This window comes from Ursus arctos, unplaced genomic scaffold (genome assembly GCF_023065955.2).
Source record: "Ursus arctos isolate Adak ecotype North America unplaced genomic scaffold, UrsArc2.0 scaffold_34, whole genome shotgun sequence".
NCBI lineage: Eukaryota > Metazoa > Chordata > Mammalia > Carnivora > Ursidae > Ursus > Ursus arctos.
The window spans coordinates 14,856,184-14,998,650 of NW_026623030.1; the positions used below are offsets into that span (position 1 = coordinate 14,856,184).

The 142,467-nt window shown below is 53.0% G+C and overlaps 1 protein-coding gene and 1 long non-coding RNA gene across 4 annotated transcripts in view; both read right to left on the bottom strand.

The window, feature by feature from the left end:
• Nucleotides 1–2,143: 2,143 nt before the first annotated feature.
• WSCD2 (WSC domain containing 2) lies at nucleotides 2,144–119,744 on the bottom strand. Of its 2 annotated transcripts, none has more exons than XM_057306049.1 (9): nucleotides 119,615–119,744; nucleotides 54,411–55,321; nucleotides 43,207–43,321; nucleotides 39,247–39,431; nucleotides 25,924–26,045; nucleotides 23,226–23,400; nucleotides 17,143–17,307; nucleotides 10,410–10,610; nucleotides 2,144–4,229 (listed from the first exon to the last, which is right to left on the bottom strand). In XM_057306049.1, exons 2-9 carry the CDS (start codon nucleotides 54,787–54,789, stop codon nucleotides 3,877–3,879), a joined length of 1,695 nt encoding a protein of 564 aa, XP_057162032.1. In that variant the 5' UTR covers nucleotides 54,790–55,321; nucleotides 119,615–119,744; the 3' UTR covers nucleotides 2,144–3,876. The 2 variants fall into 2 exon arrangements, with proteins under 2 accessions (XP_057162032.1, XP_026370820.1); XM_026515035.4 differs by lacking the exon at nucleotides 119,615–119,744 and adding an exon at nucleotides 116,174–116,550.
• A 17,208-nt stretch (nucleotides 119,745–136,952) lies between these two features.
• The window catches only part of LOC113267064 (uncharacterized), a 6,619-nt gene continuing 1,104 nt past the window's right edge, over nucleotides 136,953–142,467 (bottom strand). Inside the window, exons 2-3 of one of the 2 annotated variants that reach the window (XR_006411216.3) lie at nucleotides 141,915–141,994; nucleotides 136,953–138,698 (exon numbers count right to left, since the gene is read on the bottom strand). This is a non-coding gene — a long non-coding RNA (uncharacterized LOC113267064). Of the gene's footprint in view, nucleotides 141,995–142,467 lie in introns of both variants that reach the window. The other variant, XR_008957047.1, reaches the window with a different exon arrangement.

Consider the following 142,467-nt stretch of genomic DNA (forward strand, 5'->3'; position numbering starts at 1 on the left):
GTACTTACTGTAACAGCTAAAGGGACGGGGCAGTGGAGCACGTGCCTGCAGTTCTGTTGCTAAGGAAACCACTTCCTTGGTTACCATCCTGGGTAGCATTTGTCTCCCTGTGTCTGCCTCCCGCAGAGTCGCCCCCACTCTCCGGGAAGAGGAGGAGGAGGAGAGGACAAGGGGGGGGGGGTGGCGAGCAAGAAACAGGGAGAGAGAGTTCAAGAGATGGAGAGACTCTGGCACAGACAGCAGAAATCAAGAAAGAGATAAGGATGAAAGTGGGGGAGGTGGAGGGTAAGGGGTTGGGGGGGGACCAGACAGAAGAGGTTTAATGAGCAGCTGGAGGAAATAAAAGCAGAAAGAGGGAAATGGAGCCCAGGAGGCATGTGAAGAAAAATGGGGGAGAAACCAATGAGAGAGCAGGAGAAGGGGTCTGGGCCTCTGGGAGGAGCTGGGTCCTTGTGGGACGTGCCCCCCAGCATCCCCTCTGCCTCCTCCTCCTCCTCCTCCTCCCCCCCCCCCCTCCCACATGGTCCACCAGGAACACGTTTGCAGTGGCCTCCCCAGTTACTGGAAAAATCGGGAGGAAATGGCGGCCATCCACAGATGCCAGGTGCTGACTGTTCTCCTCTTGAGGCGACAGCAGCATGAGCCAAGGATCCCGGCTTCCAGGCCAGGCACCCCACCCCCACAGGGCGACCCCTGGAATCCCCAGCTCTCCCTCCTCTGCCGATGCACGGGCGCCGCCGTCCCTCTGTGTGCGAGGACTTGCTGGAGAAGGTCCGGTTCTGCTGTGACCTCTGTGGGGCTCCAGCTATTCTCAGGCTTCCGTGGGCATCGCTCCCGTCCGTTGGGGTTGTTAATAACCTCCCCGGTTGGAAGGGGTTGGGCGGGCTGGGACCCACCTAGGGCCTGTGCCTTCTTTGCCCCACCCTCTGTCCTCAAAAGCTTTCTGCCACTTAACAGATATCTGCTGGGTGCTTGGTAAAATAGGAGCTGCACAGGAATGGGGACTTGTGTCTGTTCTGCTCCTCTTGAAGTCTCTAGAAGCCAGAGCAGGGCCGGGCACACAGTAGATGCCCAGTAAATATTTGCTGAAGGAATGAGCCAGTGCTCCTTGGTTCCTTCTGGGTCTGAAGTACAGATGTGATTTGAGATGGTTGCTGAAGTTGCGGTAAAAACGGGCAGAGACTGGCCAGAGAAGAGGTTGCCGATCTGTGCATCTGCCACCTCCCCCCCGCCCCCCCCCCCCGCCCTGCAGTCCTCTCTGGTGGGGAGGAGGGCACAGCACAGGAGCTGTGCCATCTAAGGGGGAGGAGCGGCCAGGGAAGCATGGGGCTGCATGCTCCCTGGCTCCCTCCCTTCTGGTGGGGGCGGGGGGTGGAGATCGTAGAAAAGGTCAAAGAAATTGGCAGAGGGCTTCAGGGCTCAATTTGGGACCACAGTCCAGGCTCGATCTGAGGTTGGGTGAGGGCCCTGAGGGACCAAGGGAAACACTCCTCCAGGGCCAGGACTGGGGTTCAGTCTTGAACCAGATGTGGCAGATTCAGACTCGGTCCAGACACACCATCAGCACTGGTTTGGGGGCAGGTCAGGGGTTAGCCTATGACCCAGGCTGGAGTGCCGCCGATGACCTGGGGCAGGACTCCGTATGGGTAGTGCCAAGGTTCGATGTGGGGCTGGAATCGGGCATCAGTAGGAGACTAGGATCATGGATCAGTAGGTGTTCAGAATTAGGGCTCAAGGGTCACCCAGGATCAAGACTCTAGGATTGGGGCTCAGTCTGTGATCAGGTGTCCCCTCGCCCTCCCTACTTCAGAGAACCAGGGGCTGGGGTGGGGGGAAGGCCGTCTCCCCCACTCCTCTTGAGCTCTCTCTCCCTCCCCTTCCTCTGCCTGCCCCAGCTCTGCTTACCACTTCCCTCCCCATTCCTATCCACAAGGCAGTAGGTAAACCCTCGTCCTCCCAGAAGCCTCCTCTTCTGCTCCCTTGTGGCCTCACGGGCTTCCCTCTGCACACACAGGCACACCCTACTTCCCAGGCCCAGACGCAACTACCCGCCCCGGACCAGTTCTCTTACACCAAAAAAGAGGGAAAAAGAAAAAGCCCGTTTGTGAACTTGCCTTATACAACACTCCACGTGGCACAATCATCAACAAAACTCGCTTTTAATGATGGTGTTGACCTGAGGAATCTTCAGACAGAGGCTTGTGGCCCGAGGTGACCACCAGCAGAACGGGCCCAGGTCTAGGACCCGGGGTCTCCCAGAGAGCGTGGGCGCCCACATGGGGCAGGGGGCACGCCCTCTACTGCTTCTCAAAAGACTAGAAATTAGCCTGGGGGAAAGAAACATGGTACAAAATACATTCGGGGCCCCCTGGCTGGGCCCTGGGGGAGCCCAAATCCCACAGATGAGGGGTTCAGGGAAGAGAACCCCAGGCCCAATCCCTAAGCCCTTCTCTCTGCATGGCCAGGTGCCAAGGGGCAGAATGCATTAGTTATATTCCTCTTAAAAAAATATATCTCTTTACACTCGCCTTCTCCATAGTCTTTTGGGTATTTGAGAACGAGCATTGACCTGCACCCCAAGCCTTCGGAGGGGCTCACTGGGGGGCTGCTCCAGACAGAGTAGCAAGATCGGTGACCTATGGCTTTTGCATCTGCATGGTAGGGGAGGGTGCAGGCGTGGGCCGGATGTGAAGCCACTGGTATCCGAGGTGGGGTAGGGGGTGGGGGATGGGGTCCTGAATCAGTGCTTTCTAAGACCATGACTAGCGACCCATGTCCTTGAGAATCCTTTGGTTTGATCTCTTACCACCAAGGGAGCAGTGTTTCTATGGAAACGGAAGACCCATCCTCTTCCTTAAAGGAACCGTTTCCAGGGAAGCTGGCCCCACGGGACTGTGACCAAGGGGAGGTCAGTGCTCTGGGAAGGTAGTGGGGGTCTCTGTGGGTCAAGGTCCCACCTGATTCGGGGCACTCGGGGCGCTCTCACCTGGATAGCAAAAGACCCGCTGGTAGGGGTCCGAGGGCAGTGCAGGGTCAGTGTGTTGGGCCCCACCATGGAGACAGGCCCCTGGGGCTGTCACTCTTACTCAAGGTTCGGCGTGTGGCCATCCTGGGGTTGATTGCTGGCGCCTGAGGGGCCCTGGAAGTGGGATCAGAGATGCCAAGGTCCCCTCCTGGCTACAGCAGGGGAAGAAAAGGGCAGCATTCTGGCCCTCGAGATGGTCAGGCAACCCGATTGTGTCTGAGGAGCCGAGCGACCTGGGGGTGGGCTCCTCCTGCCAGCCGCCCCACGTGCTGGTGCTGGCTAACCTGCTGGGAGCACTCCCTGCCTCCACAGTCCACCCAGAAGGTCCGAAACCCCACCTCCAGCAGAAGCGGCCCGGGTCCGTGTTGGTGCCCCTGCTTCCCCGGGGGTGGAGGAGAGCAGGGGAGACATGAACGCTCAGCCCAGAAGGGAAGAGCGGCTGGGGCCACCTTCTCCTCCAACAGCCCCTTTCGCTCTCGAATCCAGATCCTTGACTTCTGCAGTGGGGCACCCATGTCACGGGGACACCATGAGCCCTCCCTCCCCCAGGTGGGACCCCGAGTGGTGGGGGCAGGGGCACGAGAGACAGGAAAGGGGCCATGGGGCAGGAGCACTCCAGACCGGTGGCCCCCTCCCTCTCCAAGGGGGGTTGGGCGTGGGGTGGGGAGTGCCCAGACGGTCTCGTCCCTTGAGCTTCCTTCGTCATGCAGGAAATTCACTGAGGGCCAACGGTAGCCGTGGGGACTGTCCCCAAACCAGAGAGAGGACAGGTGGGTGGGGGTCCCCGGGGGGGGCGGGGTCTTGAGACCCCGGCTGGGTTGGGACTCCTGGCCCCCTCCCCACCCGACGCATCATCTGGGGTAGTAGTCATTGGGGACGCCGGTGAGGTTCCGCCCCTTGAGGGCCGCGTCTACCATCTTGATGTAAGCGGAGATGACCTTCTGCATGTCCGCCGTGTAGGGGTCGTACTCGAGCTTGCGGAGCCCCGAGCGCTTGAAGTTGCCGTCCTTCTGGCTCTCCACGCACAGCAGCCTGTCCTCCCTGACGGCCACGCCCAGCAGGCTGACCATGCGGCCCAGCTGCACGAACAGGTCCTGCTTCAGGTCCTCAAAGTGCACCACCAGCACCTTCTTGCCAAACTTGAGCCAGTCCAGCGTGTGCGTGGCCCACCACGGGGCGTAGTTCCTCACGAACTCCGGCCACTCTGGGGAGAGGAGGCAGGGCCCGGTCAGAGGGCGGAGGGGGCTCAAAGGACCGGGGTCAGGGGCGGTGGCCGTGGATCAAGTTAGCAGCAACACCCCTCGCTCCTTCGGATCCCCACACTGGCCTGCTCCCTCCCACCTCCGTGCTGCTGCGGCTGCCTGGAACGTGCTTAGCCTTTCCTTCTCTTTGGGAATAACAGTAACACCTGTTGGGTGCTCTGCATGCCCGGCCCGGACTTCTCCATAAATGCATGTTGCTATATTTTTATATACATCTATATTAACATCGCTAGTAATTTGCTTATTCCTCACGACAACCCTGTGAGACAGCTATCATTTTCTTCATTTAACAGAGAAGCGAGGCACAGAGAGGTCAAGTAACTTGCTCAAGGTCACACAGCTACTCCTTGGCAGAGCCAGAGTCTGAAACCAAACAAACAGTCTGGTTTCAAAGTCTGGGCTCTTAACGATCAGGTTATCCTGTGTGGTCACAGCTATCCTGTTCAGTAATGGTATCGACTCACTCACAGGACGGTAATAGGACCTTTGTATCGAGAAGTGGATAGAAGCGTATGAGGTTTGGGTGGGGGATGGGGTAACTGGGTGATGGGCATTAAGGAGGGCACTTGATGTAATGAGTACTGGGTGTTAGCAGCAGCTGATGACTCACTAAATTCTACCCGAAATCAATACTACACTATGTGTTAACTTTAAGTAAAACAACCACCAAAGTGACTTGCCCAGAAACAAACAAAAAAAGCCTATGAGGGTTTTTAGCAGGGCCCCCCGTACCCAGTAGGTGCTCGATAAATGTTGCCTTATTACTTTTCCTGTCCTTATTCTGTTCTGAGCTAGGACATCGTCTTCCTGGACTCCCCAGGCTCAGGCGGGTGCTGCCTCTAGGCTCCACTGCCCCGTCTACACCCCACATATGTTGTCTGTCTGCAGTAGACGGGGCTGGGGGTGTAGCTGAGGTCAGGTGATCTATATTGTCGCCTCTGTCTTCCCGTTCCACTTTGTATTACGGTTTTGGTGCAGTTTATTACCTTGCTGGGGGCATCTGGCTGGGGAGACTGTCACCCACCTGGGGAAGGTGGGTTGGGATGGCGTGACTTGAAGGCAGGCTACAACAGAATGGGGTGATTGCGTGCGGAGCCCCAGCGAGGGTCTCAAAGAGCCACCAGCCAGCCCTGGAGCTGCCGAAGTGGACAGAATGAGAAGCCGGGTAACTGCAGAGGGGGGGTCACGGAGGACGGCGGGAAGGAAGAAAGGGATTCTGAGCCCCTGCTGGCCAATCACAGGGCAGGTGCTCCGAACCCCTGAAGCCCAACCCACGGCTTCTCACAGAGGCAATGTCACCCTGTACCCTCCAGAGGGCTTGGCTCATCGAACGAGGGCCTGTGAGTCTCTCAAGCCGGGTTGGGGGAGCCAGTTGGTTCTTAGGAACTCAGTCGTCCTCCTCTGCTGCGTGACAGGTACCTAAGATCTCATTCAATCCTAAAGACTACCCTGAAAGGAAAGGGCTACTGTTGACTTGTATCACCAGTGAGGAAACGGGAGGCTCAGAGAGGGGAAGTCACTGGCCCAGGGTCACACAGCCAGGGAGCACCATCCAGACCAGGCTTGTCTGATGCCAGGTCCTGATCTTTGCCAGGAGCTAGCAGCCTCACCCCACTTCCTCCCACCGCCTTACCCCCAGCGGGGGTTCAATAAATGGCTGGTGAACTAAATTGGAATTCCCCACTGCCAAACGGTGACGTGACGGAGGGCTCCTCTTTCTTTGCAGAACACATCAGACCCTGCGGTGAGGCTCCCCCCGCCCCCCCCCCCGAACACCACTGCTGCTAGGGAAACACGGATGCTGGGGACAAGGATATCTTTTATCTTATCTTTACGACAGATGATTTACAATATATCTGGCTAATTGGGCCCACACTGTTGAAATGGGTTAAGACCAGATGCATCAGTGATTAGAAGAACACAGAACATGTACATAGTTTAATTTTAAGAATCTCCCCCATCCTGAGCTGCCGCCGCATCCCTGCTGGTTCGGGGCACCTGCTGCTCTTCCAGCAGAAGCCCAGGTGGATGAAGGGGGGACTTGGTTGCCCGGGAGCACACGGATCGGACTTCTAGGCTTGGCCACTTCTGCCCGACCAGCTCAAGTATTTGCTGGAGGGGGGCTGCACAGCAGTCCTCAAGGGAGAGGCCGGACCCGTCTGCATGGTGGTGGTCAGGGTCCTGCAGAGGGTGGCCCCAGCCTTGGGTGCAGATGGGCTGGAGCTGACACGGCCCCCTTGCTGGGGGGCAGAGAGCCCTGGGATGGGAGCGTGTGGGGCCTGAGCACCTCCCGTGTGTCCGTCTCTTCACATTTCCTGCTCCCAAGAAGCCTGGAGAGTGGGGATCACTAGCCCCATTTTACACAGGGTGCACCGCCGGGGAAGGAGGCTCGGAGCCATGAAGCCAGTTGCTCCAGGCCACACCGCACTTGCCCAAGACAGGATTCAGACCTTGCCTATCCAGACCGAGCCTGGCTCCCGCCCTCCTAGCAAGCCCTTCCAGAGCTCCTGTTCGGGTCAGCGCCAGCTCCCTGTCGACCACTGCTCACTTCGGAGGTTGTCTAAGACTTGGGGTCTGCACAGACCCCTTTGGAGGCAGACTGGCAGCATTCACAACCCCCTTGCTCTCTACGTTAGCTGTGGCACGGTGGGGACCTCAGTCGGTCTCCTTGTGGGTCAGTTTACCCATCGGCGAAACAGCTGTGCTGAGACCCGCATTCTGGACGTGCAGAAGGAACGGAAGCAGAGGGGCAAGGACCCCAGGCCTGGGACCCAGGAGGTGCTCCCTAAATGCTGGCTGCTGTCACAAGGGTTCTTGATGTGGCCGCCCTGGCATCACCAAGATGCACGGCCTCCTGTCCCATCAGCTGGGTCAGAGCTTCCCGCCACCAGCACTCGAGCCCCCCAGCTGCTTCAACAGCTGTCTGCCGACCCCCCCCCCCCTGCCGATTCCTCCCTGGGAGCTCCTGAACTACTTCATCGGGAAGAATAAAAAGCACAAGATCCCCTGCACAGTGGGTCATAAAGGCACGCTTAGCCCCAGACCATGAGTCCCGGGGGCCCGTTTCGCCGGAACTGTCCCCCACGAGCGCCTGGCGGGGCCCCTCCGTGCTGCCTCCTCTTGTCGGGAGGAACCAGGGCCTGATTAATAGCTTAACTGCACTTAATTCCCCACAGAATCATTAAACACAGTCTGTTTCATTAAACAGATCCAGGACAATTCACCTTGTGTAATCATATCACATAAAACTTTGCTTTGGACCCACTCCAGGGAGATTGTAAAATTAACGTTATGGAACCAAAAATGGGGGGCGGGGGGGGGGTAGCAAGAGCCTTGCCCCAGCTCTACATGGGAAGGGGGCACCAGCAGGGCGGGGTGGACGCGCTCAGCTGCTGGGGGAGCTCTGCTCTTGGCGGGGGGACCCTCCCAGACTAAGGCGGTCATGCTCAAACTTTCAGGAGCACAGGAAGTCTCTTGGGGGGGGGGGGAGTGGATCTTGTTCAAATGCAGCTTCCCCTTCAGGGAGCCTGGGCTGAGTTGGGCTTTTCCACAAGGTCTTCCAGGTGGTGTCAAGGCATTGCTACAGACACCCCACCCTGAGCAGCAACGGTTTAAAGCAGTGGCTCTTAAATTGGAGCCTGCGTCAGAAACATCTGGAGGGATTGGGAAAACAGACTGCCAGGCCCCCAACCAGAGTTTGACTCCGCAGGTCGGGGTGGGGCCGGAGAATCTGCATTTCTAACCAGGTCCCCGGGGATACTGCTGTGGCTGGTGCGGGCCCCCTAAAGCCAGGGTCTCACACCAAGTGCCCACAGGGGCCAGATGGGAAAGCAAAGAACTGGGCTTTGTGGAGAAGGCTCCTGGAGCCCCCGGAGACCTGGGTCAGGCCTGGGAGGGGATGCATGGAGAAGGCTCCCCATCCCAGACTCCTGTGGAGACCCCAGGCTCCCACCAGGAGATGCGTGGGCTGGAACCTCCTCTCTCCCAGGCCCTGCAGCCTCGTGTTTCCGCCTGTCCTGATGCCTCCCTAATCTTCGGTTTAAAAGCTCCCAGCTGCCCTGAAGAAGGAAAGAGCTGCAAGGTCCTGGGAATTAGAACACCTGCCTGAACCTGACACCAGGTGCTAAACCAGGTAAGCTGTGAACTCATCACAGAGTCAGGGACAGACACCCCCAGGTAAGAGACAGCCCAGGAGCTGACGCCTGGGGTTGAATCCCGGTGGTTTGGTCAAGCCCAGGGAACCGCCTTAGCCACGTGATTGCTCCCTTCCTGGGATGGTTTCTCACCCGTGGGATGGAATGCCACCTTGACAGGCAGCCGTTCTTACCTCCTCTGGGAATTAGGTTTCAATGACAGAATGAATGCACAGTGCTCCGAGCTTCCCCAGTCCCCCTCCCTTTTCCCTGGGGGCAGCAGGATGCCTGGGAGGCAGAGAGCTGGCTTCTACTCCCGCCCCACGTGCCCAAATGACCTTGGCAGGTCCCTGCCTCTCTCTGGGCCTCAGTTTCCCCATTAATTGAGGACCAATCAGTGGTTTTAGGTCCTACCTGCACCCAAGATGCAGTGGGGAGCTTTAAAAAATACCGATGCCCACGTTGCACTCCAGCAATGGTCCTGGTGTGGTCGGGGCGCTGGGATTTGCCCACACCCCTCCAGGGACGTGCGGCAGGGGCTGAGGACCCCTGGGCTGGGTCACCCCCAGGTCCTTTCCAGCTGGGCCGGAAAAATCTATGCTCAGGCCAGGCCTCTGCCAAGGGCACCTGCAGACTTCCCAGCCTGGCCCTGAGGCGTGTTCATTTTCAACTGCTCTACAAATAAATCAGAAGCCTCTTCTGGGAACAATGGAACAAATGTCACCACCTGTCTAAGCTTCTACCCTCTGAGAGGGGGAGTGAAGCAAGGGGAGGGACAGAGGACCCCCTTGACCAAACTGGGAATCCAGGGCACAGTTGGTCAGACAGGCCCAAGGGTTTTAAGGAATGACGTCAGTAACAGCTGGGTCGCTGGGTTAGCACCATGCTGCCCAGCGCTGGACCGGGAGGGGGCGGGGCTTAGAGCAGCTTTAGGAGCCGTGAAGTAGAAAGCACCCCTTAAGGCTGAGGCTGGAGCAGCGTCGCTCCTGGAGGCGAAGGTGGAGGGAGCTCACAGTTACGGAGCACCTACTGGCCTGAGTGATCCCATGGTTCCGTCAATATTTTGTCCCATCCGTTAGCACAGCGCAGTGGTTAAGGGCCTGGGCTCAGGAGCACGACTGTTTGGGGTCAAACCCCAAGTCCACTACCTCCTGGAAAAGCCTCTTCACCTCCCTGAACGAAGCTTGTCCCATCTATAAAACAGGGTTAATTATGGGGTTTAAAGAGTTTCCTTACAGCGATGGGATGTGGGCGATAACGGCTATGGGATTTTGAGAACCAGAGCGGTTGAAGATACTCGGGCTGATAGAGGTTGGGTCTGACTTCGAAGCTCTCACCGTTACCGCGGGCCACCGCCCTGGAGTGAGCCCTTCACCCACACAGCTGTTGTCTCCTACGTGCCCGAGGTGAGTCTCAAACCCTGATCATATTAAGATCCACTGCTGGGGGCCAACACTGTCCCTTCCCAGCTGTGCAACCTGCACAAGTCACTTAACCTCTCTGAGCCTCACAACCCAGAGTTGTCAGGGGTGGTTCATGGAAATGATGCTCTGTGAGTTCTTAGGGGCTCCTAAGTGACCTCATGGCCACCAGCCACTGACCAGGGGCTGGATTCTAGTCTCCTGACTCCCGGGAAAGGGCTCTTGAAACCGTTTCCATCCATCCCACTATCAATTACGTGAGGGTCTCCAGCTCCATAAGGAGTCACGTTTACTGAGTGTTTTTAAAGGGTTAAATTCTTAAAGCCCCACCATTATTACCCCCATTTTATAGATGGGACAAGCCTAAGTTCAGGGAGGTAGTGTTGGAGCTGGGGTTTGAACCCGGGGAGTGTTGCTCTTGAGCCCACGCCCTTGACGGCTGCGTTATGACGTCACCCGGCTCCCAGCAGGTGCTGCTGGTGGGGTGGTGGGCCATGGGGAGCCCTCCCGGATGCCTCGCAGCAGACAGCACTGGCTGCACCCCCTACCCCCTGCACCCCAGCAGTACCTTTGCCTTTCCAGTGGGCATGCGCAGCAAAACCGATGTGGCCGCCGTACTTGCGGTTGAACTCCGCCATGAGCGCCTTGTAGGGGTTACGGACAAGCAGGATGGCGGCATCGAAGGCCTCGATCTCCTTCTGGCCGCTCTCGTGCGTCTTGATGCAGATGGTCCTGCCGCTGCGCCAGTGGTCCCGCTCGCCTTTGAACCCTGTCGCAGTCAAGGGGGAGGGGACAGGGCAGTGAGCCCAGGGCGGTGAGTCCCGCCCACTCCGCCAGGCCGCCTCGGGAATCCTCCCGCGTTCACTCGTTTCTCCCCATATTTCCTGAGCACCTACTGTGGGCCGGGCACCGTGCTGACAGGTTAGACTAAAATCTGCAAAAATATTCATGGTCTCGCTGTCTTTGGAAGCCAGATTATGCAAATCATGACATCGGTGAACATAATGAGCCCCGTGCTAGAGAAGAGGCTGAGATTTCGTGCCCGGGTGCCCCAAGACGCACCTGACAGGGACGCAGTGGGGGAGTCCTGTTTGGGTGGAGTCTACAGCCCCAGGCGTGGCCGTATAACTAACTCTTTGGCCAGTGCAATGAGGACAGAAGTGGGTCTCTATCACAGCCCCAAGGGACATCACGTTTATTCCTGGGTGCTTCTGCCATCACTGTGAGAAGGACATGCGATAGAAGGCTGCTGGTCCCAGATGGTGAGAGACTCAGGGAACAGACATAGGTGCAACCTGCCGTTGGGCGCTGAGCAGCCCAGCCAGCCCAGCCCAGATCACCGACCTAGTCAGGCGGCATCCAGAAAGGTTTCCTGGAGGGAGAGGGGCTTAAGCTGACGTGTGAAAGATAAGGAGGAATTTACTAGCCCGAGAGAGGAAGGGAAAGGTGCTGGGAACCGTAGATGCAAAGGTCCTGAGGTGGGTCAGAAGAAATGTGTCTCATGCGTGACTTCTGAGGGCAGAAAGAAGGGAGAGTAAAGCTGGCCTGGAGTACAGCCGTTGTGATGGGGAGTTCAGTACTAACACCACAAAGATGAGGCAGCCCTGAAAAAGGATTTCAGCGAAAGAAAGCGGGACACGATCAGATTTTCTTTTCAAAAGCTGAGGAACTGAGACACGTTGTGGGTAACTGGAGAATGTTTTTCTGGCGCCAACTGTGTGCCGGATGCTGGGCTGAGCCTTTTACTAATTAGGCAACTCTATGCTCTCAATGATCCTGTAAGAGGTTTTATGGATAAGGAAACTGAGGCACAGGGAGACCAAAGAATTTGCCTAAGCTCTAGAGTGAGCGAGACACAGAGCCAAGATTCAAACCCAAGCCCTCCAGGCACCTGAGACGGGGTTCTTGGCCCTCCCACTCTCCCGGAAGCAAAGGCACTTGGGTGGCATCTCGAAAGCCAAGTAGAAATGGCCTTCAGGATACCAGCTGTGTTTCCAACTCTGTGTTCTGTCTCTGGGCCTCTGTTTCCTTGTCTATAAAACAGAACCACGCCGCCTCTCCTTCACAGCGCTGCTGAAGAAAATCAATGAGGCCCAGAGGACGGCTTCAATCAATGGCAGCTCACCGAGAACAAGTCTTGGGGGGAAATCGTGGACCGAGAAGCCACCCTGCCTCCCCCTTTCTCTCCTTGCCCCACGCACAAAGGTTTCTGAGGCTTTTAAGGTGGATTAAAACGAGGCCAGCATGGTACCCAGGCCTGTTCCTGGAGATGGGGTTTCAGAAAAGGTACAAGTCCCCGCCCCCTGGGCTCACAAGGAATGGGATGTCATTTCCTGAGCCAGAGTCCCTCCTGCGGCTTGGCCAAGTGAGGCTGCAGGAAGTGTCCTGGCCTCGCAAATTAGCACTGGCCCCTGCCCACAAGGAACTATTCACCCACAGCCTCAGAGGCCCATGGGCCGCTCTGTGTCACGGGACAATGAGGAGTGGGGTCTGGGAGCCTGAGAGCGGAGCCTGGGACACAGATGTTGACCCACAAGGTGGCCCTGGATTCGATTTCATGGTACGCAGTCATGCAGCCCATCGGTAACGCGCCTCATGACGCAGGCAAGGAACTTCCCATCTAGGTTTGCATCTTACCTTTGCCCAAATGCCTTTCACTGTGAGCACAGCCCTAGAAAGCCACGCGCGGGGATCACACAAGAACACACGCGGGTTCTCAGAGAAGAAAGGTAAATAGAAACCTGGCAGTGGTCACACTAGTTTAAATCAGCTCTCACGCGTTGTGAGATCTAGATCCCATTTCTGTTACACATGGAGTCAACACAGCACCATGTCCATCAAGATACAAAGGCATTGTGCATATCGGAAAAGACCTGCTCTAGATTCCAGATGTGGGTCGCTTAAGAGGTTAGTCGGTAGGGTGCACCGGAAGAGTAGGGAGGTGGAGAAAATTCCTTTGGCACAGTGCCTCCCAGAGAGAGGAGTTCTGTGTCTAGAAGGAGGCCTTAAGAAGCCACGTGGGATCCGCTTGCCTGAGGAACTGGGGATGGTTGCTCCACGGGCCTCCAGGGAGGGCCCTCTAGGCGATTACAGAGCAACCAGGGATGCAAGCCAGGGGCCAGAGCGGAATTGCGTAACTCCACCACCAGGGGGCCCCCTCTCCACACCTCCCTGACACAGGACCCAGCTCCTCCATTGCCCCAGTGTGGAGTGTTTCAGTCCCATTCCTTTGAGGGTTCAACACACTAGCAGCTCATCTGGGGTACCCACGTGACCCTCAGAGACTCTGAGGAGCCGGATGGTGGTCCAAGGCTTTGGAGAAATGAACTTGCGGGTTCAGGGCCACAGAGAAAATAAGCTATGCATCTCCTCCCCCTCCCCCCCCCCCCATGACAGCTGCCTGTGCATTTTGCAGTTAAGGAAGCCGTCACAGGGAAGGGCAGGGGGCAGAGACTCCACGTTTCTCCATGCCCTGGAGTTTACTGGGGCAGGAAAGCCCCCCCCCCCCCCCCGCCCCGGCTCTGCATATGGATACCGTGGAAGCTCCAGGGATCATGGGCTTTATTCTGAAGCAGTCCTCAGGACTCCTTGTCCTGTGTCAGCGGGGCCGAGAGGCGGCCTCATCGATGCCCTGCCGCATCTGTGAGCCCCCAGGAGCGGAGAAGGGCCCTGCCCAACTCTGGGCAGTCATCTTTGCCCCTCCTGCCGCTGGGTTCTTTCAGACCACAGAGCTGGAGGCTGCACTCGGGGCAGCGGGGTCCCAGAGATGGGGACGGGGAAGCAGACATAGAGACAAAATAAGAAGAAAAAGATGAGAGACACAAAGGAGGAAAAAGAGGGAGACCGAGACAGACAGATGGACACAGACACAGAGAAAATCATGTTTTGCAACTGGCCAGCCTCTCTGGGTAAGGGGAAGAGGAGGCAGAAGTCAAGTGGTACGGACACTTGGATTCCGGGAGGGTCGAATCCATCTACCCACCCACCCACACACCCATGCTCTCCCTCCAGCCCTCCTTCACTCAGCAGGCCCGCCGTGGGGCAGGCTGTTGTCAGGATGGGAGAAGAGAGGGTTACTGAGAAAGTGCCAGGCAGCTCGTCAGATCTAGGACAGCCCTGGGGGTCACCCACCCAACACAAGTTGTTAGGAGGAAATCAAGGTTTTGGGATGGGCGGGCGTGCCCCCAGTTATCCAGCTCGTTAGTGGCAGAGATGAGGGGGAAACTCAAATACTCCCATCGGCAAGAGTCCCTGGATTGTCAGCACATCCTACAGAAACCAACCCCTCCGGGCCCATCACCAAGGCCCCTCCCTTCCAATCAATGGGCTCCTAATGTCCTTCCCACTGTCCCCTACAGCTGAACATCCTATCCAAGCTCTGTGGCCGGAGGGGTATTTCACACATGCAAATCTCAGCACACCACTCCTTAGCCTGAAATCCGTCCACACCCCACTCCCTGCCCGGCCTGTGGCCCCAGGATATTGTGCATTCAGGGGCTTTGCCCACCTGTCCTGGCTGCCCCTCCCGTGCCACATGCCCAAGCCCTCACCCCTCCCACCGCCCAACGCCACTGAATTGGGTCACTGACCAACCACACGGTCTCCCCCTCCTGCTGCTGCTGCTCACGTCTCTGGCCACCCCCACGGCCTCTGCCTGGGACTCCCTCCGCTCCTCTTGGGGGAGTCCCGTCCACTTTGGCACACCCCCACCCAAGACTGAATCACAAAATACATAAAGCACCCACCCCAGAGCTGGGCCCATGGCAGACGTTCAATAAACACCCACGATGCTTAGTATTAGTAACAGTGGCATGATGTATTTAGAATAACAAGGACCACGATGAAGGAGGGCCCTGGGTACAAGATAAGGCAGGAGGACACGTGAGTCTGCCAGAGATCCTGCAAAAGGGGTGTGATCTGAAACTTGGGGAGCAGGTTCCCAGGCAGAAGAGCCAGGTTGGGGTGAGGGTGGGGACTGACATTCCAGGGAGGGGAAAGCCGCGCGCACAGGGCTAGCGTGTTTCCGAACTACAAAGACCACCTCCTACCTGGAGTCTGATGTGCGAGAGGGGCAGCAGATCGGTCAGCCAGCGGGGGCAAATCCTCCCCCCACGCTCCACCCACCCGGGTTTGAGGACAAGAGTCTCTCAGCTGCAAAGGTGATGTGGGGACGGACTTGGGCTTAGCAGGACTGACTGATGCTATTTTAACACCATAGCCTCACACATTGTCTTATATTCTTTTCAAAACCACTGTGCATTCAGTACTGACATCCCTATATTATAAATGAAGAAACTGAACCTCAGAGAAATAAACAAATCTTGCCCAAGGTCCCATACCTGGTAATTAACAAGAGTTCAGTCTGAAGATGAATCGCCTGACTCCATCCTAAGCTTCCGTTTCCCTCTGCCTGAAGTTAGGAGGTTGAGTTAAATCAGAGGTGGTAATATCAGGCATGTAGCCCACCATCCCCACTTCTCCTCCCTCAACAGGCATCATTACCAGATTAAGGCACTTTGTTTCTGAAAGACAAGAGAACCTTAGAATCCTTCTTAACACATCAACCTGAAACGGATTCATTGGAATGGACAGGACAGGAAACCACTTTGCATCCCTGGACTGATGATTCTGAAAGAGGACCCTTATATCTGTAACATTCTAGAATTCCATAAATAGGATTCCTGCCCCAGCCCCCAGGAAGGTCAGAATGTGGGCCAGCCATGGGATGTCTCCTGAGTCTGCTTCTCCCTGCCACCCTCCAGGGTGACAAGCCAGAGAGATTCCAGACTCTGCCTGGGTTCCTCCCAGCAACCCCCCCAGAGGCAGCACAACACAGCGGTTAAAAGCATAGATACAGTTGACAGCCAGGCGTGGGTTCAATCCTGGTGTAAGCATGACAAACCCTCCGCTTGGAGCCTCGAACATATTACATGCTCAATAAATGATCGCTTAAGCCGAAACTAAACATTAATCAGTACACCAAACGTCGGGATTCTAAGGCAGACCCTACCCCTTGCTAACTCCAGCCTTCAACCTGTCCTTTTTCATCCTTCTTGACCTTCCTCCCTCCCACTTCTCACCCTGAGACGCCCCTAGCTCTCCCTGAGCTGGGGTTCAGGGATGTCCACACCAGCTGCCCCCGGCCAGTGCCTGGCCCCCAAACCGTAGTAGTCACGGCCTACACTGATCGCACACTTATTCTGTGTTAAGCGTATTACACGTAGCAACTGGTTAACTTTCACAATGACCTCACCAGGTACATAGTGTGATCTCTGCTTCGCGCATGATGACGCAGGATCAGAGAGGTGCAGAAACTGGCTCAAAGTCACACAGCCAGGAAAGGGTCTTCATCCACTTTGCAGACACAAAGACCCACAGCCACTGGCTGCCCCACATGTAGACAAACCTCTCACAAACACAGCAGCTTCCCTGGTATCCCCCCGCCAGACCTGGGAGGGGGCATCACATCCAATGGGCCTTTCACCCACGATTTTCAGTTTCCCGGTCAGAATCCCCAGGGCTTTCTTGCCTGGAAGATGGGAAGTGTAAGAATGCAGGCTTTGAAACTGGGACACCCTAGGGGGTGATCCCTCACCAGCCCATTGAAAACAGTCTGTGTAACTTGGAGTAAGTTACCTCTTCTCTGCAAGCCTCAGTTTTTGCATCTGGGAAATGGTACCACATGCTGCGTCCCAGGGTTACTGTGCGGGGCTAAAAATGCAGCACCTCGCACAGCTCCTGGCACCTAGCAGGCGGCCAAGGAAGTCTGTGGCCACGTGAACCTACCCGAAGCACCTGCACACAGCCGGCACTGCATAAATGCTGCTGGGAGACCAAACTTAGGAAGTGCGTCCGGAGCACAGCAGGGCTCAGTAAACCTCTGTGAGCAGAAGGCAAGTAAAACACCCGCACAACAGATACCACTGGCATCGAGGTCCATAAGATGCCTGATGCGTAGCAGGTGCTCCGTAAATGTCCCTCCAGACGAACCTAGTTCCCCCCCCCCCGCCGCGTACAGCATAGAGGTGCTGGTCAATAAACGTGGGGAGGGACCTGCACAGAGTAGGTGCTCAAGGAACGTGCGCGGTGCCCTAACCAGAGAGGGAAGGTAGCACGCACATAGTAGGTGCTCGATACATGTCCATTACTGAACAGATGCAGCGGAGCCAGGGTGCCAAGCACACAGTGGGGCTTAGCAGCCGTGCCCAGGTGAGCTGAGAGGCACACAGTAGGTCCTCAGGAAGGGTTTCCCCGGCCCTCCCGGTGGGTCCTCTCTGCCCCCCCGCCGCCAGCCGCCTCACCTTTGTTGTAGAGAGAGCCGTCAAAGTAGTAGCTGCCCGTGTAGAAGCCCGTGGCCAGCTCGATGAGATGGCGGGCCCACGTGTTGCCGGCGCCAGGGAAGCTGGCCAGAGCGATGAGCTGCTTGGACTTGGCTGGGAGGAACCTTCTGTCCATGCAGCGGTTGTCTGCAAACGGCAGGACACAGTCAGGGGCGGGGGCGGACGGAGCCGGACCAGAGGGGACCGGGGTGTGAGTCCCGCCCCCACCCCTTCCCAGCCATGTGGCCCAGGGCGTGCGCCGGGACTCCTCCTGGGCCCACTTCCCCATCGTGAAAAGGAGAAAAACAGTTCCTCGCGGCAGGGTTGACGTGAGGGTTGAATGAGATCACGGATGAGAAGGGATGATCACACAGCAGGGATTCTGTGAATGTCGGCTAGGAGGAAGCGTCTCCTCTCCTGCCTCAGTTTCCCCCCTGGCACGGGGAACCACTTTCTCATACCCCTCCCCCCAACCATCCTTTTCTCAAGATGAAAACCCTCCAATGGCATCCACCTACAAGGGGTCTGGCCCAGGGTTCTGACCTTGGCCTTGGCCCCCACACCCGGTGTGGCCCGGCTCGCGCATCCTCCCAGGCTCATCCCTCCCACCCGCCTGCCGGCCTCTGGGGTGCCTTCACTTCCTAGCTGTGCTCTGCTCCTTCCTGACACAGCAGCACCCCCCGGGGTAGTAGGAGCCTTCGCTGCCTCCCACCTGCCTTTGCCAGGCAGACGCCTTCCATCCCTGCCCTCTGCCCAATCAGCACCACCCGCCTTCCCTACTCCCGGGCTATCCTTCCCGAATGCTCTCTGCTGATTCTCTGGCACTTTCCATATCCTCTGGCACAGAGGAGGGATAATATGAGAGTCGTGGATGGATGGACGGACAGATGTGTAGATGGGTGGGTGGAAAAATGGATACAATCGTGGATGGATGGAATGGATGGAACGGATGGATGGATGGATGGATGGGTGAATGGATGGGCCGATGGGGAACGACAGTATTTACTTTGCAGGGATCTTGTAAGGATTGACATAATACATGTAATATGTTAATACGATAAAGTGCTCAAAGTGGAGTTTTTTTTTTTTTTTTTTTTAGCCTTCGTCCTCCTCATGTGTAAATGAGTTGGGGCAGGTAGGTACCATTCGGATTCTCTGGATTCTCTGGCTTTCAGAGTCCTCGGGATGCCCCTGTCGTCAGAGCCCCAACATCTCCCACTGCAGCCCCCCACCCCCCCACCTCCAGAGTGAAGAAGGCACCGTGCTGATTTCTTTTGACCCCTAGAGATGCAAGGGAAGCTGAGGGAATGACTCTGCAGTGGGAGAGGAGAGAATCCTAGATTGGGGGTTCTAGCCCTGCTTCCTCACTCTGGGCCAACAGCAGACAGCCCTGTCTCCCCTGCCACGGTCCCCCTGCCCCTGAGCCCACCAGACTGCCTGCCCTCCACACGGTCCTCCTTCCCTTCTGCTCCCAGGGGGACAAGGGCTGTCTCCTGTTCCCATGCCTGGGTTCCCATCTCCGTCCTCCTCCCCGATCCCCCCCACCCACCCAGTTGGTTCCATCACATCTGCGTTCACACATGAAATCACACCATCATTATAAAAACCTCTTTGGAGGAACCACTCTCTGTCCTCACCCCATTCCCATCCCACCTCTGGCTGAGGTGTCCACACTCTCCATTCCGCGTTCTGCTGCTCCTTGCTCCCAGGGGCGCCACTCTGGGCTCCGCCCCGCTCATGCACAGAGCCAGTCCACGCACAGAGCCGCTCCGCTCCGTGCAGCCTCTGACGCCACCCCCCATCCTGCCCTTCACAGAATTCCTCCCAGGGTGCTCTCTCCTGCCCTGCAGGACCTGCCGTTACTGAGATCTTACTATGAGCCACACTGTGTCGTAACAGCCCATCAAGGGAAACGTCTGAGTTCCTAAATTGAAATTCCAATTCTGCCACCTGTTTGCCGGGTGCCCTGGGAACAATGATGGGTCTGAGCCTCAGTTTCCTCACCTATAAAATGGGACTACTGACAACAGTGGTGCCCTCGGGAGGGTCACAGGAAGGAGGATGTGTTAACATGGGACTCACACACTAGGAGTGCCGATCGACCGCACCTCCTTGTGCTGCGGCTTCCAGCCAGGGGGCCCTAGCTCTCCCCACCCCCAGGTTCAATCTGTTCAGAGCAGACTTTGGAAAAAACAACCCGGTCTTTGTCTTTGTTGATGCCAAGTACGTGTCGGGGAACGGTTCTCCTAGAAACACACTGCAGAAAAAGCCTACGTGTGTAACTTTCTTGGTTAGGTCTTATATTTTGATACGGGTACGGATTATCCAGTTGACCTTAAAATCCAGTTGACCCTTAAAATCTGTGCATTTCATGCTATGTCAATGTTACTTAAAAAAAAAATCATCAGCGGGGTGCCTGGGGGCCTTGGTTAAGCTCAGGTCATGATCCCGCGGTCCTGGGATCGAGCCCCACATCGGGCTCCTTGCTCAGCGGGGAGCCTGCTTCTCCCTCGGCCTCTGCCCGCCACTCACTCCCCCTGCTTGTGCGCGCACTTGCGCTCTGTCAAATAAAATCTTTTAAAAAATAGCAAAAATCAAAAAATTTTTGAAAATCAAAAATAGCAAATATTGAATTATAACTAGTGATTTGTACACGGACGTGTAACAATGGTTGCAACTTACAGTTGGCCCTCAAACAACCTGCCTGTGAACCGTGCGGGTCCACCACACACAGATTTCTTCTTTTAATAAATCCAGTACACCACCATAAATGTGTTTTCCTTAAGATTTTCTCCACATTTTCTTTTCTCTAGCTTGTTTACTGGGATACAGGGTAGGATATAGGTAACATACAAAATATAGGTTAACGGACTATTGGCGTTAGCAGTCTGCCCTTTGATCAACAGCAGGCTATTAGGAGTTAAGTTTTTGGGGGAGTCCAGAGATAAATGTGGGGTCTCCTGGCTCGCTTCGCTAGAAGAACATGCAAGTCTTGATCTCCAGCTTGTGAGTTCAAGCCTCATGCCGAGCACAGAGATTACTTACAGATAAATGGACTTCAAAAAAAAAAAAAAAGTTAAGTGTGGATTTTTCAATGCATCGGGGGGTCATCACCGCCCTTGACCCCCGTGTTGCTCAAGGGTCAACAGTGTTTTGAAATGCATGAAAAAAATAAGAAGGCTCGGGGCGCCTGGGTGGCACAGCGGTTAAGCATCTGCCTTCGGCTCAGGGCGTGATCCCGGCGTTATGGGATCGAGCCCCACATCAGGCTCCTCCGCTATGAGCCTGCTTCTTCCTCTCCCACTCCCCCTGCTTGTGTTCCCTCTCTCGCTGGCTGTCTCTCTCTCTGTCGAATAAATAATAAAAATAAAATCTTTAAAAAAAAAATAAGGCGGCTTGAGGGATGGTGAAACAGAGGGACGGATGATCAAGTTGATGTAACAAAATGCTGGCACACGCAGAGTCTATGCGATGCGTTATATGGGTGTTGACGGTGTTGACTCCATTTTTTTTTTTTTTTTGACATCTTTATCCCCATCATAAAATGTTGGGAGGGAGGGGGGAAAAAAAAAAAAAACCTGGCCTCTCAATTTCTCCAGAAAACGGTATTCTCCATTCAAATACTGCCTGGGAGGCCAAGACCACTCCAAGGTAAAGGCTGTTGTTTTCAGCCCGAAAAAGCAAGTTTATTTGTTGACTTCAGCCCCCAAAAAGAAAGCTTCCTGAATCAAAGCACGTGCTGGAGGCAATACCGTGTGGAGCTCTGGGAGCTCTGGAATCAGACGGAGCGGGGTCTTACTCCAGGGCAGTCCTAGCCGCGCTGTGTGAGCAAGGCTCCGCCCCGTCGGAGCGCGTTTCCTCCTGTAAAATACGGCTTCAGGATTAAACAGAGGGTACACGGGCAGCATTTTCAATGTATGCTGAGAAGCTGTGGTTCAGAACGCAGCCCAGGATCGACACCACCTGGGTCTGAAGCCCAGCTCTGCCCTGACCTTGCTGTGCCACTCGGGCCCAGCTACCCAACCTCTCTGTGCCAAGTTGTAACAGCCGTTTTAGAGCTTCTGTAAATTTTAGGACCTCTGTAAATGTGTAGGATTGTAAAACATCTGTAAAAATAGCAATAACAGCCGCACCTAGGTCATGGTGAGAACTGAAAGAGTTAATTCGGTCTCAAGGGCTTGGACGGTACTTGGCGCGCACGGGAGGTGTTGGGAGAATTCCGTTCCCGGCAGGAACGTCAGCGTTCAGCACACAGCAAAGGCAGGATAAATGGCAGTCGTGATGGACCAGGCTTTTGCCAGTGTGAGGGACTGCAAACCCAACGTGGAAAAACTGGAGAATAGTAATGACCTGGGGACGTGGCCCAGGGAATGAGCAAAGCCATCAATTAGGGGCTCTTTATCTGCTATTGAAAAGGCTCCAATGTCTGTTCCGTCCACATCAAAGCCATTCACGGTCACGGAATAATTAATCTGTGCGTGACTCTTCCTTAGGCTAGGGGGACGCAGTTCTGCGCAGAGTAACCAACACTTCCTAAATGCTAACAAGTGTTCGTCCCTCCTCACTGGACTGTAAACAAAGCCAAGAGCTGCACTTACTAGATTCCCGCTCACTGGGCTCTTAGCAGGACTTCAGGCGCCACGGAAGGAGCCACAGGTGGCTGCCGCTGGTACCTCCATCGGACCAAACAGGGGACAAGCTCTTGATGGGGCTGCCGCTAGCTCTTTCAGCACCTTTGTGCCCATCGGAAAAAGGCACCCTCCCCTTCCTCTGGTTGGAGGCACTGCTATCCAGAGTGCAGAGCATGGGCTGGCTTTCGGGCACCACTTTTTCTACAGGTTGTGACTGTGCAGTGCTCAACTTGCCCAACCGTACACGGAGGCCCGGTCCCTGGGAGATGAAGAGGAGGTCTGGCCCAATCATGTTTTATTGGGTCTCCAGGCTTCAGGGGGTAGGGGGAGTGTTCTTGGCACTGTGGGCAGAGTTTTCTAGCAAGGGCTTTGGGGTCTGAGACCTGAAAACAAATCACTCTCGTACATGTACAATTATGGCCAGTTCCCAACCCCCGAGTCCTGCTTCTCCCACCTGGAAAACAGGGATGATGTTGCCCTGATTGTAGGCTTACTATGGGCTTTATATCATTCAACGAGCTGAGGCGGGACACAGGACCAGTGCATAGTAGGTGGTCAGCATATTTAGACACTGGGGTAACCCTTCAGGGGTTTCTTTCAGACTGAGTGTCTCAGCAAAGCACCGCTCCACCCACCCTTTGTGATGCCTCGATCAGAGGAAATGGCTTTCAGCTAGAAATTTTATAAGCGGTGTGACCTCAGGCAAGGTCCTTAACGGTTCCGTGTCAGTTCCTTGCCTGTAAAGCGGCCGTGGTAACTACTCCCACCTCCTGGGAGAGCCTACAGGATTCAGTGAGAAAGCGTAAAAAACTCAACACAGACTCTGGCACCAATGAACATCCTCGAGAGACCCTCAGCACTGCCACCACCACAGACTGGCAGCCCCAAGAGACGGGAGAGGAGCCAAGCGGGAAGCAGAGGTCCCGCCAGCGAACGGAGGAAGACAGAAGATGGAGAAAGAGAAGATTTTATAAATAAATGCACAGAATCCTAGAATTGAAAGGGCTCCTGGAGGTCAACAATCTACAGCTGCATTTTGCAGATGGGGAAACTGAGGCCCAGAAAGGGGAAGTGACTTGCCCAGGATCCTGCTGCAGCTCTGGGTTGGTCACCCGGGTCCCCCACTTCCAGCCTAGCTGACATCACACTCAATCTCACCGCCTCTGCTCCGGGAGAAGAGCCACCAAGGTGGGGGCTCAGTAGGAGGGACAGAGACGAGGGTCTCCGGAACCCCACACCCCTTGCCTCGGGCCCTTACCTCTGCTGCCCATCGGGATCGCTGAGCCAGGCCAAGTTCCCCAGCCCTGCCCTTGCCCCCTGCCCGCTGGCCTGCGCAGCCGGAGCAGGATGGGATGGGTTGGGCTGGCCGGGGAACCTCTGGGAGGGAAGCCACGGGAGAGCATCGGGGGGTCCACTGGGGGAGCCCCGGCTTACCTTGGACCTGTGTCTGGTACACGATGAAGTAACGGGGAGTCCCGCAGCTCTCAAATTCCTCCGCGCTGCACTTCTGGGCACAGAGCTGCTCGTCCTCCCTCTCGTGGAGGGGGAATCGCGTGGTGGGGAACCCGCAGTGGCAGGCGGTGCCCGCGAGGGCCGCCAGCGGGTACTCCTGGAGGGGGAGACGGGAAGGAACAGAGTCGCTAAATCCCCGGACTGCCTAGACTCCCAATACAGGGCTGGCGTTCCAAACGTCCCCATCTCCTCCGCTCTCCCCAGCCCGAGGGTCCCCAAACTTCACTTTGACGAGTTTGCCCCATTTGTGTACCTCCCCTATCATTTCTTTCCAGCTTAATTAAGGTATAATTGACAAATAAAACCGGCACTTTGGTACATTTCCACGCTGGAGATGCAAATTCTATAGAAGGAAAACAATGTAATTACTTCCTAAGGAGGCATTCCGCCTGCCAAGACTCTGAGACCCCATGGGCCCCGCTTTTCCCGAGGAGGGGAGATCAGCGGAGGGTGGAGAGGCGTTAAAGACACCTGAGCACGGAGACGGAGCTTCCTCCCGGAGGACTGGAAAGGAAACTGAGAAGAAATGGCTTTGCTCACCGTCCTGCGCCCTGCCACTGAAATCCCCGGGTCTCAGAGGGACACGTAGCCCGAGCTTTGGGAAAAGCTGTCTGAGCCGGTTCTTTTAAGCCAAAGAGGATATGGAGCCCCACGTGGGCGGGGCTCTTGGGGGGCGCACAGCTGCTCCTGCTTCAGCGGAAAGGCTAAGGGTCTAAGCCGGAGCGAGGTGGGACTCAGGAGGGCAGGGGGCTGTCCTTCCTCCGATTGGCCTCTCTGCAGACCCGCGGCCCTGAATCCTCCCCGATAGGAATAATCCAGTAATAAACCAAGGTCACACCTCTGTGGCCAATCCAGCGAACTTTGCAAAATCGGTTCAGCTTCTTCCTAACACAGATTAAGTAGGAACTTTACGTCTTAGCTGCAGAGCACAGACGGAGAGCGTGAGATGCCGGTACGCAGGTGGGTCTGCGTGGGCCACGACCGATGGCCTTTCTACCAGCTGAAACATATCGAGCCTAAGTCTCCCCCCCGCTCCAGCCCATGCCACAGGCTGCTCTGTACCCCCGCCCACGTAAGCCCCTCAGTTTTTCTCCTGTGACCTCTAAGGAGATAAGAGGAAACTGGAAGAAGGGAGCTTGGCAAGGGGCCTTCCTCTCCACCCACGCACCCTCACTTCCCTCCAGTCCTGCATATAGTCTGACCCTTTGTGATGCTGCTTTGCCCGTGACCTGTCTCCTGTGTTTGTGTCCCACCTGCAGCTGATCTGCAGGCTCGAGAATCATCAGGGACTGAGGAGCGTCCACGGAGGGGCTGCCATGGGGGAGGGGCACTCCCGCCCGAGAGGGAAAGCTGGATCAAAAGCTGGTCAAACCTCCTCCACGCTAAGAACATCCCCCCTGACCTTCCCGGATGTCCCTCAGGAGCACAGCAAGCGCTCAGGAAATGCTTGCTGACCTGAAGTTGCCTGGCTGCCCTTGAACGGCTCTGGAAGCCTCTCTAGGGTAGCTCAGAAATTCAGAGTGTAGATGAGGACTCGGGCCCAGGTGTCAGCCCTGCTAGCTTGTGCTATGAGCTCGGGCAGGTGACTTCACCTGTCTGGGCGCTGGTTTTGCCATCTGTGAAATGGGGCTGACAATCCTCAACTCCAAGCCTTCACATGAGAGGTAAACTGAGACCCGTGGTGCAGAGGGCTGCAGGGAGGACGTGCTCGGTAAGCAACAGCCTCTTGGCATTCCCATGAGGTGTTGTGGACCGGGAGACTCGGTGAGGGTTGAGCCAAGCAGGGCAACTGAGAGCAGGTGGGGCATTCGGGAGTTGGGGTACAGGCTTGAGCACCCGGCTGGAGTGACGAGGCAGGCCCCCAGCAAATGCCAGCATCTATGAGGACGGACACCACACCTGGTTGACTCTGCATCCCCAGCACTGAGCACAGGGGCCTGGCACAAAGTAGCTTCTCGGTAGATAGTAGCCAAGCAACTGAATGAAACGGGCAACCACAAAGGGGTAGTTCTTTGGCCCCTCATGTAATGAGCTCATCTTGAAAGAAGGATGGAGCTCCTCAGACATCACTGAGCGCCAACGATATGCCTAGCCCTGCTCTGGGTATTGGGGGGGGCACCAGTGTTCAAGGCCACAAGCCCTATTCTTGTGGAGTTGACTGTCTGGTGAGGGAGGAAGGATCTCAGGCTGAGACAGGACCCACAGATCATCTAGTCCAATTCCAATCCAACACCCAAAGTTCTGGATGCCACACCTGCCCTGACTCTACTTGCATGCCTCCAGTGACGGGGAGCTCACTCTGTACCCACAGTGGGGCTGCCCTTGCTTTCCCTGCCAATCTTCTACTCACGCTTGTGGGCCCAAGTTAGAACGTTACCCTCATTCCTGAGCACTGCTGATGATTAGAACCCACCTCCTCAGAGGGAAAGAAATCGACCCCAAGTAACTTCTACCCAAAAGAATCACATAAAACCATCGTGTCCCTTGCCCGTGTCACAGATCACAGAAATGACCCCCTCATCCTGGCTGGGCCGCTGCCTCTCCAGCCAAGCCCTCCCCCTCCTGCAGCCGTTCCACACCGCCCCTCCCCGGAGTTCTGTGAGCAGGACCCCGGGCTCACCTTCTCAGTGCAGAGGTCCACGCACTTGTCCACGGACATGTTCGGCATGGCGGCCGTCACGGGCAAGGCCAGGGAGAGGTTGTCAGGCCTGCGGAAGCAGCCTCGGAAGACCGCGCTTCCATCTGGAGAGCCGGAGGGAAAAGCGGTAGTCAGATCTCGGCAGGAGAACCACTTCTGAAGAAAGCACTTTTATTTTTTTAAAGATTTTATTTATTTGAGAGAGAAAGAGACAGTGCGTGCACCAGCGGGGGGGAGGGGCAGTGGGAGAGGGAGAAGCAGACTCCCTGCGGAGCAAGGAACCCAATGCAGGGCTCGATCCCAGGACCCTGCGATCATGACCTGAGCCGAAGGCAGAGGCTTCACCCACTGAGCCACCCAGGCATCCCCAGAAAGAGCTTTTAAATGAAAGCCCAGAGAAGGCAAGAGTCTTGCCCCAGGTCACACAGTGAACCAAAGTGGACACTAATCAGCTAATTGTTCCAGGTGCTCCCCTCGGCCCTGGCGTCTTTGTCCACAGCCCAGGTCACTGAGATGTTCTTGCAAGGCCACACCATTCCCCTGTCTTTGGCAGCCTTCCTGGGTCTTGCCTCCTCCTGGTCAACAACGGTTACCCCCCATTCAGGGACGCGACAGATGTCACGGAGAATTTTCACGATTGCCATCAGGAGACGGCCGTTTGAGGATCGAGGGAAGCGAGGTCCCCAGGGCTGTCCCGTCCCTCCCTCCTCACAGCACCAGGGTGTCCTCTCCCTCCCACCCTCCTGGGCGTTCGGGGAGAAGTCCTGGGCCTCACACGTCTCTGCCCACCAGTGCCGAGCACCCAGGGGCTACAAGGCACCGACCTGTGGGAGGGACTGCCCTGAAGATAAGCAAACTGGGAAACACCCCAGGCACACGACAGAACATCTGTGGAGGCCACAGCAGTCACCCCAAAACACTACTTAGATATTGCCTTGGGTCAGGTTTACTAGAAGCAGAACCAGAGACGGTGTTGGACTGAGATGCGCTCTCAGGAGGGGATGGGGGGAGCAGGACAGGGCAGGAGCTAAGCGAGCGTGTGACCTCGGGTCTAGGTCCCACCCCGAGCCTAGGGGATGAGCTGTCCCACAGTCAGTCCCACTGCAAGGAACGGGGCCCGGCTCCGGCCCTGCCCCCCCCCCCCCCACCACATCAGTTCTTGGCTGTGGGACATTAGGTCCTGGAGGGTCTGCTCCTCTTGGGCCAGTGGTCATTTTCACTCTAGGGGGCAGGTGTGAACCACTGGCCGCCCACAGTCACCCAGGAAAAGGGGGTTTGGGTGGGCCCCTGTGGTGCCCGCTCTGGGTGTACCCCAAGATTTATGAATAAGGATGTTCAAGATGGCATGTATTTATAGCAACGCGTGAAAGACAGGGAACAGCCTAGGTGTCCAACGACGAAGTGCTGGACAGATAAAGTGCGGAGTCACAGGACAACGGGGCTCTGTGCCCCCATCAAGAGCAAATGGCATTCAGGGGTACCATAGAGAGAGGATGTGTTCAAGAGGTTAAATATAAACTGAGACTATGAAACTCCCCATATGATATCAATTTTACGTAAAAATTCTCAATATTAATCTCTAGAAGGACCTAGACTAACATATCGATAACCACGGTCATCTCTGAAGAGCAAGCGCGAGGGCTGCTTTTGTTGTTGTTTTTTAAAGATTTTATTTATTTATTTGAGAGAGAGAACAAGAAGTGGGGAGGCGCAGAGGGAGAGAGGGGGACGCAGATTTCCCGCTGAGCAGGGAGCCCGACGAGGGGCCCGAGATCATGCCGTGAGCCGAAGGCAGAAGCTTTAATCGACTGAGCCACCCAGGCGGCCCATGATGGTGGCTTTAGGGCAACATGGCGAGGCTACGGCGCCCTGTTGTTTGATCAAACCTACGTCTAGGTGTGGCCGTGGAGATTATTTTGTAGATGTGACTAACAGTTATACGTACTGGACTTTAGGGAGACTTACAGGACATCACCCTTGAGCACGTGGGTGGGCCTCGTCCAATCAGTGGAAGGCCTCCCGAGCAAAACCTGAGGTTTCCCAGAACAGAAGGAATTCTGCCTCAAGGCTGCAGCATTAGCTGCGATCCGAGTTCCCAGCCTGCTGGTCGGCCCTACACATCTCAGGCTTGCCAGCTTCCACAACTGCATGAGCCAACTCCTTAAATACATCTTCTAACATATTTATAACTCCTACAAGTTCTGTTTCTCTGGAGAACGCTGACTAATAGAGCAGCGTTATAGGCAATTTTTATTTCCATCTTTTTAAAACCTTTTCTAGCTTTTTCTATAGTGAATATGTATTTTTAATGTAATTAAGACAAGTTAAAAAAAAAAAAAACAAGGGCACCTGGGTGGCTGAATCGGTGAAGTGTCTGCCTTCAGCTCAGGTCATGATCCCGGGGGCCTGGGAACGAGTCCCCCGTCGGGCTCCTGCTCAGCAGGGAATCTGCTTCTCCCTGTCACTCCCCTTGCTTGTGCTCGGTCTCTTGCTCTCTCTCTCTCCCACCCTCTGTCAAATAAATAAATCTTTAAAAAAAAATTTTTTTTAGGGGCAGCTGGGCAACTCGGTCAGTTGTGCATCAGACTCTTGATTTGAGCTCAGTTCGTGATCTCAGCGTCGTGAGATCAAGCCCTGTGTCAGGCTCTGCAATCAGCACAGAGTCTGCTTGGGATTCTCTCTCTCCCTCTGTACCTCTCCGCCCCCCCCCTGCCATGCTCACTCACTCTCTCTCTCTCTCTCTCTCTGAAATAAATAAATCTTTAAAAAAAAATTTTTTTTAATGCCCCTGTCAAATTTATCAAAAGGCTCATGATACCCATTTGAAATTGAGGTCAGCTGTTCTCAAAGTGGAGTTGCATGAACCTTTCCAGAACACAGCTGTCACGTAAAACCAAGGACGCCGTTCACACAGTGCAGACCAAAACCAGACGCACAGAAATAGGTGTCATTTACTGAGTGCCCACCACGTGTGATCTCCTCTGCTGGGAACTTAACTGACATCATCTCACTGCCCTTTCTGGAAAACTCTGCGAGGTCTGGAGTAAACGCTGATTGTGCAGCTGAGAGAAGCAGGGCTCACACAGGGAGGTTACGGGGCAAACCTAAGGACCCCACTGTTGGCAAGAACATCTCAGAAACGAAATGTCAGCCCTTGGGGAAAAAAGGAAGCGAGTTGCAAAAACCATATCCCTCCATCTCTGTCCGTCTCCGGGTCTGTCTGCAGCATCGAACCACCCAGCTGGGACCCACACGTACGTTGACGTTTGTGTGCAGGGGAAAGGACGCAGAATTGCTCCCCGGGCAGAAGGATGGTGGAGGAGGGGGAGGGAGAGAGTTTGGGAGTGATCGCTTTAAATGTCAGCGGTCACCCTAGGGATTATTTCTACCACCTGGCCCCCAGTAGCCCGAAGTCGTTCCTGGCGGAGGCAAACCTAGCAAACTGAGAAGACATCTGGAATTTGCGTACGGCTAATTTCCAGAGCACGCCGTAGGCTCACACCATCCAGTCCTCTCTGCCCCGCTGTCCTCAGCCACTGCTCCAGGCTGGTGAGGGACCTGGCGGTGGCTGTAGTAGCTGGGGGTGGTCAGGGTGCTGAGGTCCTCCAGACCTCAGTTTCCCCACGTATAAATAGCAGAGAGGTGGACAGACGACGCAGATTCTCTTCTGTACAGGGCAGCACTCCACCCCCCCCCCAAGGGAGGAACCGTCAAACCCCAAATGCCACTAGTGTCCCAGCCCATGGCCCAGGGTGCTCAGAGGGAAGCCCTAGAAAATCATCAGTCACCCTGCGGAAGATTCGATGATGCTCAGAGAAACGTGCCGTCCAAGGTGAGGCCAGGGAGGGAGTCGGGCATTTGAGCTGAAGACTCATGGCTACGAGATGGGACACCCAACACAGGCGTGTGGACCCTCACTTAACCGGAAAACTCCGTTAGCTGGAGGCGCACTCTGGTCCCAGGGCAGAGAGACACTGCCTTGTTTCTAGAAAGCAGGGAGCTTGCCTTCTCTCTTCAACTCTTGCTACCGCTGATTGAGCCCCCGCTGATGCCAGGCTCCATGCCGGGTGCCTGGCCTCCACTTCGTCTTCACAGCAGCCCCCGGGGTACGTGCTGCGGCTCCCCCCATTTTATAGATGGGGAGCCGGGGACTCAAGGACTCTCTCTGCCTTCCAGCATCACCAAGCGGTCCAGGGATAGAGTGAAACGAAGCCAGGTGTCTCTGTCTCCCAAGTTTCTGCTTCTTCCAATAGGAACGATGCTGTTACGATGATCGGGTGCTTACAGGAAGATCGATGTACGGCTGGTATCACCGTGACTCCCGAGTACCGGCCACGCTGCCGTCTGCCGGGAAACCGGCTGAACCGCTCCCACGCGTGGCCTTGTTCAGCACTCGCATGACCTTGGTGGTATGCACATCCCTATTTGTACAGATGCAGAAACAAGGCTCAGAAGGCTGAAACCCCCTGACGCAAGTCAGCCAGTGAGGCACGGCTGATTCTGGAATCGAAGTGAGACACGTCCTCCACGCTGGGTGGTCTTATCGGCTGCTCTCTGGGCACCAGCCCTACAACGAAGGTCTCATTCTCCCCATTATACAGAAGGGGAAACTGAGGCTCAGAGGAGGAGAGTGACTTGCCCAAGGGCGCACAGCTGACAAGGAGCCGCTTCTGGATTCTGAACCCACGCATGTCTGAGCTCCAAGGCCTCACACACTCTGGGCTGTCCCACATTAAGCAGCCCCCACTCCCCCCCGGGCCTCGTATTAGCCTTTGCAGAACACACTGTGACCCTTGTTTTGTCCCTTCTGCCCTTCACACTCACTCCACTTGGACCACTAATCATTCACAAAGTCAAAGCCGTCACTCTGGGATGTCTTGACGCTGGAGTCAGATTTTCTTTAAGTACCAAGAAAAAACGCCCAGCTCTTGACTCTGAGTCTCCAAAACCATATTCGAATTGTTAACCTTCCTTTTTCCCAAAGGGATTCTATTCAAGAGACCATCCTATACCCCGCTGGGTCATGGCTGAGGCCGGGAGGGTTGCTACGGGAAATCATTCCGGGGTTGAGGCTCAGGGAGGCCCCTTTGGGCCTAGGGCAGGCCTGGGGATACTGTAGAGATCTGAAGCCCATCACCTCCTTCCCTTTATGTGGTTGCCTCCTGAACGCCCCTACCACTCCCGAGACCGTGCAGGGGAAGGCAGCGTTGTGTTAGAAGGGGTCAAGGGTGGCGGACTGGGGCTGGGCGTGGGACTCCACCATGGGGTGGAGACGTAACCCGTAACCCGAGGTGATCTCTCAGGGTTGCCTGGCAACCACATAGCTGAGAAGAGGGCTCTGTCTGTCCTAGCAGTGGGCCAGGCTGAGCCTCAGCCAACCTCCCACCAGACAGGCTCAATGCCACCAGGGGCTGGGCATTTCCCAAAAGTCCCCTGAACAGCCAGCACCTAGGTTCCAGTAGATAGGTCTGTTTACCCAGTGCACCATGCAAGAGAGAGGAACAGGAGGGGGCAGGTCTCTCTCCCGGAGCCCAGCCCAGATGGAGTCCCTCCCCAGGATGCTGAGAGCATGGGGACCGTCCCTCCTGGAGCTCACAGCCAGGCACTACTGGTATCTGTCTGGGTCCTGTGTATCATGGGACCTGACAGACAAGTCTGGACAGCACTGTGTGTCTCCCCGTGGGCGTGTGAGAGCTGACGTCCACCCACAGTGGTCTCTGGGGTCACCCCTGCATCCTCTTGCAGATGTGACCTTGAGTAACTGAGGTCACCGGGGCATCACTCAGGGTCCTGCGAGCCCACACACGCATCTGGACCTCCCTGGTCAAATGCTCTGCCGTTCATCACCCCAGCCCGATGCCTATGTCTGGGGCTTCAGCTGCTGACGGGGCCATATCAGCATGCACCTGCAGGGGCCCTTGAGGGGCTCGGCCCTGACCCAGGGGCTCCGGAAGGGGCTGTCCAGTCTGGCCCCACACCTGAAAGCCACAGTACTGTCCTGGAACCGACGAAGGTCTGTGGACCATCTCCTTGCTGCCCGCCCTTAGACTTAAAAGGAAAAGCAGGTGGAGAAGAAGTTGAATCTCTTCCCTGCCATCTCTCCGTGTGACTTCCTCCCACTGGCCTGGACACCTAGACGCCAGGCTGTCTTCAGGCAGCCTGACTCCGAGGGTGGGAAAGGGGAGGAAGATTCTGTCAGCCCAGCCCCACTGAGGTCATCTCCCTTTGACATTTAAGCATTTGCTAATGAGTCCCTGACCCTCCCAGCTTACAGAGGACGCTGAGCTGAACGCTCTGAAGAGCAAATAAGGTGAGGTTTTCAGAGAAGGAAGGAGCCAGATGGGATCAGGAGGCAGTGGTGTGAGTCTCTCTTTGGGCAAAGTGTGCGCTAGGGGCAGGGGAGGGGGGGACCTGGTGTGGGAAGGCAGTTCCAGGAGCAGCTGACCTGTTAGATGTGGGGTCTTCCTACAGTCCTGCCCATTCCACTTTCTGGGGAAACCACCTGGTCACTGGGGGCTTCGTGATGTCTGGCAGAAAGGTGGGGCTCCCAGGGATCTGGAAAGCATGCTTTGGTGATCGGAACATGGAGAATACCCACGATGGCCAAGACCTTCAACTCTCCCACTACTCTCAGTTCCGCCATCTATAAAATGGGCCACCTGGTTCTCCCCATTAAGGAGTAAGAGATCCTCTCACTACGTATGTCTGCAAATGAAGGAGAGCTGGCCAGCCTGGGTCCCTTGACCATCCTAACACGCTTCTGTGACAGAATTTTCCACTTCCACGGCAGTGGGTAGACGCCTTCCTGTTTGCAAAAAGCCCTGGTGCCCAGCAGAAAGGAGATTGGTTTTAAATTCAGACAGACCTGGGCCAGATACTGACTAAGCTGTGTGTCCTTGGGCAGAGGTCTTCACCTCCCGAGACTCAGTTTCCCCATCTGTAAACGGGGATCATATCTGCACCACACGATGAGGGTAAAAGTCCATGCCATGGTATTTACGGTGACTGAGACCCAAGCAGGACTCAGCGTCGCTCCCAGCTCTTCTCCTTCGCTCGTCCGTGACACACGAAGGGTGGCTGGATCCTGCACAGCAGCCACTGTCAGTGCCCCAGCAGAGCCCCTGGCACTCCCTATCCTGATACAGACGGACAATGACCGACAAGAAACAGCCAGGACTCAGTCTCAGGGCCTGTGAGGAAAGGGCCGGACCTGCCAAAGGGTTCCTCTCCCCAGGAGCCCCCCTCAGCCAATGACGGGGGAGTATGGGAGGGGAAACACTGCAGCTTCCTGCCCTCTGGTGGGACACCTCTGAAGCACGTTCACCACCGTCTTCCAGAGCTCTGCAGCGAGATTAAGCTTTTGCTGTCCTCAGTGGTGACCCGCTTTGTAAAGGAGCTTGTAAGGGCTCCCTCCCTTCCTTGTCTCACCTTGTCTTTCCACTACAAGTGCATCCTCGGCTGGCTTCCCGAGCAAACCAAGGGTCACAGACTTGCCTCTGGGGAGCCCAACTTAAAATGTCTTTGGATCTTGAAGCATTTTTAATCCACAAGGGAAATCCCCCATGGAGTTCAGGGCCATTGCTCTTCCCAGCCTGCAGTCTGTGAGAACGGTGCACCAGGAGCTGTGACAGTGTCCAGCCTCCGGACAATGGCAGTGACCCTGGGTAGCGTCTTCCTCATGACCAACACTAAAGACCAACAGAACATCAGCTGTTCGCTCTACGTCACTAGTGTTGCATGTTACACGTACTGTATCCCAGTTAAGGCTCACAGCGATCCACGAGGCTGGCCAGACTATTATCCTGTCTTGCAGGTGGGGACTCTGAGACGTAATGAGAATTCAGTGGCTTTTCCAGGTCACACAGCTAGTGGGGAGCAGAGTTGGGATGTGACCCCCATCCTGCTTACCATCTCATCTTGGTTTCCCACCCCCCTGCCATTCTGCGGGAGGCCTGCCGGATTCTCACAGGGCTGGGGGCTCCAGAGACCTCACACCAGCCCCCTGAATTTCCCAGAAACCCTCTCAGGCCCCGCAGTGGGAGTCCAGGCATCACAAAAGCCCATGCCCCACATTCTGATAATGTCAGCTCTTCATTGCCGGGCCAGCGGGGATGGTGCGTGACCTCGGCAGCTTGAGGCTTTTACTAGCAAGAGGTGAGCAGAGCAACTGTTTGGCAACTCTCTTTGCTGGGGGCAGATGAAGAACAGCTGGAACCAGCTGCAAGTGTCTCTGAAGTCCTACCATCTCTTTGTTCTGGGGCTTCACAAAAATGAGGTAAATGTCACCAGGCATCAGCTTAAAGGCAGGTGTGGAAGAGTTCCCCTTGGTTTGAAAGAGGCCACCACCCCCTGGGTAATTAGGCCAGGCTCTACTGCATTAAAGATGTCAGAGAGGAGGGAAGGCAGTGAGCTGGGAGCTGTTAACCGCTACCTATAATCAGAGAGAGATTGAATTACACAAAGAGCCTAACTGTCCGAGAATTCAAACCAGCTATTTTTAGGCATCACCAAAGGCTCCTATGGGCTGTTGCAAATTCAGATAGCATGAAGGGTGCTGCTTGGAGTGCACTGAAGAGTTTTCATTTCAGGAAGAAAGGGGCATCACAACTGCTCAATAACACTGTGCTAGGTGCTTTCTCGATTTTATCTCACTTGATGGTCACAGCCATCTTTAAACGGAATTGTCCCCATTTTATCGATGGGCCACTTGAGGCTCAGAGAGTCAGCAGCCTAGCCAAAGGCAACATGGCAAGTAAGCGAGATAGCTGGGATAGAAACAAGGTCTGTCTGAGTTCAAGACCTACATTGTCCCTATCATAGCCTTTGAGGACTTTGCCGAAGGGATAAGAGCAAACCAATTCTTCCCCGTTGTGATGCAGAAGAAAATTTTTCTAGCTATCATCTCCTTGAACCTACACAGCAGAACTCCTGAAGACCCATATAAATTATAAAATGCAGAGGTCCCAGGCACATATCAAGGGGAAGGAGAGACCTCCAGAACTGGCGAAGGAGGAGCTACGGATGGTCCCTCCAGCCAGTGTGACTTAAGACGATCATCTGCGGCTCCCCTTGGCAGAAATGGTTGGAATGGAGTTATCAATGAGAATAACACAAGCACAACACAAAACTCCCCTTCTAACTTTCAAATACAACAAATTGCCAAACTCACAGTACACAAAATACACTGTAAATTGTGAACCCTAAGTCAAGGATCTATTTTTTTCCCCCACGATCATGTAATACTTCTACCCTAATAATACTTCATAATACTTCCACCAAGACAGAAAACAAAACAAACAAACAAACAAAAAAAAAAAAAAAAAAAAAAACAAGAGAAAATGTGCTGAGCCCTGGGAGAAGCTGGTCTGTCTGCAGTCCTGGGGTTTTTAGGTAGCACTACAGGACGGTCAGCACCATGGACAGCCACCCAATGGGCCCAATGCGTATATACAGGTTGAATGTAGTTCTAAGAAACCTTGTAACAGAAATCTTGCAAGAATCTTCCAGGCAAATGGAATTTCTTGCAACATCCTATAAAGCCTAATGTTCTCAAATCACCGGCAGGTCTCTGCCCCTGGGAGAAGAGCCACACTTGCTGACACATTGAGCAAACTTCTGTGAAAAATGTAATCCAACCAAGAAGGAAGTCCATTTCTCGCTTCTTTTGTAACAAGAGCAAAGAGTCTATGTGCCTGAGAGTCTGTGTCAAGGAAGAATAGCAGGGTGCCTGCAGACATTTGCTCTGCCAACCTTTTAATGCTCTCGATACTGTAGGAGCACTCCATCACCTCAGGAACACGTAGGCTGCCTCCCTACGCAAGGCAAAGGCCCCACCGGAGTGGAGCTTGGAGATAATAAGTCTCCTTTAGATCTTTCCAATCATTAAGAATTCTGTGCCTCTGCTCAGGGAAACACAATTAGGGCACAGTGTTAATACCAACTAATGACTATACAAATGGAGTCTGGTTTCTACCATACCTGTTTCCTGGTGCATTTGCTCATTTCCCTACCTAGTGTTGTGTGCCAGTAACTTGGAAGGCCTCCCTTTCTGATTTATTTGTATATAAATCAGATCCAGAAATGGGAAGCTGAAGGTGCCACTGGGTCAGAGCAAAGACACTGGCGATTCTGTTTTGCTTGGAGTCACCAAATGGGGCAGAAAGAGAGATCAGGGAAAGTAGAAGGTAAGCTAGATCCAAGGAGTTCTCCCAAAAGAGAGGAGATGAGGTCCAGAATCCAATACAAGAGGTCAAGGTGTCTACAGCACCCAAACATGGGTTCCAGCCCATGCTCAGTTCCTAGGAAGGACTGTGGCCTTTGAAAAATCATGCTTGCTTATCATTTCCTGAAGTCGCCTTTACACTTCTGCACACTGATTCCCTCTACCTAGATTTCTCTCCCACCCCTTTGCAACTTGAGTCTGGATATCCTCCTCTCCTACACCAGGCAAAATCCTATGCATCTTTCAAGACCCTTATCAAACAGCTCTCTTCTGTGAAGCCTCCCCTACGGCTGTTGAACTCAGCCACTTTTGCTCTCTGGGCTTCAGTCTCTAAAGCTGTAAAAGGGGACATCAGCAAGGAAGGTGCTTCCAATGGGCTACTCAACAGAGGACCTTTGCTGACCCTGCACTTTTTGCTCATGGTTGGAATATAGGGCTCTCCCTTTCACCCAGAAATCTCCTTAGAATGAGATTCAGCTCAAATGTTGCTCCCTTGGCTCCTGCAGACAGAGCCCCTGCAATCCCCCAACACATACCCCATGCTTGAACAGACCCCGCTGGTATTGGGTCTGTTTCTCCACTGGACGGTGAGCTCCCCGAGGACAGGAAGTGTGCTTTATTCTCCATTCATCCTCCCCATGCCTAATCCACATGGGTGCTCCTCACTGGTTCAATGAATGGTCCCCATGCTCTCTCCAGATACCATGTTGCCAACTGGGAGCCCACCAGGAATCTCAATCTGACACATCATCAACCATCCAGCTCCTTATCCAAGCCACTTCCACTCTTGTCTCAGCCTTGAGGTTAATAAAGCTTCAATTTCCTCTGGAGCCTCCCGCTGAAGATGCCCAGCTTCAAACCTTGGATGATTCAGGACAAGGTGGTGGAATCACAGAACCCAGGAGGCCACCGTCAGTAGACATGACTATGTTCCCCTCTTGGACATCAATGCAAAAGATTCCTTTCTCAGATGGAACAAAACACCATCCTGGGTAATTTTGCTACTGCAGAGGTGGGTAAGCTGAGGGGTGCGGCAGCGTCGCCGCCAGCCTCCGGGGCTGTCTCCAGCACCACCCAGCCCTCCCACTGCTACGGCAAGACACACCCTATTACATAGAATCTAGCATCTTTGTGTGCGGAGGCTTGTATATTTCAGCTGATTGAAAACTCTTTGATGGCCTGTGACAGTGTTATTCACATCAGGTGATCACAGTAGTTTGTGTGTGTGTGTTTGTGTGTGAGTGAGTGAGAGAGAGAGAGAGAAAGCGAGCGAGCGCGTGTTGGGGGTTGAGGGGCAGAATATGTCCAGATTATCCAGCCAATCTGAACATAACCGAAAGGAGGTCTGGCTGCTATCTGGCTAATGACCTACATGGCCTAATTCTTGTTACCCAGCTCAGCCTCATCCACTTGGATGTTGTAGTGGCAGCAGCTTTCTCGCTAAATACCCACGACTCTAATGCCAGCTCTTCAGATAGTCAAAGTCAACCATCAAAATAACATAAATATTGGCATAAAGGGATCTGCATGTTGATGGTAAATCTACCATCAAATTAAAACCTCATTACACTAACGGCCAAACCAGAGACTCGCTGCGTGGACATTCTCCAGCCTGGATTTCAACACCACCTGTGTCCGCTGCCAGCCAGGACTTCAGCCCCGGGTGAACCGAGGAGACTCTGGGATGGCTGACAGTGCATCCATTTGCAGCAATCAGCACCTTTGCAAATTGACAGCATGCTCAACCCTCCTGCGGAGCAAAGCTTGATGGGGGCTTCAAAAGCACGGGATTTGGAAAACAGAACACGTGATCAGGCAAACCAACAATGAATTTTTATAAACAACGGCACTCCCGTGGACGGCAGGCAAACCCACCCGTGTGGGCAGGCCGTGTCAGCTCCGCTGAGGTCTGAGGCCTTATTATTCAAAGTGTGGTCCCTGGCCCAGCAGCCTAGCATCACCTGGGAGCTCAGCAGAAATGTAAAATCTCACCCTGACCTGCTGAAACAGAATCTTCATGGTAACAACATCTCCATAGGGTTCACGGGCACATTCACATTTGCGAAGTGCTGGCCCAAGGGTCAGAGACGTGGTGGTGGGTTCCTGTCCCTGCCTTGGGACTGCATCAGAAGGGTAACCGGGAGAAATCCAGCCCTCTGCCTTTAAAAAATGTACAGGCCCTTTGCGATTTTCCCAGGTTTGTAAGTCACCTCTAAATAGACGGGGTGACCTTGGGTAGGTTCACTTAAACTCGGTGTGCCTCAGTTTCCCCACTGTAAAATGGGAATTAACACTGGTAGGCTTGAAGAGGCTGCAGGGAAGGGAGACGAACTCGGGCATGCAGCAGGCTTGGCACAGCGTCTGGCCCATGGCGGATTCTTGCTAAACAGACGTTAACTGTTAGGAAGCACCCAGAGAGGGGATAATGGGACAATGTCTGCAGAAGATGGGCCCGCGCCCACACTCTCCTGCTCACCTCCCTCCCTCCCTCCCTCCGTGTGCAAACTAGAGAGTTTTTCCAACAAGACTGAAGCACCGACAAGCAAGAAATTCTCTCTACGGGAGCATTAAAGATGTAGGCCCTGGAATTGGTTTAAATCCTCTGCTGTTTATGTGACATGGACCCTCAGTTTCCTGGTCTGTAAAATGGGAGTAAGAGAAGAACAGTGCCTACTTACAGGGTCACCGCGAGGATGCCCTACTCCACATAAGGCACTTAAAAAATGACCCAGGGTCTGCTCTTGCCATCGCTATGGTCCTCCCGCGGGCGCATCATCGTTACAGACAAGATGCTTTGAGAAAATCAGGAAGGCGGACAAGCTCAGGCTCTAGCTCACTTTGTCACAGAGGAAGACAGGGGAGAAGGAGGGACCCAGCCGGCACAGGTGGCAGCTCGGTGCGGGAGGGAGAGGACACTGACAGGTGGAAACATTCGGCGCAGCCCGAGCAGAGGACTCTGCAGGGCTGTGGTGGTAGCGTGGGAGGGGCAGGACCGTGGAGTGCTGGGGAGCCACGGAAGGCGCAGGGCAGGGAGCAGCAGGCCGCGGAGGAACCCCGGAGAGGGGCAGGGCGGACTCACGTACACCTGCGCGCAGACTCCTGGGCCAGCTGCAGCCGGTAGACGGAGAGGCGGTTGGCGCCACCGCACACGCTGCCGCGCTCGCCCTTGCACCCCATGTCACACTCGGCCTCGCTCACGTTTGTCGCCTGGATCTTGTGGCCGCAGTAGCACTCGGCTCCAAACTCCAGGCCAGCATACAGGTAACCCCTGGGGAAGGCTGTGGTCAGGCCGGGGCAGCTGCCACCATGCAGACCCCGGGGACCGGGAGACTCAGGGGGATGGGAGGGCTCCGGGGCCCAGGACCCCCAGGCCCACCCCCTGCCTTCATCCCCACACACCTACCCACGTGGCCACACATGTTCTACTGACACCCACCTTACACACTTGACATACACACACACACACACACACACCCCTTCCGAGCCTGGGGTCCCTCCGTCCCAACCCACTCTCTTGCTCCTCCCGTCTACAGCCATGCCCTAATTATATCTCTCGAGTCCAGCCCCTTTATTCCAGGAAACGTCCCGAGGAATGATGCCTCCATGTCCCCTGAGAAGAGCTGGAATGAAGGGAGGAGGCAGGGACTCTCATATCCCCTTGGAAGATGGCAAAACCAAGGTCACATATTCAGCCAAGGAAAAAATTCCTTCCCCTAAAACAAAACAAAAAATCCAGGCACTGCAAGGTTGTCAACTTTTTTTTTCCATAGCCATCAGACTGTTTCCTAAAAAGGACTCTCAGTGGGCACCCGTTCTGTAAACAGACGAAAAGGCAGGGCCTGTTCTGGCTGCAGGGGTTGGGGCCGGAGGGAGAGGGTTAGGACAAGCCCCGCTCAGCCCCCTTGCCTGCGAGGCATTCTCCAGAGCCAGGAAGGCTCGGCCTGCAGGCCCCTGGCCATGCAAGGCGAGCCCAAGGGGAGCGGTCAGCTCACGTCTTCACCCTGGACGCCCGTGGGCAGCCGGACAGACAGACCCGTGCAGACTCGTGCCTTGGCACACCTCCGCTACCCGGGTGGCACGTGCCGTCCTCCGCTCCACACACGCACCTGGCAGGTGCAGCACGAGCAGCTTAAACCAAATGGGCATCTTGGTGCCTGAACCCCAGCGGCATCCCGGGGCTGGGCCAGCCTGCCTTCGCCTGTCTCAGACTTCCCATCTCTCTGAAGCCCTGGTTATGGGGTGCCCTGAGCCCCTCTCGTATAACTGGACCCCGCTGATAGAAGGAACATTTCCCAAGGTGGAAAAAATCCCACTTCTAGTGGGTGTTGCAATTCCAGAGCCAGTGGTAACTTCCTCCTGTCTCCCTCCCTGGGACGGCTCACAGTGGGGAGGGCGGGGGACAGCTGCCGGGTGGGAGGACGAGGCCACCAGTTGTGAGTGCCTCACAGCGGGATCCTCCAGCCCCATCCACGCCCTCAGACTGCTGCAGTCCCTGCCCCCTCTTGACCGCAAGCTCATGGAGACACTGAGGCTGAAGCACGTGGTGAATCCCACTCCCGGATCATAGTTTCTGGCACTCAGAAACTCTGCCAGATGATAAATCTTTGTTGATTTAAGACGCTAAATTTGGGGATAATTTGTGGCCCAGCGATGGATAACTAATATAGGAAGGGAAATGGAGTCGGCCTTGCTATCCTTAGGGTCACCGGTGGTCCCTGGGAGGGCCTCAGACTGTTAATCCTGATGTCCCTGGTGTGGCCTTCGCCAGAAGGATCTTTCCAGAATTAAAACAGATCACACCTCTCCACTCCCTCACCGCCCCACCCCCCAGGCTTCCACTGCACGCCAAGAAGCGTCCAGATGGCTTGGCTCAGCCTACAAACCCTCCTATCGGTGGTTCTTTAACACGGATAGCCATTAGGATCACCTGGGGAACATTTTTAAATGCCACACCTGGCTCCCACTTCCAGGGCGTCTAATTTAATTGGCCCTGTGATTCTAACGCGCAGCTTTGTGTGAAAATCAGAGCGGTGGTGTTCCAACCGTGGGCCCGGGACCCACAGAGTCCGTATGGCCTCTGTCTCAGAACTCACGAAAAATGCTAATTCTTGTTGCCGTCCGCCCCCTCACCCCCCACCCCCGCCCAAACCCACTGAACCAGAAAGTGGGAATGGAGTCCAGCAATCTATTTTACCAGGGTCTAGGTGATGTAGATATTTACTCCAGGCTGAGGACCCCTGTCCTAGACAATCTGCTCCCCCTTCCCTCACCTTCCCCCAACCTACCTCTTCATTCTCAACACCCAACATATGGTAAATGTTTAACAAATATTTGTTGAATGAACATACACCAATCCCCTGATTAACACCCTCCAGCAGTTCCCCCTTGCCCGGGGCCAACCCAAATGCTTTAGATGGCATTCAAGGCTCCACGTCAGCGGGCATCAGCCAGCCCTGCAGCTTCCCCTCCCTCCTGACAACTCCCCATTGGCCTTTCCGTGCAGCCCCACCTGCCCACCTGAGGATTCTGGGTGTTGAGATGTCTCAGGACTGCTGTTCTTTCTGTCCTACAGTCGCTCCCTAGAAAACTCCTATTCATTCTTCAAAACTCGGCTCAAGATCCCACCTTTGTAACTCTTCCTGGGCCCCCCATTCCGTCAGCCTTCGCAAGCCCCCTGTAGTCTAGACAGCACACCCCGCCCAGTACCCATCATGCTTGATGTCTCCATACTCTGGTCTCAACTGCTTTGTAGGGGTCTTGCCGGGGGTAAGGGGTAATATTTGCAAAGTGCTGAGAACAGTGCTTAGCACGTGTGAGCGGCTGCTCTTCTGCCCAAGCCTGTGCCTGCCTCCGTCTTCCCAACTGGCTGGGGAGCCCCCAGAGGGCAGGGCTGCGTCTGGCTCATCGCTGCATCTCCAGCACCCGGACGCACACGTGCGCAGCAATAAATATTTGCTGAACTCAAGCGACTTCATCTCACTCATCCTCCGAAGCTCACCTTCGCTGTCACCTCCTCCGAGTCTTTCCTGCCCCCCCAGATAGGCTGGGGGCCTCTTGTGCATTTCCACGGTCTGCAGTTCATTCCATCTGAACCCTCATCCCGCCACACGGCCCCTTTCCACGTACGTGCCAGTCTCCCCGTCAAGGCTGTGTCTCCACAGGGCCACGAACTCGATGGAATTCACCTTCATCTCCCCGCTGTATCGAACATGAACGAACTGACCATCGTCAAGGGCTCGGAGTCTTTCCCAAGCTGGAGAGGGCCCTGGGCTCAGGGGATGATTATAAAGGGGACAGTGTTTCCCAATCAAGGACAGAGGGAGGAGTCCCTCGGCCACCCACGTGCTCATTTCCATGACAGCCATGCCGCTGAGGTCCTTCAGGATTTGTGACCTCAGAGCCGGGCAGCTAGAGCCTGCAGGTGGGCAAGTTAGCAGCCTCTTCCAATGCCACCCCAGGCCAAGGCCTGGACTGAGGGTCCCGTCCCCACCTGCCAGTCCTATGGGGCCAAATCCGCCCTTGGAAAGTCAGCTCCCTCCCCCAGTGGATGTCCTCCTCAAGAACATCATTTCTTCAACGGGAAGGCACTGTGGGTACAGGTGACTGTTTCTCCCTGCGAGATGGCCCATGGACGTCTTCCAAGCGTCCCGCTCACGGATTCACACCTGCGGGCTTTTCCCACACACGAGCACAAGTTTGGACCCTTGCACACAGATTCACAAAGTCTCCTGCACACACAACCACTATGACTTAAAGATCACGACGCATGTGTGTCGCTTCCCAACATAACCTACTGACCCTGCACACCGTACGTACAAACTCACACCTAGCCACGGGGTCACACGACTACACCAGCACAAGCTCCCACAGACCGATGATCCTGCTCATTTGCATACATGCACACACGCCCACACGCACGCACCCCTGCATCACCCTTTCCCTGTGGCCACGTGCCCATCCTCCACTGCCCCCTTTCCATGGAAAAGGACACGGCTGAAGGAAGGAGTCTGAAAGGCATGGAGCGTGGGACGTCAGGGCCCTACCGTTCGGCACAGTTGTCCTGGCAGCGGAAGATGGTCATCTTTTTGTAGTCGAAAAAGGACACGCCTCGCAGGGCCCGGCTCTGGGTGTCATCCAGGTAGCAGCCGATGTATTTGGCTTTGGGGAGAGGAGAGAAGTCAGATCTGGCTGCAGACAAAGCAGAAAAGGGTTTGCAAACCAGTGGCAACCAGGGTCCCTCGGGCTACGTGGCCTTCTTGACCTTTTGGTACCAGTTCCTCCCTCCGAGCAGAAAAGCAGAAACGAGAGACTGAAAGTCACGTGGGCTGGCAGACCCTGACCCGTAAGGGCAGCGGAAGCCGACAGAGGAGGAAGGGACCCTTCTGCGTCCAGGGTGAAGGCCAAGCCCCTGGGCTTTACTAGTGAGAAAGGAGCACCCAGGGAGCCAAGCCAGGGTCATTCTCCAAGCACCACGCAGACGAGACCCATATGGAGACAGCTCTGAAGAGCGTGACAGAGCTGATAGCATGTTACCATTTCTACAAGCTGCCTTAAGATATTTACTTTTCCTCGGACACGTGGACTTGGATACCTCAGAGGATAGCCTCAAAGGCTTCCCACTCTGGTTACTTCCAGGCACTGGCCTAGTGAGTTTGGGCCAGCGTACCTCTCTAGGGTCTAGTTTCCTTCACTGTGGGGATGAAAATACTAACCCAGTGAGGTCAAATGGAATGATCTGCATAAATGTTTCTACCATAGTGTCTTACGCATAATCGGCACACAGGTAAAACGAGTGCAATACGAATCTGGCCATTCACAGTGCTGTGTAAGTACTTCACAGTTTGCCTACATGTGGGCCAAGGTGAGTGCTTTCATCCAAAGAAAAAAAAATTTTTTTTTAAAGATTTTATTTATTTATTTGACAGATAGAGACAGCCAGCGAGAGAGGGAACACAAGCAGGGGGAGTGGGAGAGGAAGAAGCAGGCTCATAGCGGAGGAGCCTGATGTGGGGCTCGATCCCATAACGCCGGGATCACGCCCTGAGCCGAAGGCAGACGCTTAACCGCTGTGCCACCCAGGCGCCCCCCCAAAGAAAAATTTTAAATGACGTATAAAAACCAACTGTAAACCACACACAAAGTTTTCTTAAAGTAGTAAGTATGTTCCTGTACTTGAAGAGTCATTCCCACACGCTTCAGTTTATAAAACGGTCTTTCCCTGTTTGTTCTTAGAATTGGGACACGCGCTTTGCTAAGTGGTTTACAGACTCTGCCTCACTGAAACCTTGCGAAGATCTTCCAAGTCCTAATGTTCCCACTCTATACAGAAGAGGAAATGCAGGCCCAGAGGGGTGAAGTCACTTGCCCAAGGGAACACAGCTGGTACGTGCGGAGCTGGGGCGCACCCGGGCGATGTGGCCGCAGAGCCCGTGTTCTGAACCCCTGCTTGCTTCTGGAATCCAATGATCCTTGCAAGGACCCAGCTGAAGTGGGAAGCACTGGCAAGTTCACGCTCTCCAATGACTCCACGGAGACCCGGAAAGGTGCAGTGGCTGGCCTAAAGCCTGAGCTCAGTGGTGGCAGAACGAAGTCCAGGCCTAGGGGAGCCCCAAACGAGTGCTCTCTCCACTATTCCCTTTGCAAGTAACTGGAGGATGCCGCCAGCCCTTGCAGAGGATGACCGAGGACAATACGACGTGCCGCCGGGTCACTTTCCCTGGCTGGCCTGCAGTCTATCTCAGCTGTGGGCTGGCGCCCCCCTCGCTTGCGGTGGAGAATGGGCTCGTTCCCGAGCCATCGTGCCCTTCAGTGCCAGCCTGCCAAGTGCAGAACTTGTCAGCCCCGCTGGACACGGGCCTCGTCCTGATCGCTCTGAATTTCTTCTATAAGACAGGTGATGTGGTTGACTGAGAAGAGTTCAGCTCGAAAAGGAAGATCGCTTCCCTGGAGCGGGCACAGCAGACAGGGACAGCTGTGGAGAAGCCCACGTCCTGTCCCCGTGCTTGCTCTATGGTGTGTGGCCTTCCTGTCACGGAGGGAGTCCTGGCCCTGGGACTGGGGCATGGGTGCAGTTCGCACCTGAGCTGGGAGAGCGCCTCTGGCGAGGGCGTCCCACCAACTTCGGCTCGATCGTTCAGTAAAGGACAGAGCGTCCCGGGATGGGTTGGAGAAGAAACAGGGCAGGAGAAAGGGGAGAGAAAGGGGGAGCAGGAGGGGGGAGGGGGGAGGGAGGAAGGGGGAAAGGTGATTTTGGCAGCATGAAGTCTGTTGTCAGATCAGAAGACTGGGTGTGGGGCCGTGTCTTAAGCGCCTACTCTATGTATCTACTACAGGCCATTCCTTTTAATTAAAAAAAAATTTTAAGTTTTGGGGCACCTGGGGTGGCTCCGTCAGTTAAGCATCTGCCTTCACTTGGGCCATGATCCCAGGGTCCTGGGATCGAGCCCCGCATCGTGCTCCCTGCTCAGTGGGGAGTCTGCCTCTCCCTCTGCCTGCTGCTCCCCCTGCTTGTGCTCTCTCTCTGACAAATACATAAAGTCTAAAAAAAAATGTTTAAGATTTTTTAAGTTTTCATCCCAGTACAGTTAACGTACAGTGTTCTGTTAGTCTCAGGCCTGTGTACAATACAGCGATTCAACAATTCTGTACGTTACTCAGGGCTCATCGCGACAAGTGCCCTCCTTCATCCCCATCACCTATTTCCCCCATCCCCCCATCCCCCCGCCCCTCTGGTCAGCATCAATTTGTTCTCTATAGTTAAGAGTTGCGTTTCTTGGTTTGTCTTCCTCTCCATCCCCCCCCCCACCCCCGCTCATCTGTTTTGTTTCTGAAATTCCACACAGGAGTGAAATCTTATGGTATGTCTTTCTCTGACTGGCTCATTTTGCTTAGCATTATTTTTTTACATTCATACCTTCACGTGCTTCTTATTAACCCGTTTTATAGATGAGGACGCCGATCCCGATGGCCGTTACAGCCGCCTGTCTTAGAAGCCAGTCTGAGATTCGGCATACGGCGTAGGCTCTGACCCCTCACCACTCACGTTACTGCTGCTTTTCCTCTTAAGTAGAATGAGAAGCTGTGGCATCTGCCCCAAGTTCCTACGCCCTGTAAGCGTCTCGCTTAACACGTAAACCCAGGTCTGTCCTCCAACCGTTTTACTTGTGGGGGATCCTTTTGGTCCAGGATTACTAAGAACCACATGGAGACCTGATGGGGAGAAATGCTAATGCCCCCTGCTGGGCTTCAGGTGGGATGCGCCATGGCTTCGGGTGGTCTCACCTTAGGGTGACGGTAGGGGCATTTGGCTCTATGTGGGATAGTGGATCGTGCTAGGTGAAATCTTGATCGTCATGGTAACAACAGTAAGAGTATCCATGTGTATAGACATGTGTCCACATTGGAGTGAAGGGGGGACTGTCCTGGTATCGTTTGCATCTTCAAAGCCCCACCTCTTCTATTTTTCTCTTAACAGACCTTACCCGCCCCTGACCTTGGCAGGGCCAATTATATTGCCCCTCCCACCAGCCAGTGACCGCTTGATTGCTCCAGGGAAGGGCACATGGCCCACCTCTTTGGATTCTTGCAGATCAAAGCTAAGAGAACGAAATTGGGTTTCCCTTGGGTTAATGACGCTGGCAAGTCTGTAAGCCCAGAGTGACCAAGAAACACAATCCCTGACACCAAAGTCAGCCTGTTTGGGAGAATGAAGCCAACACAGAGGCAAGCAGAGAGGACAGTCACAGAGAGACAGAGGGCACAGATCACTCCTTTGAAAACTCCAGTCCCTTCCGCAGTTGGGTGACAAGACATAGTGCATTTTCCTCGTTAGCTGAGGCTGGTTCAAGATGGGTTTTTGTCCCCCGCCCCCAGAGTAGCACGGTTTCACACATCAAAACTCAGGGTAAGTTGCCTGAGTCCACCCAGCTCTGAAGGTCTAGACCAAATCCATGCCCAGGCCTGTCTGTCTGTTCCAAAGCTGCCCCTTCCCATGTACCACAGCGAGTCTCGGCTTGGGAGGAGGACATCTCTGTCCCCGCCAAAGAAACCGCCCAGGGGAGGGTGGGGGAGAGAGGGTCCCTTGGAAGAGAGCTGGGATTTGACCTTAGGGTCCCATCTGCCCCAAAGCCTGGGCTTTTAAATGCTCTGCAACCCCCTCTCCGTCCCTCCCAGCAGGCCAGACATCAGGCTGTGAGTTCTCACACAACAGGTGCTCAAAGGAAGAGAGAGAGATACCCGGTCCCTCATGAATACCCTGGAGAAACACGGGCGTGTTACACACTCTGACCTGATGAACGGGCTGAGGTCTGCGGGTCAGGAAACAAACACTGAATCATTTTCCTCCCGGTCCTGGGCGAGCGCTGGTGCGTCCTTCCCCGCGGATCGTTCCAAGCAGGCTGTGGCCAGCACAACCGTCATCCCCGCCTCTGGCGCCTGCCACCTGCTCACCTCATCAGTGTGGCTCCCCCCCAGCCTGCCTCAGCGGCTTCCCCAGCGCCATGCCTTCAAATCCTGCTGCAATAGCACAATGTTTCCAAGACGAGGGGAATGTTTTTAGGTATGGAAAACAGGGACAGAATCACAGGCCACGTGAGGGGGGCTGAATGGCCAAGTTTGCACCGTCTATCAACTCATCTCTGCAGCTATTCGAATATTGCTGAAATGGCAGCGTCGCCCCAGCTGGACTATTTATCTTCAGTGCAGGAAGCAGGGAATGGGGAGCCCGGGAAAGTGCTGGCATCTGGAAAAGAGCCCTTGCAACTGTGGGTTTTTCCCCCCCCCTTTCCTTTCCTTTTTTCCTTTGGCTTCAATTAATCTTCCCTCTCAAGAAATTTTGCTCTCTTCAATAAAGCTAATTTGCTAAAAGGATAACTAAACCTGGACATTCGGATCTGTATTCCTCTTCTTTACTGTCTATGAGTAGATTCAAAAACAGGAGGCATCACCAAGTGCGGGAAGAAAATCAGTTCTGGGGTCAACCAGATCTGGGTTCCAGTCCCAGCTCTTGGAGGTATCCTTCTCCTGCCTGGGAAGTGGAATAAAAAAGAGGGGAGATGGGTTGAATTAGGTCAAAAAAAGACAGGCTGAAGCCTTGAGCTCAGAACTCAAGGATGTTACCTTATTTGAAAACAGGGTCATCGCAGATGTGATTCGTTAAGGTATGGGCGCATATCGGAGGGGGGCAGGGCAATCAATAGGACCAGCATCCTTATAAAAAGATGGCCATCTGAGGATACAGAGCCACAAGGAGGCGGCACGTGAAAAGAGGCAGAAGCTGGAGTTTTGCAGACCCAAGCCAAGGAACGTCAACAGTTGCTGGCAATGCTATAAGCTAGGAGAAAGCCATGAAACACGTACTCCCTTGGGGTCTTTAAGAGTGCACACCCCTGCTGACATCTTTTTTTTTTTTTTTTAAAGATTTTATTTATTTATTTGACACAGAGAGAGAGACAGCCAGCGAGAGAGGGAACACAAGCAGGGGGAGTGGGAGAGGAGGAAGCAGGCTCCCAGTGGAGGAGCCTGATGTGGGGCTCGATCCCAGAACGCCAGGACCACGCCCTGAGCCGAAGGCAGACGCTTAACTGCTGTGCCACCCAGGCGCCCCTGACATCTTGATTTTTGAACTTCTGGCCTCCTGAACTGCACGAGAATACATTTCTGTTGCTTTAAGCCACCTAGTTCTTGCTCCTCTGTCATAGTGACGCTGGACCAGGAATACAGGGGTTTTGTTAAAACGGACCGTAAGTAGGATTCACCTATACGCTGAGCCCTGGCACCAGACTAAGCACAGAGCAGAGACTCAACAGTTATTTTCTCTGCCATCCTGGATTCGCCATCCTTCAAGATGACCACTCCAGCACTGTCTGGATTTCCTAGTGCAGAGAATGAAATTTCCTGCTTGTACCCGGGCTCCGTGGGGGTAGAAGGGATGCTTTCTTTCACTTTGGTCAGAGCCTACAGATCCCACAGACTCAGCTCAACAATTTCTTCCTCCAGGAAGGCAGCCATGATACACCCCCATGGCTGAACGCGATCTCTCCCTTGGGATGCCAAGTCCCCTGGCCCACCCCACCCTAACGGTGTTCTAAACAATTCTCCAGATACTATTACTTTTTCAAATTGGAAATAATTTAGGCTCATCGTGAAAAGGTGCTAGCATTAGGTAGCAATGCTACCTAAATACAATATGTGCCTTGTAAATACGCACAGAAAGGAGAGGAACAGGAAGGCAAGACACCAAGTGTGGACCGTGGCTGCAGGTGGGTAAGGCTCTGGGCCATTTTTATTTTCATCTCCCTTTCTATACATTTTAAGTTTTCTACAATGAGCATGTGTGATTTTGATAATCAGGACCAAGCTATTTTTTGCACGTATAAATTTATCATTTTACTTGCCCGTCTGCCCCCCAGGGGCTGTGAATGTTCCTCAGAGGAGAAAACTGTGCTTGAATCATTCCTGTCTCCCCACCAACTAGCACGGGGCAGGGCACATAGTAGGTGTGTGATAAACATGGGTGATGGATGGATGAAGTTGGGGACTATTCAGCTCAGTGGTTAAGAATAAGAGCTTTAGGGGCGCCTGGGTGGCACAGCGGTTGGGCGTCTGCCTTCGGCTCAGGGCGTGATCCCTGCGTTATGGGATCGAGCCCCACATCAGGCTCCTCTGCTGTGAGCCTGCTTCTTCCTCTCCCATTACCCCTGCTTGTGTTCCCTCTCTCGCTGGCTGTCTCTCTCTCTGTCAAATAAATAAATAAAATCTTAAAAAAAAAAAAAAAAGAATAAGAGCTTTAGACTCAGACTCGGGTTGGAGTCTGCTCTGCCTCTTGGCAGCTGTGTGACATTGAGTAAGTCACTTAACCTCTCTGAGCTTCTGTGGCTTCACCCATGGAAGGGGCTTTGATTGCTGCCTGATGGGAAGCTGAGGGTACAGGCGCACAGTCCCTGACATAGCCCGGACCCTCAACAGCCTGCAAAGATTGTCTCTTCAACTAGAGGAGATGGGGAATGGGTGCCCTGCTGCTCCTTCCAAAAATGCAGACGGATTCCCCACCCCCACTCCACCCAGTCCTTCTTCATGCCCGGGCTTCAAAATCAAATTGGATTTGGCTTCTGCAGGGGCTCTGCGTGTGACTAGCTGTGTCACCTTAGGCAAATCACATCACCTCTCTGCTTCTCTGTTTCCTTCTGCAGGATTAAAGTGCAGATAATAATAGTTGGCATGTCTTAAAAGTGCTTACCGTGTGCCAGCCTCTGTGCTGAGCACTTCCTATATACCGAGAAGTGAGGTGCTATGATGGTTAAGGTTCCCATTGCTAGTTTACTCCCTCCTCCAGCTGGACAACCTTGGGCAAGTGCCTTAACCTCTCTGGGCCTCCGTTCCCTCCCTGTAAGATGGAGTTAACAACAGCGTGCACCTCACTGGGTTGCTATGAAGATTATGGGATGTAATAGGTACAAAGTGCTTGGAGGAGGGCCTGGCACTTAGTACACATCGATTTGTCTTAGTCAGTCATCATGACAGCCGGCCGCTGTTAGGTACTTCTTAGCTGCAAAAGGAAACGGCAGGCTCAGAGAGGGGAAGTGACCTGCCCAAAGCTGCACAGTCAGCAAGCTGCGGAGCTAGAAGGTGGACCCTGATGTGGCGGCTCAAAGCGCAGGCCCTCCCAGGGCTGGGGAGGTAAAGGGCCAGCGAGGCGCGTGGCACACGGAAGGCGCAAGCTCCACCCCGGGGGTCAGACGTCCCACCCAGCGCCAGCCCAGCCTGGGAGAGGCTCCTCCCTCCCCTCCCAGCCCGTGATGGGCTCTGAATCCTTTACAGCTCAAGTCCCGCGTCACTGCGTCAGGCAGAGCCCTTGCCAGCTTCAGAGCAAAACCAAATGTGTTCAGCGTCAGGTCAGAGAAGCGTCTTGTTTTTATTAGCGTTAATCTAATATGTTGTCTTTCCTCGCTGAACTCTGAATAAGTTAATCAAGGACAGGCTGGATTTGTGTTTTCTTAATAACGCGCCGCCTGATTCCGAAGGCTGCCTGCTGTGAGCTCGAGGCTCGGGGCTGCTTTCTTAGTTTCTCTTCCTTCTCCCTTTACATTTTATAAGATACATACGATGTCCAGGGGCAGAGGGGTTAGCGTGGTATAGGAAAAGGCTCGCAAGCTTTGGAATGAAATGGACCTTGTTTCAAATCTTAGTTCCTCACTTCCCCCATGTCACCTGGGTTTCTGAGTTTAAAATTTTCCCCGTTTGTGACACAGAAGAACAGTGGACTCTAACTTTCTGAGTTGTTGTGATCATTAAACAAGACAATGAAGCACTTACAACAAGGTCTAGCCCACGAAGCTCACTCAAAAGATGGAAGCTATTATTACTACTCTGAATAGTAACAACAACAATTAAGTGACCTATTATTATGAACCAGGAGATGTGATAAGCATTTTACAGATATCTTTCCATTCAAATAATATGGGGAAAACAGGGCTCCTGGGTGGCTCAGTTGGTTAAGTGTTTGCCTTCGGATCGGTCTGTGACCTCGGGGTCCTGGGATCGAGCCCTGCGTCGGGCTCCCTGCTCTGCGGGGAGTCTGCTTCTCCCTCTCCCTCTGCCCCTCCCCCCACTCATGCATGCATGCTCTCTCTCAAATAAATGAAATTTTAAAAAATCTTTAATATGTGAAAAACAAGCAGGACAGTTGCTGGCATGACGTAGGTGTTCGAGAAATGATAGTAATTTCTAGTAGTAATGGCAGTGAGAGTTCATTCTCACAACAGCTGGGAGGTGTTGTGAGTGTTGCTTGTATCGACTGCACCACGAGGAATTCATATTCTATCTGGAACCTTGACAAGCATACGTGATTACCATTCACCTAAGGACCCTGACAAGGACCAGAGAGGAAGGAGGAGCATTTGATCAAGCCTGGCAGGGATCAGGGACAATTTCCTGGAGGTGAGTGAAGATGAGAGCTGGAGGCAGAGTGGAGTTGACCCCCCGGAGGCACTCCGGACAGAGGAACGGTCATTCATTCCTGGGTCCATTCAATCTTTCATTCATTCCACAAGTAGGTACGGAGCACCGTGTCTGTGCTGGGTGCTGTCCCAGGTGCTGAACGGACAAGGGTTGGGGAGGAGACACACACACCCACCCACCACCCACCACCATCACCACCACCACCCCCAGGCGGGTCGGTGGGCAGGGCACATAGGCCTGGCACCATCTCTGCCCTTGTGGCGCTGACAGTCTAGCAGAGGGGCAGACTACAAAGGAAGCAAACACATCAAGAGGGTGCTTTTGGATGATGGTAAGTGCTGTCACAAAAATAAAACCAGGGACTATGGCTATGACCAGGTACAAAGTGGGGCTGTTTTACTTAGGAAGGCCTCTATGGGAAGGTGAGGTTTGATCGGGGATGCAAAAGAAGGGAGGAAGGGAGCCATGGAAAGATAGAGAGGAAGAGCATGCCACACAAAAGGAACTGGCCATACAAAGACCCTGCGTTAGGAATGGGCTTGGCGCATTCAGCGAAGGGGAAGGAGGACAGTGGGGCAGGGTGTGGTGGTGAGGGGGACGGGGGGGTGTTACAAGAGGAGATTGGAAAGGTGGCCACAGTAGGAGACTCTGGAATTTATCCTAAGTGGGATAACAGCATATCCTACGGTATGGGCTTGTGACAAACTTTGGGGCTTGCAAACTACCAGAAGGAGCTGGGTGGGAGTGGCTGGGGAGAGATACGGCCAGGTGGGTGGTGGAAGAAAGAGAAGCCTCTTCCCGATTTCTCGGTCAGTGCAGCACCTCACACCTCGCCCATGCCTACAAGATGGGGTCCCTTCCACAGGCAGACCCACGAGAATTTCCTGGTAAGAACCTACTATGTGCCAAGTGCTTTTATAACCACTGACTCAGGGAGCTCTCAGGAAAAGCCCACACAGGAGGGGTCACTGTCCCGACTTTACAAACGACAAAACGGAAGCGTGAGAAGGTATAACCATGTGCCTAGCCGCATGGCTGGCTGGGATGTAACTGGAATACGAATCCAAGTCCGCCAATCTGTTCTGCCACCTCCCACCTTCTCCTTCACCTCCCTATGAACGCTGCATCCTGGAAGAGGCTTCTAGGAAATCCCCGAGGGCGGGAAGGTGGGGTCTCCTGGCTGGCTCCCGAGCCAGGTATGGGATGGGACTGAAGCAGGGGAATGTGCTCCCCTGGGTGAGTCTCCCCCCACTAATCCCGCTTCCATCCGTGGTGAGAGAAGGGGTTTTCTAGGAGCTGAATCACAGCGGAAGTGTGACACGTGGCAGGAAACACCAAGGCTGGAGAGGTTTTCCTTCTGTCCCGATTGGTGGTGGATCTCCCCAAACCATCTGGTGCGGACCCCCAGAACGTGCGTTTGTGTTCATCTCCGGAGCTGCAGGGTTGCGGGCTCCTCCCCCGCACGCTGGGCAGACGCCGGGCAGACATCCACAGACTCTGAGAGACCGTCAGGGGGCCGAGCATTCGGGCCAGATGGGTTTGATTTCAACTCAACCGCTCTACGGCCTCGGGCAAGGGTCCCCCTTCACCAAGCCTCCGTTTCCAGAAGTGTAACCTGGGCGGAGGAGTTACGCTCCTTGCTCAAGTCCGTGGGGCAGAGTGGAAATCAGGTGATGTACTGCACTCACAAAGAGCCCTTTTGGACGGAAAGGCTAAGAAAACGCAAGGAAATATGCCCAGGGCAATGACAAGGGCCATCGCCAAGAAATCCAGCGAGGCGGGCCGGCAGGCCACGTGGTAGAGCAGAAGATCTGCCGCTTACTAGCTCTGCAGCCCTGGGCTCGTGGTGCCTCGGTTTCCTCATCCCTAAAAGGGGAAAGCAACACCATCCACGTGGAATCGTGCTAACAATTCAATACACGTAGAGGGCTTAGGAAAGTACCAGGCACACAGTAAGCGCTTACTAGATGCCGCTTTCCATTTTATGGGTATTTATTTAACAAAGCTGAGAAGGCGGCGAGGAAGTGTCAGGCTTTGAACTCTGACAGATGTAGGGTCCAAACCCATGCTTGACTGTTTACAAGCTGTGTGACCTTGGGCAAGTTACTTAACCTCTCTGAGCTTCCAATGTCTCCTCTGAAACGGGGGTGACAGCGGAGCCCCTGGCATGTCGATAGCAGTAACTGTGTGGCAGGTGGCTCCCGTTAAACGCTGAGACCTGGTGGCTGTTACTATATTCTTCTCAGCCCCTCCCTTCTCTTTGGCCCCCATCCCTGTCCACCCCTCTTACCTCGCTCCTCCTCCTTCTCCCGGACGATCCTCCCCTTGAGGGCTCGGCTCCAGGCTCCACCGTAGTCGCCCAGCTTGGCCCTCTCGCTCCCGTCCTTGCCCTTGAACCAGGGTCCGTACCGGCGGGCGATGCTCGAGGCCTCGCCTGCGTCCCGGAAGCCCCTGCCCAGGTGCAGGTCCCCCAAGAAGGGCAGCTCGGCGCCCTCGGCCGGGACCCCCGCGGCGGGGCTGGCCTGGCTCTGGGAGACGGCGGGCTGGCCCACGAAGCCAGAGTGCAGGAAGACGAGGCTCCCGGCCGTCAGGTAGAGCACCAGGAAGGTAAAGAAACGCACGGGCTTCCTGCGGAAGTACCGCTGGAATTTGAACCAGAGCTTGGCCATAGCAGGATCATTCCGGACTGGCTCGCTGGGGCTTGGCTGGAGGGGGGTTCAGGAAGCGGAGGAAGGGAGCGGCGTTTCCCAAGCTTCCCTTAGGGATGGAACCCCTGGGGGTCTGCAGCCTTCTTCCCCCCGTGAAGGTGATGGCTGAAACCAGAACAGGAGGCCAATTCCGGTACTTGGCTGAGACCAAGAGAATGGGGCCCTCCTGAGGTCAAGGCGAGCTTCTCTGGGCTACAAAAGGGGCCCAACGCCCAGGAGTTGGTCCCATTTTCCTACATCTTGTTCTCTGCGTCAGAAAGTTCCCCAAGAACTTTGACCACAGCAATCGCAGGAGAATTCTGCCGGCTACCAGCACTGCGGCTCAGTTCTCGCCTCTTCTCGGCTCCACGGGCCTGTCAGGGCTGGATGATTTCACTCAGGGTGGTTTTCTGGCCCCTTCCCCAGCTGGCGGCCAAGCTCAGGGTGTCTACCTCATGGAACCAGAAGCTGGCGGGCTTCCATCGGCTCAAGGATTAAGGCTCGGGGCTGCCACCTGGAAAACAGCACAGACACAGATTTAAGAAGCCCCCTCACAAAGGCCAGAGCTCAAAGGGTTCCTGAACCTTCTCAGGGGGGATGCAGAGGACCAGAGAAGGGAGGAACCAATGTCCTGAAGCACCCAGCAGTGCTGGGTCTTCTAGAATCCTTGCCTTTTTCTTTACACCAGACTGGGAATTTGGGGGTTTGACTCCGACAGGGCCCACGTTTTGGGACAAGCTTTATCTTGGACAAGCACAAGTTCTTACGCCCCACATTTCCTATTTTTTTGTCAAATACACTCGGATTCATGAATTAAGTCCAAAAAGTACTTCCTGGGGTCCTTGCTGAACTGCCTCCTGGACCTGGCTGATTCTGAACCAGATCAAATTCATTTTTTTTCCCCAGCAAATACTTAGCGAGCACCTACTATGTGTCAGGTGCTGGCCAAAGTTCTGGAGATAAAGCCATGAACCGGAGACACCAAGCCCCTTCCTTCACAGGGCTCGCATTCTAGACTGGGAGAGATCAAAGCCCAAGCCCTCTCCCCTATCCAAGGAAGTAAAGGAAATCGGGATTATTTAGCCACAGAGTCATTCGCTCTGCATTTATTTAGCATCTACAGTATGCCCAGCATCATGCCAAGCCATATGCGTATTACTCAGTCATTTTTCCCAGTGCTCCTATGGGAGGTAGCAATTTCCCCCACCTTACAGATTAGGAAACTGAGGCCACAGAGCCAATGAGTGGTGGAGTTGGGATTTCAACCCAGGACAGTCCAAATGCAAAACCACAGCTCTTAACCACTGCCTTTGTGACTCGGCTTTTATCCCACGTGGACGGGCTATCAGCTGGGGATTCAGAGAGAAGCCCTGAGGCAGCAGCCCATCTCTACTGCCTCCCAGTGACCAGTGGCTCGCTCTCTGACAGGAGGGCCTCAGAGTGTGGTCCAAGAAGCATCCGATTCATAATCGCCCGAGAGCTTGGTCAAGTATGAAGATCCTGGACACCTCTCCAACCGGAATTTCTGGTAGAAGGGGACACCTACAGGTGTAACCAGGTGCTCTCAGGTAATGGTGATGGGCACAGAGGGCCGAGGGCACTGCTTTTATGAGTAAACATTAAGGATCATTAGCCAGGAGGAAATCAGAATGTAAATTAGGAAACAGAAGACTCCTTCTGGCTGCTGTGATTTCACATTATCACCAGCAGGGGGCCTCGTGACAATCTTGGCCAAAGCACAGGATTAACTGGCGGCCAATGGGGGATCTGAGTGGTAACGGCCCGTCCTAAACCAGAGCAACAATGGGAGTGTAACTGGGGTCCCAGGTAGATTCCATCAGTCCTCCATATGCCATCCTATTCATTCCGGGACGAAGTACTAAGCACTAAGTACTCGGCACCCGTTATTGCTCTGGGTACCTGGAATAGATCAATAAACAAAACAGTCCCAAATCCATGCTTTTGTGGAGTCAAACTACCTGTTCATCCATCGATCCCTCTATCTGTCCTCTCCTCTGTTCCATCCATCAGTCCACCTACTCACCATCCGTCAAGTTATAATCCATCCAGCCATCCATTGCTCATTCCTTAGTCCCCCCATCCACTCACCATTCATCTCCGTCCCCGCATCCAGCCATCTACCTGTTCTTCCATTCGTTCAAAAACGCATGTTGCTTGCCTACTGTGTGCGCTCGGGATGCAGGAATCAATCACGCAGAGTCCCACTTCCAGAGAATTCAGTCTACTGAGGGGGACAGCAACGTAATGAACCACCACGCTAACTCACTCTATTGGACAGTGACAAATCCTGGAGGGGACGTACATAGAAAATGTAGAACAGCAATTAATATTAATAGCTCCTGTTTGCTGGGTGCGTGTCACGTGCCAGACTCTGCTCTGAGCACATACGTACTCTGACCTCATCCTGACACCAATTCTGGGAGGGACATCTGTAGTCATTTTGCGGAGCAGAGAAATGAGGCTCAGAGAGATTAAGTCATCTATCCAGGGTCACACAGCTGCGGCAAGCCTTGAAGGCCAAACTCAGGAGTCCAGATGATGTTCCAGCCGCACGCGTGGGGGAGCCCCTGAAGTTTCACGGTCACACTGACACTTTAGAAAGACCGATTTCTCATCAGCTTGAAAGCGTCCAGGCAGTCGGTGGTGGCCCATGGTATTCCATACAGATCACATATGTGCCAGATGTTTCTGCAGCTGGGCCAGGATGAAGAGAAAATGCCAGCAGCCATCGTGGCGATGGGCAGGGGGACACCAGCCCTTCCAGAAGGAGACAGGCGAGAGCTTGGGCTCTGGAGGTGGACTGACCTGGGTTCGGAACCTGCCTCTCCCACCCACTCGCGTGCTGCGTGACTAGGTCAAGACACCTGTTCTCCCCGACTGAAGGTCCTCGCCTGTAAAGTGGCCGTAAGAATCCCGACCCCTCCCAAAAGATCTCCTGCTGGGAGGACTGCGTTTAAAGGTGTCAGCAGAGTGCCTGGCACACAGTAGGTGCTCTGGGAAAGCACCCCCCCCACCGCCCCACTCCTCTCAAGGGCGCATGTGAGCCGCCTTCAAAGGCATTTGCCTCAGAAGCACATTTGCTGCCGTGGAGACGGCAGAGACGATGGCTGTTGTGTTCCCTGTGGCTTTTTGTCTCTCTGAGGATATTTCTGGGTCTAGTCCTTTTTTGTTGTTCCCTTCTCGTTCTTTTCTATTTCAACACATCTTTTCTCTAAGTGGGTGCCAAATGGGTTTTAAGAGGATAATGAGCTCATTAGAAGCTAGCAAGGAACAGAAAGAGACGGAGGCACTGGTGATGTGGGGAGTGAAGGGGGCCCACCCGGGAAGGGACTGTGAGGGGGGGCTCCTCCCGGGGACCGGGGGCGGCACTGACTTGAGCCACCCACGCACCTGCCAGCGCTGGGAGGGAGGGCACCTGGAGGGAGGGCACCCTGGAAGCTGGGCTCCACGGTGGGGGGGGCATCCTATCTGTTCTCTGAGTGAGCCCCAACATCTGGAGCACAGTAGGTCCCCAAGAGGTGTGGGGCAATGAGTGAGAAGAGTCAGGGGATTCACGTCTCCTGGGAGCTTAAACATAAACCCTGTCACCAGAACACTGGGGACAGCCTCAGAGAACAATGTTCAGGACTCTGTGGAGACAGTATCTTCCATTTATCAGCTCTGGGTGGTCCTGGGGTTCAGGAACCCCCATTGAGCCACAGTCCCACCTCCCCAAGGGAACCCTGAAGACTTCTCTGCCTCTCATGACCCTCTGTCACTCCCCCATCCCCAAGTCACTCTCTGTCTCTTTCCCTCTCTCCCTCTTTCTCGCTCCAGACAGAAATTCTAACCCCAAAGGGAATGGGGAAATGAAGCGAACCGCCATTCGTCGAACACCTGCCACACGCCGGACCCACGTTCAAAGGCTTTGCAAACACATTCTCGCACACTCCTCCCTCTCAGCAACCCATAAGGAAGGCGATGGTCCTCCCCAGCCCACAGACGGCGCATCTACGATCCCGAGCAGGGGGCACGTGTGGGCCTTCACCTCTCTGTCTTCATGTGCCCGTTACGTGTCGGAAACCACAGTCCCGTCAGCATTCTCTCCTGTCGCTTACAGGTGTGAGACGCAGGCAGGTGCCCTTGCCTCTGTGAGCCGCCGTCTTCTGTGAAATGGGTCAACCACAGAGTGGTCTTCTTGGGCTCTTGGGAGGGTCTCACAGGGCTGGAGCTCATGCTCGCTGAGCCCTCAGGCCCCATCCCTCTCCATGCTGCATGGGAACTCTCTGAGCCTCAATTTCCCCATCGACTGAATGGGGCGGATGACCTGATCCCCGCCTTGCCTCCCCTCAGGGCCAGGGTGAGTTTCCGCAAGGGTGAGGGCAAGAGGCCCCCTTTGCAAGAATGGCAGCATTCGGTTACGGCAGCTCGCGTTTCCAGCTAGAGCCTCCGAGCGTCTAAACACGGCCTATTTTTAGCACTGAACGAACCTCGGCTGACGAGATGCCAAGAAAACGACTAGTGGGGCAGAGCTGCCCTGGGGGAGGGAAAATGGGAGGTACAGCTGCCCCTCGGCTCCCTCCCCTGGGTGAGGGGGGGGGGAGCTGCCCTTCCAGATTGCAGGGGCAGGTAGGTCTGGCTGGAAGCCCATGAGCCTGGGCATGCGGCACTCCCTCCCTCCCTCCTTCTCTCTCTCTCTCTCCAGCCCCCTGAACTTGACTTGAGGGCACCAGCCTAGGGACCAGCTGACCTCTCGGACCATCCGAGCTTGGGAGCCAAGAAAGAGCTCCCAGGAAACCAGGTTTGTGAAGTTGTGATTTCTTCACACTCCGGGTAGGAGACGCGGGGGGGTGGGGGTGGGGTCTCCAAGAAACTGAGAGCCCAGACCAGAGATAAAATTTAAGTCTTGGCCTAATGATAACAATATCAGACAGAAATCACCAGTATTCGCTAAGCATTACTTTGTGCCAGGCACTGTGCCTGGAAGGCAACACAGGACCTCTCAACAACGAGGAGACGTGGTTATGATTATACCCATTTTATAGATGGGGAAAGTCAAGGCTCCCAGAGATGAAGTGACGTGCCCAAGCACACAACTTTGCAAGACACGGAGTGTGACTCCAAGGGCACAACTGTCTAAATCTCGATGTTGTGATGACCTGACACCCAGTAGACCACCAACACAGCTAGCTCCCCCCTACCCACTCTCCCCGTCCGCCGAACCCCACCCTCAATGGAAAGATCCTTCCTGAGCTTGGAGACACGGAAAACCACCCCTCAAATGCTTTTTCTCCGGGGAGTCTAATCAAAGTCCTTCCTGCTCATCCTTCTTGCTTCCGGACCAGTCATTTGGCAAGTGAAAGAAGTCACGAAAGAGCCCCCAAAATACCATTATAAATTATATGCCAGTCTCGTGGTTTTTACCCATGGTCTTTAGGAATCTAGAATCTTCTTAACCAAACGAATCCTGGGGAAGACTTCATACCCCTACATGGTCTGTGGACCCCCCTCTGGGACATCTCCTTCCCCTCTTGGGTGTCCACGGGGCAATGATGCCAATGTGTCCGTGATGGACACACGGGGTCTGGTTCTCCCGAGTTTCCGGCTGCTCCGTGCAAAGGTGCAACGGACACTTCAGTACAGACAGACTTGCTCTGGGGGCCCGAAAAGGGGGATTACAGTGTCCAAGACTGCACGTTTGTGTGTATGCCCACAGGGGAAAACCTTGCTCCCGGCGCCTAAAATCAAAGCATGTGCTGCCTTCCGCACGCTCACGCAGCCACCAGGAAGGGTCCCGGAGCCCCCACACTTCCTTCCTTCCGTTCCTAGGACGGGACTCACCCGCCACCACCCAGCATCCGCAGCTCACCGGCTGTGTCCATTACCATTCATCTTTCCCAAAACTCAGGAAAATAAATGAGGAGGCAAAGTGCCATTAGCTTAATGGCCTTTAACACCCAGCCATCTGCCATGATGTAATTAAATAAAAAAATCAAAAGGAGCATATGGTGCCCATTAAAAATAAATATTAAAATTTCGTTTCCCTGGGTAATGACTCCAGTGCCTCTTGCTCCACGGGCAAACTTTACGGCCGTCTTCCCTTGTTGCAGACAATCAGGCTGGGCCACGGTGAACAGAAACCAGCAGGGAAGAACCGCGGAAAGGGGTCCGACCGAGAAGCAGGCAGGCACTTCTGGTTTGAACCTGCCTCAGCCATATGGAGACTGTGTGATCTTCGGCCACTGGCCTGCCTCTCCGAGACTCAGTTTCCTCACCTGCAAAATATGGCCAGTCTACCCTGCCTCACTGGAAAGGTAAGAAGGTTCGAGCTAATGTGTGTCAAGTACGGAGTCCTGTAATAATCAGAGGTGCTCGTATTTATTGAGCACCTACTGTGTGTCACGCACTTTAACCATCCTAAAAGAAAGGTCTCGTTGGTTAGCCCCCTTTTACAGATGAGAAAACTGAGGTGTAGAGAGTTTACAGGATCTGGGCAAGGTCCCACGGCTAGGAAGTGGTGGAGTTGGGTTCACGCCCAAGGCAGCCTGGCTCAGGACCCTGCATTCCACTGAGACTGACACAACAACTTCTCAGTCGGTGGTCTTACTCTGCCCCAACTTCGGCCAACTCAACAAACCATCTCCTGCCCCCTTCTCATGACCAATACCACTTGCCCAGACTTCATTCCAGACAAGGATGAAGATTTAGTGAGTTGTTCTGATGAGTCTAGACCCCCAAGATAGGTGTAGAGGACCCACTTGGGGGGGGGCATCTAATGAGTGACCTCCAAGCCCCTCCTCACAGGGGCAGGCCCCCGTGGCCATGTTTGTACCACGTAACAAGCCCACCCGCATTGCTGGTGACCACAGGTGGACTCAGATATAAAACTGGCCAATCCATTCTTGCCTCCCTCCCCCAGAATGTGGAGTTGGGATCTGAGACATGACAATGTCTGCTTGTCACCTGGACGAGAAGCTGTCATCACACGGCCAAAGAAAGAGCTAAAGTTAGTCTGCAAAGAGAGGGAGAAGAAAACAGACAGAGACGGAGGAGCCAAGAAAGCTCTGGCTTCCTGACTCATGGCGGGCCAAGTGCCAGCCTCCCAGGCCTCGAGACAGCACTGAATGAGAAGATGTGGGTACCTTTCTTACTATGGTGCTGGGTATACAGCAGAGACTCCATAAGAGTTAGCTGGGGGTAGTGTTCAAAGATCAGCCATACAAAACTAAACATACTCGAACCATGGGATTCAGCACTCGTGTTCCCTGGTATCCGTCCAAAGGAGCTGAACACACAGGTCCCCACAAAACCTGCACACAGATGCTTATAGCAGCTTTATTCGTAACTGGAATCACGTGGAGTCAACCAAGATGCCCTTCAGTAGGTGAACAGATAAATAAACCATGGTACATCTGGACAATGGAATATTCCTCGGTGCTAAGAAGAAATGAGCTCCCAAGCCACGAAAAGACAGGGAGGAACCTGAAATGCATCTTACTAAGTGAAAGAAACCAACCTGAAGAGGCTACATTCCGTACGATTCCAACTACAGGACGTTCTAAATAAGGCAAAACTATAGGGACAGTAAAAAGAGCAGTGGGTGCCAAGGGTTGCGGGGGGAGGAAGAATAGGGGGGAACACAGAGGATTTTTAGGGCAGGGCAGTATTCTGCATGATACCAGAGTAGTGGATATAGGTCATTATAGATTCGTCCAGATCCACAGAATGGCCCCCAACCACCACGAGCGAACCCTAATGTAAACTATGGACTCTGGGTGACGGTGACCTGTCAGCGTCGATCTACCCACTGCAACAAATGTCCCACTCTGCTGCGGGATGTTGATGGTGGGGGAGGCTGTGCAGGGGTGGGGCAGGAGGCGTCTGGGCAATCTCTGTACTTTCTGCTCCATTTTACTGTGAACCTAAAAGTGCTTTAAAAAGTAAGTCTATTGGGGCACCTGGGTGGCACAGCGGTTAAGCGTCTGCCTTCGGCTCAGGGCATGATCCTGGCGTTATGGGATCGAGTCCCACATCAGGCTCCTCCGCTATGAGCCTGCTTCTTCCTCTCCCACTCCCCCTGCTTGTGTTCCCTCTCTCGCTGGCTGTCTCTATCTCTGTCAAATAAATAAATAAAATCTTTAAAAAAAAAAAAAAGTAAAAGTCTACTGAAAAGAGGGATTGCAATCACACACCTGGAAAGGCGGGACCCACTGGAGTAGATGTCCACGAGCCATTACAACTCTGGTCTGGGGGAAGGAACGGAGGTACGGGAAGGGGCAGATTGGGGGAGGGGGGTTAAGAGGGGAACTGACAGCTCCCCTTGTCCAAGGGTTTGGTGAAAGGGGCCCGAGGTGCAGCTCGCCCAATCCCCTGGCCTTTCCTGAGCTGGCAGCTGGCAGCCTTTCTCGGAGCCCAGATCACTTTCCTCCCCAAGACGGACGTCTAAAGAAAGGCCCTAAATTCCTATCATTAAGCCATCTGGAGTCATCCTTCTCCTCCAGGAGCTGCTCTGTCGTAGGTCAATTAGTGCACATTTGCACAGAGTTCCTTAATAGGTTGCTAATTGTCTGGGGGAGATAATGGGTGGCTCTGGTGGGTCTGGGCAGAATGTTTACCCACAGGGGCAGACTTACAGCGGGTGTCAGAGAACGGGAAGGAAGCGGGAGAGGGGAGGGAACACAGCGAACTGTTACTGCCTCACGTGCCGTGAAAGAGAAGTAGTATTATCTCGTGAACCTTTTGCTTCAGTGTGTGTGTGTGTGTGTGTGTGTGTGTGTGTGCGCGCGCGCGCGCGCGGGCGGGCGCGCACACATAATGGATCCTAACCGTAAAACACCTTTCTCGCCGTAGGTAGGTCCGTTAAAAGTACTTGAAAGCCCTAGTGATGCAGAAAAGCAGGGGAGAGACACTCTAGGTAGCGTGGCTGCAGAAGGACCCACTGGGAATCAGGAGACGCTGGGGCAGAGACCTGATCAATGAGAAAGGGGGCAACCATGGGAAGATCTGGGACAAGGATGTCACAGGCAGAGGGGACAATACCAGAGTGCAGAGTGGGTGGTGGGAAAGGGCCCAGCACATCCCAGAAGAGGGTGGGACAGGGGCTAGGGGTGGGGCATGGACCCCGTGGCGCAGGGGCCTTTCGGAACTGCCACACCTGTCCCCTACAGTGCACAGCGAGGAGGTGGGGAGGACACCTCGAAGGACCCTAACCATCCCAGTGGACTATGGCCACAACTCTGTGGCTCTGAGGCTGGCCTGGAGTCGAGAAGTGTTTGTTGACTGGCAGAGCTGAGAACTGGCCAAGCCATCAGTGGTGGCTCTGGAGCTTCTTTCTAGGTGGGGCTCAGGGGAAAACTCCGGCGAAAACTCCAGCCTCAAGGGAGGGCTCAGGACTTGACCTCACCGTATGGGATGCCAAGCGCTTAGACAAAGCAAGAACATTTGTCACTATCAGGGACTGGCAAACGGTGACCTTGGGCCAAACTGGCTCTTGGCCTGTTTTTGTCAGCCCTAGAGCTAAGAATGGCTTTTATATTTTTAAAGGGTTATGAAGAAGAAGGAGGATAAGCAGCCGCAGACCGCATGTGACCCCCCTAAAGCCTAAAATATTTACTGTTGGGCCCTTTCTCGGCAATGGCGGCTGATGGTGGAGACCACAGGGGAGAAACGTGTAGGGCCTTCCGACCCCAGAGCTCAAAGACCTCCCCGTCTCTGGTCTCTTAGCAAGTTCCCTAGAGCTGCTGACAAAGGGCTGGAAGGAAGTCTGGAAATCCTTGGCCTCGAAAAACAGTCTCCTTTTACAGAAGGGGAAACTGAGGCCCAGAGATGTTCAGACGAAAGAACCCCCATCCGTGCGCAATGTTTCCCATGCACCTGAGCCCAAGTAAGGGTTCAGTCCGCTTAAGCTGTTCCCATCATTATTACCATTGCTTTTATGCTATCATAGAATCACAGAGCCAAAGGGTCCTTAGAAGCCAGTTCGAGCAAGTCTGACGGTTTACAGATGAGGAACCGAGGCTCAGAGAGGTTCAAGGGTTGCCCAGGGTCACACAGCCGGGCCAGGGCTGAGCCGGTTCCCAGACCAAGCCTGCAGCCCTACAACTTTCCTCCCCCGTGCTCGCGCCTCTCTCCCTGCCTGCCCCCGCCACCCCCAGCTGCCACCACAAGCCCACTGACACTTGGGGCTCCCGGCTGGCCAAGGCGATTACACTCTAATTTAGGACCAGCGACAGGTCCTGTGAGCAGCTCCTCCCGAGAGAGGAGGTTTTCACGAGGGGTTTCCCCAGCAAGAACCCCGCTCCCACCCCAAGTCCCCCAGCCCGGTCTTTCTGCCTGAGCTAATATGTATGTGTGTGCATGTGCGCATGTGTGAGGACGTGTGTGCCTGTGTGTGTCTGTGAAGGTACAACTGTATCTATGTATTGGTATGTGTATATGTCCGTGTAGGTTTGTGTGTACGTCTGTACCTATGAGAGAGAGTGTGTGTGTGTGTGTGTGTGTGTGGGTGTGGGTGCGGAGGTCTGTGTAGGCAGGTGCAGATGTGTATGTAGGTGTGTCGGGGGGGAGGGGTCTCTGGGCCCCCAGCCCAGCTGCTCACATTCAAGCTCTCTCCCCTCCCAGAGCACCCACCCCCCAGCGTTAGAGCAGAACTAAGAGCCGGAGGGAGGACCCGTCACAATCCCCCGGCCAGTGTCCTCACTGACTCAGAGGGGAAGGTGGAGTCAGCCAGCGAGTCTACCCAGACCCCGGCCTCCTGGACTCCAGACAAAAGCCTTGATGCCCTCCCTGGGGGAAAAGGACAATGTATAAACTACTAAAACTACTATTTAGTGCACACCTACTATGTGCCAGATGCTTCCATTTACACCGTGCCACTGCCTCTCCCCAGCGGCTCTATTCGGCAGGTTGGCTTTATTCTCACTGTACAGCTGAGCCCATCGGGGCGGGGGGTGTAGGAGGCCAGCCACCTGGGCAGAAGGCAGAGCCGGTGAGTGGCAGAGCAAGACCTGACGCCGGGCCTGTCCAACTCCAGAACCTTAATCACAACGTCCCCGTGACATGGCCTCTGGCCGCAGCACCGTCCCCAACCTCTGCGGGGTGAGTGTGCTGATTCCGAAGCCCTCCAGGCCCGGAAGGCCCTTCTCCGGACAGCGTGCTCAGCAAGCTGGTGCCCCACTTGAAGCCGCTCAGCTGGGAATGAGGGAAAGGAGACCCTTCTAGAAGGCACAGGGGTCTGGGGACTCAGTGTGGCCTCCAGTGGCGCAAGGAGATCCAACAGAGGGATGTTCCCTCCCACAAGGGTAATCACTGCCGGAGACTGACAGTCCTTCAGTCCCCTGGTTCGCCATCTGGACACCATCGAGAAGGTGAGACGCGCCGGAGACGCACGCGTGCGTGAACACGGACACCCCCGTGCCTGTCACCCTCCCTTACAGCACGCGCACACATGCACCCACCCCCATTCTCCATCCCCGTTCACGGCACACGGCAGGAAGCCTTCAGCTCGACTCCCAAATGACAAACAGCAGACACTGGGTGATGCCCAGACATGTTCCGGGTTGCACCTAACGCCAGAAACCAAAGCTTCTCGGTGGGACCCAACATGGTTTCTCATCCCCGGGGACTGCCAAAAGAACAGAGCAGCGGACCAGCGGGCCCTCTGACTCCAGACGTACAGAGTGCAGTCTCCGTCTCTAGAGCTCAATTCTAAGATTCTACCCCCACCCCCGGCTCCGTCGTCGGACTGATCATCAGGTTCCACGCCAGGATCCCTGGCGCCCAGCATTCTGTGCTGGGGGTACCGGGGTCCGTTTCAATGTTGGCAGGTTCTCAGATTCTGAAATTGTGTTCTGAGCCCCTAAGATCCCATCTCCTCCCGTGTCAAGGTTGAAATTCTCCCTGGGCGACAGCCATGGCTCGCTGCCTTCCAGTGACCAGGATGAAAGATGTGTGCATGAATTATATATTTCCGGGCATCTGTAAATTGCTCAGCAATTACGGAACACCAAAGGTCAGCTGCCTGGAGCAAGAATGTCCCCTTCGGCAGAGAAAAACAGCTGGATGGAAACTCACCAATGTACATAAAGACATTACCTCTTGCAGGGTAGGTGTAGGAGTGATTTTTTTTTTTTTTTTTTTTTTTTTTTTGTCATCTTGCGTGTCTTTTCTTTTTTCCCCCTGCTGGCTGTGGTTTAAAGAAAGAGATGGAGAGCGCAGGAGTTTTGAGGTCACTGAGACTTGAGTTGGGATCTTGGCTTCATCACTAGCACGGAGAAGGTGAGGAAGCCACGTATCTCCCCAGGCTGCAGGCTCCTCACCCGTACGATGGGATGAGAATGGTAGTCCCGCTGCTGGGGTCGTTTCGAAGGCTTTGCTCAAGGGGCCCCTGGGTGGCTCGGCTGGTTAAGCAACCAACTTCTTTTTTTTTTTTTTTTTTTTTAAGATTTGTATTTATTTATTTGACAGAGAGAGAGGCAGCGGGAGAGGGAACACAAGCAGGGGGAGTGGGAGAGGAAGAAGCAGGCTGGGGAGCCCGATGCAGGAGCCCGATGCGGGATTCAATCCCAGAACGCTGGGATCTTAATCTGAGCCGAAGGCAGATGCTTAACGACTGAGCCACCCAGGCGCCCCAAGCAACCAACTTCTGATCTCAGCTCAGGTCTTGGTCTCAGGATTTTGAGTTCAGGCCCTGTGCTGGCTTCCACGCTGGGTGTGGAGTCTAACTTTTAAAAAAATATAAATAAAATAAATAAAATAAATAAATAAATAAATAGGAAAGGAAGGAAGAAAGAGAAGGAAGGAAGGAAGGAAGGAAGGAAGGAAGGAAGGAAGGAAGGAAGGAAGGAAAGAGAGAGAGAAAGAAAGAAAGAAAGAAAGAAAGAAAGAAAGAAAGAAAGAAAGAAAGAAAGAAAGAAAGGATTTGCTCCAGTAACACACGTAAAATGCTTATTAGCACAGGGCCGGGCACACTGCTGGGTCTCAACACAGTCACAACTATTGCGAACTTCCTGTTTGAGTCCACGCCCGGCCGCCAAGGCTTGGCTGAGAGTACGGGGATTCTGGAATGTACTGGTGTCATTGAAACCCTACTTCAGTCGTCACTTGATCACTCAAGACCTTGCTAGGGCATGTACCCTCTCTGAGGCTCCATTTTCCCAGCCTGTAAAATGGGCACAAGTGTGCTGCTCCTCGAGGTCCCCCACGGGCATCTGGCACGAGCAGCTGTGCCCTACCATGGGGACGACTATTCCAGCTAGTGAATAGACAGTATGTTGTTAGTTTCAGGTGTACGATAAGGTGATTCAACACTTCTGTACAACACTTAGTGCTCATCACAACTGCTCTCTCTCATCCCCCCTGCCTATGATGACCCCCTGCTGCCAGAGGGCTGGGGCGGGCCTGGGGCAGAAGTTAGACCCGGAGGCGGGACCTGCTCTCTCAACTTATTCGTGATTCTTCTTAAGGAGAGACCTCACCAGTCTCAACATTAATAGGCTGCTGCTGTCATGATGTCTTTAAATTTAGACAAACAGCCCCCACACAAACACGCATCCACCCACGCACCCCCAGGAATAAATCTTCCCCTAGGGGAGGAGGGAGGGAGGTCTGTCTCCTTACATCCTGGGAGGGAGAAGGAAGCAGGAGAGCAGTCAGGCCCCTGGGGGCAGGGAAGCTCCTCTCCTCCCTGCCCAGAGCTCTAGACAGCAAGTCAGGGCACTCAGATGCTCAGCCCCGGGCGGGGGGCTCAGGGGCAGGTTAGCACAATGAAGGAGTGGACTAGTTGACCACTAAGGTCCGTGGGATCGAATCCGGATGCCCGAGGACAGATGGGGTGTCCTGGGTGGAGTCTGAGCTGGGGTTCCCTAGCCTGTAAATGGAGTAGTTGGCAGGGCGCTCTCCCTGGGTGTGCTCCCCGGGTGGTCCCGTGGGACCCTGTGCTTGGCTTATGGCTCTGTGGCCACCACCTTGGAAGTCTTAACAATTACCGAACAGGGAAGAATCCGCATTTTGCACGAGGCCCTGCAAATTACTTAGCTGGTCCTGGGTGGCTGGAAGGTGGAAGAAGGCTCAGGATTGAAGCCCGGAGCCAGGTGCAAGTACCAGGTGAAGATCCAGATTCAAGTCTGGTCTCTCACTCCGATTCCTCCTCTTCCTCCCCAACCTTTCAAGCTCCTTCTATGCTTCTGTGTCCCAAGGCAAGTGGATTATCCTCTGTGCGCCTTTGGTTTCTCCTTCGGAAAACACAAAGACTGCCTAAAATGTCTTCTGGCTCCTACTTACTGCCCCTCCTCCCATTCAAACTATGATTCACTCATTCATTGATTCGACACTCACTGAGCGCCAACCACCTGCCAAGCCAAGGCTTGCCCCCCAGGCCTGACCCAAACCAGGGGGTCTGCCTACGGTGAGAGCTTATCCTGCAGGAACTTCACAAATGCATCATCTCTGGGGAAAATTTCTCCTTCCTCGCCTCAAGAGACTTCTGCTCTGATCCACAGGGGCCCAATATTCTCTCCCAAACCTCCACCATCTGGGGGTGCAACATGTTATCTTTTCACACGGCAAGCATTTATTGCATACCTGTTGTATGCCAGGTGCTGTGGTGACGACCCCCACCTCCAAGAAGATGGGGCCTCTGCCACCAGGAAGAGGACCACCTGATTTTTTAGCTTTTAGAATCTTGGGGTCCGGGGTGGGGGGGGGGAGGGGTGAAATAGGTGATGCGGATTAAAAAGTACACTTATCATGGGAAGCACAGAGCAATGTACAGAATTACTGAATCACTGTATTGTATACCTCAAACTAACACTGTATGTTAACTCTACGGGAATTAACATTTTTTTAAAATAAAATAAAATCTTGGGGTCTATGTTGGTTTCAAGCGCTAACAATGACACTTCATTAGCTTCCAGACCTTGTAATGCCTAATTTCAAATGCTCATAATTTTGTAAGGTGGGTACTCTTCTCTCCATTGTACAGAGGAGAAACTGAGGCTCGGGTAGGTCAAGGGATTCACTCAAGGTCACTCAGCACACAAGAGGCAGAGCTGGGATTTCAGCCCAGGACTCTGTGGCTCCAAAGGGCTTTTGGTGACACCACTGCCTTGTGGATAGAAGTTTATCTCCCCCCCCCCCAAGGAAATATGCGCTCCTCAAGCTGGGGACCTTGCCTCAGAGTCTTCTCATCTCTGTGGCTTGTAGCTTGGGACGTGGAACCTTCCAGCAAGTCCTGAGTGTCTGGAGCACATCATTTCTGAAGGAATCCCAAATACAAACGCCAGCCTCATCAGCCAAATCTTTTCCGTGCTACTCAAACAGTAAGCTGGTTCTTGAAGTCTCCGGAATCAGAGAAGAGGAAGCCATTCGAGGCCAGAGAGCCATGGGCTGTAAGCCACCTGGGGCTGAAGCTTTAGGTCCCATCTGAGATCCAATGTGGCCTTTTGATCTGATTCAGTTAAGCAACTCAGTGCTTCCAAGGGATCCTCAGGGTACAAAGCAGGGTTCTCAAACTGGAGCGAACACGGGAATCCTCTGGAAGGCACTGGCCCCCAGAGCTCCTGATTCAGCAGGTCCCCGGCAGAGAGCCTGACAGTGCTTTTTTTTTTTTTTTTAAGATGTTATTATTATTTATTTATTTGAGAGCGAGAGCTAGAGCAAGCGGGGAGAGGGACAAGTAAAGACTCTGTGCAGAGTCTGACGCAGGGACTCGATCCCAGGACCCTGAGATCGTGACCTGGGCCAAAATCAAGAGTCGGACGCTCAACCGACTGAGCCGCCCAGGCACCCCGACAACGCGCATTTCTAACAAGCTCCCAGAGAGGCAGCTCCTGCTGCTGGTCCAGGGACCAGACTTTAAAAACTTCCTGTTTAGGTCATTTGTGATTACAAGAGGCTGGGACAAATCAGGATCTGATCCCCGGGCAGGGAGCCCAGCCTCCGGGGACAAGCAGACCTCGATTCACATCCCAGCCCCACCACAGGGACCCAGGAGACACGGGGCGCATCAAGGAGCTGTTCTGAGCCTCAGTTTCTCCACATTCAAGGGACGGTAACTCCCTCAGAGGTGGCTATGAGGAATGCACGAGTGACATCTAGAATAGTCCTCCGAGAGCGCTTTCTACATACCGTGATGGGTTGAACTGTGACCACCCCACCCCCACCCAAATTCCGATGTTGAAGTCCAAACCCCCACACCTCAGAATGGGACCTTATTGGGGGACAGGGTCTTTACAGAGGTAACCAAGTTAAAATGAGGTCATGAGGGTGGGCCCCAAGCCAGGATGACCCGTGTTCCTCTAAGACGACATTGGACGCAGGAGCGGAGAGAAGCCAGTGCGAAGTCACTGGCAGAACGCAGCTTCATAGGAGCCAGGGAGACAGGCCTGGGACAGAACCTTCCCCCCTCCCCCAGCCCTCACAAGGAACCAACCCTCCTGACACCTTGATTTTGGATTTCCAGCCTCCAGAACTGTGAGGTAAGACATTTCTGTCGCTTGAGCCACTGGAGCACCTCAGACTTTTTCTTATTGCTGCCTTTTTTTTTTTTAAGATTTTATTATTTATTTGAGGGAGAAGGAAATTGAGAGAATGCATAGAGGGAGAGGGAGAGGCAGACTCCACCGAGCAGGGATCCTGGCACAGGGCTTGATCTCAGGACCCTCAGATCATGACCTGAGCCGAAGGCAGATGCTTAACCACTGAGCCACCCAGGCGCCCCGTTGTTTTGTTTCGTTCGTTTGTTTGTTTTTAAACAAGAGAATCCACATACAGTTTGGTAAAAACCACACATCTTAAGTGCAAAGGAGTCCTGTGGAATCATATGTGCACGTGGGTCCACATTCACGTGACCCCACCCAGATCAAGACCTAGAACATTCCCCGCACCCCAGAGAGGATCCTTCGTGCCCCCTCTCCAGCAGCGATCGCCTGGTCTACCACGGGACATCAGTTTGACACGTTCCTGAGCCTCATGAAGGGCTGAACCATGTGGAACAGAGGAAGAGAGCCCTTCACATTTAAACCCACTCGGCCCTCATAAAAATCCCCTCCTCCCCGAAAAAGGTACTAGGATGATCTCCATGGTACAGATGAGGAGTCAGAGGCCCAGAGAGGTCCTGTGACTTGCCCAAGATCACACAGCTAGATGTGTGGGTGGCACAGCCAGGATGGAAACCCGAGCAGTCTGGCTCCAATCCCTGTATTTACTGCTTTTGTAAAACACAGTGAGGGCCCAGTAAATATAACCGCAGTGACTTCTAGCCAGGCACATTATATTACATAATACATATGTGTAATTATAGAATATCCATGTGCATATATAATATACACACACACCCCACTATGAACGTGGTAGACCCACTATGTAGCACCCTTGTAAACACGAGCACTGCTCCCTTTTACAGAGGGAAAACTGAGGCTCAGAGCAGCTGAGAAGGCACATCCAAGGTCACAAGACTCATGAGTGGCACAGCTGGGATGGAGTGCACCTGTTTGCAAACTTCATGCTCTTGACCACTGACGTCACCAGCCCCCGGCCAGCTTCCCCTAAGCGGCAGCACCAGGACTAGAGAACGCAGCAAACTGCACTTCCGTTAAAACCACAATGAGATACTACGGCACGTCCACTAGAAGGGCTCAAACACGTGACCCAACAACCCAAGTGCTGGAGAGGATACAGAGCGACCGGACCGCTCACGCATCCATGGGGGCAACGCGAAAGGGGATACGGACACCTGGGCAGGCAGTGTGATGCTTTCTTATAAAATTAAATGTCCACGTACCATAGGACCCAGCAATCCCACGCATGGGTACTGACCCAAGAGAAAGGAGAACCCATGCTCACGTGAAAATCTGTATGCAAATGTCAATGGCAGCTTGTCACCGCTGAAAATAAAAACCACCCAAACGTCCTTCAAGGGTAAAGGGACACCCTCTGAGCCATTTATACAAACGGAAGTATTACTTGGCCATTAAAAGGGATCAATTACTGACACACACTATGGAACTGATGAGTTTCAAAGCATTACACTGGGTGGAAGAAGCCAGACTCAAAAGCCTGTATGAAAAAGCCAAAGGCAAAGAGATTGGTCGTTGCCAGGGGCTGGGATGTGTGTGTGGGGGGGGGGGGGGGGGGGGGGACGGAGTGACGCCAAAGGAGCGCAGAGGAATTTTGAGGGTCATGGACTCCTGCCTATCTTTATTCTGGAGGTGGTTACGTGGCTGAACGCATCTGTGAAAACCTGCAGACCTAGAAACTACCATGGGCGAATTTTACTGTAGGTAAATCAGACTCAAAAAAAAAAAAAAAAACCGTGCTTTTTCCTGCTATGCTGGCTGAGCTCCGAAGGAAAGGAGGCTTCCAAGAGAATCGACACCTGCTGTCTTCTCATCCCGGGGCCCCTGGGATGTTCACCTGGTGGGAAGGGAGGGCTCGGCGGGGCAGGGACAGCTCCCATGAGCACCTGGGCGCCCACGTGACCCTCCTCTCATCACCTTCTCTGCTCCCAGAGCAGGAACAGTCAGGGTTATTTTTGCTCTGAGAAGTACCAGCCATAGGGTACTTTCTCCACAGGCAGCCGCCACCCCCTGCTGTGTTGACATAAAAACATATTTGCCCAGGGTTTTGTTTTTACATTTGCCTTAGCAGCCCGGATTCTATTAAACACGGGGAGCCCTGATTATCTGGCTGCAGGCAGCTGATGGGAGAGGGTGCGGGCTGAAGGCAGGTGCTTCAGTCCCGAGCTCCATCCCAGGCCTGTGGAGCCCTGGGGTCTCTGTACGGAGGGTACAGAAGCGCTCACCCCGCTCCCCTGTGCACACACGACCACTTCTCAACCTTGGTCTCCAGGGCTGGATGATCCGCTGTTGGGAGGAGGGGACTGTCCTAGGCATTGCAGGACGTTTATAAGCATCGCGGCTTCTGCCTACCAGCGCCCCTCTGCTAGTCATGACAATCAAAAAAGTCTCTAGACGTTGCCACTTGTCTCCCGGGGGGGCAAAACGCCCCCCCCCCCCGTTAAGAATCACCAGTGCACACACAAAGATTCACACACCAGCTCCGCTCGGCATCCCTCTACTTTCCAAGGCCCACCTGAAGAGAGAGCTGCCTCATTGTCACGTCTGTATCCCTGACTCCTTCCACGGTGCCAGACCCATTCGTATTTCAGCGGCTCGGAGCCATCTGGGGGATGGGCTACCCACAGCAGCGGGAGTGACGCCCGTGGTCACTAGCTACCTTGGTCTGGAGGACATGGTCCAGCCCATGTGTGGGTCTGAGCCCTGTGCCAGGTGGTTCCCACATCACCGCACCCAGCCCCGGGACAGAGGTCCAGGACTGTCCCCATTTGACAGGTCAGGAAACTGAGGCAAGGGGGAGGGACCTGAGGCGCTCGGCTCGGGGGTGGTAGAGTTTGAGCTTGAGCCTAGAGATGTCTGACGCCAGCGCCCAATCTCTGCATCATCAAACTCTACTTAAGGCAACTGCAGCCTTCAATATTTTTTAAGGACAAGATGGGGAAGAAATAGTGACGAAGATTCTCTGCTTAGCGAAGCTCTACTCAGCCTTCCCTGAACGTGTCTTCAAGTAGGCGTCTCTACATTGTCCAATTTTAGCAAGAATCCTGTCAAGTCAGCTTAGCCGATTCCCCCTCCTCCGTAGCTGATCACCTTCAATACTCACTGGGCTCCTCACCTCCCATCCCCCCCCACCACCCCAGGGAACCTCTGCTCACCTGGCCCACCTGCCCTGCGGCAGCAATCCTGTTGGGTCAGTTTAGCTAGAATCCCTCCCTATTCCTGACGTTTCCCAATCGTCCATTACTGACGGCCCCCCACCCTGGTTTTAGCTCTAAGTTCCCATTTGCCCATGTGGGACTCAGAGTTGAGCTGGTCCTATCCATGTGTCTCTTTCCCCCTTATTGCCACAGTCCTGAATAAAGTCTGCCTTTATCCCTGCAACGACCGCCCGGTTCTGGCGAGGGAACGTGGTCAGAAGCAGAGACACACCCCCCCTCACAGACTACAGTGGAAGACAGACCCGCATCCAAACTCCACGTGGCCACTTACCAGCTCTGTGAACTTGGGCCAGGGACGGAGCCTTGATTTTGTCATCTGTAAAATGGGGACAATGACAATAAGACAGCCCAGGATTTCTGTAGTGATTAAATGAGATAGTGCTGGAAAGGGCTTTCCTAGAGCCTGGAAAATAGCCCATGCACCATAAATACTGGTTGGGTGTATGTGTGAACAGGCTTAAGGGAGAATGGCCCCAGCTCAGCTGGAAACCAGAGGTAGAAGTGAGTCTATCCCATCAACCATCGGGGCAAGGGTGTCCACTGTGCGTGCTGACCAAGGACAGGCTGCCGGGCTGGGTAAGAGGCCCACCCGGGCCCCTCTGCATAGGCGTCAGAAGGCTGCTGATCCCTTGGAAACTGCAGAGCCTAACTCAGCATCCTTTGACCCTTTCTATACAGACACGCCAAACCCTGGAGACTCTGACCTGATCTCGGCTAAGACTGCTCTTCTGGGAACCCCCGACAGGCACCACTGTCCCTCCCAGGCCTGACCACGGGCCAGGACAAAGGCTGGGGGGGGGGGGTGCTCCCGGCCATCAGTCATGGAAGGTTCTGCTTCTCCTCGTTAATTCAAGAGCATCCACGGATCCTGCTGAGCAGCTGAAGAGCTCTCTGGAACCTCTTTTCAACTGAAAACAGTAATTTGCAAGAGCTCACAATGCAAGCAGCAGACGGGCTGCACGGTTGAGGCCCCGCCGCAGCCGGCCTTTCTCACAGCCCGGGCTCTGTGGAGCCGCTCTGAGGCTGGGCTGCTGCCACAGGCCGGTGGGAGGGTCTGGGGACGGGAGGGGGCACACGTCAACAGAGACCTGGAATGAGCAAGGGCGTTTACCATGACAGGGCTGCAAGTCTATCCTGCCCGGAATATTCGTTTACCAGGGCTGCCCTAACACATGACCACACCGCGGGGCTTAAGACAACAGAAATTCATCGTCTCCCAGATCCTGAGGCCAGAAAACCAAAATCCAGGTGTCGGCAGGGCTGGTCCCTTCCAGAGGTTCCAAGGGAACATCCGTTCCGTGCCTATCTCCTAAACTGGGGCCCACTGGATTCCAGTAGGACTTCATCTTAACTCATTCTACCTGTTTCCCCCTAAGGTCCAATTCTGAGGTTCCTGATGGACATGAATGTTGGGGGGGGGGGGACACTATTCAATCCAGTACACCATACTGAACTCCACTTCTGCCACTTGCTGCTGTGTGACGGAAGACAAGTGACTGAACCTCTCTGATCCTGTGTCCTCATCTTTAAATAGGAATAATGTTACGACTGCTGTGATGGCTAGGTGCCATGACGCACTATAGCAAGGGGTCACGAGCGAAGACTCTGAAGCCGGATGACCTACCACCTACTTGCTGTGTGACCCTGGACAGGTTGCCTAACCTCTCTGGTCATCCACTCCCATCTGTAAAATGAAGAGATTAAAAGAGCTCATGGTCCCCCTGCATCTCAACATAGTCCCAAGTTCTTAAAGATCCCCTAAAGATATCACAGAGGTGGATGGGACCTCTTAGGATTTCCAAAACCCTAGAAATTACACATTAACCGTCAACAACGGCACAACTCCAAGTTTGGGGGCTGGAATTGGATTGACTGAGTGCTACACTCCATCCTTTCTCAAGACAAACAGAATTCCTCATCAAGAATTATCAGCGTAGGGGTGCCTGGGCAGCGCAGTTTGTCAAGCATCTGGCTCGTGGTCTCCCCTCAGGTCGTCATCTCAGGGTCGTGAGATCAAGCCCCGCGTCGGGCTCCACACTCACCGCGGAGTCTGCTTATGACTCTCTCCCCCTCTCCTTCTGCCCCTCTCCCTGCTCTCTCTCTAAAATAAATAAATAAATCTTTGAAAATGATCGGTATCTCCGATAGGTTTTTTTTTGAAATATAGCGAAAAAAACTCTTACTTGAAATCATGCAGTTTGTTTAAGAAACAAAAATCATTCCAGTCACAGAAGGGACAAATAATAACTTTCTCGGGGCTGGACAGGTTTGGGCTCCCTGGGGTCCGTGCAGATCAGCTCATAAAAAATGATAGCAACGGTTCTCAGTTATGGAACGCTCACTTGATGTCGGACGCTATTTTCACTGCTGTCCACCCTGTCTCTCATTTACCCACAAGATAACCCTATGAGGTAGGTATTCTTCTTATCTTTATTTTACGGTCGAAGAAGCTAAGGCCCAGAGAGGGGCAGTGAGTTGCCCAAGGTCACACAGCTGGTTAGAAGCTGGGTGGAGATCTGAATTCAGGCCTGAAACTGTTAAATCTCAGCTAACTGTAAGCTCTCGAGCAGAGAAATACGACGTCAGCTGTATGCAGAACCAAAAATGTTCAAGCAGCCACATGAAAAAGGAAAAACAGGAGAAATCAACTTTAATCATGTGCTTTAACGGAGCCCCCAAATCTAGAATATTGCCATTCCAGCACGAAATAAATACAAACGTTATTATTAACGACATATTTTATATTCTTTTCTTCACACGAAGACCTCAACATTTGCTGTGTGTTTTACAACCTACAGCACACCTCGGATCAGACTGGCCCCCTCTCGACCGCTCAGAAGGCACGTGGGGCCGGTGGTCCCCCAGAGGACGGCGTACTCCGCAGAGCCGGAGAGCTGTCTGTGGATTTGCAGAGCCAGAAAAAATATCTAGATGCAGCGGACTCCAAATCAAGAAGCATCCCCACTGCTGCTCCAGGGCCTCCTTAGGTGGGAGGCGAGGGAAGTGGCAAACCGTGTCCCCGGCATCCAGACTATCCAGAGACCAGGCGTGCCGTGTGTCCCAGGGCTCCGGCCGCACCCGCGTTACCCACTCCAACCCTGCGGGCAGCCCCAGGCTGAGAGCTCAGCATGCTTGGGGGCCCATCTGGGCTCGTGTGGACCCAGCCCGGGCACCCCATGCAGGGACCCATCCGAAACCACCCTGCCGGGACGACGGAAACCACTTCTGCAGGCCAACGGGACTGGCCGCCCATGCCTGGCTTCAGACCCCAGCTCAGCCACTCGTACCTGGGAGAGTGTGCCCCGCTCTGTAAGACTGGGGTCCATCATAATACCTCCCCCCTCACAGGGCGGACAGGAGGGCCCCATGAGGAACTCTAAGAATGGCCTTTATCTGGGGCGCCTGGGTGGCTCAGTCACTTAAGCATCAGGCTCTTGATTTCAGCTCAGGTCATGATCTCAGGATCGTGGGATCAAGCCCCGCTTTGGGCTCCATGCTCAGCAGGGGAGTCTGCTTGAGATTCTCTCTCTCCCTCTTCCTCTGCCCCTCTCCCTGCTTGAGCTCTCTAATAAATAAATCTTAAAAAAAACACCACCACCTTCATCTCTTGAACACTTACGTCAAACACTGAGTGTGTTCCAGAGATGTGCCATTTTATGGATAGGGAAACCAAGGCTCTGAGACGAGAAATCACTTGCCCAGCATCACCCAGCTAGCGGATGATGGATCCAATGACAAGAGACCCTTGCTCACAGAGTGGCTGCGAGATTAAATCAATTAGTACATTAAAGGAAAGCACTTCGAAGGCTGCTGGGCACCTAGTGGGCTCAGTGGGCGTTTGCGCCACCATCACCACTGTCACCATCGCTACCATCATCGTCATTGACATCACATCACCGTTTATGTCATCGTCACCATCACCATCATTGTCGTCACTGTCAACATCGTCACCATTGTCACTGTCATCATCACCATCACCATCATCAGTCATCGTCACTGTCGTCATCACCATCACCATCAGTCATCGTCATTGTCATCATCACCATCACCATCATCAGTCATCGTCACTGTCGTCATCACCATCACCATCATCAGTCATCGTCACTGTCATCGTCATCGGTCACCATCGTCATCATCATCACCATCATCATCATCATCACCATCACCATCATCAGTCATCGTCACTGTCAACATCGTCACCATCATTACTTTCATCATCATCATCACCATCATCAGTCATCGTCACTGTCAACATCGTCATCGGTCACCATCACCATCATCATCGTCATCACCATCATCATCACTGTCACCGTCACCACTGATGTATCACTCTCATCCTCATCCTCCCCTCGTGTGTTGTGAGCACAAAGCCATTTTGGGCATAGAGGTGCAGGGCCCACCTTGACTAAGCTTTATTACCTAAGTAACAAACTGACTTAAATCCAATCAATAACACACAAAAATAAAGGTAAGGCTGAAAGAGGATTCTTATTCGCGATGGACACACACACACCCTCTACACCCAGCACATTTTCTTTGGTCAAGAACACTGCCAGCACACAGCTCTGAGCGTGCCTGGGGAGAGACAGAACTAAGTCAGCCGCCCCAGGTCCTGTGCGGTGAATGTTTTCCCTCCCAGTACAAGAAGGCTCCAGGAGCACAGCCTCCATCGTTGGCTTCTTGGCCACCCACGGGGGAAGCTGCCAAGTGAAATAACCGCCCCCAGGTCTCTAATGGTCCGTTCAACAGAGGGGGTCTTGTTTGGGGCGTTCTATTTATTCCCTGTTGGTACTGTTGCCAGCCCAGTGTATAGAGAGAGTCACTGCAGGTCAAGTTCTGGGCAGAACCAAAGACGCCCTCTCTGGCCGACCTTCCCTAGTCTCTTGGCGACTCCTGCATTCCTCCATCCCTGACCCCGCAACATTCACCAGCCAGGGTCCTGCCCCCACCCCCCAACGCTGCTCTTCTCTCTCACTCTTTAAAGTCAGTGACACCCTAGTGACCACGGATTTATGTCCAGATGTTTGGGTGTTAGTGGGGCCTTCCTGAAGGTCAAGGCTCTGGGTGGGGGAGTGGGGCCTGGCAAGAGCAGGGACTGGAATGTAAGAGAAGGGAAACAATTTTAGCACCACTCGAATCGTTATATGGAAGGCTCCCACTCCCAGTTTACACTGGCCTTTCAAGCTTGACATTTCTGGCAAGACCCGTGGACAAACCCAACCGCATGATTTGGGGCTCTCCACAGAGCTAAGGGAACTCCCTAGAACATCGGACCTGGGACATTTATTCCACAAGTTTTATGAAGCATGTACTGTACACCAGAAGGGATGCTAGGTAACGACGTAGAGAAGAGAATGGTAGGAAGCCTCAGTTTCATGTATCTCATGTGACAGGGGACTAGAAGCTTGATTTAATGAGCTCAATATTCCCTCTAGATGTCAAAATCATCCCTATTTTTTATTTTTTTAAAGATTTTATTTATTTGAGAGGGAGGGAGGGAGCAGGGGGAGGAGCAGAGGGAGAGGGAGAGGGAGCATCTGCTGAACGGGGGGCCTGGCATGGGGCTCGATACCACGACCCTGAGATCAGGACCTGAGCTGAAACCAAGAGTCGGACACTGAACTGACTGAGCCACCCAGGTGCCCCAGAATCATTACTATCTTAAACTAGCATTTACGGAGCCCAGATCCTGTGTTAAATGCTTATATTGCACAAGGTCATTACTGCAACAACCCCATGAGATGGGTAGCACTCACATTATCCCCATTTGACGGATGAGAAAACTGAGGCACAGTGAGGTTGACAGACTTACCCCACCTCATTCATTGAGAAACGGGGAGAAGTGGGACTTGTACCTGGAAGCCTAAGCCTCTAGAAGCACACAGAGGGGCATCCAACCCAGCCTTGGGGTGAGAAATCCGGCAGTGACCCGAGATGTGTAGGCGTGCCTAGTGAAGGAGCTGGGGACAGAAGGAAAGGACAGTCGGCGGAGACGTGGCGATGCTGGTCCAGGGAGGGGAAGTCACTTACCCGAGGGCCTGAGTCAAAAGTGGAAGAGCCTGATCAGGCCCCAAGACTTGTGCCTCCAGTCCCGTGTTTCTGCTCCCTTTTGTACCCTTGACCTCATGAGCCCTGCCCTCTAACCAGCTAAGCTAAACCAGGGCTCAGCAGGGGCCCAAAATAGCTACAGCTTCCAGGCAAAATTAGTGCCGAGTCAATCTTGCCCCATTCATCACTCTGACTCCAACCTTGTTATTTTCAGGCCACACAGCACTGGGAACAAGGAGACAGAAGGGGGGGAAGGGAGGAGATGGTCCTTCAATCCTATTGCATTGCTGGGTCTCTACTGGAAAATCTGTCATTTCTTTGTCTCGGAAAGGTGTCAAGACACTGGCTGATTGCAACCTCGGCGTCCTTTTTTACCCCACACTCTCTTCCAGCATCAGTTCCCTGCAGAACCCACATGTCCTCCAGCTAGTGTGGTTTGAGAAAGGCTAACCCTGGATTCAGCTCCAAAGATGGGCCCTGACTGGCCGAAGCCAATCACCAGGGCCTATCTCCCTCTCTCACCACTGGCTGCTTCAGAAACAGGCAGGTAATCTAATTAGAACCAACAAGACTGGCTGGCAGAGCTCCTGGTTCCCAAAGGATTAGGGCATCTAGGAGAAGTGATCTTGGGTTCCTGGGGACATCTTGCGACTATCGGAGCACCAAGCACAAGGGAAATGTAGAGATGCAGAGAAGCTAAGATCTGATGGTCTTTGTTTGAGCCTGGATCAAGCCACACCTGAAACATGGAAGAGACTTGTGGATTTTGGTGTCCATGAGCCAAAGTAAATTACTCTCTTCTTAGAAAGTCAGTGTCTGAGTTGTGTGTTTTTGCCACTTTCTACATAAAAATAACTCTCACCTGAGTCAGAACTGTTGCAGAATTCCAACACCACCACCCCCACCCCCGCCCCAGGTTTGTGAAAATTGTGGTCCAGGCTGTGGGAAGCAGAAATTGAGGCTAGAATTACAGTTGAGAGGCAGGAGCTTCCTGACACAAAGATTTGGGATGATTAGGAGTCTAAGAGGCAGAACAGTCTCTGCAGAGAATTTACATGCAGCCCGTGGCTTCCTTAGGAAAGAATAATTATAGGAGCAGTTTCTGTCTCTTAAATACCTGGCTGTTGTATTTTGTGCCTCATCTCATCTGGTCATTCTTATTTCTTGAGGAGGTAGGGGTGACTATTCCCATTTACAGAAGAGCAAACTGAGACCCAGGGAGACGTGGCATACCCAAGGCACAGAGTGAGTAGACAGTGGAACCGGGCTTGGAACCCAGGTGGGTCTAACAGGGACAGCCCCTCCCCACGTCACAATTTCCCTGATAGCAGGTGCATGGGGAGAGCCTGTTTACCCTCCACTGCATGGGATTTAATGTCTGTGGCCTGTGAACAAATGACAAAGTGTGATCCCACTGTACAAATGAGGAAGTTGAGAGGTGAAGTCACAGATTCAGTATTACAGAGCTGGTGCAGGTGTGGACTCTGCCTTGGCGTGAGAGAAGATTCCAGCATTAGGTAACTTCCAATCACAAAGTGAGAAAGTTACTCCTTTTTAGCTTGCTTTCAGTGTCTCTGATTACATCAAAACCAAGTCTCTCTTTGGTGTGAATCACTCTTTAATGCCTCGCCTCCCTGACGTTCGCCAATCTGCCACGAAGACACAGAGAAGCCTCAGGGGTGTGGCCCCAGGCTGGCCACAATAGCTGGCTAGAACTGATCAACCTCGTTTTGCTTTCGTAGCGTTTCTAGCGATTAAGCTCTACTTAGGGAAAGTCCTATTGATTTCATATTTACAGGTAAGTTAGCTCCTTCAATAAGCAGTTTTCAGTTAGAAAAAAAAAGTAGGTCAATTCAAAGAAAAGCATGCAAATGTGGCAAAAATCTCAAAGGCGGCGTGCTGGTAAGTTTGGAAGAAATGAATACACACTCCACTGAACCCAAACTTCCGCCTTACCAACTCACCGCACGGGGTGGAAAGATTTCCTACCCAGAACGAGCCCCAACTGAAAAAGAGAGTGGCCCCCCCTTGCCTCTCCCTCTGCACCGGGGTCCCACCACCCTGAACCACGAGGTCAGATGACACTCTCCGGGGCTGGGAGGGGAGGCACCCTTGCACCTCCTTGTCTCATAATCCCAGTTACCAGGGCAGCGCAGAGATAGAGAATGGATCGTCTGGAAAGAAAGCTGAGGTGGCCAGAGAAGGCATCCTAGGGTTCGCTCCAGGCCAGAGAACCTGGGTTTATCCACTAAAACAAAACCTCCGCCGGCCCTACGATCCCACAATGCCACTCCCAGGCAGACACCTAAGAGAAAGGCAGGCTTGTGTCTACCGCAAGACTTGTACAAGAACATTCCTAGCAGCTCTGTTCCTTATGGCCCAAGCTGGAGAAACACCCCACACGTCCTTCGGCAGGAGAGCGGATGAACTTGAACCGCGGATACGTGTAACAACGTGGGTAAATCTCAGTCATAACGTGGCGCTAAGGACGCGCGCACGAGAGAAAAGACACCACGTGATGCTATTTCTATGAAGTTCAAGGACTGGCAAACGAATCTTTGGTGACAGAACTCAGAGAGGCGGGTTACTACTCCGGAGGGGTATCAATTAGGAAGTAACTTTCTGGGCGATGAGAATATTCTCTATCTTGACCTTGGCGATGTCGTGACACGGTTCTATACATTTGTGACACGTACTGACCTTTTACTTTACTGTATGTAGGTTGCACCACCATAAAAAGTTCAATCCCCCTCCCCCCAAGATCGGGGGCTAAACAGCACCGTAGAAGAATGAAAGACTTGGACCACAATGGCAGTGCCAAGCACTCCCTCACTGGGACGGGGAGTAACCCCACTGGGATGTCACACAGGCCAGCATTAACGTCACCGTGTATCATTCATTCATTCGATCCCGCTGGGAAGCCACGCCTACGTTCACGCGCTCTCAAGACATGCTCTAAGCTCTTAGTACCTTTTATTCTTTTTCTCTGTGCTTAGTGCATTCACTTCCTAGGGCTGCCATAACAAACACAGCAGCTTCAAACGACACAAATTTATCCGACTAGAGTTCTAGCGGTCAGAGGTCTAAAACCAAGGCGTCCGCAGGGCTGGATCCCTTGGAGGCTCCAGCGGAGACTTGACTTCCTTCCCTTCCCAGCTCCCAGAGGGCTGCCAGCATTCCTTGGCTCGTGGCCCCTTCCTGCCAGCTGTCTGACCTCTTAACAGCTGGCATCGCCTCTCCTTCTCTGACTCTGACCCCTCCCACCTCCCTCTTCTAAGGACCCTGGAGAGGATGCTGGGCCCTTCCAGATAACCCAGGATAACGTCCCCATCTCCAGATCCTTAATCTCATCACATCTGCCAAGCCCCCTTTCCTATGTCCGGTGGCATATTCATGGGTTCAAGGGATTAGAACACAGCCATCGCTAAGGGGGGAGCCTTATTCAGCGGACCTCACTCACAACAGCAGAGACTCTGGAAGAGCATAGATTTGGAATCAGGTCAGACCCATCTGGGATCAGATGCCGGTCCCACCACTTGTCAGCTTCATGTCCTTGGGGGCGTCACGCAGTCTCTCTTGAGGGCATTTGCCTGCCTATGCAATGGGGTGTCACTACACTTCTCGGGGTTGCTGGGAAGGCAGGTGATGAGCGAGGCAGCTGGCGTGGAGTCAGGCTCCCTGCAAGCACTTGGTAAGGAGCCTGTGCACATTCAGTGACACTCAATGAATGAATGATTTTTTTTTTTACTCTCAATACTCACCACGGTTAAGTGTAGTCACCATCTGTCACCTACAACGGTATGACAATATCACTGACTGCATTCCCTGTGCTGTAACTCTTCATCTCTGCGCCTTACTGAGTTTATAATTCAAGTGTGTATCTCTTAATTCCTTTTACCTATTTCACGCATCCCCCCGCCCACCTCCCCTCTGGCACTGGTTTGTTCTCTGTATTTATGAGTCTGTCTCTGTTTTTTTTTTTTTGGTTTGGTTTGTTTTTTAAATTCCACTTATAAATAAAATCATATGGTATTTGCCTTTCTCCGACTGATTTCACTTAGCATAGTATCCTCTAGGTCCATCTATGTTGTGGCATATGGAGAGATTTCATTCTTAACGACTGAGTAATATTCCACTGTACGCGTGTCCGTGCGTGTGAGTGCGTGTGCGTGCGTGTGCATACGCCACATCTTCTTAATCCATTCATCTACCGATGGACACTTAAGCTGCTTCCATATCTTGGATATTTTAAATATGCTGCAATAAACATAGGAATGCATATGTCTTTTCAAATTAGTGGGGGTTTTTTGTTTTGTTTTCATTAGGTAAATACCCCAGGAGTGGAACTACTGGATCATATGGTATCTCCAGCTCTAATTTTTTTTAAGGAACCTCCATACTGTTCTCCACAGTGGCTGTACCAGTTTGCATTCCCACCAACAGGGCGCGAGGGTTCCTTTCTCTCTGCATCCTCGCCAGCACTTGTTATGTCTTGTTCTCCTGGTGCAAGCCCTTCTGGCTGGTGTAGGGTGATCTCATTATGGTTTCGATCTGCACTTCTCCAGTGAAGACTGATGTCGAGCATCTTTTCACGTGTCTGCTGGCCCCCAGGATGTCTTCTTTGGAAGAATGCCGATTCAGTCCCTCTGCCCATTTTTAAATCAGATTATTTGTGGGGTTTTTTGGTGTTGAGTTGTATACATTCTTTATGTATCTTGGATATCAGCCCCTTATTAGATAGGTCATTTGCAAATATATTCTCCCATTCAGTAGGTTGCCTTTTCGTTTTGTTGATGGTTTGGCTGTGCAATGAATGAACGATATTGATGGAAAAAAAGCCACCTGCTAAGTTCTGGGCACTTTTCTACCCAGTCTGCCTGACTCTAGAATTCTTCAGAAATGTTCCTGGCGTCCCCAGGTCTGGGCAGAGCTTATCTGGAGGTGGGGAAGGGAAAGACTGGCCCCCAGCCCTTCCAGAAAACGGATGGAATGTGTTCTTCAGAATGCTGGGGGGAGGGTCTGAGCCAAATTCCTCCCCTAGCAGGGAATACACATCTTAGCCTTTCTGGTGGCTGCCTATTGTTTATCAGAGGTGGAATTTCCTTGGCACTTTGGGGGAAACAGATGCGGGAGAAGCAGAACAAAATAGCTTTTTTTTTTTTTCTTTCCCCAAAAAGCGGAACTCGGTTCATACACACGCAAAGCACGTTCCCAAAGTTGGAACGAGAAAGCTTCGTGAGCCCTGGGGACCAAGGATGTCGCACTTACCTGTGTGTGAAGTGGGTAAGAGGGGCTGAAGTCCCCCCTCAGCCCCTTTGCAAAGTGCATGCAGTGCACGTTGCTCCATACGTGACTCTAAAGAGGGATCTGGGACTCCCCCCAACACACATACCGCACCACCTTATCTCCCCCCGTGAACGGGAAGGACTCTAAGACCTTGGGGAGGGACGGGGACTTCAAGGGAGACACTGGATAAGCCCGAAGGAGGAAATGACAGGAACAGGGCCAATCCCATCTTCACGCCTGGAGGGAATCTGAAACCACCCTCTTTCTCTTCTGCCGTCACTAGAGCTCCCTGGCCAATGGCCTTAGCATGGACAGTCTGTGTTTGACCCCGTGCCTGCCACTTGGCCTCAGTATGACCTTCTGCAGGTCGCTTCTGCCCTCTTTGAGCCTCAGTGTCCTCATTCGTCAAATGGGGAGGACAGCAATCATAGGGGCCATTGGGGCATCTGGGAAGAGAGGGCGCATGGGAAGCTGGAGTGAGCCTTGCTGCACGCAAGCAGTCCCGTTATTCTAATCACATAGAGTGTCCACTTCACCAGTTAGAGAACTGGGAGGCCCAGAGAGGGAAAGTAACCTACCTAAGTCACACAGCCTCACTTGGAAGGGGACATCTGCTAGCTCTGACCAGCTCTTGACCTCCTGTGAGCTACAAAGGAACTGCACGGCGGAACATACTGGTAATAGTAGTAATGACGGACCCCACTCAGTGGGCTCTCACTGCTCCGGGCTCTGTTTGCTAGGGTTGCTGACAAAGTATCACAGACTGGGCGACTTCCACCACACGGGTTTGTTCCCTCACCCTTCCGGAGGCTGGAAGTTAAGGTCAGGGTTGGTTCCTTCTGCGGCTGTGAGGGAAAATCGTTTCCACGCCTCTCGTCTGGCTTCTGGAGGGTTGCTGGCGATCTTTCGTGTTCCCGGGAGTGGAGAAGCACCACCCCGATCTGTCTTCATGTTCACAAGGCGTTCTGCCTGTCCCTATGTCCGTGTCCAAATTCCCTCTTTTTATATGGACACCACTCATATCGGATTAGGACCCACCCTACCCCAGTATGATCTCATCTTGATTTAATGAATTATGTCCACAATGACCCCATTTCCAAATAAAGTCACATTCTGAGGTACGGGGGGGGGGGGTTAGGATTTCAATCTACGAATTCTAGGGGGACACAGACACAATTCAACCCATCCCAGCCCCTAAATGCATTAGGACATCTGCCTACAACGGCTCCACGAGGTAGAGTGGAAGTAACAGTTCCACGTTACAGATGGGGAAACGGAGGCTCCGAGGGGTAACGGGACAAAGCTGAGGATTGCCCAGCTCGTCAGGGGGCACAGCTGGGACTGGGATCCGGGCATCTACCTCCCAAGTTTGTGCGATCACTTTAGGGCTCAGTTTCTGTGAAATCCGGGTTTATTATTCTTACCTAGTATACGTAGTATAGGACAGAACAGATAACATGGTCTAGTATAGACAGTGTGATACATGGCCTAGTGTGGACAGTATAAATAGTGTGTGTATAGTCAGAACAGTACAGGGAGTAGAACATAGTAGAGACAGTAGGGTACAGGATAGATAGCATACTGTCGACAGCACAATATAGACGGTATAGTATAGATAATATGGTATCGTGCGGATGATACAGTATAGAGCATAGCACAGTATGGTATAATACAGACAGTGTAACGCAGTATAGGATACAGTACGGCTAGGATAGTACAGATAATAGAGGAAATACGGTAATAGAAACAGTTCAGTTTCGTGTAGTGTAATCTAGATAGCACAGCATAGGACAGTAGAATGCAGTATGGAACAGGTAAGATAGGACGGATAGGACGGTACACATAGTACAGAATGCAGCACAGTGGTTTAGTACAAATAGTACAGCACAGTCCAGATGATACAGTGAAGTGCAGAACACTGCATTCCACATCGTAGCCCAGCATATCGAGCTACAGCATAACCAGGAAAGGATTGGGAGCGAGCTGCTTGCACGCCAGACAGACCTCAGGCTCTGGAGGGAGTCCTTCCGACAGCCCTCTCTCCCCTGCCTGTCCTACCAGCCATCCTCCTGCAGACCGCACAGCGGTTCGTCTGCACTTCGGGTCTTGAAAACAGCACAATGCCCAGCAGCCTCCGAAGACCCAGCAGCCCTCACGCCCGGTCCCGCCAGCTCCTAAATGAACGATGAGGCTGTAACGAGCCGCGGCTCTCGCGTTGCCGCGCCCGTGTCTAATATCCCCCTTGAGGCCCCAGCAGAGCCCCAGCCAAGCAAGCTCCGTGTGTCTCGGTGCAAGGGGAAACCTCAGGAGTGTCTGCAGACAGAACCCCCCCCCGCCCCCGCAACGATATCATATCCTCGGACGCCACTGCCTGCCAGAGGCGGTCTCTATTGGAAAACAGTCTGAGAAAAACAAATGATGGCAAGGACCTTCCTCCCACACCCACATTCCCTGGTGAGAGATGCTTCGGTGGCCGCCAGGGCCTCTCTGGGGCAGGGAGACTGGATTCCTCCCTTGGCTGAACCAACTCACAGTCCAAGTGCAGTAATAAGAGCCCTGTACGATCAGGCAGTTCCGAGCAATTCAAGCAGGGCTTTGACCACGATGAGCTCATTGATTGAGCAAGACGGTCATTCATCACGCAGGGAGACTTTGTGGCGCGTCCTCTGTGCCAGGCCCTGTGTGCTGCAGACGCACAGGCGAGCAAGACAGAGACCCTGCCTCAGGGGACTCGTGATGGAGGGGCCAGAGGCGACTGTAACATCGCAGGACCCCAGCAAAGACACTTGGCTCTCTGTGCCTTGGTTCTCTCATCTGTAAAATGGGCACAGTGTCAGATACACAGAAAGCACGGTATGTGTGTTGGCTGTTATGTGTTGGCTGTTATTCTCATCAGGGCTGTGATGGGGAAACAGAGAGGGCTAAGGAGGGCTGGCTGGACAATGAAGGGTCAAGAGTGACACCGACAATGTTCTAGTAAGAACAGGAAAGCAAGTGGAGGGCACGGCAAGGGCAACATTCAGAGACGGAAGGGGCTCCATCAGTTTCAGGGACAGAAAGGAGGCCAAGATGGCTGGTGAGTTTCTGTTTTATCCTAGGGGCAGCAGGGAGCCCTGGATTCATCGGATCTGTGATTCAGGAGGAACTCTGGCTGCAGTATGGAGAACGTTCCAGGAATCCAGGCAAGAGACAGAGATGGCCCAAATCAGGGTAACTAGAGGTGAGGATAAAGACACAGAGAAGGTCACTGATGAGACGCTGGTTTCCCAAGGCCAGGGACAGGGTCTATCCTGTTCACCACTGTGTTCCCTGGAGCCGAGGGCAGCAGCTGGCACAGAGTACGTGCTCAGTAAATACTTGTGGACTGAATAAATATGGAAGCCGAAGGAGAGGAAGGATTTGAGTAGGACGACCTGGACAGGAGCAAAACGTTGGTGTCATGGGGAGGGATGCAGGGCGGGGACAGGAGACAGAGGAGCCCCTGAGATATGACAACCCCGTCGACGCTCCCATGAGACATTACTGCCACTTTCTTTTTTCCCATCCAGAGATGGATAGGGAGACTCAGAGAGACAAAGCAACTTGCCTAAGATCACACAGCACAAAGGGGTTAGATACTGGAGACTCTACATCAAGTGCTCTTTCGACCACTCCTCGACCCGTCCTGGAGGCTCTGAGCTTAAAGACCACAGAGGGCCTTGAGGGGGGCGAGGGGAAGAGAAGGGAGCGTGTCATGCCAGCTCGCATTTCACTGCTTAGAGATGCAGGTTTTTCTCCCAAGTAAAACCCCGCAGCCAAGTTAAAGGGCTGTCTTCACTTCCAGCCGTGTCTCAGCGATGCCCTGGCCTTGTATCTCCCCAAGTCTCCCCGTGCACCTGCCACCTCCACTCCACCACCCGCCACTCGAGGGGCAATTTAATCTCTGGGTGTCCAGTTCCCTGACACACTCCGGGAAAGAGGTCAGTAGGGTGAATTGCAGCATTAGCATAAATAATTGACCCAGCACGGTGACAGCCACCGAAGGACTTTGTGCGTAGCCCGACGTCGGGGTTCAAGCCTCAGACAACCAATACTTCCAGGCTGTATGGAGAACACAGAAAAAAAAAAATCTGCTGAGCGTAGGATGTTGGCTGACTTTGTCCCAGCCTCGGATGGCCCTGCAGCTGGGTCTTTGCATGGCTTCAGACGAGCCTCCCACAGGTACAAGATAATTCCCAGAGGACTAAATTTGTGTTGGATTTCCCTATGTTTTTCTCCTCCCCATCTCAAGCGGGTATCCAGACGGTTGTGAGACCTGGCCTCGGGGATATATTTGCAGGGCAGGAAACAGAGGCAGCCCACAAATCAGAGGCTGTTCTGGTCTTTGTAGGAGGCCAGAGCAGGACGGCAAACTCCAATGCCTACAGGGGCCAACAAAGGGAGAGGGCGCCACACATACAGTGACGTGGACGAAAGCATGGGGGCAGGGGGCTCACTCCCCTCTGAGAAGGTGGCAACCTGGACTCAGCTCCAGCCTGAAGATACCGGGGTATCCCAATTCTTCACGAGATACTGAACATCTGGGTTTTTACATAAAATATCCTACTTTTTTTAAATCTTGGAAGCTAAATTAATTTAAACAACAGAGAAAAGGCAAAACTATGGAGACAGTAAAAAGATCGGTGGTTGCTAGGGGTTGGGGCAAGGAAGGGAGCACAGAGGACTTCTCGGGCATGAAGCTATTCTGTATGATAGAGTAATGGTGGATACATGCCGTTACACACTTGTCAAAGCCCAAAGAATGTACAACAGGGAGTGAACTCTAATTCAGGTAATAAAATGTATCAATTTCGGCTCATCAGTTGCAACAAATAAGACATTTCTCATAGCGGAAGCTGGGGGAGGGAGCGGAGGTGCAAGGGGAGCAGGGTTGAAGGGGTGTATGGGAACTCCATACTTCCTGGTCGATTGTTCTAGAAGCCTAAAAATGCCCACTCCCACATAAAGTCTATTAATTAAAGAAATAAGCAATCAAACCCAGCAAGCAAAAGTGAAATATCTGGGGATGTTTCACTCCCCCCCAGGCTTGGCCCAGAATTGGCAGAGTTTCCAGACTTGGAGAAAACACGCAGGATGAGTGCATGAGTGGATGGTGGCAGGTGGACGGAGTACGACTCTGGGGATATCTATCCATCCCCGGTGAAGGAGCCCCAGCAGTGATGAAAATCCAGTTTCTTGTAAGCCAGTAGAGACTCCGCGTCTAATTTGAATTCGCTTGCAGAGAGTTAAGAAAGTTGATATTTCTGGTAAACCTGAATTTGTTGGCTTAAATAGATTCCTTGACACCCACCACCCACACCTGTCCGCCTCAACGGAATGCAGTGCTCTGTCAAACCAGATTCTTAAATGTGCTGGTTCCTGAAATATACAGACAGGGCTGGATTCCAACCCATTCTTGGAAAGGCACTGCTCCGATCCAACCAAAATGCATCCACGGATCCCTCTTCCACTGGGTCCAGCTTGCAGGGAAACTAACCAATAGTTAGCCGGTTGTTGAAAGACCAAGCGGCTGATAGAAGATAAGGCATGACAGTCCCAAGAGGTCAACGCTTACTGAAAAGCCCCTCGTGAGACCGGAAGCCCCTAGAACACACGGCGGTGAGCATATGGGTCCTGTGAATCAGACAGACTTGGGTTCAAATCCCAGAGCCACCACTTGGGAGCTACCCACGGTGTGCCAGCCGCTTCACCAGCATGGTTTTAAACACTTCCAGCAGCTCCTGTTGCTTGGGCTTGCTAGGTACTGAGCTAGCCCAAACGGGCAACGTGGGCGTGACCCACTGCGTAGGGGAGGCAACAGTCTGGGGACATCAAGTGGCTGTTCTGAGGTCACCCGGTCATAAGCAGTAGAGCGAGGTATGTACTCAGCACACACTCCTCCTCCTCTTTGCGCTGGACCAAATCGACTGCCCTCACGTGCTCTCCACCTCCCATCTATTTGTGCAAGGTAGCACCAATTAACAATGATAGTTTTTGCTCACGTGGGATTTTTGGTTTGGGCAGGCATTTAAGACCCCTCTTAAATACAGCTTCAGAATGTTACATCTGCACGCTGTCTGCACTACAACAGGAAGCCGCTGGTGCAGAATGGTGGGGGAGCCAACATACGTTTCGGAGACCCCAACGTGCCTCCTCATATATGGGGTCTCTGCAGAAGTTCCCTACATGGCCCTGTGGGGCCCCGGAGAGGCGCGGGCTCTTATCAGAGCTACCTCTTCCCCAGACAACGTGGGTGGCAAGAGTAATAATAGCAGCTTCAGTTGTTATTTTTGGAGCACTAACTACGTGCCAGGTGCTGGGCTGGGCGCGCTGCGTAGACTGCCTTACGTAGCTCTCAGCACACACTGACGAACCCACTTCGGGGAGCACCCCCACGGTACGTCGGAACACGGAGGCTCAGGCGAAGTCAGGCAGCCCCTGGGTGGTGGCTCCGGGACTGGAACCCAGGTCTGTCCGAGTCACGGAGCCTACACGCTCACCACTGCGTTTTCTGGGGGCTTCCGGCCCCACGAGGGGCTTTTCAGTAAGCGCTGACGTCTTGGGACCGTCCTGCCTTTTCTTCTGTCGGCCAGTTGGTCTTTGAACAACTGGAAAATACGCTGAGGGCTTATTCCAGGCCGGGTGTGATGGCCACAGGCTGAATAAAGCTCGGTGTCCCCACTAAGCGCCAGGATGGGTACGCGCATATGATGTGACGCGGGGCGTGTCGTGGTCCTGCGGGGTGGGGCTCGACCCCCACGGTGCCTCTAACAGTACCTCACGCTGGTCTGCCCCATGCTCCGGCCTCTCATGACTAATGTACCAAGGGGCGAACCGCAAAAGTGCTGTGCGTCTGAGCTCGAGAGAAGCTCAGGAATGGTCCCCATCACACAGATGGGGAAACTGAGACCCCCTGGAACAGAATGAGACTTGCCCAACGTGACAGAGCAGACCCAGAACCCACCCCCTGCTCTGAGTTCTTTCCACAACGTCCCTGTGATGGTTAATTTTACATGTCAACTTGACCGGGCCATAAGGTGCCGAAACACTTGGTCCAATGGTACCTTGGGGGTGTCCGTGGGGGTGTTTCTGGGTGAGATCGACACCTGAATTGGTAGACAGAGGAAAGCAGGTCGCCCTCCCCACCGTGGGTGGGCCTCCCCCCATCCTTTGGAGGCATCGGTAGAATAAAAAGGTGCAGTACGGGCACATTGACTCTCCCCCCGGCTCCTTCTGCCTTGAGACTCGGACTCAGGCTGGACCCTACACCAAGGGCTCTCCTGGGTCCCCAGCTTCCCAACCGCAAACCGGGGGACTGCTCGGCTTCTGTAATTGTGTGAGCCAATTCCTGATAATAAACCTGTCTCTCTCGTGTCTCTGCCTCTGTCTTATGTATATATATACACACACATGTATTCTGCTTCTCTAAGAACCCTGACTAATGCAACGCAGGCTGGGATTCTGGGTATATCTGCCATTCAGGCAACACGTTTGCTTTTAACATGGCCATCCAGAGCTCCCCGCTGTGCGCCGTGCACAGACTCAGAGATTCCAAGAGGCACTTGTTGGTGGCTCGCATACCAGCTTTCCTTAAAACGTCCACAGTTACGTAATTGTTTTAATGGGAATAGTTAGAAAAATCAGAAGTGAACATCAAACCTTGACTTTATACGTATTCTCACTTAGGATGACGCGGAGTAAAACAGTGAGCTGATGTGAGTTCCATTTAAAGACAAATATGCAGCTCTGGGAAAATTCTGGAGGGCAGATCAAGAAGTACTGGAGTTGGAGAACATCATTAGTCCAAAAAAGAGACACGAATGGAAGGCATTTGGGATTTCCGGGAATGGCAGTGGGAATATATTTTCCCTCTGAGAAGATTCTAGAACCCTTTCCTGGTGGGCAGAACAGAGGCCCTCAAAGACGTCCTAATTCCCAGTGACTCTGTCATCTCATGTGCTAAAGGGATTTGCAAATGGATTAAATTAAGGGTCTTGAGGTCAAGGAGGTTATCCTTGATCACCCAGTAGACATGATGTCATCATAAAGGTCCTTAGAGGGGCACCTGGGAGGCTCAGTCGGTTAAGCATCTGCCTTTGGCTCAGGTCATGATCTCAGAGTCCTGGGATCGAGCCCCGTGTCGGGCTCCCTGATCAGCCGGGGGTCTGCTTCTTCCTCTCCCTCTCCCTCTGCTCCTCACCCTTCCCCCACCACTTGTGCTCGCTCTCAAATAAATAAAATCTTTAAAAATAAATAAATAAAGGTCGTTAGAAGAACGAACCATGAAAGTCAGAGTCAGAGAAGCAGATATGACAACAGAAGCAGAGACCAGAGTGGCATGATCGATGACCGGCTTTCAAGATGGAAGGGGATCGTGAGCTAAGGAATGTGGGCAGCTTCTAGAAGCTGGAAGAGGCGAGGAAATGGCCTCCCCCTAGAGCCTCTCAAAGGAACTTGCCCTTGCCAACACCTTGATTTTAACCAGTGAGGCCCATTTTGGCCATCCGACCTTCAGGACTCTAAGAGAATAAACGTGTACTGTTGTAAGCCATGAAGCTGGTGGTAATTTGTCACAGTCACAACAGGAATCGAATACGCCTTCCAGCACCTGGGGCGGCCCCCCGCTCTCCCTTGCCATGCATCTGCCTTTCCTCCTCCAGTAACAGTAAGAATACCTTCAACCTCTTGCTACCACTGTGTATCGAGCATCGTGCTTCACCTAGACTAAGAAAAGCCTTCCAGAATTGAGGCTGCTAATAAGATCACCTGTCTTCCCCCTTCCCCACCGGGATCTCTGCCTGGGGAGTGGTCTGCACGGACCACATCAACAGGCTCTCTGGTTCTCTGGTTTCCCCTTGAGTATGACTAGTGGGAGAGCAGGAAGTCAGACGGTGGGCTGTGAATGATCAGGGCACTCCCTCCCCCAGCCCTTCTCGCTCTCTCTCTGTCTCTCTCTGCAGGGCCACCAGGGCTGGCTGAGCCCCTCTACTGAAGACCCCAGCTTCCGCAGGTGGTCCTTTCTACACAGCTACTTCCTGTCACGGTCCAGAACGAGCACTGGGAACAGCTCCCTCTCTTACTAACTCTGGGGTGCTGCCCCATCCCTTGTGATTTCCCCACATCGCCCCACACGGCATCATTAAATGCTCATCTACCGCCTAACATGACTGAGTGATCACTTCCTTCCAGGCTCCCGACGGATACCCCAGACAATGCAAACATGACACAGACGAATTAAGTCACTTGTCCCAGCTCCAGAACCAGGCAGGGCGAGAGCCAGCGCTGGAGCCTGCATCTGTCCAAAACCCTTGGTCACAGCTTGCCAGGGTGGCCCACAGGCTGTCAGCTACAGACAGCCAGGGGACAAACTGTATTTACCTTTTTATTTGAATTCATTGCCAACAGTTAAAAAAAAAAAAAAAGTTCCAGATCCTTAAGTTTTTTTTATTTATTCATTTGAGAAAGAGAGCACAAGCAGGGGGAGAGGCAGAGGGAGAAGCAGACTCCCCACTGAGCAGGGAGCCCGATGTGGGACTCGATCCCAGGACCTAGAGATCATGACCTGAGCTGAAGGCAGCCGCTTAACCACCTGAGCCACCCAGGCGCCCAACCTGGAGCTCTTGAATACAAACCCAGGGCTCTTGCTTGTCTTAAAAGAGAAAATTAACTGTGCTAAGTGCTTTTGTGTGTTAATCGTTTGACCCTCACAAGTGCTGGCGCTAACCCAAAGTTCCATGTGGGGAAACTGAGGCACAAGATCAAATTGCTTGTGTGAGGTTACCTAGCTAGCAGGTAGAAGAGCCGGCATCTCAACCTAGCTCACCGATCGGCCGTGGTACACGGAGCCATCGGATGTGGCATGGGCTCCCCACCTTCCCAGGTCTGCGACAAACCAGCCTTAACTTCATCTGCCTGGCCCCTGCGGGCATTAGAGTTTGCAACCCGTTCCCTGGGCTCTTCGTTGTCTCCAGGGGAAGAACACCCAAGCCCTCCCCTCAGGTTCCTGGGATGGACCTGGCTGCCTCCTGGAGTCATCTTTGTCCCAGAGCCGGCCTGGCCACCGAGAGGCAGAACTGCTCACCCCAAATGCAGCTCACCGAGGAAACTCCGCTCACGGCTAGATCCCACGGCCCTGGTGCCGCCCAGCCCCGGATTCCTCCAGCCACATCATGGATTTCTGATTGCGTCCAGAGCCGGGCTGGAGCCGGGGGGCATGTGCTTCCCAGCCCTGTGCCCAGAAACACAGAGCCCTTGTTCTCCTGGCCCCCATGCTGCCCCGCTCGGGCTGGACCCTTGCCTCGGCTTGTCTGAATGGGGCCTCTGACTTTGTCCCTCCTTGGGCGCCGTGCCCTATCTATCAGCCCACCAGTGGGGAACACAAGCCACGCAGAGGCCCTTCCTAAGAAATCTCTGAAATCTGACCTGGCAGGGCCTCATTCTCCCAGCGCATGGCCCTCGGAATGGGCAGTTGTGCTGGGTTCTGCTGCTTCTCTTTCTCCTCCCCGCTATTCCTCCCGTTTCTGCCTCTGACTGTCCCAGGAGAGGCGAGTCCGGCTAAATGCCCTCATTGTGAGGGGAAACCGAACCCCCAGACACCTTGAGATGGGTCCAGGAGGGCAGCGCCGCTCGTGAAAGGGGATCGATGGCCCTCTTATCACGGAGCAGCTCTCCCAGTCTGGCCTCGATGTGTGCAGGGGGAGGGTGGGGACAGAGAGACGGCAACCACCACAAAGAGCTGGTGGGACTGCAGGGGAGGCAAACAAAATTTCTAGAAAAGAAGAGGGGAAGTGTTATCTGGCCAAAGAGAGCAGTTAATGGGCCATTAATCTGTGGAGGACGTTTTCATCTCCCAGACTCCCAGAGATTAGAGAGGGAACTGGATTAGTCCCAGGGAGCGCGTGGGTGGAGTCCCCGGCGGGAGTGTGGTCACTCGGTATTTATGGGGTGCCCTGGGGTGCAAAGCATTCTGGGAGGTGCCTGGGAGAGCCACGCAGAAGGGAGCACCAGGCAGAGGGAGGCCTGGGCTCGAATCCTGAATTTGATTCTAACTGGCGACGTACATGGGCAAGCCCCTCCCAACGAACAGGGCCAGGTCCAGATGATCCCAGCTCACCCGCCGATGAGCAAGAAACTCTAACGAAGTTCTGGGACTGGATGCCAGGCATGGCCGCCCAGGATTACGAATGTACGGTTGATCCCACACGGTTCGAACTGCACGGGTCCACCTGTATGAGGACCTTTTTCAAGAAATACAATATGGTATATAAACACGTTTTCTCTTCCCGATGATTTCCTTCATCACAATTTCTTTCCTCTAGCTTCCTTTGTTGTAAGATTATAGCATAGAATATATATAACATGCACAGGATGTGTTAACCCGCTGTTCATGTCATGGTTAAGACTTCCAGTCAACAGGGGCGCCTGGGTGGCTCAGTCAGTCGAGCGTCCATCTCTCGATTTTGGCTCAGGTCATGATCTTGGGGTTGTGGCATGGAGCCCCGCGTCCAGCTCCATGCTCAGTGAGGAGTCTGCTTCTCCCTCTCCCTACATTTTGGGGGAGTCAAGTTATATGCAGATTTTCTACTGCAAAGGGCTCAACACATGGAACCTCAGAATTGTTCAAGGTCAACTGTTTTAATACCACTGAACTGTATACTTAAGAATGGCAAACTTGGGGCGCCTGGGTAGCGCAGTCGTTAAGCGTCTGCCTTCGGCTCAGGGCGTGATCCCGGCGTTCCGGGATCGAGCCCCACATCAGGCTCCTCTGCTATGAGCCTGCTTCTTCCTCTCCCACTCCCCCTGCTTGTGTTCCCTCTCTCACTGGCTGACTCTATCTCTGTCGAATAAATGAATAAAATCTTAAAAAAAAAAAAAAAAAGAATGGCAAACTTTATGTTATGTGTACAGCTGACCCTTGAACTCAGGTCAGAGGAGGGTTTGAAAGGCGGGGTCGGAGGGCCACACTGCAAACTTCTAGTGGCTACACTGGGAGGCTGCTTCATGGCTCCAACAAGGGGGCTTTTCTTTCAGAGCTCAGGGAGGTCTGCCCAGACTACATGCCTGGCCTGGCCAGGCTCGGCCACAGTCACCGTGCTGAGGACAGTGCCCGGCACACAGTAGGTGACTAATAAAGTTCACTGACTTTCCACATAAGGAGTGTACAGCCTAACAGGGAGGCTGCAAAACGGACACACTGGCTGGCTGGAGCTATACAGAGAGATACGTAACATCCTTTGGCTTCCAGAGGGCACCCATCTGTCTCTCAGCTTCCCTATCTGTAAAATGGGCTACGAACACGTCGTGGGGGCCTGCTGGTTAAAGCTCAGGCAATGTTGGTGCCTATTACATGCTTCCACTCCAGGCCCCCTGGGAAAGCTTCCAAAGAGAGGGAGGGAGGGAGGAGATAAAATGTGGGGGAATTTAAAAACAAAAAACAAAAGAAAATGCAAAGCCATTGCTACAATCCACTTCCATCCCAGGACTGAATTAAGCAAACACTGGGTCCTACTATCTTTGGCTACAAAGAAATAAAAGACTCTCTGGGGGCGCCTGGGTGGCTCAGTCGGTTAAGAGGCTGCCTTCAGCTCAGGTCATGATCTCAGGGTCCTGGGATCAAGCCCCACGTGGGGCTCCCTGCTCAGCAGGGGAGTCTGCTTCTCCCTCTCCTCCCTGCTTGTGCTCTCTCTCTCTCTAATAAATAAATAAAATCTTTAAAAATAAAAAAATAAAAAAAAATAAAAGACTCTCTGCTCAAGGGGTTTGCTGACTTGACCTTGCATGCAGGTCTGCTGTAACCCCCCTGCCCCATTCGGCCCAGTCCCCGCCCCTGCCACTGGGCTAGGGTTGAGATTGAGGCTAAGGAGCGAGAGGTTTCTCATGACTGAGGGCCTTGTGAATTTCACAGGACCTCTGCAGCCTTGATAATTAATGTGTCAGTGGGAGCCCTTTGATCATTTGTCCTCAGCAGACAAAAGGCAAAGAAAAGATGCTTTGGGGTGATGCCATTATCTGGGGTGGGGTGGGGAAGGGTTGTGCCTCCTTGTCTCCAGCTTAGAAGTCAGCCTCAGACTCCAGAGTCAGACGGGCCTACTCCACCCTGGTTGTGTGACTCTGGGCAACTCACTCCACCTCTCTGATCCTCAGAGTTCCCATAGGTAAAAACAGGATGCTGACCGTAGTCCCATGATGTTGTCAGAGGCTTTAATAAGGTGATCCATCCAAAGCACAGTGGCTGGCACTTAGCAAATGCTCCAAAATGACAGGCACTGCTCTACGAGGGTATCTGATGCTTGAAAAAACTCTGAATTTAGTTGTTAAAGACCCAGGTTCTAGCCTGCTTCCATCACCCATTACCGTGAGATTTTTACCCGCATCACTTAACCTCTTCGACCCGCCTCTGTCCTATAATGAAAGGAGTCCAAGCCCTGGAGAAGACTATGAAGAAGACCGGGATTATCACTGTAACACACACAACGGCAGCTCTATTCATTGATCAAGTCTACTAGTCCACTCTTTTCCAAATCCTTCCCTTCCCTACCGGCTCAGGCCAGCACCTCCCACACGTTCATTCATCCAAGAGCTGTTCAGGGAGCCCCACTGGGAGCCAGGGACTGGGGCAAGGACCGCGAGGGACCCCAACGTGGAACGGAGATTGCAGTGCCACAGCTCTCCACTGCAGGAGAGTCTGCGCCTTTCCCCTCCTGCGGACATCTGCCTACCGCGGGAGCTGTGCCTTCGAGTGACAGCGCCCGTCAACGTACAGGACGGCTCCCTTCTACGAAGTATTATCCGCTCCAAAATGCCCATGGCCTTGAGATTGAGAAAGCTATTCTTGGAGGGGGAAGCAGCAAAGAGTAGACAAAATAAATAAGTCGACCACACGGTAGACTGGAAGGTGGGAGGGGCTACGGAGAAAAAGCTGGGCTGGCCAGGGATGCCAGGATGGGGATGCGGAGGGGGAGGGGGAGGTGAGAAGCAGCTGGATTTACTGAAGATCTTTTGCTGGCAGGAGAGGAAGCAACAAGTCAGAGATGAAGCTTTGAGCCTGAGCATCTGGAAGGATTAATAAGCAGTCCTACCCAGTGTCTCTTTATATCCATTCTTAACTCTTCCCCCCAACGAATCTCCTTCCTCCCTTCTGAACAGGGCAGCCAGGACAATCTTTTTTTATTTTTTTATTTTTTTTTGAGAGAGCGAGCGAATGAGCCAGCCGGGGTGGGGGGGCAGAGTGGGGAGGAGCAGAGGGACAGAGAGAGAGAATCTCAAGCAGGCTACACACTCATTCTGGAGCCCGACGTGGGGCTGGATCTCACGACCCTGAGATCATGACCCGAGCCGAAATCAAAAGTCAGACGCTTAACCAGATGGGAGCCATCCAGGTGCCCATAGAACAATCTTTAAATAGAAACCTGGTGCTTCCAGTTCAGTTCTCTATCCCCCCGACACGGTTCCCAAATGCCCAGTGGGTGCCAACCCGGACCCAAAAGGTCCTACTATGACATGAGCCTTCTAGGTCCCCTTGCCTCTCCTCCAACCCTTTTCGCCACCACCCTCCAGCCACAGTGCACCAGACTAACCTCCTCACCACACCAGGCTCTCGCTTCTCTCACCTGTCAGGAACCCCGTCTCCCTTCCCCCACCCACCCACCCTTTACTCCTGCCCGACCCTGTTCCTCTTGAAGGCTTCAGTTTAGATGCCACCTCCTCCGGGAAGCCTTCCTGGACACCCTCTGCTGGGTGAGGGGCCTCCTCGGGGCTTTCACACCACCCTGTGCTTCCTCTACTGAAATGCTCATCTCGTGGTTTATAATTCGCTGCCTCCTCGACCAGGCTGTGAGCTCTGTGAGAGTGGGCGTGAGAAGCATCTGGCTCACCATGGGCCAACCATCCAGGTCTGCCTGGGACTGAGGGGTCCCCGGGATGCTTAGACTGAGTATTAAAATGGAAAATCCCAGACAATCCAAAGCCAGTTTGGTCGTGCCAGTTGCAACCCTGATGCTTCACAGGGTCTAGTCCAAGGGCAGCTCAACTCATCTTTGTTGACAGGATGGTGAGTAGATTTACCTATGTTTCCTAAATGGATGCGTGAAGTTCAACACCAAGGATTTAATAATCCAAAACCATTAGCCAGGCTTCTGGAAGCCCCTGGAAGACCCCAACCCCATTCCATTCTGATGCGAGCTCCGAGGTCCTATAAAAATCATAGTGTTTCTGCTCTCCAGCCAGGGCCCAGATTCAAGATCAGGATCCAGGCCCACCCTCCCATCTGCACAGAATGGGAGGTCAAAGCCATGGGCAAACAGCCAGGACAGCAAGTCCAAAGACCTAATTCTTGTGGACCCAGAGGCCAGCCCACACTGGGCAGCACTCAGCTGCCCCACCTCGGGGCCCCAGGTTCTCATTCTTCTGCCGTCCCAGCCCTGTTATCTGACCCTCCATCTAGGACAGCCGATCTCCCCGTCTTTTGGTGGCCTGCAAAACTAGAAACTCGAAAACGCTTCACGGGTTTTATTTTTCTCTTTCTTTCGTATTTTCTTTTTTCCTTTTTCTGGGGCAATCAACCCTCCATCCTTATCATGTTCTGAAAAAAGGGGCCAATCGCGTCTTCTGGCCCAGTGGCCTCTGCCAAGACAAAAGCTGTTTGGATTGTTTGTGCACCTGTAAATCTGGAGCCCTCAGAGGCTTTCAGGACAGACAGGCGCACACTCCACGCCAGAAGCAACTCGTTGCCCTTGAAGGAGAGGCTTAAAAGAAGATAGCAGGGGTGCCTGGGTGGCACAGTCGTTAAGCGTCTGCCTTCGGCTCAGGGTGTGATCCCAGCGTTCTGGGATCGAGCCCCACATCAGGCTCCTCTGCTATGATCCTGCTTCTTCCTCTCCCACTGCCCCTGCTTGTGTTCCCTCTCTCGCTGGCTCTCTCTCTGTCAAATAAATAAATAAAATCTTTAAAAAAAAAAAAAAAAGATAGCAAAGGGGGTTCTCTGTGCATTAGGGCCAAAGTGGTAGGTTTCAGGTGGGAATCCCCCACCTCCCCGGGGTGGACACAGGGGGATCTTGTCGTGGGACCCATGACCCATAGAACAGCAGAAAACAAAGACGAACAATTTGGTGAATTATTGCACGATGAACACACACGCCCCTTCCAGGGCAAGACACAGAACATGGCGCGCACCCTGGAAGCCCCTTCCACACTCCCTCCCCACCAGAGGGAACCACCACCTTGACTCCTGAGGTCGTGTTTTCCCTGGTTTTTCTTTATGTTTTGACCTAAGGGAGCAGGTATCCCTCGACACTCATATTTAGCTTCCATTTCAAGCTTTTTATAGCGAGAACTGCCAACTGTATGATCTTGTATCTCTGCCTTGTTTTCTTGGCGTTATTTGGTGCATGATCCCCCTTCTGCAGCATGCAGCTCTAGCTTGGTCCTCTTTCCACTGCGTGCTACTTCACGGTGTGATGCAACGTCCTTTTACTCGTCTATTCTGCCAGAAAGGACATCCGGGTCGTGTTTGGTTTTCTCACTATTACGTTATTACATAATCCTCCATGGGTCATTACATACACATAGCTGTATATTAGTCACGACAGTTGCAGAAGTAGAGAATACACACATACATCCTCGTTATTGTTGAGTCTGTATCTCAAAGGGGAAGAGCAGATTCGAGGTGGTCTCACGCTACGGCAGTAAATATTGCCAGGTGGTTTTCCGAAGCGGTTGTGCTAATTCACGCTCCGCCAGCTGCGTTTGAGGACCCCCAGCCCTCCTTTTGACATTTCAGTTAATAACCACAACCTTTTGCTGCATCATGTCGCAGGCCTGGAGTGTGAGCACAGAAAGGGAGCTCAATGGCTTCCTGACCCCCACCCCCACCCGGAGCAGACAGCCTGGGAGAGGCGACACGGGGGAGTTAAATCATCACACAGCGCCGTAGCGCGAACCCAGAGGAAACGATCTGGAGGTTGGAGCGCTCACGGAGGGGGAGACCTGACCTGGTCAAAGGGAGCCCCGGAGGAATTCGCCAAAGTAGTGCTTCAGCCAAGATCCAAAGAAGGAGCTGCAATTCACCAGGTGAAGAAGGGTAGAGATGGAGAGGGAAAAGCATGCTGGGCAGATGGCACAGTGTATGCAAAGGCCCAGAGGTAAGAGGGAACAAGGTGAGTTTAAGGAGCTAGGGAGGGGTGCCGGGGCAGCTCAGTCACTTAAGTGTCTCACTCTTGATTTTGGCTCAGGTCATGATCTCAGGGTTGTGAGATCAAGCCCCGCATAGGGCTCTGTGCTGGGCATGAGCCTGCTTACGGTTCTCTCTCACTGTGGCACCCGGATGGCTCAGTTGGTTAAGTGTCCAACTCTTGGTTTCAGGTCCGGGCATGATCTCCCAGTCCTGAGATCAACCCCTGCATCAGGCTCGGTGCTCGGCACAGAGTCTGCTTGAGATTCTCTCCCTCTCCCTCTGTCCCTCCCCAACTCACACATACTCTCTTTCTAAAATAAACAAAATCTTTAAAAAAATAAATAAAATTTAAAAAAGGATTCTCCCTCTCCTTCTCTTAAAAAGAAAAAAAAAGGAGCTAGGGGAAAAAGGCCCAGAGAGCTGGGTCTAGACTCCATGGCTAAGGGGTCCTGGCACAGAGTGGGTGCTCCATACATATAAGGACCATGACCATCTCCCCAGGTTGCTGGGGCTGCAGCTGTACAGGAGAAGCTAAGCTTTGCTGCGTACCTACTGTGTGCCTGACACCTCCCTAGGAGGCAGGAGCTCCGAGGACCCCCATGTTGCAGATGAAAACACTGAGACTCAGAGAGGTACAGTAACTTGCCCTCGGTCACACAGCAGAGGGTGGGAGACACGACTGAATCCTCCCACACCTGGAGAAATGGCCACTGAATTCTCAGTCTCCGCAGAGAAAGTTTTATACCAGGAAATCAATAGTGTGAAGCAGGAAATCAGAGAGAACATTAATAATCTCAGGCAGCAAGATGAACTCCCTCTAAGCGGTCCTTCTCACCGAATTCCCTCAGTCCACAGAGCCTGTTACGAATGGTACGGCTCCGAGTGAAAAGGCCCCCCCGTGGCCATCCGAGGGGAAGCCGAAAGCACACTGCACATGACCCAGGTTTCTAGAACAATGGGCTGGTGTGTCTTCTGAGGTCATCCCCAACACAAGCTCTCTACAGTGTGGGCAGAACAGGCTCCGTGTCCCCCGCCCTGGTGACACCCGACTTTATAACATTGGTCTGAATGAACCCACAGACAAGCTTGGTTGGTCTGTCCTGTGGTTTAAAATCACCTGAATCGGGGGCGCCTGGGCAGCACAGCAGTTAAGCGTCTGCCTTCGGCTCAGGGCGTGATCCCGGCGTTATGGGATCGAGCCCCACATCAGGCTCTTCTGCTATGAGCCTGCTTCTTCCTCTCCCACTCCCCCTGCTTGTGTTCCCTCTCTCGCTGTCTCTATCTCTGTCGAATAAATAAGTAAAATCAAAATCAAAATCAAATCAAATCAAATCAAATCAAATCAAATAAAATCACCTGAATCGGTAGCCAACATTTACAATCGGGTGAATTTTGCATCGAACCTTGGAATCCTCTTGGAAGAAATAATCAAGAGACGTGGCCGCCCAGGGCTCAGCACTCCCTGGTGACAGTGGGCAGGACAAGAAGAGCCCCCGTAGACAAGGCACCTGGTCTCTGGTTCACTGCGGTCCCTGTGCTCGGTCTCCCTCCCATGAGACCCACCTGCCCCTGGAGGGGGCTGGATATACAACCCCTCCCTTCCTCCTTTGAGCCATCACAGCTTGTAGCGGGTGAAGTGACACGTGAGGTGGGGCTTGTAGGGGACAGTGGCTTTCAGCAACCAAAGCTGGAAGGGAAGTGGCAGGTCCAAGGCTCACGGCGTCACCAAGATGTCCAGGCTGAGCCTTCCGGTCAGGGGTGTCTCCCGTTGCCCTAGCTGCTTGCAGAGCCCCTGCCTGGCCTCTGTCATCCCCACCCTGGTAACAATCATCACCACAGCAGCGCTGAGAAGAGTTAGCGCCTCGCGCCTCGCACGCTTGAGCTCATTTCAGCCTCGCAGCTCTGCTGAGGACTAGACAGTCCGCCAACAGGTCGTTTTAGTCTGACCAGCATGCACTTCCCTTCTTCGGTTAACTGGGTCCTGATTTTCCTTTGAGGACCCATCCCTCTCCCACTATGGGCCTTCGTGGCTCAGGAAGCAGCGAAGAGTGGTCCCCCCCCACGGGGCTCCAGGGGTCATGTGACTCAGAGAGGGGCCATGATGACTGGTTCCAGGAGGCCCCAAGGCTCACTTCCAGCACTTGCTAGAACTGGGCTTGCAGCTAGCACAGGGTAAACATGGAGCTACTGGGGCGCCTGGGTGGCTCAGTCGGTTAAGCGTCTGCCTCCGGCTCAGGTCATGATCCTGGAGTCCTGGGATCAAGCCCCATGTCGTGGGGCTCTCTGCTCAGCGGGGAGCCTGCTTCTCCCCCTCTCTCTGCCTGCCCCTCCCCCTGCTTGTGCGCACTCTCTCTCTGTCAAATAGATAAAATCTTAAAAAAGAAATAAAATGTTTTAAAAGGAAACATGGAGATACTGATGGGCATTTGTGTCAAGAAGACAGCCAGAGCTAGTCTGAGTAAGAAGCCCACACAGAGAAAAGGAGATTCAAAAAACTGATGGAAGAGAGAGGGTGAGTGGTCAGTAACATTGTCGAGCCCCTGGATCCAGCCACACCTGAAGCTAGGCTGCTAGTTACCCGAGGCAATATATTCCCTTTACGCCTGAGAATAAGAGTATAACGATATTTAGGTTGGGATTTCTGTCTCTGACAACTCAAAAGAATCCTGATGAATATAAATACCATCATTAATTACCATAATTAATTTTACGTAAGTCACTGAAGGCTAAGGGGACTGAAGTAAATCACCCAAAGCGACACACCTGTGAACTGGTAGCACATGAATTTGAGATTTGCCCTAAATCTAAAGCAGTTGGGTCAGAAATCTTTGAGCTCTCTTATTGAGCTGTCCCTGTGCCTCTAGGAGCTGAGAGTCGGGGGTTTTAGGAGCAGCACATGTTCAGAGCTGCTGGTACATTGTGGTGTGTTGGGAGGCCAGGAAGGGAGGAGGGAAGGAGGGAAGGCTGCACCGAGATGAAATATATAATTATTATTTAAATCAGTTCAGATGCCATAAGGAGAAAAATCAAAGCTTTCTGTGGCATTTCCCCAGTGCCATTTTTAATTCTATCTTATCAAAACACGGCTGGGATTTGTTTTTCAAAAAGAAAAAAAACTCCTTTAATTAAAAAAAAAATTCTCTAATAAAAGTTAAAATAGCCCACAGGCCATCAGGTGACAATGGAAGGAAGACAGGGCATTTCAGCAACTTAGAGCAGATTAAAAAACTAATTTGTTGACTCTTTTTTCCAAAGCTCACCTCTCCCCTGGAAGGCTGTGTGTTTTGCATAATGAGGCTGAAATCCTGAAATCACTGCTGTCCGCTTAGCTCCTTCTTTGTTGGGATTTCAATGGGCTCCCACCCCATGTGGGGGTGTGGGGTTTTTTCTTGTTGCTCTGACCAGGGTTTAATGGAATCATTTCACTCTCTGTGCTTAAGATCTTTACAAGGCTTTCCACTGCTGGAAGGATAAAGAGCAGAACACATACGGGGCGCACGAGGCCCCGAGAATTGTCCACATTCATCGTGCACCAGCTCCTCCCCCCACTGAAAACCTTAGCGTCCATGTCCTTGGTCCATGCCACTCTCCTTCTCACCCCAGGGCCTTTGCACATGCTGTTTCCTCTCTCTTCCCATTCTTCACCTGGTTAATCCTGCTCACCCTTCAGATACCAGCTCACTTTTCTCTGTTTTGAGGCAGGCTTCCTTTCAAATGCCCTAACTTGTACCCTCCCAGGGTCAGACACTTCCCCTCCTGGCAGTTACTTTGAGTTGTAATTATATGCAGGAAAGCATCTTGTTTTGTTCTCCATGGTCCTCACAGGGATTGCACACAGTAAGTGCTCAATATAAATTCGCTGAGCAAAGAAATGGGTGAACCTCGATGGATGGGAGGGCATGGTATCAGCATGCCATGGGTTCTCTCGACACCTGGACTTCCCTTACTGCATCCAAAGCCCCAGCCCTTACTCTCCCAGCTTGTCTCACGATTGCACGTTCGCCTTCTGGTGTGCACGGCACCCTAGGCATGAGACCATGCCATGCACAGAACAGAGTGTGGGCTCTAGGGTTCAAATCCCAGCTCTGCTCCTCTGGACTGTGCCTCTCTGGGTGTTCTTGTTTTCTTTCTTTCTTCCTTTTGGTTGGATGGCTTGTTCACTGAAGTCACGTTCCAGGGCTGAGCACAGAACCTGGAGGCTCGAATGAGGCAGGCGCCCCATAAAGGAGCGTTGGATAAATGAACGGATGCCCAAGTATGCTTCTGAATGGAAGAGAAAGCTCAAGTTCAAGGAGAAAACTTTCCGGAGACGCCCCGGCTGGTTTGAGGTAGATGCAGAAACTGGCAAACTCATCTCCCCACTGGTCCTGAGCAGAGGCCTGTGGACACTTTAATGCTAGAAGGAATCTTAGTCATGCTCCTTAGAGAAAATGACTTGTCCTCTGGCTGAGATGACCATCATTGTGCACCCACTTACACACTGGGCATTATCTCCCTGAATCCTCGTTGACACCCCATCACGGCAAGCATCACTGTGCCCGAGTTACCGATGGGGAAATGGAGGCACGGCGAGCTCAAACAACTCGCCGAGGATCACTCAGCTTGTGAGTGACAGAGCTGCGATCGGAACACAAGCCCGTAACCTTGTGCAGACCAAGATCTTGGTCCCCACTCCTGAATCGGACGGAGCCAGGCAGGCTACGGGACAGGTATAAAGATGCTGTTGTACGGCTGCGGCATCTACGAGGCTGGCTCATCACGCAAGCGCGTCCCAGCGCCCTGCCTGGTGGGTCCGCCTGCACGCTAGCCCCCGGACAGCCAGAACCCCGCATCTCAGTGCTCCCACCAGCCTGTTTCTGCAGGTGCCCGGCTCTCCAATGAGAGACACAAGGCGGAAGGCAAACGTCACAAGCCGGACGCCAAGCACAGACGGAGGGGCTTTGGTTTTCAGCAGCAGCGTTAGCTCATCCGCAGGTGTCCCATTTTACAGCCGAGAACACTGAGGCCAGAAATGGGACCACTGGCTGCTGTGCAGTGGCTGGCCTCTGAACCCAGATTTGCCTGATTGCAAACGATGTTTATTTCCTGAGTGCCTGCCATGCGCCAGATACTCTTCTAGGGGCGGTAAAGGTCACTTACTCAACACCGTGACCACAGAGTTCCACAGAAGTGGATTTTCGGACACCTGAGGCATCAGACACAGAACATGTATCAGTTTAACCACGGGGATCGAAATATTTTATCCAATGAATTATTCTTTAAGAGTTTATTTATTCATTTGACAGAAAGACAGCTAGAGAGGGAACACAAGCAGGGGGAGTGGGAGAGAGGGAGAAGCAGGCTTCCCACCGAGCAGGGAGTGGGATGGATGCAGGGGCTCGATCCCAGAACGCTGGGATCACGACCCGAGCCGAAGGAAGACGCCTAACGACTGAGCCACCCAGGTGAATTATTCTTGACCCTTCGCCCCACCGACTGAATGGGGTTCGCTAGCTCTTCGCTCCGTCACACCAGGGCACATCGCTGTCGTACACACTTGGACTGCATTACACGGTTCTATAATTGGTCACACGGTTCTCGAATACTGAGATGAGAAGATGCTATAGGGATGAGGGGGGCATGTGCCCCCCGGGCTAAATTCCCCCCCCGGGCTGTGATTCTTTTGTTTTCACGCTTAAAGATTTTATTTTTATTTATGAAGTAATCTCTACCCCCAACGTGGGGCTCGAACTTACGACCCCAAGATCAAGAGTTGCCACGTTCCACCAACCGAGCCAGCCAGGCAGCCCTCGTGCTTATTCTGAGACTCTCTTCTTCCGTAGCCTTGTTCTCAGGCTGTCAGCTGTTGCTCCTGGCTGCGGTCACTCTGCTTTCTCCACCATCCCACACACGTGTGATTTGCTCCCGCTAAGGGCTACAAGCCCGGGGAAGTCAGGTCACGGAGCTTATTAGAATGGTGTGCCAACTGAGAGTGAACAGGCTCGGAGTGAGAAACGTTGGTTCTCTTCTGTTGTGGACGGTGTGGCAATTAAATGGGACGACTTGCTTGTTCGGATTTATATAGAGTTGAGTTTCCAGGACAAAGGGCCTGCAGTTATTACGGTGATAGATTTAAGAGCTTTATGGAAACGGAAGCAAGTCTGATTGCTCTAGAGATCCCGGATTTCCTCCTTGTGGGCCAGGTAGGCATTCAAACTGCAAAGAACCCAGGCCAGTGGCTTGTCAATGGACACTTTGTGAGGGAGACCTTGGGGCCATCTTTCTTGGTGCAGTGGGGCTCACTCTGGGGACAGTCCAAGAGAAGGAGAAACACGGACGCTCGGCCACCTCCAGATACTTCTACACGGCTCATCGTGGCACATGTCGGGTGGCTCGAGCTTCCTGGAGGTTCAGGGACTGGGTCTGCAAAGCCAGAGCCCAGCGTGCACACCCCTAGTGCCCCAGACCCACGTGCAGTATCTGTAGTTCGCTGTCGCGGAGGGGGGCTCCCTGGCCATCCGCAGTCACCCAGGCCCACCCAGCACGTAGCCTCGCCCACAGACCCGCGCTGGCCATCATTAGTAGGGGAGGGAAAGAGACTTGCTCAAGGCCACAAAGTCAATGGGTGGCAGATGGGGACCCAGATCCTTTACTTCCCATCCAAGAGGCTCTTCTCTTCCCCCTGTACTCACAGGTCCACACGGAGCATTTAAAGGAATCAGCCAACCTTAACAGTATCTGGGAACTGAGCTAGAAACTTGAAGGCCTAGACATGAGAAGTATGCTGTGTCAGGCCCTCCTGCGGCCTGGGACTCCAGGATCCCTTTGCTGGAGTTGGGGCTGAGAGGGGCACACAGCTGCCCTCCCAGATTTCCAGGTATTAAGACCACTTGGGGCGCCTGGGTGGCACAGTCGGTAAGCGTCTGCCTTCGGCTCAGGGCGTGATCCCAGCGTTCTGGGATCGAGCCCCACATCAGGCTCCTCCGCTATGAGCCTGCTTCTTCCTCTCCCACTCCCCCTGCTTGTGTTCCCTCTCTCGCTGGCTGTCTGTCAAATAAATAAATAAAATCTTAAAAAAAAAAAAAAAAAGAACACGAATTTAAAAAAAAAAAAAAAAAAAGACCACAGTCACCTGCTTCCCACTAGCTGAATGGCCTTGGGTGTCTCTTCCCTTCCCTGGGTCTATATGCCCCCATCTCAGAATTCTCCCAGCTCACAAAGTTACAAGGTCTCTGGAGGTGCTACCCTCTTCCTGACCCCCTGGAGGCAAGCAAGCCTCACGCATCGCCTGAGCCACGGTGATTCAGCCAAGTGCGCGAACGTCTCGCCTCATCACTCTTGGCCAATGCCCAGGACCCTGGCTGGGCTTTTTAGCTCAGAGGTCAGCAATTTTTTTCTGTAAAGGATCTGATAGTAAATATTGTAGGCTGCGCAGGCCATACGGACCCTGTCGCAACCACTGAACGCTGCAGTTACAACTGGAAAGCAGTCCTAGACAGTGCATACATGAATGGCTTTGCCTGTGTCCCAATAAAACTTTATTTATAAAAGCGGGCAGCGGACGGGACTCGGCCTGTGGGCCGCAGTTTACCAAGCCCTGTTCTAAGTCATTCCAAGCGGGGTCCAACACCTCCTCTGGGACTAAGGTAATTAACTTTTCCTGGTTTGCGTGGGACTTTCCTGGTCTTCGCACTAAACCCTGCGTCCTCAAAAACCTCACAGTGTCAGACAAAACAGGATGGTTAGCACCCTAATCTGGGATCCCATGAGCCCCGCTTTCTCCCATCTCGGCTTTGCTCTGGCTAGGACATTCCACTGTCTCCTCCGGAAGGAGGGGGAGAAAGAAGAGGAGGAAGAAGGGGCTCCTGTTTCCTGTGGCTTCCTGTGTGCCAGGCACCGTGTGAAGACCGTGGTCAACATGACCTCCTATGATCGTCCAACATCCAGGACGGTAGGGTTGAAGCAGCCGCTGGAAAGGGGTCAAGACTGGACCGGATCCCAGTCTAATCTGCCTCCTTCATCCTCTCTAAACCGTAAACTCCTGAGGACAGAACGGGGGTCTCTCACACAGGTACCTTCAGCCCCCTGCACAGTATGAGAACTAGAAGGTTCTGAGCAAATACCCATTATCAGGAATCACTGCTGTTGAATGAGTACGTCCATGAATGAATGAGCGAATCAACCCTCGATCTAGACAGACATCTCCCACTTCTAGGACATGATTCATTCCTCCAGGCGAGGTAAGCAGAAAACGCCAAATAGATGCTATGCCGTCAGTTCTGTCAAAACATGCCTACGGCATTGGGGAGGCAATAGGACGTCATAGTTGAAAACATGGTCTCTGCCATTGGGTGACTCCCGCACAGAGTGCACTGGGTGCCCGCTGAAGACGGGCACTGAGTGCCAACCCAAAATGCCTCTTCTGGGCTGTGTGATGGGACCAGCCAGCTCACCGCTCTGAGCGTGACAGATTACAACGGAAGGCAGCAACAGAAACTACTACCTCAGAGGGCATTAGGCATGGAGTTTGGCAAGCCCCCCAAAAACAGTGACACATTATCATCATCATCATCACTGCTGATGTTGGGATGAACAGCAAGCAAAGTAGGGCCGGGCGATATCCATGCTGAGAAGTACAGGTGTTCATTATGCAGCTCTGAACGAGCCCCCGGGCCAAACGGGAGGAAACAAACACTTCTGGAAACTGCATCTGCTAGCTAGAAGCACAATGGTGCGTAACAAACGACCAGAGAACCTCGGGAACGTACAATAGGAGCATTTCTCTCGCTCACCTGTTTGCAGCCAGCAGGGGCCGGGCTGAGCGAGGCTCTTTATTGAGGTTCGGGCTCAGGGTGGTTGGACACATGTTCATTCTGGGGCCAGGCTGAGGGGACGCAGGGAGGAGGGAGGAATGGGGGCCAGAGATGCCTCCACCCCCATAGCCAAACACCAGCCACACCTTGGAAAGGGGGCCCACACCGGCCCTGCCTTCCTCACCAGGTTCCTCTTTGGCCCGTCGGCCTCATCAGCATTTGGTCAAAATCTAGAACCACCCCGAGTGCTAACGCTTGCAGTCCTCGGGGACCCCGTCCCCATGGACCCCGTCCCCATCTTCCCAACATCTGGACCTGCTCCGGGGAGCCATTAATCTTGGGCAATTTCTTTCCTCACTTGATTTGTTTATTTAAGGAAAACAAGTTGCTCCCAATTAGAGGCACTGCTGTCAAGATGTTCAGGCGTCCTAGGTTGCCTATTTTCAGACCTTCTGCCTAAAATTATACCTGCGCTCTTAACATCTGTGAGCTTGTTCAGCAACTGTCCTGAGTGCAGGCTTTTGGCGAGAGAGGTGTGAGGTGCTGTGGGGGCCGAGGGAGCCGGGGGCAGGGGGTCCCCGGGCTTCAGAGCAAAGGCACTTGGAGAAATGCTCATGCAACATCCCGACGACCTGCTCGGGCGGCACAGATCATCGAGTCAACACTCGGCGAGCGCACAGCGTGAACGCGGTCCTGACCCGAGGAGCGGGGCCAAGAGTGGTTTTAAAGGTTCAGAGATGTTTCTGTTGGGGAGCTCTCAGCCTCCATTCCCCCACCATGCTCTTACACGTCTGCGGACACTCAGATACACCCGCAGAGATGGACGCGCTCAGAAATACACACACACGCGCGCACACACGACACGCACAGAAGTCACACCACCCCACAGACGGGAGAACATACCGTAGACACCCACACACACACTCAAAAACTCACACCCAGGAGACCTGCACAAAAGTTACACTGCAACCCCCACAAACACAAAGACACACGCACATGGAGACACACTCCAGTGTGCATGGCAACCGACACACCGGATACCGATACCCAGAAACACGTACAAAGAGAGCCAATCAAGTGTGCAATGCTTCACGCAGGCACACGCAGAGACACAGGTACCTACACGGAGATGCACAGGAAGTTCACCCCGCCACACACACGGGTGCACACCCCCAGAAACACACAGCAACACTCGCAGAGCCGACAAACAGGTACGCACGCAGACGCAGAGACAAGCAGGTGGGCCGTGCTGCGCACGCAGGGGCACAGAGACGCAAAGGTGCACCGAAAAACACGTAGGCTGGAAGCACATAGCACAAGTGCACGCTCACGGCGTGACACACGCGTGCAGGCGCTCACCCACGCCCGCAGACCCGTGCGGAAGGCACACACAGCCGCGATCGCGGGCGCCCGGACGGGCCTACCCAGCCTCTCGAACACAGGCTGTGCCGGGCAGAGCCCCCCCAGACACAGGGGGGCCCCCCAGCCACACACACACGTCTAACTCACATACACCCAACCACTGAACACCCGCAGCGCGGGACATACCCACACTTGCTCTGACTCGCGCAGACACGCACGCACACACTCAGAAACCCAGTCTCACCAGTGCACGCCCTGATCGGCACTCTTCACCTGTGTGCGCACGCGCGGGGTGTAAGGTTTTCACGGAAGTCAGACTCCGACGAACACACATGCACGGACCTGCGCGAGAATGCGCTCGTTGACACACGTGCCCTTGCACACGCCCACACCCTACTCCATCAACAGAGCAAACCGCTCATCTTCTGAGTCCTAGCAGTCAGGCCCGCAGAGCCAGCCAGCACCTGGCCGCACGGCTTCTGCCCCAGGACCCGCTGCAAGCCCGGTAACTCCCGCCGCCTCTACCAAGATGAGGTCGGCCTTCCCCACCAGCGGGTTCAGCATGGACCCGGGGGAACCCTGGTTTGGGGAAGGACACAGAGGTCCCAAGCCTCAGAACCACTCAGAAAGAAATAAGACTGACCAACAATCTGGGCAACCCTTCTCCCTTCCCCCAAACACACACACACACACACACACACACACACACACACACGGGCACGGGCACTTGTGTGTGCACAGACAGCACTTTCCCTAGCACTGCTGTTCCCTACAGGAACAGCAGCTCTGCCTGTTTCAACAGCCTCAGCAGCCTGGGGGCCTGACACCCGGACGCACTGAACTTCTCGGCCCTGGATCCCCACACAGCCGCAAAGTTGAAGCCATGGAGACAGCTTACCTCCACCTTCTGTTGTCATGGCGACGCAGCAGCTGGGCTCATCCAGCCTCCCTGACCGCCCTGAGCTGCTCTCCAGGAGCTGCTGGTCCAGCAGAGCTTTTATTGAGGAAGCAGCAAGGGGGTGGGGACTACAGGTGTCAGCGGATTGGAGAGAACAAGGGCCCCGCCCCCCAGCCAGGATCACCTGGTGCTCAGGTGGGCCCGGGAGAGTCTCCCCGGAGAAAACAGCTCCCGCATGCTCACACGCAAGCCCCGCTCCTGCCTACCCTCATCTGCGGAGACCCAGTCTTCACCAGGCGCTACAGTAAGCACTTTCCAAGCACCACCTCAGTCCCCACCCCCAACACTCTTCCTAACAGGAGCTGTGAACTCCCCATCTTACAGAGGCCCACTGAGGTTTGCAGGGTGAAATGACTGGTCCAACTCAGATGCATGGAGTCCCACGCCTCTTAAATGCTATATTACAGGATTTTGAAAATCTCATCTGTGACGATCACTCAGGGCTGAAGAGTATCTGAACTGGGACCTCTGAAGACACAGGAGATCTCTTCATTTTGCAGAAGGAGCAACTGGAGCCCAGAGAGGTTTAGGGATGTGCCCAAAGTCACACAGCACAGGGAGAGCAATCTTGAAGCTCAGTCTTCTGACCCAGAGATGAGGTTTCCCCAGGACATCAAGTGCCAGCCTCTGACCTCAGGTCTCAGCAGTCTAGGGAAGCAGCTCCTAGCACGGCCCCAGGTCAGAATCCTAAGCAAGGGCAGACTGTCCTGAGATGCCTACCTCATACCTCAAGAACCGTCCCAGAAGCACACAGGCAGGTGCCCAGCCCCAGCAGGACCCGCCCACTATTTCCAACCTCCAAGTCACGGTCAGAGGCATTTCCACTGCCTGCCTCACTGACCAACCAGTCCATCGAGATGACCCCAACCCTAGGCTGTATCCCCCGTGAGAAGGCACGATGCCATCTAGGAGGCTGGGACCACAGCGGTGGCTCCGAAACGATCCTCAGAGACCAGGTGGTCTCTCTGGAGCATGCTTTTCATTAGGAGGGTGGAGAATCTGGCCCAACTCGGGCACTGTGTGCTGGGCTCTGCAGAGCCTCTAGGGACCTGGAGTGTGTGGGAACTACCCAGAGAGACAGAGAGAGCTGTAGATGAGGACGCCAAGAGCTCTATCCAGCTGTCCATTCCAGCCCCTTTTCCGCACAAAGTTGGTCCCTCCCCAGGCTCTGAATGGTCTCATTAAGCGGCCCAGGTAACTTCCCCCCCAATCCTTCGCTCATCTCAGGAGCCGCAGGTAATGGGAGGTGATCCCCGTCTCTGCCAAGGAGGGGAGCAAGCTCCTGCGATGCCACTTGGGGCTGCAGGAAGAGCTTGGATAGAGGCGGTCTGAGTGGCACCCCCCCCCCAGTTCTCTCTCCCCCTCCTGACGCTGACACACACACACACACCCGCGGGAATGGACATAAGCAAGCCTGCAAAGCACTCCGCACAAAGCCCATCCCCTGGGCAGCCCTGGAAGCGCCTCCAGATGTCAGGAAACCGCATGCATAGCAGTATCAGGCCAACAAGCACCTCCTACAGCCAACTTGAAAATATGACCGGCTCCTTCTCCCCAGGACTCTGAACCGGCCCAGTAAGGGGGAAGGCGTGAATTAAATGAAAGGGGCCCACCTTCCTCCCCCTGGCCCAGCTCAGCCTCAGAAGCCTCGAGCGCCTGCCTTTGGGGACCCAGCGGGATGCCCGCAGGAAGGACGCCTGGATGAGCCGGAACGTCCCACCCTCTGCCAGAGGAGAGAAAGTTTGTCATTTACCCGGCGCTGGGCTGTCACCACTCCGGGTCCCTTCCTCACCTGGCTCCGGGCGCTGAGCCCCCAGCCTGCGGGGAAGCGGCTGGACCTGGAAGCCCCGATTGGGGGCAGGAATCGTTTGGCTGCAGCTCGGCCGCCCCGCTCCCCGCTGGAGCCCTTCCCCACCCGGCCCGGGCGCCTCGGCCCTTACCTGAGGGGTCTCGGCCACTTGCAAACTCTGCCAGCGGAGCCCGGCAGGCGCCGGGGTCTCTCTCGGCGACTCGCGCGTCCCGCTCGGCGCGCCCGCTCGGTGGGCGCCTTCCCAGCTGCCAGCCGCTGCAGTGGCATCCAGCGAAGCCCAGTCCGGATTTCCTTTCTCGCCACCAAGCCTGCTCCGGCCGGGCCCGGGGGCCAGCTCTCCGGGGCTGGTGCAGGGGGCACCCTGCGCGCCGCCCCGCAAAGTGCAAGAGTGTGCGTCCTGGATTGCAGCAGCGGCTACAGCGGCGGCCGGGGACGAGGAGGCGGTGGCGACGCCAGCCGGCGAGCCGGGGAGGCGGGCGGCGGCGCGAAGTGGAAGCCGGGCTCCCGCGAGCCTGGCGCCCGGGCGGGCTGGCGGGCGGGCGGCACTGCGGGTGCCCCGCGCCGCGACGAGGCCCCGCGCGGCCACCCGGCCCGGGAATGGCGAGGCCAGGGGCACGCCGGGCGCGGGCGGCGGCTGGGCGCCGGGCTCCGGCCGCCTCGCCTCGCGCTCGCCGCCTCGCGCGCTGCCTCGCTCGCTGCCTGGACTTCCCGTCTCCGGCCCGAGCTCCCCGCGCCGCCGCTGCCGCCGCCGCCGCCAGCAGCGCGCCTCGACCGGGCGCGCTCCTCGCGCGGAACCACAGCACTGCCTCCGCTTAACTCCTTGCGTGCCACCTGGCCCTCGCGCAGCCGCCCGCGGAGCCTCTCGGTCTCTCTTTGCTCGTCTCTAAAATGGGCTGACAGACCCGCGTCCGGGGGTGCTTTGGAGAATTAACGGAGCCGACTGATTATGCGAAGTGCCATGCTGCTGGCATTGAGGAAGCACTCAATGAATGGCAGACGATTTGGTGCGGCTGCTGTGCTGTGTTAGCACGTTAACCTGGCAAAGAGTAAACAGCCCCTAAAGGGCAGTCTGGGTTGTTGATGTTTAGTTTGTTCTTTCTAACAGGAAGTAGGTTTAAGCTGTGTGATCCTTGGCTGGTCACTTACCCTCTCTGAGCCTGTTGCAGAAGATTACCTCTGAGCTCTGTGACCTTGGGGCTCAGCACCCCTCTAAACCTCTCTAGCCTCATCTGTAGAGTGGGGAGGATAGATATTGCCCACCTTCAAAGGATCTCCAGCAAACCTCTGGGAAGGGAGCTGCTCCCACGAGAACCACCATTGAGCCAGTCTCCTAAATGCCAGGCACCTGGCCAACGTAGTGTCAAATACATCATCTCATTAAGTCATAAAAACAACCCTAGAAGGCAGCTAGTTCCAATTCCATTTTTCAGATGAGAGATTTGGGGCCCCAGGGGGTTACGTTCACCCAAGTTAGCACAGCTAGAAAGTATTAGAGCTGGACCCTGGACCTTCTGACTCCAAAACCAGTATCCGTTAAGCTTGGGACTGAAGGAGAAGCTCTAATGTGGCCTAATCTTTGTTGGGACTAGCAACGAGATTTTGCATCTGCATTTCTTTAATTAGAACACATTGTTTTTCCAACTATAAAATTAATTATTGTCTAATGTAGGTATTTCAGAAAATACTAAAACATATGAAGGAAAACAGATCAAATCTATTCCCTCCACCCAGAGGTAATGATTATTAAGGTCTTGATGTAGTTCCCCCAATCTTTTCTCCATACCTACATGTAAAGGCGGTTAGCACAAAAGGAATCATCCCATGGACGCCATTCTGTAGCAGGAGATAGGGAGGGTTTGGCAAATGCAACTCATGAATCCCTTGCTAAGGCTGGACCCCCAGCTTCCCCACCCCCAACAATCCCAGATGCAGTTACCCTACTGGTCCAATAGAAAGCCTACCGGGTTGGGGATTTGTGCATCTCAGCCAGTAACCGTTGGACTAACCCTGCTCTGATGCTTTCCCTTCTCTCACTGTTCCTGTGTCTCCCTCTTAGAAGATCAAATCATTCCTTTGCCTGGGGTACAGAGACTACTGATGTCATACCCACCTTCCAGCCTGCCCAACCCCACCAGGAACAAAGCATTCCCAGAGTGCCAGCCCCAGAGGGACAGAGGCAGTACCGGGGCTTAAAGGTGCAAGCAATCTAGGTTCAAATCTGGGCTCTGTCTCGAGCAGCTGTCACCTCTCTGAGCCTCAGTTTCACGTCTATAACACCGGGCATAAAGAACACCAACCCTCTGGAGTCGTGTGGATTACATGAGATACAGACCAGTAAATACTCAATTGATAGCAGCTGTTGCTTTTTATTAGTGAGGAGAGGTGATCTGAATAATACTGATTGCCAGCAACTGTTGAGTCCTCACTAAGTGCCAGGCACAATTCCCATTAATCCTTAACAACAACTTCAGGCGATCGGTATTAGGACTTAGTCCATTTAAAGATGGGGAAACTGAGGCTCAGAGAGTTGAAATCCTCTGTCCAAGGGTACACAGCAAGCTCACGGCAGAGTTTGGGGTAGATCCCAGTTCTTCTGGCCCCTGCGGCCCAGCCACCGGCACAATTCCAAATGGCAGACTCGGGACCTTTCCCATGTCCTCCTCGTCCCTCCCCAGCTCGGAACCCTCTTGCTCTGTCTGGGTGACAAACCTCATCTTGGGAGAGATCTAGGGACTGATACGAGGTCAAGGAGCCCACTGCAAGGTGGTGGGGGTCTGAGGACAGTGCTACCGATCTCCAGCTGCCCCCAGTCCACCTGTACCACAGCCCACTTCTCCCTGCCATTCCCTAACCCCCCTCAGGAATAGGCATGGGGCTCACAGAGACATGGAAAGAGCCCCAGGCTTGGAATCAAGCAGGTGAAGTTCAAGTGCTAGACAAGTGTCCTGGGTTGGTCACTCGCCCTTTCGAGTCGGCTTCATCATCCACAAAAGGACTAATAATGTCTTCCCTGCCTACTTCCTGGGGTTGTTGGGAAAGTTATGGGTTGGAAAACACCTTGAGAGTAGAATGATCTGTAAATACACAACTCTGATGTCAGGGTCGTCCCAGGCATCATCACACAAGCACGTAAGGACAGAACATCGTGGTACTTTGTAGCAGTGAAAACTGGGGGCCCGGGAGACAGGGCTGTTTTCCCCCATATGATGTCCACCATGTGGGTGGGAGGGGGGCTGGTTCTGCTTCTTCCTCCCTAGCCTAATTCTTGGGGTTGCCAGGGCGCCCTCTAAACACTGTGTAGCCTCCCTGCTGGCCTTTGAAACCAAGAGATTGGGATTCGCTATAAAAAGTAAGTAGCAAAGTGTAGGATTTTTGTCTAAACCCCACACGCCGTCACTTTGGGCAGAAAGGGACACGGTCCACTTCCTCTAGACCCAACCATCGGACAAACTCTAACTTTTGCTAAGGACTAGCTCTGCGCACTCCCTGGCCGGGCCATCACTTGTGTATCAGGTTTCCGAGAAGAGCCTCTTCCTCTCTCTGCGCCCTCTATTTCAGCTCAGAATCTTACCGTGTCTGGGCCCAAGTCGGCTGCAGGACTCACAGAGGAGACCGAAGAAACAAAGCAATCTTTGAAATAAATTATAAAGACGAAAACAGTGATGTAAGAGAGTTTCTGTGCATAAGATCAGCTAACACCTCCAAGCTGGGTCTGCAGAACAAGTCTAACCAATACGTCACTGTCTTTGAACCACAGCGTCTAAAAATAGGATTTGCTCTAATTTCCTGAGTAGCTGGTGTAAATGGAGAGAGTGTTAGAGTAGTGAGCGAGCTGTGTCGGGTGGTAACTAACTCCCCTTTGATGGTATTTTTCTTTTTCTTTTTACGATTTTATTTATTTATTTACTTATTTATTTATATTTGACAGAGAGCGTGAGCACAAGCAGGGGGAGAATCCGTGGGAGAAGCAGGCTCCCCGCCAAGCAGGAAGCCCCAATTCCTGAGCAGGGACTCTGAGATCATGACCTGTGCCAAAGGCAGATGCTTCACCGACTGAGCCACCCAGGCGTCCTTGATGGTATTTTTCTAAAGTGGAAAGGAGGGGACTTGCCTCTAGCAATGTCAGGCAAATGCTAGAGGCCTAAAAAGAAGGATGCTGGAGTCAGCCAGAGCTGGGGATGGAGGCTCTGCCACCTCCTTGCTGGGCGGCCTTGGGTAAATTAATTAACCTCTCTGGGCCTCATCTTTGAAAAGCTGGAGAAGAGTAGTTCCAACCTAATGAGGATTTTGTATGTATTAAATGACGGGCATATACAGACTGGGTGTCACAGTGTCACCGGTACGTGTGTTACACACATGAGCCATGACCTATTATTATAACGATGCCCCACGGAGAGGACAAATCCAAGGCAAAATATGGATGCCACTCATTCAGGGCTCCGACGGAATTCTGGAATTCACGCACGTGTGGGTTTCCCAGGATCCGATTTTTTTTCAGGCACTGAACAACTGACTCATACATTGCTGTCAATGTGCTGTCAATGTAAGGTTGAGAAAAGGGGACCGCAAAGGTCACTGTGACTTTGTGCTGGGCGCACATACACAGTGGAGGAGGTCCTTTCATTGCCAGGAGTTTGGGCACGATGCCCAGGATGGGCTGGCCACTCCCTCTGCAAACTTGCATTTCTGTTTGCGGCATGGCATCTCTCTCTGCTCCCTGGCCCCTCCATTCAGGGCCCTCCTGCGAGTTCCCCGCATCCTGCTGTCCCGTGTGATAGGGGCTGGTCTGCCATGTAGACTCCCAGAGTCCAAGAGCTGTGTCTTTCGGCCATTCCTCTGTCCCCGGCACTCAACACAGTGGTCGGCACATAGTAGGCTGTCTTTGTCCATTTGGGCTTCTGTAACAAAAGTACTGAAGACTGGGTGGCTTATAAACAACGGAAATTTATTTCTCACGGTTCTGGGGGCCGGGAAGTCCAAGACCAAGGTGCCAACAGATTCAGCGTCTGGTGAGAGCCCACTTCCTGGTTCGCAGACAGCCGTTTTCTTGCTGTGTCCTCACAGGGTGGAAGGGGCTGAGGGATTTCTCTGCGGGTCTCTTTTGTAAGGGCAAGAATTCCATTCATAAGGCCTCCCCCCGTGTAACCTACTCACCTTCCGAAGGCCTCACCTCCTCCTACAATCATATTAGGGATTGGGTTTTAATGTATGAATTCTGGAGGGACACATTCAGTCTATAGGGTAGGTGCTCTGAAAAAAATTAATGAATTCATAAAACTGTCCAGTATTACCGCGGATATAGACCGATGAAAAGAAAAATCTGGTATGATCAGGAGAGTCCGCCAATTAAAAATTCAGTAAAAGAGGCAAAAGGTACATAAAAGTAGAAGAATGTATACTGCAGGACCTTTTAATGGCAGAACGCCGGAAGGAGCTCAATGCCCAGCAACAGGAGAACAGAGGGATCAATTCCGGTATATTCTTAAAGGGAAGGTAGTGAAAATTAATGAACTAGAACTCTATGTATCAGATCGGATAAATCTCAAAGATTATAGCATTGGGTAAAAAAAAAAAAAAAGCTAGCTGTGAAATAAATAAGCTAGTTGGAAAAGGACACATACATGGTAATACCAGTTAATAAAGCTCAAAACTACGAAAGACAATTCAGTATATTTTTATGAGCACACGCATGTGGAGTGAAAGCATAGAAATGGCGAACACCAAGTTCAGGAGAGAGGTTATCGCTGTGGGGGGAGGGTGGGGGGTGGCAGAGTCCCAGAGAGCTTTAATTGTGTTTTTAGTGTTCTATTTCTTTTTTTTTTTTTTTTTTTAAGATTTTATTTTATTCGACAGAGACAGAGACAGCCAGCGAGAGACGGAACACAAGCAGGGGGAGTGGGAGAGGAAGAAGCAGGCTCCTAGCAGAGGAGCCCGATGTGGGGCTCGATCCTGTAACGCCGGGATCACGCCCTGAGCCGAAGGCAGACGCTTAACCGCTGTGCCACCCAGGCGCCCCTAGTGTTCTATTTCTGATGCAGTTTGGTGAATACATAGAAATGTTATTGTTTTCCAAATTTTTTTTGTATGCCTGAAATATTTTACTAAAGGAAAAAAAAAACCAAAACTGAGGTAGCAGTAGAGAGTGAAGGCCGAATTCCTACCCCCGTTGGGGTGTCTGCTGTGTGTCTTGAGTAAGGGATTTAATCTCTCTGAACCTCAATTTCCTCAACACTACAATAGGGATAATAAATCTGGGAAGAATTACAAGACATCCTGGATGTAAACTGTTAAAGCAATGGAAGCATTCAACAAACGGTGAGTACTCACATCAGTCGTCAACAGCAGTTAATTTCAAATTATTTGAGGATTGGAGACACCCGAGAAGATCTGCCATTTTTTTAAAGATTGTATTTAAAAGTAATCTCTACACCCAACGTGGGGTTTGAATTCACAATCCCGAGATCGAGAGTCACATGCTGTATTGACTGAGCCAGCCAGGCACCCCCAAGATCAGCCATTTCTAACCTGTCTTCACAGATGAAACCCCGAAGATTAGAGAGGTTGGGTAAGTTGTCCCGAGGTCCTGGGGTGCGTGGGAGGCAGCCCTGAGTAGGGGAGGTGTGTGGAGGACCCCTTCTGGGTAAAGCGCTTGGCGGGGCCTCTGCTCCAAAGCGCTTCCCACAAAACCTCACTTCCTTCTAGGGAACCAGCGATGGTCATAGGGGGGACCTGCTAAGACAGGGACACAGGTCCCAGAGGCAGTGGGACAGGTCCTAATGTGGCTTCACCCCTTCCTTTCCTAATCCCAAGGCATATTAACATCACCACGAAAGAGACCGGGAAGAATAGTGTGATAAGGGCATCGCTTTCTATTTTGTATTTTTTAAGTAGTAAAAAATCTTTTTTTTTTTTTTAAAGATTTTATTTATTTATTTGGCAGAGATAGACAGCCAGCGAGGGAGGGAACACAAGCAGGGGGAGTGGGAGAGGAAGAAGCAGGCTCATAGCAGAGGAGCCTGACATGGGGCTCGATCCCATAACGCCAGGATCACGCCCTGAGCCGAAGGCAGACGCTTAACCGCTGTGCCACCCAGGCGCCCAAGTAGTAAAAAATCTGATGCCTGACACACAGAGGCATAGATCTTCACAAAAATACACAAACTTGAATGCACTCTTTCTTCATAGCCCCAAACTGGAGACAACTCAAATGTCCATCAGTGGAAGAATGGACAGCGTTGCACTCGTTCAACAGAATACTACCCAGCAACGAGAACGAAGACCATACTGCCATCACGGCCACACAGGTGAACGGCACAGTGTGAACGGAACAAACCAGACCCGAAGTTGCTCTCTGTGGTATCTGCATCAAGTTCAACACTGCCAAACTAACCAGGACGCTAGAAGTCAGAGTAGTGGGCATGCTGCAGTGAGAGGTTGCAAGTGGGCTGGGGGGGCATCCGGGCACTGACAGGGTCCCATTTGTTGGTCTGGGTCCTGGTTCCAAGGGTGCATTCTTTGTGAAAATGCATGAGCTGTACACACTTACTGCTTGTACACTTACGGTCATGCATTACACTTCAATTAAAACGTCGTTTAATGTAGGGGCGCCTGGGTGGCACAGTGGTTAAGCGTCTGCCTTCGGCTCGGGGCGTGATCCTGGCGTTCTGGGATGGAGCCCCACATCAGGCTCCTCCGCTATGAGCCTGCTTCTTCCTCTCCCACTCCCCCTGCTTGTGTTCCCTCTCTCGCTGGCTGTCTCTATCTCTGTCAAATAAATAAATAAAATCTTTAAAAAAAAAATGTTGTTTAATGTAAAAAATTTGCCAATTGCAGTATTTTAACCTTTATTAGGTACCGATGCTTATGCACCATCACGGATGGAGTCATATAATATAGAGGGCAATTGTGGGCCTCTAAATTAGCAACCTCTCCTAAGCCTTGACCTTGAACGTACCCGCTGGAACCAGCTTTCATTTCAGGCTCACTGAAAGGGGGGATTGTCTACCGAGGACCCAGCCAGGTGGAGACAAGGGCCATTACTCATGACATCTGATCCAGGGAGACAGGCAAATTATCTGATTTGGCAGTTTCCTTGGATCGGATGACCTAGATGATGGTTCAAACGGCCATGGCGACACCACACATCCCAGCCAAAATACCTACGAGGTGGACCCTTCTCCTGGAGCCATATTTGTGGGCAGAGCGGAGAGAGAGGCCTGTGCCACCGCCGGGACTCGCTCTGCAAGAGGAGCTGAAGGAGCTCTCCGAGAGTCAGCAGAGGCCCCAGAAAGGTAAGGTGGATCTGGCCCCCGCAGCGCTCCAGGCAGGTCTCCTCTAAGAACCCAGCTCTGAGCCTTTGGGCGAAGAGGATCTCATTTAATCTAGCAGCCCTAGGAAGGAAGTAACATCGTGACTCCCATTTTCAGGGAAAGAAATAGGCACGGAGGGGTTAAACGAGTCTCCCAAGACTGAACACCAGGGGCGCTGTTCCCCATTTCTTACCCAAGTTACTCACACATCTGGCATCACCCTAAACGTGAGCGTCCACTTCCAAAGGACGCTCCAGGAGTTCAGCTCCTCCGCCAGGCAGGCACGCAGGTGGAATTAGAAGCGCGTGGGTCTGATGGTGGAAATCGCCTCAGAGGTGGAAGATTGGACAGGAAGAGCCTTCAGACCGGATGCGGGTCTGCCCCCTGGGAAAGGCCAGGGGAAGGAAGGTCTGTGCAGGGAGATCCTCAGGCCACAGCTCAGCTGAGAGACACGAATATCGTCGTCCTGAGTGTCCCTTGACTTCCATGGAAAAAATCAGAGTCAACCTGCATTGACACACCTCTCACAGACGGGAGCAGTGCCAAGCAGAGACTCTTGTTTTCTTAAAGATGATTGATTTATTTATGAGAGAGAGAGAGAGAGAGTAAGCAGGAGGAGAGGCAGAGGGAGAGGGAGAAGCAGAGTCCCCACTGGGCAGAGAGCCCCATGCGGGACTCAATCCCAGGGTGCTGGGATCATGACCTGAGCAGAAGGCAGACTCTTTTTTTTTTTTTTTTTTTTTTTAAGGTTTTATTTATTTGACAGAGAGAGGCAGCGAGAGAGGGAACACAAGCAGGGGGAATGGGAGAGGGAGAAGCAGGCTTCCCGTGAGCAGGGACCCCGACGCGGGGCTCGATCCCAGAATGCTGGGATCATGACCTGAGCCGAAGGCAGACGCTTAACGACTGAGCCAGCCAGGCGCCCAGAGGAGAGACTATCTTATAACAACATTTGCTATGTATCCGGTTATCTGTGCCCCAAGCCTACCGTGGAGCCAGAAGCCCTATCTTATGTGTCTGTGTGTTGCTGGCACCGAGCAAGGAGCTTATGTGTCATAGGGACTCAATAAATGCACATTTCTGATCCCAGCTGGAGGCATAGCCGTGTGACCATGTGCCACATGCATTAGCTGATCTAATCGCTGACGTGGGAAACAAAGGCAGGAGAAAAATGATTAAATTTCCTTACTACCTACAGCCCATTGACAAGTCCGTGAAACCGGGACTTCTTCTAGGAACTCAACTGCAAAAGGCAATCCTAGCCCAACTCCCCCCACCCAGGATCCCGTAAGTCTACTTAAACATATAAAAACTCCTTTAGAAATTTCCTGTAGCTCTAAACTCCCCAAGATACTTATTGGCAACCAACCCCCAAGCATAGGACCCACTGATACACATCCGAAGGGTCTCATGACTCAGGTTTTATTAGACGGTAATGAATGACCTTTTCCCAACAATAGCCAGCCCCCTCAAGGTCCTGGAAACCTTGCTTCCAAATTCCTTGGAGACTTACGCTATCCCAAACCCCCTCCCAACTTGAAATAATATAACAGGTGGCTCCTCATGACCCCAGGGCAGCTCTTTCTGCCCACAGGTCCTGTCCCATGCTTTAATAAAACCACCTTTTTGCATCAAAGATGTCTCAATAATTCTTTCTTGCCCGTCGGCTTCGAACCAGAACATCTTTCCTCCATCAGTCCCCACAATAGCCCCATGTAGGCAGGGCTGTTCCCAGCCTCCAAATGGAGAAACTGAGGCTCACTGGGGTGAGGCAACTTTCCAGAACTCTCAAACTGGGAGGTTTCAGGCCTGGGTCGTCCTGGCTCCACACTGGGGTTTTTCCACTGGGACATGTGGCTGTCAGGCCGGGCCGACTGGTCAGTCCACGACTCAAGGTAAAACACAGCCCAATGCCCTCATTCTCCCTGTGGCCGCCCGTCGGGCCTCCAGGGCAATGCTCTTGGAAACCAGCTTCTTCTGGCATGTTCCAACTGAGACACCCGAGTGTCCTGGGAGGAGAGAGAAAGCCAGGGGCGTGTGGGCTGAGGGATTTTTACCGTGGAGCTCAGGGGAAGCCAACCGGCCCCAGTTACAGAGCTCCTCCAAGAAGCTTCGGTGTTTCGAATGTCATTTCTTTCTTATGTCTTCCGTGCTCAACCTTTTTCCATGCAAATAAACTCAGGAGCCACAACCGCATGAATCACAACAGCAACATTTGCTGATGTCCTACCAGGGGCGGGCCTGGGCTCTACCGGTCTGGGGCCCATCACATCCATGTTAGCCTTGCAAACTCACAACCACCTTGCACTGTGGGTATTCCTATTCCCGTTTCCCAGGTGAGCAAACAGGCTCAGGGAAATAAGGTAACCTGCCCAATAAAGTGGCACAGAGGAGACCCACATCCAGCCAGGTCAAGGTCTGAGCCTAAGACAGGGAGAAAGGACACCAGCAGCCTGACCCAGGAGCTTAGTATGCCACCACCCATCTTGGAGGCAGCCGTTCCTTAAAGACATATGGGAACAGCCTCGTCCTTGGCACCCTGTCTCCCATCACCAGCTTGTCCATCCTCCGAATTCAGCCACAGCAATCTCTTAGAACGTACACAGCTCTGGCTACACCACCCACCCTGCTTAAGACCTCCAAATGGCTTCCTGTTTCCCACAGCTGAAAGCCCAGACTCCTTCACTTGGCACCCAAGGCCTTCTGCAGGCGGGCCTCCAATTCACTTCCTGCCTCCTTTCCCACAGTTCCAGTCTGCCCTCTAGAGCGGGCTCTTCAGTCCTCCCCCACACCGCACGCTCCTTCACCACCTTGCCTTTGAAGAGGCGATTTTCCCCTCCCTGGAATGTTCTTTCTCTCCTGCTTCTCCATTCAAAGAAATCCTGCTCATCTTTCAATTTCAAATGGTGCCTTCCCTTGAGATGCCTCGGTTTCCAGGACCCCGTGGCTCCACTAACATAGCAGGGACAGGAGAACAGAGCAAAACCAGTTGGACCAATGGAAACTTGTTGTTCTCTTGATGCCTTTTGACATGATCAGAGAAGGCAATTCCATAGCCTTGGTCTAGCCCAAAGAAATGCTTCTCCACAACCATTTACAGAAGCTGGGAACCCTCCTTCCGCCCTCTTTCCCCACACTGATTGTCCTGTTTGCTCAGAAAAAGCACTTCCCTGTCTTTGCGAGAACTGCGTCTTTCCACTCCACTCTTGATCGTCGGGAGGAAGCCATCCCTGAATGTGGGAGGGACACCTCTGAGTCGAGCTTGGCCAATGTTAGGATCCCAAGGCCCCGACCGCAGTGATTGGTCCAGGAATTGGTCCATGACGCAAGCTCAGCCAGGGAACTTCCCTGGGAGTTTCTGACTAGTTGGTGGGAAACAATACTATTTCATGGGGTCAGGAGGTTCTAATGTTTAGATGTCCAGAGCTACCCGTGATGCTGGTTTGAGTCCAGTGAGGATGCACAGCTTGAGGGACTGAACCAGCATGTCGAAAAAGGACGATGCTGAATTAGTTCCCAGCCAACCCTCCTCCAGATCGGCTACACCCCCAATCTTCCTGCAAATGGGTCTTGAGGGCCCATGAGATCTTTGGAAGTTCAAGTTCAAGATGGGTTTTGGTCCTATAACCATAGGGTAGATTTTGGTCACTTAACAACTGTAGGGTTCTTTTTTTTTTTTTTTTTAAGATTTTATTTATTTATTCGACAGAGGTAGAGACAGCCAGCGAGAGAGGGAACACAAGCAGGGGGAGCGGGAGAGGAAGAAGCAGGCTCCCAGCGGAGGAGCCTGATGCGGGGCTCGATCCCATGACGCCGGGATCACGCCCTGAGCCAAAGGCAGACGCTTAACCGCTGTGCCACCCAGGCGCCCCAACAACTATAGGGTTCTAACAGACAAGGTTTAAAACTCGTTCTTCAATTACATTATGTGATAATGTAGTCAATAAATATTTATTAAAGGCCTGGTCAGACCAGGCACTCTGCTGATGGGGATCCAAGAGGGAGAGAAAACTGTGGCCCCTGCCCACACAGAGCTCAGTCTGAGCTGGTTAATGCCGTAGGCACTAGCCTCACTCAGCTGTTGAAATTTAAAATAATTAACAAGAAATAAAATTTGAAATTCAGTTCTTCGGACTCACTTGCCACCTTTCAAGTCCTCAGTAGCCACATGTGGCTGCAGGCTACGGTACCTCGCAGCACGGACACAGAACACGGCCATCAGCCCAGAACGTTCCATCGGACAGCGCTGGTCTAGAGCCCGGCTAGTCCAAAGGCTTCGTGCAACCAGACCATCAGGCTAACCGTGGGGCTGGCTGGAAACGCAGACTCTCCAGCTCCCTCACTGATTTACTGAGTCAGAATCTGCGTTTCAAAGATTGTCGTGATTCCCTTAAATTCACATTTGTTAAGCGCGGGGGAGGGGGGGGGGCGCGGGTGAGCCATAGTTACCCAAGACAGCATGGTTTGAAATAGAGTTCATTGGTTACTCACCTGTCAGGGAAGAGGTACTCAGCTGCCTCGAAGGGCCGAGCAGGGAGGTCCTTTATTAGGGTCCATGGGTAGGGTGCGTTGGGGTTCCCAGTTCTGAGGCTAGGTCGATCAGTTCAAAACAAAAAGAGTGGGATTCTGGTAAGCTCCGTGGCTCTGGGAGGCAGGAGAGAACGCTCATCACAAGGGCCTTTGGAGGGTTCATAGGGGGAAATTACATTTACTTATGCCTGATGAGGGAACAGAAGGCAAGCTGAAGACAAAGCCTAAGCCTACACCCCGCAACCTGCACCCCCCCCCCCCTCCTGGGTGGGATCTGTGACGCTCCTCCAGGAAGTTCCCAACCATCTTAATACTAATGCCCTGCGGGAGGGAAAAACCACCATCACTTGAGGATGGCCAGGCCTCGGTATCCTGAGTCTTCTTTAACATATGAAAGTACTTCTCAACCTCCCTTTGTCCTCACCTCCCCCAACCCCACGGTATGTAATCAGCCACCCTCACAACCCGGGGCAGCAGCTCTTTCTGCCCACGGTCCCATCCCCGTGCTTTAATAAATGACCATTTTGCACCAAAGACATCTCAAGAATTCTTTCTTGGTTGTTGGCTCTGTACTCTACCCCACGGAACCTCACCTATATTCCAAACCACACCATGACCACAATTGTTCATTTAGGGCATGTGGCCACGGGAGAGTCTCGTGTCAATTCAAGGCCCCTGCAGGCCACTGGGCCGCACAGAGTAGACGCCGAGGCAGAAAAACCAGGGAGTAGTCTAGCAAAGTGCTCCACAAAGATGCCCAGGGGATCTGAAGAAACCCCAAGAGCCACCCAAGCGGAAACCCTCTGCCTAACACTGTCACAGACACTCTCTCATGGGCAGCGGAGGGGTCCCAAACTAGAGAAGAACATGCAGGGTCGCCTGGCCTTCAGCTCGCTGACCTGTCCCCCAGCCACAAAGTCACCTCTGTTGGCATCTGTCCATGAAGCAAAGGCTTGAAGGAACACCACCAACCTTCAGCTGCACGAACTCTCCCCCATTGCACCCACTGACTTGGTAAGTGGGATTCGGGTTAGTAACGACGCCTGAACTAGGTTGGACACTGGGGGCAATCCCACGCCAGGGATGATTTTTCCTGTGATTCCTTTCTTCAGGGTAAAATCACTGCAGAGAGCTGGGAATGAGCAGGGGTTTATGCTGTATGATTCTTTTTCCTTCCAGAAAGAGGAAGAAGGCCCTTGCTGTGTGGCATGGGCTCTGCTTGTTCTCATGGTATAAAGGATGTGCCCACCCCCGTGTGGGCTTAGAGGCTGTCAACCATCCCCGCCTGATTGAGAAGCACTCTTTGAAAAACCTCTGCGCTGTGCACACGCGCACACACACACACACACACACACACACTCTTCAACTAATTGGTGGCACCCAACCATAACCAAGAAAAAAGGCAACAAACTATCCATTTAAATTGCAGATTGTGACCTTTATGCTTGAAATCTTTTCAAACATCCTGTTTATAGCTTTGGGGTTCTGGCACTCAATAATTCTCCAAATTATTTTCCTTGGTTATTTTTTTTTCTTTTCCTGTGCTTATTATGATGCATTGCATTCCCCCAATTTCTGGGCCTCACTACTCCCGCCCCCTCCCCCCAGTTGGTTTCTCCTGAGAGTCTAGGTAATTTGAAAAGACCAGCAGCAGGACTCTCTTTGAATGTTGCTACTTTATTCCGCTCACCGAAGCAGCTGCAGGAGCTGCTTTGCAAGGCTGGGCCCTGCCCACGCAGAGACCGAGGCAAGGGGGTTTCCAAAAGGCTGGGGGTTGAAACAAGGGCTTTTTCTCCAAACTGTGAAATTCCTCTGCCCCCAAAGATCTCAGATGCACTGGCCTCTGCCGCATTCCCTGAAGTGTTAGTAAGTTACAAAGTGTTAGTAAGTTACAGGGGCAGCTATTCATAGGCGTTACAAGGTAACTAGGGGTTAAATTCAGATGAGAGCCTTCCTTAATGGGGGATTTCTCAGGATCGTCAAACACCAGCTCCTCTTGGTGTGAGATACTGAGTTTGCTTAGAGTGCACCTGTTTTCCTGGCTGGTCTCGTGGAATGTGGTCGGAGCATAGCCTGCTTGGGGAGAGGCTGCTTGTTGTAGTTAGTACTGCAGAGAGGTTTCTGATGACCCAGCTCAGAATGACAGGATGGGAAATGGGCTCTGCGTCTCTGTAGAATGTGCAGCCGCTTCTGGCTTCCCAGAAGGCACAGCAGGGACTCAGGGTCAGAAAGAACGGGTATGAGCCCTGCTTCCTGGCATCGTTACTATGCTCACTTTAAGTACCAGCTCATCCCCACAGATGCACCTGATGATCTAGGAGCCCGAGCAGACATTGTTACTTCTGCCTGCTCACTCTCCTCTCCCTTCTGGAAACAAACCCCTTTTTGGGGGGCGGGGGGGACGCACAGATCCTTAGAATTAGCCTGTGGAGGCTAATAGCACATTCCATTCTTTGCTGAGAGCTGGGGCTTGCAACAAAAGTGTTTGATGACTGAGTGTGGACTGATGAATAATTCTAGCAAAAAATAGCAATAATAACAACAACAAAGTTCTGTGTGCTTGCTGTGTACCAGCCACTGTGCTAAGCGGTTTCACCTCGTGGACTCGCTTAACCCTCATTACAACTCTATGAGGTGGCTCCTATGATTATTCCTATCTTATAGATGATAGTCATTTGCCACATGGCTAAGAAGGGGTAAATCAGAGATTTCAGGCCAGACCTGTCCTCCTTCACATCTGCAATTCTTAAACACTTGGACTGGACGGATGGAGGAAAAGCAGCCAGGACCCGTGACAGTTACTATTTATGGAATACTTTCCATATGCCAGGCTCATGGGTTACTGTTTATCAAGTACTTTCTGTAAGCCAGGCTCTGCTCTAAGAACTGTATACTCGTAACCCTCATAGCAACCCCATAATGTAGGGATCATTCTGTAAGGAAACCGAGGCACGGCAACATCTGTTAACCCGAAAACTAGGACAGTCAGTTATTTTACCAGCAAAAAAACAGGTTTGTTCGGGAGAAGTGCGATACCAGCAAAACCATAGGCCAAGTGCAACAAAGGAGAGAAACGTTGTATGGAGAAAGAGGAAGTTAGGAGGGTTGTTTTGAATGAAAGTCCTTTAAACAAAGCGAGAGGGCAGGGTGCGGACAGTGTCTCACTAGCTTGAGTTGCTAGGTAGTCGATTTCTGGGAAGGAATGCGACGTACATCTTTCCCTGATGGTTACTTCCTGAATCTCCTGTTGGGAGTCTGTAATCGACAATTCTTCCTATACTGGTTATTCGAGTGACACTTGGGCCCCTGACTCCCTTTTAGAGAGTTTCCCTTTTATTAATTTTTACATGTGAAATGGCCTGTCCAGTGCTTACACAGCCTCTGAGTGACGGAGACAGGATGTGAACCCAGAACTCTGGAGTCCAGAGTCCGTGCTCTTTCCCATACTGCTGCCCGGGAAAAAGGGCCTTTGTTCCTCTCCCGGGGGGGCAACCACAGTTTGGACCAAAAAGCCAGGTCTCAGTGGCATGCAGCTCTTCCTGAACGTCCGAAAGCTGGAGCACCACACGTCAGCAAGGCTAGGGTGGTGTCCTTCCTCCCGCCTTGGTTCTGAGGACACATACCTTTTCAGTTCCCCTCGCCCTCCTTGGGCCAGCCCCTGCGTGAATCAAGGCTTTCAGACAGGGGAAGGAAAACTACAGATGGGCCAAGAGCCCAGCCTCGGGGGTCCTGCTCGCCAGGCCCAGCTGTTTGAACAGCCCTCATCACGTCTGACCACTGCTCTGACACCAGAGCAGAGAAATTTCATTTAAGGGGCTCTGAAGGCCCTGGCAGGCCCACCCTGAATTCCCCGCATTCCCCACTGCCTGGGGTGGAAAGAATTTCCAACCAAACTTGGCAAGCCAGGAAGGACTGTGGTCTGGCTGCTCCCTTTGAAAGGTGCTATGCAGCCCTGGCAGCCCAAAGCATCTTTTTCCTCTCCTACCTCATTGCTAAGAATAACCAGGCCACCTCCACACCCTCCGCTCAGGCTCAGCCTTTTCCGAGATCTCCCTTTGCTGGGTTTAAACCCTCTTTGGCAACAGAGAAAGTGGATGGTGAGCCCCCAAGAGTTGGGATGTGAACCCAGGATGCGTGGTTCCAGAGTTCATTCTCTCACCATGCTGGAGGAACCACCTATGGGCAGGGCTTTTCTGGAGATGAGAGCTGTTTTCCGCTCAGGCTGCATTCATGGTGCGGGGAGCAGACCCTCAGACCCTCCTGTGGCTTCTGCTGTCAGCATCCTAGCCATACTCCTGTACGATCATCATTCTCTTGTAGGGCAGTCGTTTCTTGTGCAAGCCTGGGTCTCTCGGCCAGAGTGCTAGGGAATCGGCAAATGAGAGAATATGTGGGTTAATGTCCTAGGTGCTTGTCGCTGGGATGGGCAACTCTTTGGGCATTATACCGTCTGCTGCAGAATCCCCCAGGGGGGCTGCCCACAGCACTCACCTGCTCATTAACACATGTGGGTTTCCTTCCCTCCCCTCCCCTCTCGCTGTTCCCAAGGATCTGCTCCTTCTTCAGTGTCTCTTCTGGGGACACGCAACCTCGACGGCCTCTGAGAGTCCTGAAAGGGCAGGCTAAGGGGTCTCTTTCTTTAAGGGGCCAGGCTCTTAGTTGTCCGGGCTCCTGAAGTTGGCAGGCTAGAGCGGACAAGCAGACCTGTGGCCAGCTCCCACATCTTCAGTCCATGGCCTTGGAATCCATTGCTTGGGTTTCTTTCCACTGTGGCTTCTTCGTCTTCTGAGAGCCTGTGCCAAGCTGAAGTTCATTGGCCCTGAAATCTATCTTGAGCGCTGACCATGCGCTAGGCACCACCCTGGGCTCTGGTCACCCAGAGGTGAGGCTGCAGGAAGCATTTAGCAGAGGGGAGCACATGGCAGAGGAAGTCAGTCCAGCAGGAGTCCAATGGGGAGCCTTCCCAGAGAAGATTCAGATGCCTGGACCCCATCCTCAGATCCTGATTTGACAGATCTAGGTGTGGCCTGGGCATTAGCAAGTTTAAAAGCTGCCCAGGTACTTCACCAGGGTAGAGACCCACTTGCTTTAAGGTCTGTTTGCCTGTTCAGCTGGTGGGCTGATGGGAGGTGAGAATGGGGGGCTCAGTTGGTTAAGCATCTGCCTTTGGCTCAGGTCATGATCCTGGGGTCCTGGGATCCAGCCCTGTGTCAGGGCCCTGCTCAGCGGAGAGCCTGCTTCTCCCTCTCCCTCTGCCTGCCTCTCTGCCTACTTGTGGTCTGTCAAATAAATAAATAAAATCTTTTTCTTTTTTTTTTTTTTTAAAGAATGTTGGCAGGGACTTCTCGGTAGCGGGGTCTCTGGTCTCTGTTGTCTGGCCCACTCTGAGCCACGGGGGTAGAGGGTTTGGAGTCAGGTTTCCTGGTGGTCCTCAAGTATATTAACCTTAAAAAGAAAAGTCGGGCATCTTACCAGCAAAAATGGGTTATTCAGAACAGCAGAGAATTGTAACGTGGAACATGCTACAGCAAAACCATAGGCCAGTCCAACAAACAAAGGAGAGGAACGTTATTTGATGGAGAGGAAGTTGAAGGGGTTATTTTGAACAAAGGTCCCTTAGAGAAAAGCAACAGTTCAGAGTGATGACGGGTTCTCATTGGCTGAGTTGGAGGAATAGTTGATTTCTCCCTGGAGAGGCAATGTACCTCTCCCCACGCCCCCCCGCCCCCTGGGGCCTGTAATTGATGACTCCTCTTGACCATTCTTCTGTTGGGGTCTGTAATTGACACTTCTTCCTGGAATTAACACCGAGTGCCCCATCTCCCCCTTCCAAGGCTCCCCATTCTACTTTAGTGAGGTTTCTCTTTGTTAATTTTCACAGGTGTTTACCCCAGATAACCAGTCTGTCCACACCAACCACGCTCTGAAGAAAAGCCCAGATCTGAACCAGAATTTCTTTGTCCACACATACACCTACAGCATGTGATTACATAGTCTCCGGAGTCCGAAAGACATGGCCCCTCACACCAGTGAGACCGCTTACTAGCTGTGTGACCTTGTGCAGGACACGTCACCACTCTATGCCGTAACAACCCCACCTCACAGGAGTTTTTCAAAGGAATAACTGGGGCCGATTGGGACGTTTGACAATATCTAGAGACATTTTTGGTAGCTAGAACCGGGGGGGGGGGGGGTGATACTGGCATCTTGTAGGTGCCACAATGCACAGGGACCCCTTCCCGCCACACAGCCCCACCCCCAGCAGCAGGGCATTATCTGGAACGAAATGCCGATAGCGCCGCTGTTGCAAAACCGTGACCTAAGGCAATGACACAGCCCTGAGTGGGACACAGAGTAAGAGGTCCTGAACATCCGCTCCTTTCCATTTTATTTATTTATTGCCAAAATTTCAACCTGGTATGGTGATCCTGGGTGGCGTCTTGGGAGAAAAAACATTAATTAATTAATTAATATGGGGTGAAGAGAGAGAGGTGCTAGGCCAGGGCTCTCCGACAGAAATATGGTAAAAGCCACAAACGCAGACTGTACATGTGAGGTGAAATATTGCAATATTTTAAATATTTTACTTAACCTATTGAAGATATTAGCATTTTACATGAAATCAATATAAATTAATATATTTTATACTTTTTTTTCTTTGCACGGAGTCTGCAAAATCCAGCATACGTGTCACCCTTACACATCGTGGACCGGTCCCATTTCAAGTGCCCTGTAGACACACGGCGCGTGGCTTCCGCGGACAGCACAATGTCGGACTAAAGCCTTTCCGCTCACAGACACTTGGTGATGCTCAGGTCAGGCCAGGAGGGAGAACAGGTGAAGGGAGAAAGGAAGAAAGGAAGATGGGAAGGGAGTCTTTGAGAACAGACAAGCAGGAAGCAGGAGTAACAGCTCCGAAAAAGGTCTGGAGCCCTGTTCTCTGCAGCAGGGAGACGGCATCTGCACCCTGTCTCTGCTCTCCAGGTTAACTCTGGTCCCAGGCACCAGCAGAGAGGAGGCTGGGCGAGGGTAGGGGTTGGTAGGGGGTGGGCGCTGACCTGCTGGCCCACAGCAGGAACCCAGGGCCCTGGGAACAGCCACACGACCCACCCCACACCCTCCCCCCAACAAATTAAAAGCGACCGATTACGCAAGCCTCATCTAAGGCTGGCTCTTGCGATGTTTTTAAATCACCTTCGGCTTAGGGAGGTTGAATGCCGGCTCATTTCATCAAGCGATGACTCCTGGACAAGACAAAGCCCATTTCCACGGCTAATAGGACGAAGCATTCAGAGAGTGCTGAATCCATTAAGGACCAAAGTGGCTTCCCGCTGTCATCAGCTGAGATGTCCACGAAGATAGAGCTCAGGGCACTGGGTGGAGGCCCTGGGATCAGCGCGGGGTTCCCGGACCGTCAAGTCAGGGCAGCCCCCTGAAGACCCTCCACCAAGTCGTTAAGGGCACAGGCACTGGGGGCAGGTTCCCTGGGGCCAGATAGCTGGCCCAAGTCCCAGCTCTGGTACTTGCCATCTGACAATGGGCAAGCAATTCAATCCTTCCAAGCCCATTTAGTCATCCATAAAACGGAGTGAGAATTGTTACTCCCACCGATCAGTCTTCCCCCAGACATTTATGACTCACACAGTCACCTTTTCCGAGTCTTCGTTCAGATGCCACCTCCTCAAGAGACCCTCCCTCCCGCCTCGTTAGAAACCGCAACTCTGCTCTTGCCACACTTCATCTTCCCTGGCTCGGATTTATTTTTCGATCTAGATCACACGGATCTATAGATTTTGTTTGTTTTCTGTTTCACCCCCAGTAGAACTTCAGCTCCAAGAGGGCAGGGGTTTGGCTATTTTGGCCCCGGCTGTATTCCCAGCACCTAGAACAATGCCTGGAATGAAGTAGATGCTTGGTAAGCATTTGTAGAAATAAATTTTTTTTAAAGTATATTTATTTATTTATTTTTAGTAATCTCTACACCCAGCGTGGGGCTTGAACTCAGATTCCCGAGATCAAGAGTCACATGCTTTTCTGACTGAGCCAGCCAGGTGCCCCCATTAAAGTAACTTTTTTTTTTTTGTAAGATTTTATTTATTCATTCGACAGAGACAGCCAGCGAGAGAGGGAACCCAAGCAGGGCGAGTGGGAGAGGAAGAAGCAGGCTCCCAGCGGAGGAGCCTGATGTGGGGCTCGATCCCAGGACCCTGGGATCACGTCCCAAGCCGAAGGCAGATGCTTAAAGACTGAGCCACCCAGGCGCCCCTAAAGTAACTTCTTAAATAAACATCGACAATGCCTGGCACATAGTAGGTCATTGTGATTACTCAGATGTTGGTCACAGAACAGGAAAGTGCCACATGGTTCCTACTTTCACTCTATCAGCTCATCTAAAAATGTTAATTGCGGTTTTACCAATGTACTAGGCTCTGCTGATGCAGGAATGGGCCACAAGTGCTCATAGCTCAGCAGGGATTTAATAGTACCTCCCTCACGGGTTGTTGTGAGGACTGAATGAGCGAATGCCTGAAACATGCTTTGCATGATCCAGGAACATAATGTTTGTATTAGTCAGCTTTTGCTATGATAAAGCCGTATAACAAACACCACCTGAAAATCTCGGTGGGCTCCAGCAGAATCATTTCTCACTTCTGTGTCTGAAGGGTAGGTAGGTCCGAATTAGGTCTGCTCCATGTGTCCTCTCATGTTGGGCCCCAGGGTAAAGGATCAGCTCCTATCTGGAAATGCTATTCTCTTAGAGGAGAGTAAGAACTGGCAGGAGCTTGCTATGTCTGAGACCACTGCCTTGACCTGGGACATCATCATTTCTGCCCACATTCTGTTGGCCGAATCAATCCACATGGCCAAGTCCCACATCCATGGGGTGGGGAAATGACCAGGGAGGGGAGAGTGACTACTTGCTGGATAATAGTACAAAGCACCCTATGTTTAATAGAAGGTCTTTTATATTATTAGGGAGAAAAAAAAAAAAAAAAAACACTTCTACAAAATCCAGGACAGGCAGTGGTCAACAGTTACATATCACCCAAGGATACCTAAATGGTACCAGAGCTGGAAGTTGGACACCCATTGGTGTTTTTGATGAATCAGAGAGAGTCCCACTTTGAAATCAACGCAGACTCGGTATGCAAATCTCAGCCCTATCAATGAACAACCAAGCCTCTGTGTGTCCCTTTACCTCTCCAGGTATCGTCTACACAATGAGCTTCCCACAGGACTCTGGGAGTTGCTGTGAGGATCAGAGGGCTAATACGTGGGCAGACCCTTTGTGGGCCATGAACACCCACAGCTGTTGGCTAGTATTCAGAGCCATTCATGTGGGGGTGCTGGTGCCTGGGGAAGCTTCGTGGGCACCCAGCTGAGCCTCAAGATGTTCCCAGGGGAGATCTGCATGAAGGCACCCTTGAGGGTGACATCACAATATTTCTCTTGCAGTTCCTTCTCCTGCGTGGATCCAGAGTTCCAGTCTTCGCAAGTCAGACACAGGCAGAACAAATATTTGTTGGGCACATCCAAAGAAATCAGACGGTTTTGTTTTTTTTTTAAACTTGTGCCTCATTTTGAGAGTCAAGGAAACCCCTCCCTGCAGCCTCCAGGCAGATCTCTCCTCAAGTCTCTTTGTCCCGGACTGGGTCACGTGTCCTTCTTGAGCCAGTCACTGGCAGGAAGAGGACTACATCACTGTCCTTGGCTTTCACGCATCCAGTTATCTCTGATGGAAACAGGGCCACCCCAGGTGCGGGGTTTCCAGGGAAACCGAGTCCACTCCTTAATGGCAGCAGCTGCAAAGTGGCACTGGGAAATGAGAGGATGCAGGGAAGGGTAGAGAATCGAGGTCCGGAGTTACGAAGGCCCCCCTCAGGTTTGTACCTGGGGAAGAGTCCCCAGCCAGCAAACATCCAGAAAAGGCCCTGGCCCTCTCTGGAGGTGTCCCCAGCCTCTTCCTCAGCTGTATTTGCATATTTTGATTGGTTCCCTACTTACCATCTGTCCCAGCAGGAAGAGCCTTTCTCGTCTCCATCCCCTGGAGAATGAGTAAAATCCCGCACTATCGTCCGACCTCAATATGAGATTCCTGGAGGCGGAAACCTGACTTGCCCTAATTTCCCATAATTAACTTGTCAGGACACCTGGTGTGCCGACTGCTTCCCTTGGGGACTCTCTGGCTTTCCCTCAAGCTGTCCAGTGGGTCCCTCCCTGCTCTGCTCATCTCATAGAGGGGGAGGGGGGCTCTGTTTCTGGAAGACCTACTGTGAGCCCAGCCCTGGAGTGGGTATTCGTGTGTGAAGTCACTGCTTCCCTCAACAGCCCTGCCACATGGACACTATGATTCCCGTGTTACAAATGAGCCGACTGAGGCTCGGAGAGGTGGTCACTTGGCCAAGGACACACAGCCGGAAGTATGAGAACTCTGGCTAATGGTTACTTGGTTACGTAGGGAGCCACACCTAGGCAGATGGTAAAGAAACCGTGGCTTAAAGCCAGGGTAGGAGTGTCTCTCTGGGAAAGGCAGGCCTCCTGGTGGTGGGGGAGGGGTGTGCTTTGACCACGCTGTTGTCTCCCCTACTGTTCCTCACAATGCCTGGAACATCCCTATTAATCCTTCCTTTCATTGGGTATTTCCCCACCCCCCCCAACCCTCCTCCCAAAACTAGCACCGGGCAAGGAGACCCTATTAAAATACAAACACAGTTGACCTTGAACCACAGTGGTTTGAACCCGGTAGGTCCACTTATACATGGATTTTTTTCCAATAAATACAGGACAGGACTGTAAATGTATTTTCTCTTATGATTTTCTTAATACCATTTTCGTTTTTCTAACTTACGTTAGTGTAAGAATACAATATACAATACAATGTACAAATATGTGTCAGTCGACTGTGTTACCAGTAAGGCTTGCTGTCAACAGGAAGGCTATTAGCATTTACATTCCGGAGAGTCAAAAGCTACATGTGGATTTTCCACTGTGCAGAGGGCCCCAAACCCGGCATTGTTCAAGAGTCACCTGTACTATGGCCCTACAATTAGTTAAAAACACAGATTCCTGGGGCGCCTGGGTGGCGCAGTCGTTAAGCGTCTGCCTTCGGCTCAGGGGGCTCAGGGTATGATCCCAGCATTCTGGGATCGAGCCCCTCATCAGGCTCCTCCGCTGGGAGCCTGCTTCTTCCTCTCTCACTCCCCCTGCTTGTGTTCCTCTCTCGCTGGCTGTCTCTCTCTGTCAAATAAATAAATAAAATCTTAAAAAAAAAAACACACAAAAACCCCCCCACAGATTCCTGGACTTCCCTTTAGACCTTTTAAAACGGACTCTTTGGGGCGCCTGGGTGGCTCAGTTGTTAAGCGTCTGCCTTTGGCTCAGGGCGTGATCCTGGAGTCCTGGGATCGAGCCCCGCATCGGGCTCCTCTGCTGGGAGCCTGCTTCTTCCTCTCCCACTCCCCCTGCTTGTGTTCCCTCTCTCGCTGACTGTCTCTCTCTGTCAAATAAATAAATAAAATCTTTTAAAAAAATAAAATAAAATAAAATGGACTCTTTCTGCATGAGCCATAGGAATCTACATTTTGATAATTCCCCCTTCTAGATGATTCTAAAGCACTAGCCACTGACGACATTCTTCTCAGAAGAGCACTCACGCTGCCGTTCAGTGCAAAGGGTGTGCTGTGTAAAGCATGACCCTCTATTTGACAAAGAGAAGAGATGTCAAATGGGCACGGAAAGAAGTCTGGAAGAACAGGTTAACAGTGGGAAGTGTGCCCTCGGAGCGGAATTTTCGAGCTGGATCCCGGTTAGCTGTGTTGCTTGATCATTGTGCACTGAGCACTGTATTCAGAAAAGGCAACAAGTATCTTTTAATGCAACATCCTTGAAGGAGACCGAGAGGTATTTGCAGCTGGAAGGCAACGTTGAAAAACAGATTTCTGGCCATGGCAGCTAGCTGAGAACAAAGGCTTGTGGGAAAACAGCTTTGGTATAGGCACCTAAGGGGGCTATGGGGAAGGTGGGAAAGTCCCAGGGGCGAGAGGCGCCAGAATCCAGGTCTTTCTGTTTGCACAACCTGTGATCTTGATCTCTGCACCAGACCACTGTGGCAGATTCCAAGGGTGGCCCCAATTCTTCATCCCTCCCTGAGCCCACGTCCTTGACCATGGGACCACAGTGCTTCCCCTCTCTTCCCCCAGTTCAACCACATGACCTACTCTGGCCAGTGGGATTTTAGCACACACACGTTCTGGTAACTCCAGAATCCGGCACCCACACCAAAAGCTTAGAAATTATAGAAATAATTTATTGAACTACATATCAGGAATTCTGCTCATGCTTTAATCCTCACAAGACAGTGCAGTGGGAATCATTAGTATAGGATTAAGAAAAAATAATAATAAACCCGAAAAGATAATTCTAGGAAAAAGCTGTAATGCAGGTAAGAGATAAAGTCCATACTATATTAGGGTAATGTCCATACAATAGTAAAGAGCTTTCACAAATTAACAAGTGACAAATGACCCAAAAGAAAAATGAGCAAAAGACAAGAATTCACAGAAGAAATCTGAGTGGCCAACAAATAAATACAGGAAAAGATGCTTAAATTCTCTAGAGGTTAGGGGTGCCTGGGTGACTCAATTGGTTAAGTGTCCAACTCGTGATTTCGGCTCAGGTCATGACCTCGTGGGTCATGGGATCCCCACGTCCAGCTTGGTGCCGAGCCCGGGTTTGAGCTCCACATCCAGTGGGGAGTCAGCTTGAGATTCTCTCTCTCTGCCGCTCCCCCCCACTCTTGCACTCTCTCTCGTTCTCTCACTCTCTCTAAAATAAATAAATCTTGGGGAAAAAATTCTCTAGTGATGAGGGAAATGCAAATTAAAGTAACAATGAAATACCACTTTGTACCCCTTGAACCGGCAAAAATGTTAAAGAGCTGTAACCCCTCCTGCTGGCAAAGATGAGGGGAAGGAAACGCTCGTGAATGGCTGGTGGACGATTAGAAACTGGCCCAGGAAACTGTCTGCTTACCCAAGTTCACCAAGGTAGTTAATGTCAGAGTCGTCATTCAGATCTGGCGGGTTGAACTCCAAAGCTCATGCTGTCAACCGCTGGAAAAAATGGAAGGAACTCAGTGATCTAATCTAGAGTTCTTTGGGTTTTTTTTTGTTTTTTTTTTTTTTTTAATTAAAGCAGCAGAAGCCTCTTTTCAAAGAGCATCTTACAGAAAACCCAGTCCCATGGAAGAAATAACAAGACAACTGCTGTTTGAAGCTGGAGTGGGGTGGAGTGGGGAGGGGGTTCCCATTTCTGCTCCTGGGCTCCTTCCTCATTACAGAGCCAACGAATCTCAAGAGCTCCTTGGAGCAGAGTTTGAAAACAATTGGTCAAGCCGAACCCCATCATTTTACAGATGGGAGCAACTAAATGGACCAGAGAGGGCAGGAATGGCTCAAGGTCACACAGCTTGTCATGGCAGAGCTGGCACTAGGACCTGCGTCCTCCCACCATCAGAACAGCACTCTTTCTACTACATGACTCTCAAGGTTCTTAATAATCCTGCCGTAATCGTCCTCAGAGCTAT

What these genes read in the sequence shown, in the direction of transcription:
- WSCD2 (XM_057306049.1), bottom strand. Translation starts at nt 54,789, where the DNA reads ATGGCCAAGCTCTGGTTCAAATTCCAGCGGTACTTCCGCAGGAAGCCC. An exon ending in GGAGAAGGAGGAGGAGCGAG is followed by an intron (nt 43,322 to 54,410) that starts GTAAGAGGGGTG and finishes CTCTCCCCAAAG; the next exon opens with CCAAATACATCGGCTGCTAC. An exon ending in CGGCTCTCTCTACAACAAAG is followed by an intron (nt 10,611 to 17,142) that starts GTGAGGCGGCTG and finishes TGACTGCGACAG; the next exon opens with GGTTCAAAGGCGAGCGGGAC.